Raw genomic sequence first — 144,179 nt, forward strand, 5'->3', positions numbered from 1 at the left:
CTGCATGATTTCAGTTCTCTAATCTTGTCTTAAATGACTGCCTGTTGTTTCACAGTCTCTTTTTATTCATATTCAACCATTTCCCTGAATGCCAGTCTCAGGCCACCATTCACCCATTGACTTTCTGTTCTCAATACATTTTCTGTGGCACCATGTCCTGGCAGCATTATCCGCTGCCCTCTTCTGCCAGCTACCGCTCACGCGCACTCATCTCCACTGACGAACTCTTTTCAACTCTCCCCATCCATCTCTCCATCCCCAAAGCCCAAAATAGGAGGTGCAGACAGGGTGACAGTCGCATCACTGCCATCAGTGCCGGGGGTCGGGGGTCGCAGACACCAATTTCAGCGCCGCTGGAAACGCCTGGGTGACCTGCAGGGCGCATATCCGCTAGCTACTTCATACAGTGGAACCCACCTTCTAAGACCCCCGTTTTAAGACCCCCCCACCCCCACCCACCCCCCCCCCCCCCACCTACCTTTTTTATGACCTTGCTTTAACAGATTTTCTGTTCCAGCGCAATGGAACCCCCATTCTATAAACCTGAATCTGACATGCATGGCAAAATTGCTCAGAAACATCCCGTGTGCGGTGTGGGTAATGGCACCTCTGATAAGGAGTTATGGAACAATGTCAAATTGTCGCACTTTCTGGCTGTTGTGTGATGTAGTGTAGTGTTGTTTAGTGTAGTGTAGTGTAGTGTAGTGTAGTGTAGTTTAGTGTAGTGTAGTGTTGTTTAGTGTAGTGTAGTGTAGTGTAGTGTAGTTTAGTGTAGTGTAGTTTAGTGTAGTGTAGTGTAGTGTAGTGTAGTGTAGTTTAGTTTAGTGTAGTGTAGTGTAGTGTAGTGTAGTGTAGTTTAGTGTAGTTTAGTGTAGTGTAGTTTAGTGTAGTGTAGTTTAGTGTAGTTTAGTGTAGTTTAGTGTAGTTTAGTGTAGTGTAGTGTTGTTTAGTGTAGTGTTGTTTAGTGTAGTGTAGTTTAGTGTAGTGTAGTTTAGTGTAGTGTAGTGTAGTGTAGTATAGTGTAGTGTAGTGTAGTTTAGTTTTTAGCGTGGTTTGATGTAATGTCGAAGAGGAGAACAAAAGAGAACAAAAATGTGGGTGATAAGATAAATTCCAAAGTGACATTGACAGAGTTTTTACGTGGGTGGGCACTGTAATCATTCTGTCAGGCTATTCTTCATTCCCAAATGACAGTTCTGACAGGAACCACAGAAACAAGATCCACCTGACTTGGCTTGGAAACCTCTTTCAATGAGAGTAAAACAAGAAGGGAAACGGTAAGGACTGACAAGTCGCGTAAGGCGAAAATACAATATTTAGTCAAGTAGCTGTCGAACTCACAGAATGAAACTGAACGCAATGCCATTTTTCAGCAAGACCGTATACTCGTAGCATCGTCAGTCCACCGCTCATGGCAAAGGCAGTGAAATCGGGGTAGTAGTTGCGCTAAGAAGGATATAGCACGCTTTTCTGTACCTCTCTTTGTTTTAACTTTCTGAGCGTGTTTTTAATCCAAACATATCATATCTATATGTTTTTGGAATCAGGAACCGACAAGGAATAAGATGAAAGTGTTTTTAAATTGATTTGGAAAATTTAATTTTGATAATAAATTTTATATATTTAATTTTCAGAGCTTGTTTTTAATCCGAATATAACATATTTATATGTTTTTGGAATCAGCAAATGATGGAGAATAAGATAAACGTAAATTTGGATCGTTTTATAAATTTTTATTTTTTTTTACAATTTTCAGATTTTTAATGACCAAAGTCATTAATTAATTTTTAAGCCACCAAGCTGAAATGCAATACCGAAGTCCGGGCTTCGTCGAAGATTACTTGACCAAAATTTCAACCAATTTGGTTGAAAAATGAGGGCGTGACAGTGCCGCCTCAACTTTCACGACAAGCCGGATATGACGTCATCAAAGACATTTATCCAAAAAATGAAAAAAAACGTTCGGGGATTTCATACCCAGGAACTCTCATGTCAAATTTCATAAAGATCGGTCCAGTAGTTTAGTCTGAATCGCTCTACACACACACACACACACACGCACACACGCACACATGCACACACGCACATACACCACGACCCTCGTTTCGATTCCCCCTCGATGTTAAAATATTTAGTCAAAACTTGACTAAATATAAAAAACATCATCAGGCATTGAAATCAGTGTAGCTATGACAAGGTTGAGCAATGCCGCACCCTCTCTCTCTCTCTCTCTGACACACGTGAGCACACACGCGATCTCACACACACTCGCTCTCTCTCGAACCAGCAGGCCCCGCAGCCTCCAAATAGCCCCCCCCCCCCCCCCCCACCCACCCCTCTCAGTCTCTCTTTCATCTTCCATCAAAACCACAGTCATCTCATCTTCAGAGCCGGCCCCAAATCGAAAGAACTATCATGTGAGACTGCACAGGCCGTATATATCTGAAGCCATCAGCAGGCCAGAACAGCACTGAGAGCGGTCACCGAACACCTAAATTGACGTATCTAATCAATCACTCCTTGTTCATAAAGCAGCAGGAACACTTTAATGATTACTACCCCACTTCCAGCCCTGGCCACAAATTCGATTAGAAGACTGCCCGCGTGACGAGGGGCCGTCCAAATTTCGGGAAGCCAATAACTCTGTCAGAGAAAGCGTTGAGCCATGGACAGTAAAATGTATCCCCCTACCCTACCCCCCTCCCCATGTACAACTCTTGTTTTCTTCTTCGTCACCTCTCGCTCTCTCCATCCATTTCCTTTTAAAGATTAATCGATACGATGATGAAGATCATCATCATCTCTCTCTTCTTGAGAAGTTCCATCGATCGTCTCCATCATAACCCCCTCTCTCTCTCATACCCCTTGTAAAACGAAGTTTGGTTATTAACATCACCATCATCCGCTCCCAGCACCCCCCTCTCCCCCCCCCCCCCTCGCTCCCTGCCCCCCCCCCCCCCTCTCTCTCTCTCTTACCCCTTGTAAAACGAAGTTTGGTTCTTAACATCACCATCATCCGCTCCCAGATCCCCCCCCCCCTCTCTCAAATATCTCTTGTTTTACGAAGTTTAGTTATTAACATCACCATCATCATCCACCCACCAGGGGGCTCTCTGTCAATGACTGCCCGGTGAACCGTGAGACCTGGCTTTTCATCAGACTGTGCCAGACCCCCTGTGATGTCCTGGAGGTAGGGGGCCCATCAAGGGGCTGATCGATATCATGCACAGGTCGCGAGATTGATCATAAAGCGCGGTGGGAGGTGGTAAGAAGTGTCCCCACTTCGCTCGTTTCACCGTCCCCTTGAGAGACAAGGCGCTGCTGAGGGTACTGTGAAAGTGTGACGGATGTCGTCGCGATGAAGTTACAGCTGAGAAAGCTTGGTGGATTTATTTTACTGTGGTGTGTATGCATGGTCTGTTAGAGTGACGCAGAAAGTGAGATAGACAATTGACTGGCACAGAGGGGGGCGACAGATGCACAGACTGATAGGGACAGAGTCAAAGACTGACCCAGACGCCAATTCATTTTACGAATCTTTTCTCTCTGATTCTGTCTCTCTCAATGTGTGACTCTGTCTCTGCCTGTCTTTCTATCACACACACACACACACACACACAGATTGAAAGACACATCATCACACCCAGACTTTTCCCCAACCTCTCTCTCTCTCTCTCTTTCTGAACCTCTCACCCACACACACACACCCCTACACACGTACCCCAATCACTTTAAGCAGCACTCTTTGATTCCCCCAGCTCGGCCACAATTCAGCAGCCCATCTCATTTGCAATGGCAAAAAAGCCATAATTTGCTAACAGGTTATGTCTGCCAATGCCGTGCCTTGCAACACCCTGCACCTCACGGATTGTCAATGGAATGACAAACCGACTTCCAGTCTGGAACCATTTCTCTCCCTGTCTGCAGTTGTGCAGAGCACACAGACACAGACACAGACACACACACATACACACAGACGACAGACAGACAGACAGACAGAGAGACACACATAGACACAGACAGACACAGACAGACACACACACTCAGATGAAATGTCAATGGTGCAGACATGACATCATGATCGAAGCTACGAAGTCTTAAAGGACTCTCGAGGGTGGTATTACCGTATACCTTCCATCACATAGCGACTTAATTAACAGGGATAACAGTTGAGAATGTCCCAAATCATGAAAACCCTGAATTGACCCTGCGTTTCCCCCGGGTTTTTTTAAAAGTGATTTCTATATGATTTTGACATCCTGTATTATTTAAAAATTAGGAAATCTATCAGGAAATTCTTTCTTTAAACAGGAATTCTCGATTTTCTGATTTCCTTTCCTCCACGTAACAAACCCATAAGAAGAAAGAATGGGGGGGGGGGGGGGGGGGGGGGAACTGCACGCACATTACAAAAAAGGTCCGAACAGTGACAATACAGTTCACGCTTTTGCAGAATAATACGGTACAAGCTGATGTTATCTCTTGTAGACACATCACTCTCACACCACAATTAGATCCGGCACGTGAGACGGATACAATGTAAATTGTACATCTCCCAACGACCTCTCCATCAACAAAAGCCCCTAAAGCGTAGACGGGAACATCAACAACAAAAAGAGACAGACAGAGTGAAACACCACCAAAATACAGCTCAGACATTTAAAGACCCCAATGACCCCAGTAATGCGCAATCAGCACAAGAGAATGCTGACTCAACAGTTTACGTTAAATTGGCTAAAAATAGCTGCGTGTGGAGCACTGCAATTCCAGCCTAACCCGACGCAAGAGAGAGAACTCTACGAAAATAGTCCGCATTTGCGGAGAATCCATACTGCACGTCAAACAAGCTTACTGGAACAACAATACTGCGCCAGATAATCGGAACAGGGGAGGCACTACACATCCAATGTTTTTCTCTGGCTTCACAAAACGGACAAAAGAAGCGGCAAAATGTACACATGAACCAAAGAGTATAACAACAAGTCGCGTAAGGCGAAAATACAATATTTAGTCAAGTAGCTGCCATTTTTCAGCAAGACCGTATACTCGTAGCATCGTCAGTCCACCGCTCATAGCAAAGGCAGTGAAATTGACAAGAAGAGCGGGGTAGTAGTTGCGCAAAGAAGGATAGCACGCTTTTCTGTACCTCTCTTTGTTTTAACTTTCTGAGCGTGTTTTTAATCCTAACATATCATATCTATATGTTTTTGGAATCAGGAACCGACAAGGAATAAGATGAAAGTGTTTTTAAATTGATTTGGACAATTTAATTTTGATAATAATTTTTATATATTTAATTTTCAGAGCTTGTTTTTAATCCGAATATAACATATTTATATGTTTTTGGAATCAGCAAATGATGGAGAATAAGATAAACGTAAATTTGGATCGTTTTATACATTTTTATTTTTTTTTACAATTTTCCGATTTTTAATGACCAAAGTCATTAATTAATTTTTAAGCCACCAAGCTGAAATGCAATACCGAACCCCGGGCTTCGTCGAAGATTACTTGACCAAAATTTCAACCAATTTGGTTGAAAAATGAGGGCGTGACAGTGCCGCCTCAACTTTCACGAAAAGCCGGATATGACGTCATCAAAGACATTTATCAAAAAAATGAAAAAAACGTTCGGGGATTTCATACCCAGGAACTCTCATGTCAAATTTCATAAAGATCGGTTCAGTAGTTTAGTCTGAATCGCTCTACACACACACACACACACACACACACACGCACACACGCACGCACATACACCACGACCCTCGTTTCGATTCCCCCTCGATGTTAAAATATTTAGTCAAAACTTGACTAAATATAAAAAACAAGAATAGTTGCAGGTTTAATTATTGACAAAACAAAACGGTACATTTACTAGAAAGTCGACCCAGTGGTCTTCTGAGTAGACAAACAGACAGACAAACACTTGTGATACAAATAATGAACTTATCTCAAAGTCGTGGATGAAACTCGTTTGAAAGATGCCAGCGAGGTAATTTTACCGTTATCAAAGAGGATGACCTCACATAATCAAAAGAGACATACATCGAAAAGAAAACAACTGAAGCTAACCTCGAACACAAGGTACAGCCGCTGTGGAGTATTCCCTGCAGCACACCCTGTGAGATATTGTGCAGAATGTTAACTCGACCGTTTAATATCTTTATTCCTGCCAGGCGTCGAAGAAGATATCTCGGTTACACATGAATTCCTCACATAAACAAAAGAGACATAAATCGAAAAGAAAAACAACTGAAGCTAACCTCGAACACAAAGTACAGCCGCTTGGGAGTATACCAAGCAGCACACACTGTGAGGTATTTGTGAAAAATGTGAGCTCGACCGTTTCAAATTTCTGTATTCCTGCCAGGCGTCGAAGAAGAGCTCTCGGTTACACATGAATTCCCCCATTCACCTCGTCGCCTAATCCTATTTTTTTGGAGGATTGAGTCCTGTCACCTTCAACAATATAAAGCTAAAAGCGGTGAAACAGCTGGAATACACCGCATACTGTGCCACAGGACAGAAAAGCGCAATGGTCGGGGAAATATGGAACGAAACGCAGCATGGGGTTGAAATGAAGCTGTAGCTCTCTCGTATATATTTCTTTATATCAGACCTCGGCCGGTGACACAGACTGGAGTGGGCTGTGGGCTGTGTGCTGTTGAACCGGCTTCCCCTTTAAACCCCCCCCCCCCCCATTCCTTCTTACCTGGCTTCTAAGATCTTTCTTTCTGAAATGTCCTCTTCATAGCCTCTGTAAATGTGCCCCCGTTTTAAGACCTGGTTTTGTCAGCATTCTGGGTCTTACAAGCCAGGTTACTTTCTTTATTTATTTGGTGTTTAACGTCGTTTTCAACCACGAAGGTTATATCGCGACGGGGAAAGGGGGGAGATGGGATAGAGCCACTTGTCAATTGTTTCTTGTTCACAAAAGCACTAATCAAACATTTGCTCCAGGGGCTTGCAACGTAGTCCAATACATGACCTTACTGGGAGAATGCAAGTTTCCAGTACAAAGGACTTAACATTTCTTACATAGCTTGACTAAAATCTTTACAAACATTGACTATATTCCATACAAGAAACACTTAACAAGGGTAAAAGGAGAAACAGAATCCGTTAGTCGCCTCTTACGACATGCAGGGGAGCATCGGGTAAATTCTTCCCCCTAGCCCACTGTCTTACAGTTTTGGGCAGGTGACACACGGTGGAGTGGGGTGTGTACGGGCTATGATTTGGGGTCGACGAAGGTCGTCAGGAGTGGGTGTGATATCAGTGATATATTCACATTCACAGGGCCGGGGGACTTATACATCGCATGGGTGGTAAAACCGGATAAGGCATCCGACGTTTGTGCAAGTCAGACAATTTATGATAGGCACAGCTCGAAACAACGACAGAGCATGCATGACCTGGAAAGATATTGAACAGGAAACCCCTCCCAACTAAGAGTGCGTACGGGCGCGCGCTCGATGAGTAATAGTAAAAGTAATCTGAGGTACAATGGGGTAAAACAAAACAACAACAAAACAACAACAACAAAAAGGGGGGGGGGGGGGGTCGTCGTTTGAAGTAGGAGGAAATCATGAGAGAAACAATGTAAGCTCAATAAGAATGCAGTGAACTGAAATTGATGCATGCCAAACTATTGAACTCAAAACCCCTTCCTGTAAAGTGTGTGTGTGTGTGTGTGTGTGTGTGTGTGTGTATGTGTGTGTGTGCGTGGGTTGTGAAAGAGTGTGTGCGTATGTGCGTGCATAACTGTTTGTGTCTGCGTGCGTGTGTGCGTGCTCGCGTGTGTATGTGTTACAACGATGACTAATCGTTTAACAACAACAATACTTCACACAGACGCACAGTTTGTCTCTCTCACTCAACGCGCGGTAAAACCAGCAAGAGAGTGCCAACATCACATAACCACTATATGTCCCAGTATGCGAGAAACAGCACAAGCAGTCACGCATGGCCTGCGAAGTCAACAACCGTACAGCGAGCGAATCTGAAACGTGTCCAAAACAACCATCAACCGCGCCGCCTCTCTAATAAAAGGAAACATTATTTTCCCCTTCCGTTATCTACTAATAACACGCCACAACACATGCAACGCATGCTACAAGTAATGAAGATCTGTCCAAAAAATCACCACTTCGCAGTACGAGAATCTGCGAAACATGTTGTTCTGCTAGACGCGGGAGGTGAACTTGGGTGGAAAGATCAGTTTTGCGGCGAGGAACTTCTCCAACCAAAATAGCTGACACCTGCACCCCGACCAAAACAAAAAAACAATTTGTTTCTTATTATAGTACCTCCGGGCCTCTGATTCTGGTACAACGTATGCGTGTTTACCGGTACTGGTTCGGTTGTAAGCAGGGGTCAAGTCGATGTTGTACAAGTACCCACACTTTTACTCTGTCCTGAGAAACTGCGCGCTCAACAATACGACATGCACCTAGAACTCGGCAAAGAATGCACACACATTACACGAGAAGACCTGGGAAAAATAACATGAAAACTGTAGGAAACCTCTTCCCGGTCCTGAGAACCTGCGCGATCAACATACCACCGACAACAGGGACGGACCAAATAAGTTGTAAGGCGGGGGTTCCTCCTTTTTTTTTGGGGGGGGGGGGGGCATGCTCCCCCGGAAATTTTTTGAAAAACGGTTAAAATCTGTGCAATCTGGTGCATTCTGGGCCTTGTTTTGAGGGTTAAGAGCAGCATTGTTTTGGTGCTAAAACTAGTAAAAAAAAACAACACTCAAAGCAAGGTACATGCTTTTTCCAGGGGTGGGGTTCCGGAACCCCTGGAACACCCCCCCCCCCCCCCCCCCCCTGGGTCCGGCCCTGGACAAGTCTGTAAATAATGCAGTATAAATACACATACATAGAATAGCGTAAATAACATGAGGTTGTCAAGGTGATGCTTGTTTTCGCTCCACTGACTGGTGATGAAAAAGTAGAGCCGGGCTCACACCTGCCGCCGCTACACAATAGAATCGTTCTGTTCTAGCTGTTTGTCGTCTCTCTACCTCTATACCCTCTTTCCTGCCAACTTTGCCGCTTTTGCTCAAGAACGCTATAAGCCTTGGCTGCAACGGGTTAGATTGTGCACCGAAGCGTGCAGACTCCACGGTATAATTATCATGTGCACAAGGTGTGCAGGTGTCCTGGCATATAAGGCCTAAAAAAAAAAATAGGTGTGGTTACGGTAACCCGACCTACCCTATTTTTAGGGGCCGACCCTATAACTTTTTATTACATTTCATGATTTGTCAAAAAAACCAAAAATAAACGAGTGCAGAAAACGCAAAGAAAGCGAAATCGCCCGAGTCGCACACTTATTTCCCTGTCAAGTAGGTTTAATTTGTACACATTAGAAAAAAAAAGAAAAGAAAAAAAAAGTAATTGCCTACCTTCCTACCCTATTTTTTGGGGGGGCTATGTTACCGTAACCACACCTATTTTTTTTTTTGTGCCTAACCACGTTATGTCCCAAATAGATACTCATTCTGGGGACAAAAATATAACAATAGCATAGCATAGCAGTGTGCAGATGACACACACTGGACGTGCATCTACATGTGAATAACCCTTCCTACCTTCCTCTCTCCACCACATAACAAACGTCACATGTTATACACACACAAGGTGCACAGACAAGCGAAGTCAGAAACACACACGTGCATTTAAACCTGAATAATAGACTTCAAATCAGTTTCAGAAAGTGCACCGACAAGTGGAGTTGAACACACAGACGACATGCGCGTGCATTCAAACTCGCAAAAATAAACGCGGAAATCTATTCACGTATTAGACCCAGAAACTGACACGCAGGTGCGCATGCACGCCTACTATTTATTTTACACTTACACACTCCTGTGCACTGTGGCCAATAAATTATGAATGACTTGGGAAGGGGTACGTTCACCTGCCGTACGAAAAAGGTCATTCCCCAGTATGTACACTAAAGATCTTACAACCTACCTTGCTCAATGCTGTTATTCAAGAGTGTCAATGCCGTGCCGGGAGGGGAGGGGGGGGGGGGGGAGAGTTGGGAGATTAGTAATGGTAGTGCGTCGTTACATGCACCAAAACAAAAGAGAAACTAATATGCCATGGAATCAAGTAAAACACAATCCGCACCAAAGACCGGGTTTAAAATAAAATTAAAATAAAAAAAAACGGATAAAAAACCGGATCTGTGTAACTTGTAAGCAAAACAAGCCTGCGGGAACACCTGCGACAGGTAATCTTCTTTTCATGACATTGATTTCTTCCGACCACCCCCCCTCCCCCAATGCCTATGCACGGATTTGATATTCGCCCTCTGACTCACTGTTTGTTACTGGGCAAATAATACACGTGTTGCATATTGATGTGCTTGTATTTTGATGCATATCAATTATTACAAACAAAAGATATTCATTGCAGTCATCAAGATTTGTTTGTATTGACTTAGAAGTGCAACAGCCGCATAATTAATTGCCACGCAGCATCAATGTTGATTGCGGCACGGACCAAGAAAGAGGGGTGGGGGGGGGGGGGGAGGAAAGAGAGAGAGAGAGAGAGAGGTGGAGAGAGGGGGAGAAACACACACACACACACACACACACACGTATCTAGGGATCCCTTTGTGAAAGTCGCTATTCTGTTGTTTCAAGCATTACGAAATTGTGTTAGAAATATCCTATATATAATATATCAAGACACAAACGCTAGAATCCCTTCAACTCTGCTCAATACACATGAAAATGAATCAAATGAACATTAATTGTGTGGCTTTTTGGGGGGTACAAAGCTCGATCCTGTCAGTCTCAATTCGTCACAGTTGATGTTTTGCATTTACGGGATATATGATACGTTCGTAATTCCTTCTTCTGCAAGAACAAGTTTTATCTGACTGTGTGCAGCTAAAACATAAATACGAAAATCGAATTTTGATAAGCCCTGTCATTTTTTTGCAGCCGTTGGAAGTGTCTGCTGACAAAGAACATCCTTTCAACTAGCAAAAGTGTTATCGCGTCGATTTCGAGCTCGAAAATAGACAGAAACTCGAATGCTGCCAATATAAGCATTAGACAAAAAAAGAACGCTGTCAATTTCTGAACCCCGCAGCTGCAGCAATATAGGCTATATTTAAACGCATGCTTCATTTCTTCAAGCACATAAACAGAAGTAAAATATCCCTGACAGAGCGTGTGAAGAGACCATAAGCACCCCGGGCTACGCCAAACCTGTGATTAAGTGCCCGGAAATGTGAAGCTAAGTGCTGATATTAGACGAAACCATCATCAGTTGCGAATGTCTAAACGTTGCGAATGTCTAAACGTTGCGCAACTTCGCCAGACCAAATTTTTTTTTTTAAATAGCCGGATCAACAATCTGAATAGTCATCCTTCTAGCCCTGCAAAACAATGCATTAACAGTTGACCTCCCATGTCGTCCTCCCTGAGCCTCAAATCTCTCTCTCTCTCCCTCCCTCCCCCTCCCTCTCTCTCCCCCTCCCTCCTTCCCTCTCTCTCTCTCTCTCTCTCTCTCTCTCTCTCTCTCTCTCTCTCTCTCCCTCCCTCTCTCTCTCCCCGAGTCCCTCCCCCTCTCTCTCTCTTACACACACACATTCAAAAGTTGTAAGCTCATAACAGGTGGCCAGTTGAACACCAATTCCCCGCTCACCCTCATCATCTCACCCCCTCCCACCTCCTGCCCTCTCTCACCACAGTCGCCCAGTCTCAGACAGACATCCAGCATGTCATCGACCGTCAGTGCCGCAGCAGAACCGATACCCTGTTTCGAGAACCCGACCTCAACCCTGTCAATAAAAACACCATCCCTGTCTGAACTTTCAGCTTTTTGTTTTCCCGTAAATCTGTTCCCCTCAGTTTGCGGCAGCCACTTGGCAATGCCTGTCACAGGTAAGGCGCATCGGCAAAAGACTTTCTAATGACCGCCCTGGGGTGTGTGTCTGCATGGCACGGGCACAGGCACCGGAGAAAGAGTTTTGTACACTATAGCAGTGTATGAGAGGGAGGAGCTTCCAAAATGAGGCAGGGGTTCAAGAGCTAAACCCCCCTCCCCTCCCCCCTTCCAGATACCGTTGATATTTAGCATTTGGGAGGGTCATTTGTGTCTCACCTTGAAAAAAGGTACATTTTCCGGGTAAGGGGGAGGGGGGGTTGTGTTTCAGGTTCACCCCTTGATCCAGCTCGGTACAGTGTTTGTTGTTGTTGTTTCGGGTGTGTTTTTGCCACAGTATGCACTTCTTCAATGAGCAGGTCAATACGGCATATTTTTTGCTGTCGACTCGCTACAGATAGGATGCTGTTTAGACATTTCATCATTTTCTGAGGCTTTAAAATGCACCAAAAAGACAACAAAACCTATACCTCTGTACCTTCCTTCCTATCTTCAAAGAACTGATGCAAGGTGCTTGTAAGCCTGGGATTTTGACGGCCGGGACAAAGCCACGCCATCTATAAAGACCAGTTCTCAATTGGAATAACATTACTCTTAAAACCACAGGAAAGAGAAGTTTAGAACCCTATTTTCTCCAAAAAGCCAGCGTCTAATGCCAGTGATCCCTGTAATTCCACGGGAGACCAGAAACGAAAACGCACAGGTTTCACGATTCTGGGAAAGTACTCCCAGAATAACAGTATGTACTGTATAAATAGACCTCGGAACTGACCAGACGCCTAAAACGCACATCTTCATTTTCTTCCAAGACGCAGTGTCTGATGCCTGCAAGCTTGCCATTTTCACGGGGGAACCGAGGAGAGGAAAATGCGCATGCATCTCATTCCATCGCAGACAGTCTTTGGAATAAAGAGCATACCTTTCATTTTCAAGCAAAGGTGAACAGGACCAAGGAACAAACATGTCCAGCGATCTTTACCTTAAACTCCGTAGGACCTCGAATTCTAAGAGGAAAGCATCTCAAGATAAACCAAGATCGAAAGAAAAATGGCCATGCTTCCAAGGTCACATAATAATAATGTTACAAGAAGCAGACGACAGGACATGTGGATGGACCGAAGAGGGAAATAACACAAATCAAAGAACAGTAGTCTCCTGTCAACAACACCTCAGGGTTTAAAACGCACACAACCTTGTCTTCTACTTCTTTCAGCTACAACTCCAATGGACACATGCATTTCTTTTGAGTGGATGTTCGCGTGTATGGCCATGTTCTATCCTCATAACCCGGCCTAGAAGGTAGCCATACTCCATTTTCGGGGGTACTTGTTTTCAAAACAGAAAGAGAAGCGTAGAACCTTGTTTTCTCCAAAACGCCAGCGTCCAATGTCAGTGATCCGTGACATTTCACGGGAGACCAGAAACAAAAACGCACAGACTTCTCATTCTTGAAAAGCATTTCCAGAATAAAAAGTACTGTGTAAATAGACCTCGGAACTGACTACCACCCCCCCCCCCCCCCCACCCACACACACACAAAAGGATGAGGATGAGGAAAAAATAAGAAAGAACTGGGAAGAAAATAACAAGAAAAGCAACTAGCATCTGATGCCTGTGAGCCTGTGGTTTTCACGGGAAAGCAAGCAAGAGAGACAGCGCAGGCATCTCATCAGGGGATGCCTGGCTGGTAATTGCGCGTGTGTGTAATCCAGTTCTGGCGCAGCAGATCAACAATTTGCACGCCGTAATAAACACACTCAATGCCTGCGTTTCGCTCTCATACCTTCTTTTCTCCTGACACTGACAGATCTACGGTTAAACAAGTATGACTAGTCACGTAGTGGAAAGCTAAAACAGCGGCAATGTGATAGTAAAGACTATTACAGACAAGAAAAGAAAATGAAGCTAGGTTTTTTTTAAACTCAAAATGCAGGGTTGCGAAGGAAATGGAAGTAATGCAAAATGCATGCAAGGCTAAAATTATGCCATCTTTGTACAATCACCGGTTCAGCGAAAATGGCTATTCTGCTACTGCTACGGCTGAAGGTGTGTGTGTGTGTATGTGTGTGTGTACATTTGTGTCTGCGCGTGCTATACAATGTTTCAAACTTCTAGAGGCATAGTTGGCTTATTGTCTTTGCCCCCCAGACCTCCCCCCCCCCCCCCACCCCGGCACCACAACGACCTGACAATGCACCCTACTTCTTTTTCACCCTGTTTCCGAGGTGCTGTGAGTTTCTGGCATTGCAGAACACTGTTTGTCTCACCTTCTTTAAAAGAAGGTAAGCGGAGGTTCTGTAACATATATCCAACACATTCCCCAAAGTTCTTTGAAGAAAAGAGCCTCCTCAGCGTCTGTCTAAACAAACTATGGTGGCTTGCGAAACCCGGACATTTTGTACGGTGCTGTCATGTTGCTTGTTTCTTTCACTGTATCTTGTCAGAACCTGTCCTCGTTATCTGTACAAGACCACGCAAGAATGTTGTCTGTTACGTGCGCACTTTATTATTAATGATACACTGTAGATATATGGCGTTTGCATTGTCACGAAGTGTGAAGAAAGGATATTTTTTAGTTGGTCTGAATTAAGCTTTGTAACGTGTCCAAGTTATCTTGCTTGCGTCCTCAACTGTCTATCAACCGAAGCTCTTCAGCAGTTTTACCTTGACAAAAAAAAAACTACCACCAAATATACCTTTTAAAGACACCCCCCTGTTCTGTAAATTTATTATTGAAAAACCTGCCGCCAAACATACTTCTCAAAGGCCTGTACCCAACCCAACACCAGCATCTCGCACCTCCGAGAAGAGCGAATAAAGTACAGTCTAACAAGGCTACCCAAACAAGGTCCTCAACCACATCACACCGCAGAGGAGAGACACTAAGATACCGCGCAGCTTCAAGGCGAGCAGGCGTCAACTGATCTGTCATTATCAGGTTGAGCATCTCAGGAAGGTCTGATACCACAGACCTACCGCTACCACTGCGCCTTCATCGGCCAGTGTACCTACATAGTATTTTACAGGTATGCAGTCTTTTTCGGGCCGGCACTGGCACTCTTCTTCTTATTCGTTCATCGACTGAAATCCCCACGTTCACTCATGTTTTTGCACCAGTGGGTTTGGACGTGTTTGGCCGTTTTTACCCCGCCATTCAGGCAGCCATACGGTATTCTTCAGATTGGACAGGTATATAAAGTCAGTCTTCTTCGGGCTGGCAATGTCAGTGGCATTCAACGTGCACCATCTGGCTCTGCAGTCTACGTCTCAGGGAACCCATTACAGCGTCCCAGCTGTCGGGATATCACTGGCACTCAAAGTCCATCCGTCCAGTCATCTCGCTCCAACCGAGCGGACCGATTAAAAGTATGGTCTAACAAGCCTACCTAAACAAGGCCAACAGGTATCCCGCTGCATGACGCCGAGCGGGTGTCAACTGATCTACCATTATCATAGGGGGAATCTCAAGAACTTCTGATACAGCAGACCTACCGCTACCATCGCACAGTCTACTCATGCACACTCCTCGGACTAAGGGCAGGAAAAAGAGGTGGCGGGGTGGGAGAGCAGGCGTTTGCTGTGCTGTAGCTGGTCTATGTGCAGGGCTGTGCAAAATGTCCACAAGAGTGTTTGGTGGTTCTATTCTACATAAAACATGGCACCAACACTCCAAACAGAAGTGCATGTGTTCCACCATGTGTGCTATTTTTACCAGTAGAACTTCTTCTTCTTTCTTCTTCTGCGTTCGTGGGCTGAAACTCCCACGTACACTCGTGTTTTTTGCACGAGTGGAATTTTACGTGTATGACCGTTTGTTACCCCGCCATTTAGGCAGCCATACGCCGTTTTCGGAGGAAGCATGCTGGGTATTTTCGTGTTTCTATAACCCACCGAACTCTGACATGGGTTACAGGATCTTTTTCGTGCACACTTGGTCTTGTGCTTGCGTGTGCACACGGGGGTGTTCGGACACCGAGGAGAGTCTGCACACAAAGTTGACTCTGAGAAATAAATCTCTCGCCGAACGTGGGGACGAACTCACGCTGACAGCGGCCAACAGGATTCAAATCCAGCGCGCTACCGACTGAGCTACATCCCCGCCCACCAGTAGAACTATGTGCTATCTCTCAACGTGTTCGAACCTTGTTCCAGAAATGTGTTCAACAGTGGAACACTTCTTCTGCGAACACTATGTGTACTACTTTCAGCAGTAGAACTATGTCCTGCATGCATCTCAACGCGTTCAAAACTTGTTACAGAAATGGGTTCAAAAGTGGAACACTTCTAAGACATGTCATTAACAACAAACACTCCAGATTCAGGGACCATTATTTTTAGACTGAACTTCTATAAAGTTTACTTCGGGCTGTCTGCCTCTCGTGGAACACAATAACAGCGTCCCGGGGTTTAAATGGCTGTAAACCCTGTTTTACATCCAGCCCCCACAGTATTCTTGGTTGGTGGGTGCCTGGTGCAGATACCACCAGAACACTGGATGTAAGAGAGAGAGAGAGAGAGAGAGAGAGAGAGAGAGAGAGAGAGAGAGAGAGAGAGAGAGAGAGAGAGAGAGAGAGAGAGAGAGTGTGTGTGTGTGTGTGATTGAAAACAGAGCGGCAGGGAGGGTGAGAGATTAGGGACATGGGGTGGGGGGGGGAGGGGGAAGTAACATTTGTTTACGTATTTCCGTCACCACTTATGATCGATCATTATCCATCACTTTTGATTAAATCTCCTGCAAGTAACTGCGTGCATGGCTTTTATTTCATTTCGCTTTCGATTAATCTCCTGCAAATCATTGCGTACATCAATTTCATTTCGCTCATGTGCAGTTCTAAGCACAGAGCTCTATAAATGTATGCCCACAGAGCTCAACGACCTCATGAAACTATATTCAGAGAACTGGCGTTTGTGTTGGCCACAAGGGTTTGGAGAGAGAAACAGACCGAGAGACAGAGACAGAAAGGGGGGAGGCTGACAAGAGATCTACAATAACGAGCTTTGCCTTTGAGCTCGGTAAGTTCTTTTGAAGCGAGGCATTTCTGGCAACAATGTGAAGCCTGTTCACGTACTCTTCGATTAATCTTCTTACGTGAGAAGAGTTCATGTCGGCCATGTGCAAATTACCCTCCTCAAACCGTGAGGTTATTCTTGGTCGTGGCAGCACCGGAGGTTGCAAACTTGTCCCTGGCACGCGATGCAAGGAGTAAGATCCGAAGTTGGGAAAAAAGAAAAAATTAGAAAAAAAATGGAACAGATGAAGAAACAAAAGAGAAAGCAAATAATGATAGCAAGTGTGTGTGTGTGTGTGTGTGTGTGTGTGTGTGTGTATGTGTGCGTGTGTGAGGAGTTCTTTAGACAGTGTAAAGAATTCTTGTGATCAATGCCCAAATAAAATTTGCATACAATACATTCCGATTAAATCCACATACACGCACAAGCCACTTGCTCCCCTATACATGTACATTTTAACCAATTCATTTCCACTCATTCGTGCTCTCACTCCTAGATTCCAGCTTTCTGTTTGGCTGCCCTATTAGCGCAACAGGTTTCTATCTTCCTGCATTCTCAATACATCAAATCAAATCAAACGCTGCATAATCTAATATTTCTGCCGTTTGAGGTCCAACAAGGCTTCGTCAGAATTCTTGCTGACTCTTAAACACGCGCGCGAAAGAGAGAGAGAGAGAGAGAGAGCGAGAGAGAACCTAGGTATCTGCCTTCTGTCCTAAGTTGTTAGAGATCTAATAGTGAATACTCATGTTTGGAACTACAATAACTTGATTACGAGTTCTTTCTGTACACATACCGTAAACTACCATGTATACGCCCATCCCCCTTATGCACCAATTTCGCTCAAAACGTACTGATGACCCAACATTAAAAACCAAACTGTTCCCAATAAAACGCAAACCAGCAAATCACGGACATTACCACAGGAACACGACACTGGGTGGGGAGAGGGAAGGGCAGAGGGGATGACATTCTGATACAAATACAATGAAGTAGAACAACAGAAGGCAAGAGGACAGCTCATAACCCCCCCTCCCATCACCATCCAGTGCCATGTTTGTTTGTTTATTTGTTGCTTAACGTCCAGCCGACTACGCAGAGCCATATCAGGACGAGGAAGGGGGGATGAAGGGGGCCACTTGTCAAGCGATTCCTGTTTACAAATGCACTAACCCATTACTTGTGTCCCAGCAGGCTTTAGTAAAACTAAATTAATACCTACTGGAAGATTACCAGTTTCCAGTATGTTAAAATAGGCTTAACCTATCTACTGCTGGACTTACATCAGAACACTAACAGATTAAACTATACATGAATCGCGAGACAAGCGGCAAGAGAAGAGATTTTTGGAAAAAATACAGGTGAATGAGCAAGAAGGCAGAAAAAAGAAAAGAATTCATGAAGAAAAAGAGAGCATGACAGGAAAGAGGAACCAAAAATCTACCTAACAGCAAACTAGAAAGCTCCTGCGGTTCCAAAAACAGGAGGGACCTTTAATTTCATAACCGCAGTGCCCCACTGCGGGAATCCAGTGCCATGTGCCCGCGCACAACATCTACAACTGATCGTCCACAAACGAGTGCGCTGTGAATGTGACAAGCTGAGTACTACCATTGAGAAAGATTTATGAAGCATAATCAAACACTGACACTGACGGTAACACTTACAGGTCCAAATGTCGGTTCAGAGCCTCTGACCTATTTAGATCCTATTCAGAGATAGACGAAGTGAATGCCAACGCCTCCTACAACAATGCTGCCTTCAAACCACGGTTTGTTAATTCCCGAATAAGCAATTGACGTTCCTGCCTGCGAGGCAAATCCCTTCAGTTGACTGGCCATGCCCAACGGGGTGAAAATCTGAGATCTTATTTTGTTTACACACTAATTGTTTACTTGGTAAAGTTTAGGGAAGACGGCAGTTCGGGTAAATAAATAAATAAATAAAGCAGTAACCCGATTGTGATCGAGCCGAGACTCGATGTGGTCTCAGACGCTCGATTTGGTTCGACTGTACTTTTATGTCAAGTCTTCAAAATCATTCAAAGCCACACGCGACCTAGGCAGACAGACGAGCACAGTAGAGTTAATTGGCAGCAGAATAGGCACCGCAGGATGATCTACCCCCCCCCCCCCCCCAATGTTAATAGCATTTACAGTTAGACGCTGCCTATTGATCGGACAGTCAGAAGTTCTGAGTTCTGCTAAGTCAGCAACAGCGGTTGAGTAATGTCGCCCGAGAACCCAGGCCGTATAACTGAACAGTATCGTCTGCCAATACCAATATGTCTGCAAATGGGCACTCAGACACGAAATGTCTGGGTTGAGAAACTCGGTTAAATATGTGTGCTAGAGTATGAACATGATATACTTCCCCTGTAAAACCCATGAAATACATCAAGTTGAATTAATTCAATGTCTTTGTACTAATTGCATGCACACGTTCTCCTCAAAACGGACTACCTCCAACAACAACAAAAATCGTTTGGTTCTCAGCTACTCATAACGGAACAAAAAGCTGAGAAAAAGAACCAAATAACTGTCTGAAGGAAGAGCTCTTCATAATCCGATAAACTCCATGGATCAAGAGTTCTCTCAGCATGCGGTTTGAAAACAGAAAATACTAATGCAGTTTATGATCTCCGCCTATTGAGAAATCGTAGGGATTTTTTAGAACATTGCGTGCTAGAGCGCTTAGCGTCACTAGATTTTTTTTTTAATGTAAATGCCCCGGTGCACAATTCTTCTGGCACAGAAAATGTGCATTCTCAGCGAAATTGTAATGCACATGACCTGACACGGTTTACAATTATGTAGCAATCTACTGACTTTGTAGTTTGTTACTGTTATCGCCCTACACAGCGTGCAGTACTTGAGCCGCAAAATAGGCAAACTACACTTTCTGACAAATTTCTCTTCGGGGAACCAACAACCAATCACTCTCACCCCCAACAACACCTGACCCTCCACCCCCAATCTTTATTCACTTCTCTCTACAAACTTGGGATCTGCTTGCACCCCGACCCCCACTTGCCGACAGACAGTAAGCCACAAGGCGGTAGGCTGGCCACCAGTTGTTAATAAACCGCAGGAATGCACTCCACACTTATCCTGCGATGCATCATCCCAGCCCCCGCCCGCCCACTTACCATAAATGACCTCAGCTTTCTCTCTCTACACACATTTTCCTTCGTCTAAGTTTTCTGTGCTCAGTGACTGACTGGCTTGGAAATGTTCCAGCTACCAGGTTTTGGGAGGTGATCCTAACAGAAAATTTGTTGTCAAACATGCAAGGATTTCTCAGTCTCTGCAATGGATTTTTTTTGGTTTTGTTTTGGTGCGTCTGAATTGGCGAGAAGTAAATGGAAGGATTATCTTCTGAGCATCACTAGATGGTTGCAGTGGAAAGATTGCTATCATGTTCCCTTGTCATGGCTACAGCACCAATCTGATCCCTGAACACACAAAACAGTAATAGCCGCCCCCCCCCCCCCCCCCCGGAGCTTGCGACTGAGAAACATCAGAAATAGAAAGAGCTTGTTGCTTTAAATGCAAAGCAAAAGCTGCTCAGTCACTCCCAGTCCCTATCGATTAGGGCTTGGCATTTCGGCAAATTCCATTTCGCTATTCACTTTCAGAAAGGTTCATTCAAATGCAAGTTCTCTTCTTCTCTAGAAAAGTATTTCCGTTCGATAGCCCAGTCGGCCAAGCCATTCATTCTTGCAACACTCACTCAATCTTCAGCCTTTTCTTATCGAGCACAAGATCTCAAGAGAACACGGAAAACAAAGCATTTTAGCAAAAGCGCACCTGAACCTCGGTCTTCTTTACTTATTATACTACAGTGTACTACCGTTCGGTACATGTACCAACAAAGACACGGTATTTACCTACTCTATGAACCGCGGCATCAACATTTACCTGCGGGCCCATTAGGAGAAATGACAGCGGCATGTTAGCATTGTTGTCATTTTTTATCGCACAGTCACTGACGCACCTATCTCGTACTCAGTTGCGGAAAAGGTTAGACTAGACTGACAGGGATTTACCCCTTGTTGGCGAACGCGGGGGCGGGTAAGAATACAGAATAAGTGTCCCTAGACGTTTCGCGGCGTAAACAACATCAATACACTTTGAGGAGAAAAAAACAACAAACTCTTGAATCTTGGGGATGGGTGGGGTGTTTGGAAGAAAGAACATTACAAAAACACAACTAGAAAACAAGATCATTGATGCATGCAGTACGAAATAGCACACCCAGTCTCAAAAGAAGACACACACAAGTATATAATTATATATCTGATCCCTCAACTCCCCGAAGATGTAATGTATCACTTGAAAAGGGGTGGGTGGGAGGTTGGGGATACTCTACCTGAAATATTCTTCGTATATTTTCATCTTAGTAGTTATATCACATCCTTTTCTGATTTATCAAAAACACAGTCTGCAAGTCATCTCTTGTAACGTGTCTTGCATATTTCCTTCCCATTTATTAATCACGTTTGTCATCTATAAATCCATCAAAAGGCAAATCTCAGCCTCTTCCGCAGCTCATAATTCCTATCGACCAACACTCACGGCGAGCCTATTCAGCCGTCCTAGTCTGGGGGAAATAGAAAAATATGATCAATCAAAAGAAAGGAGGAAAGGTTGGGGAAACCTTGGCTTGCTCATATCGACTTCCCGCGCAGACAAAATAGCCAGCTATTTGCGCTGCATGACAGCTTTATAATATTAGTAATAGGCAGCAGCTAAATCAGTACTGCATGACAGAAACAGCGAAGGTGCCATATGGCCTCTGTCTGGGTGTATGCCTGCAACCTCCAATACTACCCCCCCGCCCCCCCCCCCCACAACCCCTCCTCTCCCTCCCAAATCCTGCTAAAATAACAAATGATTCAGTGATGCATACCGAGAGAAACGGGATCTTTTCTGCACACAAGAGAGAGAGAGAGAGAGAGAGAGAGAGAGAGAGAGAGAGAGTTCATCCGTAAGATCACCCACCGCACCCTCGAATCCTAGCGAACAGACCAGTTTGACCCAATGAAACAGTCAGTGTTGTTTTACTTTACAATGGAGTGAATCAACAAATCATAAATCAACACGATCCATTTGAGTCTGAAGTAGCTGCACATTTCTGCACTTTATCTTTTTGGCACTGTAAAAACCACACCAGAAGGCCTATAAACCGCGAAGCGATAACGCAATAAACATGTTACAGCTTACACATGTACAGCGAAGAAATATCAGATCCCTTTGAAGCACCTGACAATGCATTTCTTCTTCCCTCCTGAAACTAACACCATCGGGCCTGTCGGGAGTTGGTAATGTTCAGGTAAGAAAAAACTTTAACCGGAGAGGTTCCCCCTCCGCCCCCCCCCCCCCCCCCCCCTTTTGTTATTATGGGGGCGAGGACGCCCCCATTCTATACGGATAGTTTCGAGGTTGACCATGGGCAGCGCCATTTTGTTGTGAAATACGTCATCAGTTTGTGTACACAGGAAGTTGTGACATCCGTCACCCTATGGGAGGGGTGGAGGCAACATTGTTCATCTGTAGAAAGTTGTGAAATCCGTCACCCTATGGGAGGAGTGAAGTGAAAATTGGTGAGTCATCACAGAGTTTGTGTAACACAGGAAGTTGTGAAATACGTCACCCTATGGGAGGGGTGACGGCAAAATCGCAAAAACATGATAGGTCGCATTGTGCAGGGTCAACTGCAACAAACTCAAACCGAGCCATTCATACCTACTTGTATTTGAGCGACTTATGTACCGACATTTTTATTTCTTATTTTCAGCACAGGTGTAGGAAAAATCATGAACCAAAATGTTATTTATTTTCTAATTTAACATTGTTTTTACAAATATGACCATGGTCTTTTAAACATACAGTGACATTAAACATTGTTATGTTAAAAAAAAAGAAAAAAGAAAAAAAGCTTTTGTGCACAAATCAGAAAATACATTGTACATTTTACCTACAGGCCAAACCGTGAGTGTCTGTGGCAAAGCCCGACCCAGGAAATTGCACTGATTTTATATTTAGATCAGAGGGAAATTGTCAAGAACAGGCGCTTGCATTTGGATGTGTCCAATGATAGTAGGTTTGGTTGTGATCAATCAGAATAATGTAGGAATAAAAATGTATGACAGTTTGGTATGATGACATGTAATGCACATATGCTGAAATATGATATTATACATCATGTAATATTATTATGGCTGTTGCCATGACCATGAAACCCAACAAAGGTTTAATGTAATGTAATTCAAAATACCAAAACCGAGCACCTATTAATCTCGTCTTTGCGCGTGAAGATTGAGGCCGTCTGCCAGTAGCGGTTAGGTCATACAGTGGAACCCCTCTCTAGCGACCTTTAAAATGTTGACAAAAATCGGTCCTTATGGAGGGGGGTCCTTACAGAGGGAGGGGGGCGGAGTCAGGGGGCCACAAAGAAAGTCAGATTTTCTTAAAAAAAGAAAACAGAGAAGTTTGAGTTGCTGACGACCGTTCCCTCTGAAAGCAAACTGCTTCGATTTCATGTTTGTCCTTGGTGTCCACCAGTTCTGGTGCATGTACTACCCTGGCCAAGTTTCCTCTCAAGACATCAAAGAGACCGCCCCAGTATACTCTACAGTCTCTGGGCGAACCACCTCTCATAGCTAAAACTGGGTCAATGACCCCTGGGAAGAAGGTCAGTGTCTATAAAATTTTACTCCTAGGCCTGCGGCCGGGGGGGGGGGGGGGGGAGTATACCGGTACCATTTGAGAATCAGACCAAATGAGAATTGTACCATTTGAGAACATCCTTTTTTTTCAATCACTACATCGAAGGCCTGCGGCCCGGGGTTCACATGGGTTGGTTTGTTTGTTTGTTTCAAACCCACACCCATATACACACATTTCCCATTTAAACCATTTGTCGGCCCCCTGTCGATATTTATCGACTAAGTTCCTTGTTTGCGTGTATGGATAAAGCCGTTTCTGGATACAGGTGTAAAACGGTCTAAGCGTTCGAGGGACTAGCGGAAAGGTAGTCTCGGCATCTGACAGCCAGACATACAAACAACCGGCATCTGTAGACCTTTAACCCTGGAGGCTCTCGTGTTCTCTCAGTGAAGGCACGTGCAAAGGCAACTTTCCCCCTAGCAAGCAATTGGGAAAGAAAGCTTTCTGGTGGCGTATCTTTTTATGCTGAATTGTAAGACAATAAATGATGTTCGGAAATAACTGTCGGGTTTGTATGGGTTGTGCAAGAGTGAATACCCTTGCTTTTATTGAGGCAAACCCGTTTCCCACGTGACATTTTATATATAGCCCAGTCACTAGCGTGGGCTGTGTAGGCTGAAACACAGTGACATGGAGCACGTGTGGAAAGTTTGCCTCAATCAAACGCCGAGTATTCACGTCCCATTCAAAACAGACAAGATTTATTTTCGGAGTTCGTCTTATTGGGAAAGAAAGCTTACTGGTAGCGTACTTTGTAATGCCGATGGTTAAACAATTCTAAAGACGTGTCTGCCAATCGGTGTCATTCTATCCTTTCAAAGCTGAGGTGAGTGCAGATCTGCAGGGTCAGGTTGTAACATCAAAACGGAACGTGTCTTTTAACATCGCCAGAGTGAATAATATTGCCCATTTGAGCGGGGAGATAATCCGTACAAATGACATAAGCAACGAGCGAGCAAACTCTTATCACTCCCACTTTCAAACGTCTCCGTGTCAGACAGCACACACTCACTACGAATAGGATGTTCACACAAGCTATTTCTCTCCCCTGCCAAAACCGTTTTTTCAGTCTCTCTCTCTTCTGTAAGCAGTTCTCTATCTATCTATCTATCTCTCTCTCTCTCTCTCTCTCTCTCTCTCTCTCTCTCTCTCTCTCTCTCTCTCTCTCAGAGTAGCTTTCTTCAGCAGCAGCCGAACCACTTGCTTGATTGTTCCACGGGTAATTTACAGAGGTACAAAGGTAAAAGTAGAGCTACAGGGAGGGAAAGTATGCATCATCGCCCACCGTGGTGAAATAAACTTCAAACCTCTTCTCCCTCCTATAACTTCAAAGCGCAGTATAACAAGATAAGTGCCTTGAGATTTATGTAGTGTATATGAAGTGCTCTCTTTCTTTTATAGGGTTTTTGGAAATTAGTGAATTAAATGTAAATATTCTTGACTTATTCTGTCCATAACTGGTGATCTGACTTGCACACCAGGACGACAACCGTTACTGTTTAGTGTTAACTTCTCTGTCGTCTAAATCAATCTAATGCTTAACATTTTGCCCCACAAACAAGTTTAGTAAAATAAAAATGCTGTTGGTACCCTTGAGAGAGTGTTTGCTTCAACTTCAAGAGAGCAAAAAAACGTTCATCTCAGGCACAGTTTGTCAACAAACAAACAAAAAGTATACAATTGTCAAAACCAACAGCACTATAAATGAAAAGGGCTGGAAGAAAGCTTTTGTGAAGATACAACAACTGCAAATGTTTCTGTCTTTTCCTTGCTGACTCCCTTGGAGTAATAACAATTTTCTTGTTCTGGAGGGCCAAGCCTACACAAAGCATAGCTTAGTCAGATGGCTGCAAGCTGTAAAAAAAAAAAAAAACCCAAAAAAAACATACACCTTTGACATTTCACACCTTCTGAAGATCAATTTTGACCACTCGGAAATACACCAGTCATACACTGATACAGACAATGCTGATACAACACACCTATAGTTGGTTCTACACATGACATGGCACTGCAATGGATTGTATAGGGATGGCTAAGTATGGGTTTTGTCTCTTGGATTTCAAAGGTAACATTAACAGTTTGTGGACCAGTTGGAACGTATAGTCAGCAAGGCTGAAATAGTTCTGAAGACATGATGCTCTGGTACAATTAACCACTCTTGGGGCATACACATACATGTACACGACCTTTTAAAGAGTGCAACCCAGGAAATGCAGGGAACCTAGTTTACACAAACAGAGCTACGCTTGTTCTGTTCAGGTTGAGAAAAGTTGGTCTGCATGCCGCTGCACCCTTATTTTGCCCAGGTCAGTGACATTTCTTTTTATTTGGTGTTTAACGTCGTTTTCAACCGTTCAAGGTTATATCGCGACGGGGAAAGGGGGGGATGGGATAGAGCCACTTGTTAATTGTTTCTTGTTCAAAAAAGCACAAATAAAAAAATTGCTCCAGGGGCTTGCAACCCAGTACAATATATGATCTTACTGGGAGAATGCAAGTTTCCAGTACAAAGGACTTAACAATTCTTACATACTGCTGTCAGTGAAATTGAAAACAAGCGAAAGTGGATAGCTCTAGCTCAGTAACAACCATGAGTTACAAACTTTCAAACTGAAAATAGATATAAAATTCATTACATGGAACAGAATATGAATTATGATGCTCCCTAACGCCTACACTGATGGGCATCTTGCAAAAATAGATATCGTTGACATCTGATTCTGAAGAGACAAAAATTGGCCAGGGAGAAGCTGAGAAGCAAGGTGCAGCTTCCTGATTACAACATTTAACAAAGCAGCATAATATAAATATCGCTCAGCTTCCACATACGCCCACAGCAAATTAATTTTATTAAACAGTCACAGCCTGTCTTTCTGACTCAGCGACTGCAATTTCCTCTCATCTTTTCTTTAAATGTTTTCTTCAAGTAGGGTAAAGGTTAATGCATTCACTTTCAACCACTTATCATTTATCATAAACAAACAGCTTTTGTATGAATCTAAAAAAAATCAGTTTCGAAAGATACATTGATTGCATCACTGCATACTTACAGAAACTTCCTTTCATTCCACAAAGTATGCCTTTATCCGTCTATGCGTGACAAAATGACTTTTGAGACTCTTGGCCAATTAAAACACAAAAATAATGAAGGGCCTCTATGAAATAAAGAAATGAATTGGTGCATAAAAATAAATAACATAGTTAGAACGACAAAGGAATTCAAAGTCCTGTATACATGCCCAGGGGTGTATTGTACAGTATTATGTTTTGCATAAATATCTTTCTCTCTCTCTCTCTCTCTCTCTCACAGACACACACACACAGAGGACGTTCCCAGTTGTTAAAAAGTACATTTCCAGCATTTCAAGACTCTGATACAGTGGTGGCTGCACTCGTTCAAAATGTTGCATTCACTTGCTTGCGGAGGATCGGTGAATCATCCGAATTCTAACATGTGTGATACAGAACAGAACGCTCTTTCTTACACTTACAGCAGTCACAGCCATCAGAACCTACAGGCGTGCACGCATACTAAAACAAATCGTCTGTAACCTTCTCCAGCGCACGTCTCTCTTTACTTGGATAATTCAGCTTGTAAAAAAAGAGCTTCGGAAGACAGTTTACAAAATCGATCACTGTCTAAATATGGCCATAACGTTTGGAACACGAAACACAACGATCAGTGTTCAAACTTCGCCGGTTTTTCTAACCCAACGCCCACACATTCGCATTTACTACAATGCCCCGAGCTCTCGCTTTAATAGTATCGTAAATCAGATCGTTCAACGGTACCGAAGCGTACACAGACCTGCCAGTGTTTCAAGTGTCGGGTAGTCACAGTCTAAACGAAGAGAGTTTTTGTGTTGTGTCCAGGCACAGTAGTGTAACTTCGAGCAGACGCTCTTTCGACTATCTCCAAACATGGACACTGTCAGCAAATTTAAATCAGCCGCTTCCGGGTATAATCCGAGCATGATCCATAAAAAGTAAACAATCCGGAAGATGCAAAAAGTATTGAAGAGTTCCAATCACACAAAATGGACACGCTTACCTGTCCAGAAGCCGGGAAAATGGAGAATGGGTAACGGGACGGGATGAGAAAACAACGCCGCTACAGAAGGGTTTGTGCGAGGATAGTCCACATGCGCAGACCGGGTTGCGCACAACACAGCGTGGAATTTGTGGGCCCCGAACAAATTATCGTGTCCAAAGGCAACCCCTGTTGCTTCGTTGTTATTGCTGAGGCAGTCACACACGTTAGAAGTCGCAAAGAAGGGTGACTGGGCAAGTAAACAACAACAACAACAAAACTCAGTCAAAAACTGCTCATTGCTGAGTAGGCCATTCTTGCGCAAAAACTAGAACACAATTGGAGTGCATCAATTATTTCAAATTTTGGCCGTACATACTGTATAATTATTTAAAAACTCTTCAAATTTAGATCTATTTATTTACAGGAAAGCTTTACCAGTGACATAAAACAGATTTTTCCGCATTTCACAATCACATACCACTTTAAAACTCTTCATCGCAATAAAACTGACACAGATGAAAGTGATGACAATGTCACCGTTCAAGCAAAAACAAAATTAATCCGGCAAAGTAAAGTTTTGCAGCCAAAGTGTTATCTGATCTATGGTGGGTTGGACTTCTGCTGCATAATAGCCTCAGTCTCTCTCGCTCTGGTCTTGTGACTGGAGTCAGCTGTCATGCCTCTTCTTTGTTTTTTGTTTTTTCCAACAGAGCAAGCATATTAATTTTTGTAACAGAACAGTCAATGACAAAACTGAATGTGTGTGTGTGTGTGTGTGTGTGTGTGTGTGTGTGTGTGTGTGTGTGTGTGTGTGTGTGTATGTGTGTGTGTGACGTGTGTGTGTGTGTGTGTGTGTGTGTGTGTGTGTGTATGTGTGTGCGCGCGCTACAGAGTAAAGGGGAAATTAAATGAAAGATTTGTTTAAACTGCTTGCAGATTTTACGAATGGACCTGACAGTCGGTCAGTTAATACGAAAAAAGAGATGGTGTCATTAGAAAAGGGGGGGGGGGCACGGCAGGGTAGACGATGATTTGATTCAAACCGCGAATGCGTAGCGTGCCAGATGAATGACAACAACATAGGAAGGGAAACAACTCTACTTGGCAGTCCAAATAGTGAAACTAACAACTTTCTTTGGCCGCAGGTGCGACCAGGCTACAACAGTCAGGTACTCTGAGACCGACGAGAACATGCATGAGAATAGGGGTCTTTGCCCGAGCTGGTTGTAAACATAGAAGACTCGCTTGAAATAGCACGCATGCGTGTTGTACGAGCCGGCGTCGTACACTTTCATCACTGACTGAGCGGCAACTGACACAGAGATAACACTCGGTCAGTCTCAGTCAGTCAATGGCTCGTTCATCATACTTCCGATGTTCGGCAGTACCACTCAGTAGTAGCGGAACGACAACGGACTGAGTTGCTGACTGCGGATGAGTGTGGAACTGGCGGCTTTATTTGATTCTTTAAAATGCATGATTAAAAGAATAACTTGACATAAAAGGATTTCGCAAACTAAACGAGGAAACGGAAGAAACAAACATGACAGCACATGTCAGTTTCCCTCTGTCTTTGTTTTTTTTTAATAATTTTTTTAGGGTGGGTGTTTGTTTCATGGTGTTACTGTTGTTTTTCGACCGCCGACGAACTGGTTTCGGCAACAACAACAACAACAACAACAACAACAAAACACGCGAGTCAGTCACGTTAAACATATAAAAACAGCTCAAATTGTCCAGCCGCGGAAAACTGACGCGGTAGATGACCACTGCAGGCCGTCATTTAGTATTACCATAGACCTATATTGAGATACTAGATGAATACCCGCTTTGCCGGGTACGGCTTCGCCGGGAAGAAGTCGAGCCAAATACCCGGCTGCGCCGGGGACCCGGCTTTGCCGGGTGTACGCCGGCTTTGCCGGCGCACCGCACGAAGGAAGGGAGATAAACGCGCAAAACACTGGAGAAGAGTAAAAATAGTATAACGGGAATATGGATTGAGCGTTGTCGACAGTGACCTTCTAAAAATAGAAACAGAAATATGGATTAACGCCACACGAAGGAAGGGAGATAAACGCTGAAAACACTGGAGAAGATAAGGAAGAGTTACTGGGAATGGATCCAGAGAAAAACCAAAATCGGTTCAGCGCTGCGCGCTGAGAGCACGTGTTGAAATATCCCATCGAGCAGGTTGTGTCCGGGGTGTAGCTGAATATGGCCACCAAATTTGAAACAGATCCATCGAGAACCTTGGGCGTGCATCGCGGACACACACACACACACAGACACAAGTCGTATATATATAGATAGATAGGTCCCTGGTATTACTGTAGTTTCACTGAGTTACAACTGAGCACGGTTATCAAGTGACACCCCACCACCTCCCCCTCCCCAGTTGGGCCTTCCTTCCGTCATCAGTCACTCACTGGCTCCCAACGCAAACAGTTCAAACGGTTCAGTCCGTGCAAGTCTCCAACTCAGTCCTTCTGTTCTGTTAGTTTGTTCTTTCATTGTAATTTCAGTTTATTTCATTTTGATTGCCAGGTTTCGTCTAACGGAGCCCAGGCTCATTTTGCAACAGAGTGAGTGAAGTAGACTTGAAAACGCCTGACTCTAGAGACTCGGTTATCAGTATGTTCATCTATGACACAGGAACGATTGGTCGGCATGGGTCGTAATCAATCTTATTGACGCCGGTCAGTAACGTCAGTCTATAAAACTTTGACTCATCACACAGAGAAATTCATTAGGTCTCTTTTCAGACCGTGACACAGTTAAAAACGGACTATATCCTGTCAGTTCTTGCAATGTCCTCAGAGCACTTGTTGGACGATCTTTTAATTAAAAGGTGATGGGGCTTTGGACCAATATTTTATTCCATGCATTCCAGATTATTCTCAGTAGCATGCACGGACGTAGTAATATTCAGCCTGTAATTAGTTTGAACTTGTGCATTGCAATGCTCTTTGTGAAATTTATCAATTGACCATGATCGCATTCAGTTGTAGGAAACGGCAATTATACGGACTAATTTAATTGCAAGAAGAGAGCAGAAAGAACATGAGAACACCTTGAGAAAGTTATTCGCTATAGCTCTTTCTCACTTCTAGTCAAGTACGAGTTATCTTTCCATGCTCTTCAACGAAGGAGAAACGCTGGGTTAGTTCCGGTATCTTCTACATCATGGCGTCTGCACTGAAAGAAAGCTCGCTCAGAGTGTGTGGTGGTGGAAAGCAGTACTGTGTCATTTGCCATAAATATCGTGGAAAAATTATTGAAGGAAGAGTTGTCAGGCTACATAAACTTCCAACAAACAAGCAACTGAAAAGAGCTTGGGAGCAGCGCCTACGTGTTACATGTACTCTTTCTTTTAGAAAATGACAATATTTTGTGCAACTTGACAGAGTGACTTTCTCGTCTAGTTAATCAGATGGGTATTATTTGTTCATGTACATAAAAGTGTAAAAGAATGTTGTTGTACAACATACTTCCTTCAATCATTAGTGCATTTTGCTCTTGCGAGTCTGTGTGAAACAGTAACAGGCACATGAGCTGTAAGAAGGACTGCCGTGTCTCAGTATGACTGTAGTCTCTAGTGTCACTATAAATCTCAGTCATTGACTCTGTGTATGTCACTCATTGATGCTTACATTCCCAATGCATGGAAGACAGAAATTATAAAACTAGTATGCATGAAAACTGATGCTGGTTTGTACTCCAAATTTTTGTATCCAGTTAAAATATCAGGCATGAAAACTGAAAAAAAAAAAAATACTGAAAACAAAATTCGAAGGCTCGTAGCGCCAAGTTTCGCAGGCGCGTAGCGCCAAGTTTCACAGGCGCAAAGCGCCAAGACTTCTAGGGAGGTCCGGGGGCATGCCCCCCCGGAAATTTTTTTTTTCAAGGGTGCAATTTGGTGCAATCTGGGGCTATCTGAGCCTTAAAATTGGATTCAAACATGGCCCCAAAACTATTTTACTATAACTATGACTAGGAAAAAAAATTAAAAAAAATTAAATTTTTTTTTTTAAATATAAAAAAAAGGAAAAATACGGAAAATAAAAAAAATACGGTTTATTTTTTTCAAAAATACGGAAAATACGGCGAATTTTCATGCCTGAATATGTCTGAGAAGTTGAACGCAAACCAACCAGGTGTGAGCGTGTGTTGTAAGGAGTGCACTATTTTGTAACGTGGGATTATGTACATGAAATTATAAATAGGGTTTGTGTGGTGTGTATCTATGCTTTTTATGTTTTTAATGGAAAAATATTTATTACCTGTGTGTGATTACATTTTGTTTTTTATTCACAGTTGGCTGAAATATTTGCCGAGGAACGACAATGCAGTGTATTATATAATTATATATGTATTCAAAGAATAAAGACATGATGAATCTGAAGCTTGATGAATGACTTGTTTTACAGATAATCACACACACTTCAACAGACGCAGTTGATACAGTTTGGGTTTTATTTATCTAAAACATATACAAACAATAGCAGTTTAACAAAGTTGGTAAACAATGTAAAGTAAAACAACTGAAGTAACATAAAAGAGCCATGAACTGGTAATGTGAAACTGCTCTTAGGCTAATGTCAGATGGAGCTCGCAAAACACGAAACAAAAAAGCCGAACAAAAGCAAAACATGGTGCTTTTGTGTGTTGTTTTGCTTTTGTTCGGCTTTTGTTTCGTGTTTTGCGAGCTCCGTCTGACATTAGCCTTACACAACACGCACATCCAGTTAACAACAATAAATGCATGACTACCAAGCATCAAAAGGACTCACTGATTCACGCACAAATTCCGCGTGTGCTCAATAATTATTGATAACATTTAACACATAGGCTACAAGTTCGTGACACTGATAGCGGCGAAGTGGTCTGTCAAATGCTAACTTGAATCATTTGTTTCCACAGCATTATCGATAGCATCCTTGCCATCTTTTCGCAGCTGAAACGTGCCTCTTGCTCTGCGCACTAATTCTTCTTTTTTTCCACTGACAAGTTGGCCATGTTTCCGAAGAAAATCTTTCAATTCTTTCACGTTCATGCGCTCGACTGCCGCCTCTATCTTAACCGGAACTTACCGAACCAAAGGGACGAAACTCGTGCACACCTCCGGCCTCGCTAGTGAGAAAGAGCTATAGTGGTGACAGGGGAGACTACCGCTCCTTTCACAGCAGACTCTGCACCCGAGTTGTTGGCCTTTAAGTCAACACCTCTGGATTGTGGAATTCTGTTTGTGATGGGGTCTGGTGGTTTCCGATTGTCTGTATGTTCATGGAAACCTTCGGGTTTGCATAACAGTTTTTATAGGGCTAAGAAATTAGCCCTAACATTTTCAATCCTGTTTGATTGCACTTCGCCTCCCGAGGTGATCGTAGTTTTACGGCACTCGGTTACAGTGTAAAAGAAAACACTGGTAATTGTCATTAATCGCTCAACTTTGTCAACAACGACTTTAAATTATGTGAAAGTGGACTACTTATCAGCCACCACTTAAAACAACAGACCTGAACAAAAACAGAAACCGATAGTAACCCGGACACACCGAATTGTCGTTGCTCTTCTTTTTGTGTACTGAGTTACGAACTTTTGAGACAGCCCTCGTAATTCATCAAAGCGCGTAACCAGGAGCTGCACATGGTGGTTTTGTACAAGTTCAACAGTCACACAGTGGGGCCGCTAGCTAACACCAGAAGCTGAAACTAACCGACATAATTCACGACAATAACACAACTGAGTGTCAGTGCAACCAGAAGTTGTGCATGGGTAAGACTTCAGCAGTGGAATTGTGAAAACAAGTAAATCATTTCCTAATTCAGGACAATAACACAAAGTGTTAGTGCAACCAGAAGTTGTGCATGGGATCAGTAGATTTTAACAGTGGAGCTGTGAAAACAAGTAAATCAGTATCGCCATGACTTCCTGGGTTGGCCAAGCACAAAGCTTCTCTTGATCCGTCATCCGAGCCCTTGCATGGTACGTTGTTCGAGTTGACGGTAGCGCTGTGACCTCAACTGAACTTTCTTGTCGGATGGAGGAAACTGAGCCTTCACAAGTTCACGCCTTACTGAAGGCTGAAAGGGTCGAACTGATTCGCTATGGAGGTGTCATTTTCTAATATGTGTGTGTGTGTGTGTGTGTGTGTGTGTGTGTGTGTGTGTGTGTGTGCGTGTGTGTGTGTGTGTGGATATGATTACCTGGTCTACAAGGCTTTCTGTTATCAAGCATGTTCAAACTTTGGGTCAAACCCGCGTATAAAAGGAGGCGAGGTACATTTACACGAGTCTTCCAGAGGCGCTATACCGCAATAGCCATAGATTGATGTCTGTTTTGGGGAATACAACCATCACAGGGGAGATTCCACATAAGCATTTTGAAATCATCAGTCACACAGGCTCGCTCTCCTTTTGGATTCCATGACCAGAGAACTTGAACTTGACCCCTTCTGTCTCCCTATATGTCACAGTGTCCCGAGAACATAAATCGAAAGCTAAAGCTCTCTCTCTCTCTCTCTCTCTCTCTCTCTCTCTCTCTCTCTCTCTCTCTCTCTCTCTCTCTCTCTCTCTCTCTCTCTCTCTCTCTCTCTCTCTCTCTCTCTCTCTCTCTCTCTCTCTCTAAGTATAACTTTCAGCAGTTTGGTCACCATAATAGGAAAAAGGTACGACACAACCGCACTACTTGCCGAATTTTGAATACGACTGAAGAGGCGTTGGATAACAGCATATCAAAAGCGACATAATATACACTCTTCAAAAAAAGTTAAGGATCTGTTGAAAAAACGGATCTAATTATAAAAAATTGCCAAAAATAAAACATCGACATAATAATTAAAAGATTAATGTGTTTGAATTAACAAATGAACAATGAGTCTTGACCTAGAATTTTGTTTGGCAGGCAGAGTTATTTCCCTTTGTGGGACTTCTCAAAAGCTTCTGCATTTTGGAAGATAAAGGTGGTTTTTTTTATAGCCCCATGAAATTTGCGGAACGCATGCCAGGGCAAAAGGTTGTGATGCACGTGCTACAACAGGGTCCTGGCTATGAACATCGCGCACCAGCTTGTGTTTAAAGGTTGACACGCTGACACAATTATGCACAGTAGCAACATGCCCCCACGAAGAAAACAGCGATTTGGATAGAGGAAGGGCAATAGGATGGCTACAAGATGGTGTTGCTGCCAGGCCAGTGGCCCAGAGGCTTGCAGTGGCTCCCTCTGTCATCATCAGAATAAAACAGAGATTCCACGCAATTGGAAGAGTGCAGGAGCGACAACGTTCTGGTCGGCCCAGAGTCACAACACAAAGAGAGGATCGCTTCATTCAACAAAGAATGGCTACGGCAAACAACATTAGGCAACGTCTACAAGCTACCACCAACACTGTTGTTAGTGGTCAGACTATCCGAAACCGCTTACACAACTTTGGCTTGCGTGCAAGGCGTCCAGTCCGAGGAACAACCCTGACTGCTAATCACCGAGCAGCTCGCCGAGCCTGGTGCACTCAACATGTGAGGTGGCAACGTCAGCAGTGGGCTCAGGTGTTGTTTACAGATGAGTCCCGCTTTTGCTTGGAACCTGCTGATGGTCGCATCCGAGTGTGGAGGCGTCGCGGAGAGCGCTTCGCAGAAGGCGCTGTTCTGGAACGACAGCATTTTGGCGGAGGCTCTGTGATGGTCTGGGGAGGGATCAGCACACGTCTAAGGACACCTCTGTACCATGTAGTGGGCAACTTGACCGGTGTCCGCTACCAGAATGAGATCCTGCAACCCCTGGTCGTTCCAGCCCTCCAAGCGATCGGCCCTCGTGCGATTCTTCAGGATGACAACGCACCTCCCCATCGCTCTGCAGCTGTAAACACCTTCATCCAGCAGGCCAGGGTCAACAGCCCGGACCTGAACCCCATAGAGCACACGTGGGACGAGCTTTGTCGTCGGGTACAGCAACATCACCCTCCTCCTGCCAATCTGGGTCAACTGAGGCAATGGCTCCAGCAGGAGTGGAATGGAGTTCCCAGAGCATTCATATGCAACCTGATCCACTCCATGCGCCAACGATGTGTTGAATGCCTGGCACACAACGGAGGGCACACGCGTTATTGACACTGATTCACATTGTTGTGAATTCCATTTTCGAGGGTTGTCACGTTTGACACACTCTAGCTAAATTGTCGCTGCCGCGTTCGATCTTTGCTTTGTTTGTCATTACTCCTTGGTTGTTCAATTATATAATTTTTAAAAAATGAAAGAATTCGGTCTTGTCTGTTTTGTGTGGCGTGCATGTAAAAAAGTGATCCTGAACTTTTTTTTGAAGAGTGTACTTTGTTTGTTTATTTGGTGTTTAACGTCGTTTTCAACCACGAAGGTTATATCGCGACGGTGCGATCGAGTAATGTTCATGTCAAAGTGTATGTCACTATCTGACACACATAACAAAAATCTAGCGAAAAAAACTCAGCTTTTAAAAATCAATCTTTCAATATTTTGTCATTGCCGCAAAAGTACTGACCTGAGAAGCACCCAATAGTTTTCATTATTCTATAGATGTTAAGGTCGATGAGGGGGGTACACCATTGATGCACCTATTCGGGCCAAATATTATGTAGTCACCTGCACTGCCAGCCAACCGCAGACTAACTCCGTGGGTTTTTGATGTGTGAGTTTTGGTTGTGTGTTTGTTTTCTCAGTTGTTCGTGATTGTATGCGTTTTCAGGCGGTACAAAATTGCATGGACTGGTAAAATTAATTTCAGCGAATGTCTTGGATGAAACTGTTTTGTACATGTACCACAATGAAAGTTTTTACTTTGTGCTGAGCCCAGTATGCATTGACGTGTGTGTATGTGAACCCCCCCCACCACCACCACCACCACCCGACATACACGCACGTTGTTTTAGGAATGCCAATAGAATAAAAGACAGCGGGCCAAGACTAAGCCCTTGCGTTATTGTTTTACAATTAAATTGCTCTCTCAGTCTTCGTTTTTTAGTCAAATGTTTCGTTTAGACGAATTGTTCAGCCGTTACCGCCTTACGTTGTACTGTCCATGCAGGAACACCACTACAAGCTTCTAGCTTGTTGCTGTTACCTGTGTATTTTGTATACATGTCATGATTGTAACTTTTGTTAAGATAAACTTATGTTTAAACCAAATGTTTCGTTTCGTCTACAATATTAAACGTTCCATAAACTAACCGTCCTTTCTTGTTTCTTGTATTAAAATGGGTTTTGTTTTACGCAGTAGTATACACAAATGTGCGTACACTACGTTCTATCCGGAAAACAGACCGGCATCCCCGACTGCTGAACTGCAGATTCATTACAAATTGGCAAGGGAATGGCACACATCAGCAAGACTGAGAACAAATGTCTAAAGCGAAACACCTTTTTTTTTTTATTCAGTGTTTCCCAGTACATTTGACACCCGCCAAAAATGAGTGCAATCGTGGCTTTATGGTTACATGGCTCTTGGAAAGCACAATTGAGAAACTGAGACACACAAACACACACACACGGCACACACACACACACACACACACTCACACACACACACACACACACACACACACACACACACACACTGACACACACACACACACACACACATCATGTATTAAAGGCCCAGTCAGCCTCAAATGGTTTACAGAACGATTTAAATCTTCTCACGAAAAAAGCAGTTCTATAACCTTATGGAACACACTTGCAATAGCATTTAACAGCATTACATGACACAGTTCGTTTTAATGGCTATTTAGCTTGCGTAAATCACCCACCAAATCGTGTGGTTTATTTTACCCCTGAGCCATCGTGGACCTGTGACACACACTTTCCTTTTTTTCTCACAATTTGGTCGTCAGTTGTTGATTTCAATGCGACTCGCTGTATCTGCAATAGCACGTAATTGTGTACCTCTGAATCTAAAAAGCAACAAACGACTGCGAGTCACACGAACTTATCGGCGGCGCCGGTTAGCTTAAAAAAAGCAAGCGATATGCAGAAAATTCGTCTGCTTTACGTTCAATAAATTTGCCGCCCAGGACAACAATCATTTTTAAACCCCCATCAGAAAACTCTTGACACATTACTTTTCTTTTAACTTTCTCAAATGCCTTAGTGTTTGAAAATCGTTTTTTCCAAACAAATCTGTAAAACAAAGTATTTATCTCAGTCACAAGGGCGGATCAGGGGGGGGGGGGGGTTACACGGGTTACGTAACCCCCCCCCACCCCCCCAAAAAAGAGGTAATTTATTGGCTCAGGATGCACCAGATAGCTCTATTTTGCTTCTTTGGATAAAAAAAATTTCCGGGGGGGCATGCCCCCGGACCCCCCTAGAGGCTTAGGCGCCTTCGGCGCCGTCAACTTGTATCTTTGCAGTCATTTTCTAACCCCCCCCTCCAAAGTGAATTGATCCGCCCTTGCAGTCAATACCTTTTCGGGTATTACCAGTGCTTGCAACGGATAATAGAAATAGACTGAATAGAAATTCCGGGTTTTAAGTATTAACCAGTATTGTAACAAAAGTCCTATAAAAGAGGCTTTGAGCGCTGTGACACAACGGCCCTATAACACAGAGACCCCGGCTGTGACACAACGGCCCTATGACACAGAGACCCTGTGACACACAGACCATACAGTGTGCCTGTGACACAACGGCCCTATGACACAACGGCCCTGTGACACATAGAACCGCTCCCCTGCTTTCCGCCATTGTGACATGCACTCACACTTACGTGAAATTCAAACTGTGGTGAACACTATGTCAGAAATACATTATTTTGCATTGCGAACCATCACTAATAATCGCAAAATAAAATGTGCATTCATTTCAAAGCTCACTTGATTGAATGTCAGTTACTATATTCACACCATGACATTTTGTCAACACTTTGTCCTTAAAAAAAATGATCACCGTCATCCAAGAGGTAATGTGTATTGCCTGAATTGCTTCAGGCCATAAGCGTAATTTTGAGAGTCAAATTTCAGGCATTACGTGTAATGCCTGGTATTTTTAGGCATTACGTGTAATGCCTAGTCGTAATGCCTAGTGGTCACAGGCATTACGCCGTAATGCCTGAACATTTCAGGCATTACGCGTAATGCCTGGTTTCACTTAATGCCTGTAACATAAATACCTCAGTGCTAGACACAAAACAATTGAACCAGTGTCATGTGTCTGCGTAGCTTCTGTATACAGTAGAAGACGGCTGTGCACCGTTCACTTGAACCAGTATATCATGTGCCTATGTACGGTGCGTCTGTGGACTGACAACTGTGAGTCTGTGTGTGTGTGTGTGTGTGGGGGGGGGGGGGGGGAAATGGGGCAGTGTCTGTGTGGTGGGCCGTGTGTGTGTGTGTGTGGTGGGATGTAGCCTTGGGCCGTTTGAGTGTGTGTGTGTGTCAGTGGCTGTGTGTGTGTATGGGCCGAGGGTGTGTGTGTGTGTTTTCGAAGGTGTGTGTGTGTGTGTGTGTGTAAGTGCACGCGCGCGCGTGTGTCAGTGCGTGTGTGTGTGTGTGTGTGTGTGTGTTTGTATGTTTGTTCTTCTTTTTAGCATTTCCCTGCTGTCTCGTCAGTGGTTTTTTTTTTTTTTTACATCAGTTTAGTCAAGTTTTGACTAAATGTTTTAACATTGTTTTCTTTGTAGTCTCTCCCACTCTCGCTCTGGCCCTTCCTTCCCAGCTTCCTTTCTGAGTTTTTTTTCACCCTGTTTTTGTTTGATCAACGAGATGCTTGTGAAACATTGCCGTCATTCTAACACTGTGTGTGTGTGTGTGTGTTTGTGTGCGTGCATGTGTGTGTGTGTGTGTGTGTGTTTGTGTGTGTGTGTTTTTCTGCATATAGCCACTGACAAAAACACGCAAACCAGCACTGCTGAGAGAGAGAGAGAGAGAGAGAGAGAGAGAGAGAGAGAGAGAGAGAGAGAGAGAGAGAGAGAGAGAGAGAGAGAGAGAGAGAGAGAGAGAGAGAGAGAGAGAGAGAGAGAGAGAGAGAGAGAGAGAGAGATGTTGATCACACGAACTGAGCAAAAGATCACTCACACACACACTACAAAAGACATGGTTAAAAGGAGATAGGAGAATGTAACAGACCACAAGGTAGATAATTAATTATAAGTAACCCACTTTATTTCATTTGCTGTTCCCACAAGTGGCCTTACAGGAGATCCCACACTCACTCCTCCACATTCTAACAATACATACATGTATTAGTATTAGTAAAATGTTCATCTTGCAAAACTTCATGAATATACCAATGTAATAAACACAACCGAGGGAAATAAAAATGAACAGCTCTGGGGAATTAAAACACACACACACACACACACACACACACACACACTCACACACACATTCATTACACCCAAACTCACTCTCAAACAAGCACACTATTTTTCATTCAAAGATGTGCAGACACACACACACACACACACACACACACACACACACACACACACACACACACACAGAGGTTACTTAACACACACACACAGGTTGCATAAAATCTCCATTGTGACAAATAAATCATCCTGAACAGTCTTCAAAACATTGTACTAAGTCAGGAATTAGAGGGGAAAAAGGATAAAACTTCGTATAATTTAAAAAAAACAAAAACTTTCATATACTGTACAAAGATACATACATAACTGTTGCCTTTTTAAATACATGTAGTACTAAACATAGTTTTATTCAGATAAACTAACTCTCAGTCATGAACATAAGGCTTAGTTACTATTAGCGCACCTCCAAAATTTCAAAGTCAAACTGGCTTGTACAAGAGTCATTCTCCAAAGCTGGTGAATTCTTAGGTCGGTCACTTAAAATGAAATTTTCACAGAAGCAAATGTGGTTAGACCTTTCCCCCTGTTTATCTGGATAAAGATATGTTTGACGAAGCACCAACAGCAAAATGAATGAACATATTTGTATTTTGATATTTAAAATAGTGTAAAAATGTCAGTAAATCAACAAAAATGGCGTCAGAAAAATGGGAACAGGCTCGGTACATATATTGGAAGATACAGTTCATTTAAACGATAAGTTGATTTTAGATGATTTGTTGAAAAGTCACTTTGTAAAACGATAAAGGTTCATTCCTGTGCAATTGTTGTTATTTCCTTTGTGTTTGTGACCCCAAAAAATGAAGTTGAAAACAGCGTTACGTAAGCATCGAATGTTGTCACGTTTACTTAGATTTTTCCGACCTCTATAACCAAATAAATTTCTTTACAATCACTAATTTTTTTGCGATCAAGTCAACAAGTGCAGCTTGAAGATGCAGAAAATGCATTCATTCAACCGAGGACACACTTTGAACGAATTTAATGTCTCAGAGAGTGTTTTGTGTCACACGTGATGCGTTCGTAACGGCCATTTTCATTTTAAGCTACATGTAGCATCAATTCAACTGAATAAAAGCATACTTCTTCTTCTTCTTCTGCGTTCGTGGGCTGAAACTCCCATGTACACTATGTGTTTTTTGCACGAGTGGAATTTTACGTGTATGACCGTTTTTACCCCGCCATTTAGGCAGCCATACGCCGCTTTCGGGGGGAGCATGCTGGGTATTTTCGTGTTTCTATAACCCACCGAACTCTAACATGGATTACAGGATCTTTTTCGTGCACACTTGGTCTTGCGCTTGCGTGTACACACGGGGGGTGTTCGGACACCGAGGAGAGTCTGCACACAAAGTTGACTCTGAGAAATAAATCTCTCGCCGAACGTGGGGACGAACTCACGCTGACAGCGGCCAACTGGATACAAATGCCGACTGAGCTACATCCCCGCCCATAATAAAAGCATACATTTACCCCTTTGTTATTCACCCAGCCATACAGATGCGTGACGTTTTTTTCACAATTTGTCATGAATAATGACGTCATTCACGAAAAAAGAAGGTGCAGTTGGCATTTTGGAAGTTTACATTCGTAACGCCTTTTGCTACAGGCGAAGATGCAGACCGCGATTGCTTGGACATAGAAAATTTCTCATCATTATGATTATGTACGTGCCAATGTTGATTTGTAAGCATGTAAAAAAAAAATAAATAAAGATAAAAATAGACTTTTTTTTTTTAATTATTGAAATAAAATATTGAAGAAAAAAAAAAGACATTTAAAAACCCTCCTTATAGATGCTTATCAAGCACTAATGAGCACAACATTCAATTACTTAATATGACTGCATAATGAACAAAATTGTGTTACAATGATGAAACTTTTGTTAACCAGTTTTGGAGAATGACTCACCTACAACTAGGCAACTATCATAAAGTCTCATTAAACAGATCAAATCATGTACATGTATATTTCAATGGCGTTCTCTTAGATTTTAACATCACAGATGTATCTATATGGCTATCATTCTTGAAACAACCACAGGAGGATGAATTCCTCAATGGCATTTAACTCAGATGATGTCTAAATTTGCATTGAAAATCAAAATGTAATAATAATAAGATTTAATAATAATACTGTAACTCAGCATGAAAAGAATGAATCTGAAAGCAAGATTAGGTGGGAGAGAGGTTTGTCTAGACAAATAATCAATGCACAAATGACAGTTCATCCAGGAGTATCACAGCAAACAACCCCCCCCCCCCCCCACACACACACAAACACAGAGATTTGAATGTTAGTCAATTAAATACAAAAATTAAACACTCAAACTGCTCTCCCCTCTCTTGCCCCATCCCAATCGAAGCCCAAAAACACACTATCAACCCCTTTAATATTGATTTAAAAATCCACTACAACACACACACACACACACACACACACACACACACACACACACACACACACACACAGTGCAAACACACTATCAAATTAAAAAAATTATAAACAAATGTTCAACCAAGATTGTTTCAGTACTGTCCATTATCTACAAATGATAAACGCCCTCAGATTATACCCACAAAAATTAAAACCCAAATCCTTATGCACGCTTCGGCTTCGAACCGTTTACATGACAAAAATGTCTGTGTATTGTGAGTCACTGACAGCCAAGTTGTCAAAACAACGTCCTCTTAGCACTCTTGTCTTACTTCTTGTATATTTAAAGTATCAACAATGTCCCATGACAAACACTGAAATCATTTTCCCATGTACACCTTGGAACTCATATGTTCACTCATAGAGGTACACCATTAATCGATGGATTTTGAGATTATTGCAGTGATTTTTTAAAAGTTTACACTATGTACAGTTCCGTGTTTAGGCACTAGGGCAAAGCATGCCTTACCTCCTTTCTGTGCGTGGAATGAGTTTACAAAACGCTGCCTACAATGTTCAAGTTATACATTTTTATTTCAAAGTAGACCTGACCAGTTTTCAAATCATTATACACTGTCTGCATTTCAATGTTTGAAACAGTAATTGTGAGATTCACGAAGAATGAGTTTTAACTCTTCATAATTGAATACGAGACAACAGACAATTTACTAGAAAAACTTGCAAACAAGACTTAAAATAAAAGTCCTCTGAAGCTTACTTGCCGGCAAAAGTAAAATAAAATAAACACTGATTCAATATTTTGTTAAAGAACTGGACATTAGGATGTGAACAGGAAAGCATAAAAATGGCATTAGGGCAAAGAGAAGTGCATATATGTCTAAATTTGCATAAGGATTTCATAAAGTCTAATAGACTTATAACACAATCTTGTCACTTTCACTGAAGAGCTAAACCTTCATTAGCAACAAATTCACACAAGCACTGACACAAACAGCAGCAGTGGAAATGCTAATACATACTCGTAATGGAATAAATGCTTCATCAATAATTCCCACCTGCACACCTGAACACATCATAAGGCAAAGGGAATAAAGTGGCAACAATGTTGCAGTGGATCCCCCCTTTTAAGACCCTATGTTGGTTTAAACAAAACTTTATTCAATTTTAGTATCGTGACATACCATTACCACACCAGGTGGAACAAAAATCTTTTCACATTTAAAAGCCTGGACAAATCAGCACACAATCATCTACAAAAGACAGACAGCAACTTTAAACAAGGTCACTGGTCTGGTCTCAGGACTTCTATATTCCTGCATGCACACTGAATTTCTTTATCTTGAGATAACATCGGGAATCATTTACAGCGTCAGCATTTTGTTTAAAAATGTTAAGTCTTTGGAAATCCACAACACTTCCTCAAACGGTTGCAACAAAACTGTTGTTGCCAACAAAATATAAGCTGCAAACGTATGTATTTCATATATGTAAAAGCAGCAGCAAGATTCAAAGTTATGTGTATCAGAAATGAAGAAGTGAGTACGAATGTTAAAAAAGCTGTTCTTGAGCCTACCAAGATGAGACTTAATTAGTTCCTGACGCCTTCTTGAGCAATGATAAATATGTGGAAAATGTCACCTTCATGGAATTATGCATTCAAACCACAAACACAATAGTCTAAAGTAGTAAAAAAATAACATGTTTCTGAAAGGTTTAATTGTATGAATCTGTTCTTACCAGCTCCAGAAAAGTCTCCACACAATTACTCGCAAAACATGCAAAACCTTTTTTTCCAAGATAAGCTCAATGGTAAATCTAAAAGGTGTAAGTGCCCACATTCATTCAGAATGGAAGTTTCTTTCTTTTGTTAAACCAGACTTGAAGAACAAGCACATGCCCAGTCATCAGTCAACAAAAAACTGTAAGAAAATGAGGCTAATGCACATGAAAACAAAGACATGAGGGTTGGTATGCACAGCAAAGTCCGAACTTAGTGGGACCCATGCATTGATTCGGATTGGTTGAAATCTCAAACAAATCTCAATGTCAACCAATTCGAACCAGCTCTTGGTCCCCTTCTAGTTAGGCACTGTCTCATGCACACCACCACAGAAGGATACGTTGACAGTTGCAGACGAATGAAATCACTTCTTTCAACAATAAATCTGAAATTTGTAATGATTTTCACACAGGTTTCTTTCAGCAAGTATGATATGTATTATACAACCACTTTATATCACAGATTTCACAGCAAAACCTACACTATGAGAGACTATCTATTCTTAGACCACTTAGCCTCCAACAAAAAGTCTACCGCAGTGAACAGCAAAGTCAATATGCCAATGAAATGCTGTTTAATGAAGTGTAAAGCACTGACATCAAATATTGAAGATTGATAAAAAATCCATGAAAAAATCTTTTGCAGTGCTTCTATTTGCTGCTAAACAGCTAACTACCAATCTCAGGGAGATTCTTCTATATTATGTAATTTCATACTTTCTAAAGTAAACCTATGCCTACTCTAAACATGATATCAATTCATTTTCCTACGCTAGTAAAACAAAATGTACATCTACTCAACTTTAACCTTTATGCTCAAAATGCAAAGAAAAAAACAACTACTGCTTCCAACTACATCACATTTACTTTCTAACCCCAGTAGCACCTCAGTCATGGTCCTAAAAACAGTGAGTCTCTCAATGCACGTGGCTCCACCCAACAACAAAACCCCGCGCATTTCACAGAGGTCACAAATAACCTTGACCCTTGACATATCGTACTCCCTGCTCCAGCTGGTCCTCCTCGGTCATAAAGTAGGTCATGGAGGGAACGCGGGACAAGTCCGACCGTTTGGGACACAGCCGCAGGCGCTTCATGTAAAGGAAAATGGCCGCCAGCACCACAATGAAGCAAAGGACGATGGGATACTCGTTGGAGAAGACTCGGAACTTGCTCCAAGGCGAGACTGAGTGAACCATTTGGCTCAGTTCCAGGTCCCTGAAAGAATGAACATCATAGGCCAGCGTCAATAAAAACTGCAGTAAACAGAATGTGAAGTGAGACAGGGCTTATTGATATGTACAGTGGAACCCCCGTTTTAAGACATTTTTTAAATTTTTTTTACATTTAGTCAAGTTTTGACTAAATGCTTTATTCTTTTTCTGTTCATAACACATTTCAACTCCCTCCTTCTTGAGACCTGATTTTCTCAGTATGCTACAGGCAAATTTGACATGCCAAGGCTGGTACAGGGTGACCCAAAAATGTCAAACCTCATACTGTTAAGTCCGATCCCCGAATCTGGCAACTTTGTTTGAAATTGTACAAAAGTCAGACCATTTGATCTATACAATTGTCACTTTGTGGAAGGGTCATGCATAGGCTGAAGTGGATGTCCCCCAAATATGAAGGTATTCGGTCAACATGCATAGAAATTATTAACATTTTTGTGGGTTGCATTTTTTGGGGGTCACACTGTACAAAGAACAGTGCTCGCAACATCTCGTCAAGCTGACAGCATGCTAAATGTACAGGCAGATTTGACATGACATGGCTGGTGAAAAGAATGGTGCTCCAATTTTTCAAGTCAAGATGAAATAACATTATTGAAGAATTGAACTTTGCCTTGGTTGAACATCCCTATTATAGCGCAAAGGATTCTACATTCCTGACATATTGGTTTTTACAATTCACTTGTTGGTCTTTTCAATAGAATGATTGCTAAAACTATGTGCAATAGGGCCTGATCTGAACTGTGCAACTCCGAATAAAAATGAAGGAACAGTGGAACCCCCTTTCAAGACGCCCAATTTAAGACTCCCTCCTCTTTAAGACCTTGCTTGTTCAGACTTTCTGTTCATAACCTGTGTAAATTTTCCCTCATTTTAAGACCCCTCCTTTTTAAGACCTGATTTTATCAGATTTTTGAATACAAGGGGGGGTTCCACTGAATACACTGAAGTAAATTGCAGACAGACAAAATAATTCTAAACTAAACTCTGTCAACTTTTTTTTACCTCGTGACATCAAGAGTGTGTACAAGAAATAAAATCTAACCACTGATGACAAGTGATCAAAGCATTCCAGGTTTAATCTCTTTCCACAAGGCTTCAGGCTTACCTTAGCGGAAGGAAGCGAGTGCGATAAATAAGCGCTCCAAGCGTCCACTGTATATCCTTGCCATGGATGAGCTGAGCAGACTGGAAGTGGGAATAAGTCTGCGGGAATTGAAAACCTTTGTGAAGAACCACTGACAACCAGGCCGACTTGATGCATTCGTACCTGGAATGAAGACACATATGGTTTGTTAACAACAACAAATGTAAAGCCAAACCGTAAAGCAAGAAATCAAGTGTGCTTCATGTAAAGCCTGTCCTTACTTGGTGAAGCTGGCCGCATGAAGCTTTAGCTCTGAGTTTTTGGTAAAAAGACCTTGGCAAAGTCGACTTGGGGCTCCATTCAGGTCACCTCTTATGCCTCCCTTCATAAGTCATGCCTTTGTAAACAAAAACAAAACAAAAACAAGCTTCACCACCACCAACCCCTGCAAGAAAAAAACAAGAATACTATGAAAACCCCTTCCAAGACCCCAGTTTCTCAAATTTTGTGTTCATGATGTCAGCAAATTTAATTCTATTTCAAAGCTCCCTCTGGTCTAAGACCTCATTGTCTCAGATATTTGAGGGTCTTAATACATGTACAGTGGAACCCCCCTCTAAAGACCCCCTAATTTAAGACTCGCTACCTTTCAAAATGGTTGACTCAGACCTCTGTCAATGTAGCCCCATTTTACAACTCCCTCCTATTTAAGGCCTGATTTTTTAAGACTTGTTGGAGGTCCTAAAAGGGGGGTTCCACTGTAGCAGAGTTTTCACTGTACATGAATACAACTCACTTGAAACGATGATCATCAGCTTTGGGGTATAAATGTTTCTGGTACCAGGCCTCAAGCTGAGACCATGTTGTGCTGCAGAATTCCTAAAATAGCAGAACCTTATGGTTTAACATTTTCATTTATTCGATGTAAAAACACACAACAGAGCATGCATTTGCAATCAAAAAGCATCTTTCAGATATGCCACTGTATCTTTAGAAATGCCATTCTGATGCATTGATAACACAAACATGCAGTAATTAAATTTGATAATAATATTTCTAAAGCTTGTGCAAGGTAACAACTGCTTTATCCAGTGCTTGCATTATATATACAAATGAAGCGTTCTTTTAATTTTACAGGTCTTAACCGTCAGAGAACAGACGCAGACACCTCATTTTATTTGAACTGATGAAACCCACCACACAAAGACAAAAAGTTTAATGCTGTTCACTACCAACACAACAAAACAACAAGTTAGACACTTAACTCTATCAAACAACACACAGCCATAAAGGTACAATGGAGAAATAAAGATGGCAGAGAGTGAAGAAAAACAGAGAAAAAGTGACAGTAGGGGAGGAAAATATCAGAAGGGTAGACTGAGAGTTAGAGAAAAATAGTACAAGAACAGGAGAGATGAGACAGAGAAGTGGAAGAGAAACAACTCACTTTGGCCTGCTTCTCAAAACTCTTGAACTTGTAGCTGCCGCCCATGCGGTACACATCCTCCATGGTGTACCAAAACTCAGAGAAACCGTAGAAATCTGAATGCAGAAAGTCAATGGCGGGCTGATGGATTCCGTTGAAAGAACACGGATCCTGATTGCACGCCACGCTGAGATTCAATAGTGGCGCCAGACGAGCTTTGCACTCGCCAAAATCACCGGAGCCCACAAACTTTCTCGTGATGCCAGCATCGTCTTGCACCTCCAGCGGCATACCTGGCGGCAAGCAGGGATCCGTCACAGTTTTACGCTTCTTGCTAGACCTGGAGAAAAGTGCAAGCATGCATGAAAGACGTATCTACATCAGACGGTATATAATAGAGTACAGACCGACCAGAGGTGGTTTGAGATGGTTTTTATTTTTTATTTTTTGTTCAATCAAATTGGTTGTCATTCTTGAAAGCAGGAAACACTTTCCACCAACCATGATGTAAAAAAAAGGTGTTTCCCATGACATTGTTTTATAGACAAAAAGAGATTGATTGTGCTTCCAAATAACCATACTAAGAATGAACCAAACATGTGTTTAAAAAAAAAACCAAAAAACCTCTAATGATGCATAAACGGATCTTCCATCATCCCATCAGATTGATTATGTGATGAGATATCAGAAGCAAAAACACTCTGCTCCAAAGACCAAAGAAAACATATCAAAACTTTTCATTTTAAGATTAAACAGTCCAAAGACAACAAGATGGCTGTTGGCCTAAAACTGCTCATCACTAAAACTCTTCTAGTTACTCAGATGAGTCAAACATACTTACTTTGGTTTAGCCAAGGTGTTGTTTTTAAGCAAAACCTCTTGGTATCTTTCTATGGCAGAGTTGGCCCCATAGCCAAGAAAGGTGGTGACGTAAACTCTGTAGGTGTGTTCTATGTCTGTCTCCTGGCAACCCAGATTAAACTCCGCTATCATCTCCCTGGGGATCCTTTTCAGCTGATTCTGCAACCAGGTAAGATTGTCATAACCATAAACGGGAAGCCACAAACAACAACAGAATGGATTTACAATTTTTTTTTTAACCTTAGAAAAATACAAGACTAACACCATTGATGACAACACCAGATAATAAATATATAACAGTTACTACTGAATTAAGAATGGTTTAATTATCTTTATCATATCCTGTAAACTATTTAAACTGCATTTTGATATTTGTACTCCCAAAGGCACTTCCTCAGTTCTTGCACACAACTGTTAACATAAACCAAAATTTAAAATCTATATATTGAGTGTGATAAAAGCAAATTTTTTTGTTTATTTACTTCAATTATTACAAAAAATAACATCTCTAAAATCAAAATCCCCACTTACTTCATCCGTAATTTCAAAAGCGATCTGCACAGAGCCTCCACCCATGTCAATCATTCCCACCGTTCGACTACGCTGGTGCACGTTTCCGTCAGGTAACTTTACCTCAATCATTGCACCTGAAGAATGCACAAACACAGGTTAAGAACAATATGTGTGACAGAAACAATTCCACATTGGAAATACTGCCCTTTCGTTTGCAAAAATGATTGCAAAGCAGAGAAGTGTTCCTTGGAAACTATTGTCTTCAAGGTTAAAGCTTTACAGACTGTGGACAAATATATATTTCATATAATCATCCCTTTAATTCCCCACACTTTGAACACACACAAAAAAGAAGAAGAAAGGTTTTGAGGGTGTTAAACTTAATTGTCAAAAATGATCACTTACCTGTATCAGATGAGTGTGAAAAACGATCCAGGGCATAGTTGACAGCGATCCAGGCATAAACACCTTCTGTCTTCCCCGGGATGACCTCAAAATGGTTCTCTGCCACAACAAAGTCAAACTGCTTGGGGAGGTCTTTGTGCAGATCCTGCATAATCTGGTCCTGGGCTCTGCAAAATACAAAGTCAAACAGCACATTGTCATTGACAGTTCTGGCAATCCTTGATGCATCTTCACTCTTTGCAGCAATGCTGACCAGTCTTTTCCTCTTCTTATTCCTTCCTGCAATCTGTTTCTTCGTTCGCGTTCATGTGCTGCGACTCCCACAAACACTCGTAGGCACGAGTGGGCTTTCACATGTATGGCCGTTTTTCCCCCCCCCCACCGTTCAGGGGGATTTCCTGAGACAATCATGAAACCGAATATCTTTTGTGCGTGATAGCAAGCTCTTTACTGCAGAACAACTGTTCCAGCTCATTAAAATATTAGACTCATTCCAATTTTAATGTACGGTCACAATATCAGTAACTCAACAGGATGGATGTTAAAATCTAAAGCAGTATTCCGCACAAAAAGCAAGAGGGAATGGTCCTTTTGAAAAGTTGTATGGCGACATAACTGCGCAATGCAGTGTCTCCTCATGGATGAATGGGTCAGCTACTTTAACCTTCACTGTGCTTTCTGGGTCATGAACTATCGAGAGCCTCTGTATCTCAGACTATTAGGAGTTATTGCTTGAGATTTCTTGTAATCGTCAAAAACCCTAGTAACTTCCTACAGACTACTTGTCAATCGATTATGTTAAAAAATAAACAAATTTACATTATAATCACAATGATGTAATTTGAACTACACAGTCTGCATGATGTAGGTCCTGTGTAACCCTAACAGAATTTTAGAAGGATTGTTGCAATGTTTATCCCTAACTAGATGGTGTGGGTTGTGTATGAACCATACTCTGCAAAAAGGCACTAGGATTAAGTATGAACCATACTTTACAAAAAGGCACTAAAGTGTTTATATCTAATCAGATGGTGCGGGTTGTGTAAGAACTATACTTTACAAAAAGGCAGTAAAGTGTTTATATCTAATCAGATGGTGCGGGTTGTGTTTGAACAATAATTTACAAAGAGGCACTAAAGTGTTCATATCTAATCAGATGGTGCGGGTTGTGTAAGAACTATACTTTTTACATTCAATCCTTTTTTGACAAGTATGGATCATACAAAACCCACATCATCCGGACTGTGTAGTCCAAAGTACATCAGTGTGAATTTGTTCATTTATTAAATAATCAGTTGACAAGTAGTCGGCAGGAAGTCACTATGGTGCTTAGCCCAAAGCGTGATCCGCTAAAGCTTTAAGAAATGTTCCGCATTTCAAACACTTTCTATAGGTAAAAAGTCAACTCACACTTTGGGGATCATACGCATGCCAGCTGTAGCCAGGACATAGAGCGGAGTCTCCTTGTGTTTCTCTTTGGGGATGTAGACCTGAGCAAACTCCAGCAGCTTGGCGATATGGTCGCTGGCACCATCCGGATTGTTCTCAAACTCGGACAGACCTGAATGCACATTAGCCGTCGGTCTTAAAAACAAGTCTTCCACGTTTACTTTTTTTTCTGATTAAGATTTCCACAATGAGAGCCTCTCTCAAAAGTAGAGAAGAAAGGTGTAAATAGATTATAAATACTGGATTTTAAAAGGAATAAATTTGAACTTGTATCTTCTTGAGCTCTTTTCGTGCAGCAATTGAAACTCCCAGTCAACAGATACAATGTCAGATGACATACACAATACAGTCACCAGCTGGTTGGTACATGATAAAATCCATAAGCCTCATACACTGGTATACCTGAACTGTGAGGCTCCTCTAATGAGAGGGCACACGTCAATAATTTTTTTAATAATATTAGGTTGACCAAATTACACCTGTCATGAAAGGAAACCTGCAATGTAGGGACACCCCAAAGAGTGTCTTTTTATCACAGGCACCACTGTACTAAATCGACTAGACAGTGGAACCCCCCTTATTTCCTCCAAAAATCTGAGAAAGTCGGGTCTTAAAAAAGGGAGTCTTAAAACAGAGGTAAATTTACAGATGTTTTGAGTAGAAAATATGAAAGAGCAAGGTCTTAACAGAGAGTAAGTCTTAAACTTGAGGGCTCCAAAGGAGGTAATGTAATGCCACCACCAGTGCAATAACTTACCAGGAGACACTTTCTTCACGACAGGTTTTTCCTTTGAGTCCATGAGCTGCTGAATATTCAGCAAGTCATGGGGGTTGCCTGAGTGGGGCGGCCAGAAGTACACATACACTCGACTGCCGCTGCTTCCGCAATCAATGACAATGCCGTAGTGTACAAAACTCTCCACCGCATCGCTTTCAGCCCTGAAGACGGTGATGCTGAGAAGGCCCGAGATGATCAGGGTCAGGAAAGACATGATAATGACGGCCATAAGAACCACGAACGTTAATCGTTTGGTCTTGTCCCCTTTCATCTGAATACACGGACAGCAGTAGACCCTTGAAAGAAACAAATTAAATGTGAATCAAGATGCATCATATATTTAAAATGAATGCAAGATATGTTAACTGATGCTAATACATTTTTGAACAAAACTGTTAACAACTGTACATTATAATGTCTATGCAAAATGCGAATGCTGTAGACCCACTTATTGTACGTTCTGTTACAGTGACATTTTGCTTATTGCAGGCAAACCCATAATTCCCAAGAATCATGAATTTGTTATTGCAATTTACAATTATAATATTTGTTATTGCAGCGACACTGCGCTTAAAATGAACTTTGAATTCTTACCCCAGACGTTCACAATAAATGGATGCTATTCCATCACACACTTTTGTACCTGACGAAGTCCCTAGCAACAACTTAGATTGTACATTTTCAAAGCTATAGACTCAGTAAACCAAAAGGAAAATTCACACAATCAACCCTTTCAAAAGTTCCACCAAATAAAAGGGAAACCAGCCACAATTTCAGCTTATCTATTTTACCATAACCCTTTTGCTGCGAAGCAGATGTGCATTTTATCCTACATAAATGAGAGAGACCACTCTTGTCATAACTAAACCATTCTCGGTTCTGGTTCTGGTTCTGGTTCTGGTATAGTACGTCGCAGGAGCCAAGTTGGCTATATATGCGACGGGACTGGTGGGCGCAGCGGCCTAAAAAGAGGAGGAGGGAGGAGGGAGGTTTCCTACGGCAGTAGAAAAGGCTTTTGCTGATGTGCAGCCTATCACCTCCTCGCTTAGATGGTTCCACTCCTGAGCTGTCTTTACAAAAAATGAGTGTCTGAACAGTTCAGTTCGGCAGTGTGGTATGATTAGGCCTTTAGAGTTGTTGATGGCCTGCCTCTCGATCTCGCATACAGTATATATGTGTATATCATGTAAATAAGGTTGTGTCACTGTCCAACTACAATCTGACAGGGACATAATTTTCCACTGCTGATAATGACAAAGTCACCGAGGCAAACATAAGTCTCGAAAAACTTCTGCGTTTGCTGTTTCCTCTGGAGTAATTTTGAGAAACCTGCAGGTGACGCCATAACTTCAAGAGTGACATATTTTTGCTTTGACGTCAACAATTTCATGAGGCTTTGGAAAAGATCTGGGCTCCAAAAGACGTGTCTACAATTATATTAGACGCTTAAACTCCAGGAGTCTTGGAGCAGAAGGCATGCAAGTACAGAATACTAGATGGCTTGCTGTCTCATACCAGGTTTACACTCATTGCTTTTTCAAATATTGTAAAAAAAAATAAATCCCTTTCAATGGAATTTCATTATTTAAAAAACAACTCTCGTAAATCTGGTATCACACAGTATGCCATGTAATATTCTCAATGTAAGTTACTCTTTAGCAATGACATGCAATTTACCATGTACAGGTACAGTATTTGTGTTTGTATGCTTGCCAGAATACTGACAAACAAGTTATAGACAATGGATTTTAAGAACAGTGAAGTTCAAACCTTTCCGTACAATGGAGGGAAGACTTTCATGAAGCAGTGAAGGAGCTTAACTGTTTTTCCAACTGTAGAAACTTCAATTCATTTCAGCCAATCTATTTCATGAGACAAACGGCTGCCTTACCTACCAATAAAGTATAGATGATTGAAAGGCCCTTCATAGCTACAACACAATGTAGAAACAATGCCATTTACACATGGATACATATATGTATTCAGAGTAATCATTTTCAATGATCACATAATCAACAGAAAGAATGTGAAAGAATGCCATTGTTTACAATACAAGTTTGCGATAACATTAGCCAAAAAGCATCACGAAGCGCAGTGAAAGACTCAAAAACAGAAAAGAGATGCATACATCTCATCTGATGCAATAGTAAACCGCAACCTTGAAAGTTGAAGCAACATTATGTTAGATGAATTGTAAAATTCACACACCTGTGAGAAATAATAGGAAACAAGAGCCCTAAAGAAAAAGCCATGAGATTGAGAGGTAGTCTTCCTACAATCTTTTTTTCAACATGAAGAGAATGTGCTGTACGAAATCGTGCTTGCAAAATGATTATAAAATTTTAACTTTACACCACAGATGCTGCCTCTCTCTCAGATTTTTAATAATACGGTCCAGTAAAAACTTCATTTAAGCAACAACAGGTGTTCTCTAAATCAAGAGTTAACTTGCAAGACATTCAATTTTGACCCCAAACCACTTGTGATCAATACTTGTTTGGTAAGAAATAACCACAGCCAGTTAGTACATGTTTTGAGCTTGTAAATCCATTGTAAATCTAATAACTCACAAACAGACTGGTGAAAGTGTTCCAATGGTCAAGTACTGTTTGCAACAACAACAAAAATAGGTATAAAATCATTAATCTTCAGAGATTTTAAATCACAGTTTGAAAGACAACAAAAATTCAAATGATTATACAGTATAACATAGTGATTCAAATCCTGTTTCACACAGGGCAACCTGCTAGTAAAGTGACGGTACGAAATAGCTGTTCGCTACCACTTTAATTCCTTTGAACAAATCACCTATTAATTACAGTGGAACCCCTCGCTAGTGACCTTGAAAATGTTGACAAAAATCGGTCCTTATGGAGGGGGGTCCTTACAGAGGGAGAGGGCGGGGTCAGGGGGCCACAAAGAAAGTCACCTCAGATTTTCTTAAAAAAAGAAAACAGAGAAGTTTGAGTTGCTGATGACCGTTTCCTCAAGCAAACTGTTCTGGTGCATGTACTACCCTGGCCAAGTTTCCTCTTAACACATCAAAGAGACCGCCCCATAGGTTAAACTCCCCATAGGTTAAACTCGGTCACACTCCTCCGAAAACGGCGTATGGCTGCCTAAATGGCGGGGTAAAAAACTGTCATACACGTAAAATTCCACTTGTGCAAAAAACCCACGAGTGTACGTGGGAGTTTTAGCCCACGAACGCAGAAGAAGAAGAAGAAAACTCGGGCACTCGTGACTGACCCGGGTGCAGGAAGTGTTTCCTCTCTCAGATATGAAAGGGGAACCACCTCTCATAGCTAAAACTTGGTCAATGACCCCTGGGAAGAAGGTCAGTGTCTATAAACAAGGCCACCCAGCTATCACAATGGACCTGCCTTTGATCTCGCCGCACACGCAGATCGGAAAATTCTTTTTTCTGGCAGCCAGGAACCAATCCCAAACCTTTTCATTTACGTCAGAGTATGTTGTCTTCTGCCGCTTTGATCGCATTTGATCGGCATTGTCACCACTTTCCCACCTTTTCAGAATGTTTTCTTTGTCTTGGATAATTCTTTGAATTTGCGATTTTCCAACATCAAGACTTATTGCAATCGCGATGGCAGTTTCTCCCTTTTTGTGTCTGTTCACAACATTCACTCCATTTTCGAGAGTTAAATATTTTATTTTATTTGTAGACGCCATGTCGATCTCCACTGCTCTTCTGTCCAAAGACTGTCTATTCTGACTGAGTTGAACGGTGTATGTTGGTCACGTGAGTTTGTTTTCTCGATGATTGGTTTGTGATGTTTACTCAGCCCACCCAACCATCACACCTCTCAGCGGTTTAGTGCCTTTGCTTACGCAAGACGGTTATAACTGGTTATAACCGGTTTGTCAGTAATGCGTTACGCTGACTGAGAGTCTTGGTTTTGTCTGACAAAGTCGTTACACAAGCTGTTAGGTCGATCCTTAGACGTTAGAGCGGGGTGGTCGCTACACTGGTGACAACTATATAAGGAAACACATCGGTAAAAAAAAAAGGGTCGTTGTGGCGGGGTATAGTCGTTAGAGAGGGGGGTCCTTGTGAGGGGTTCCACTGTAATAATAACAAATAAGTGATGAGAACTACAGAGGTAAATTTGGCAAGAATTAAACTCAAATTTATAGAGATTGCAAATAAAGTTATGTTTTATTGGCTCACGTAAGTGTAGCCTATGCGATCGTAACTTTGTCTGTCTGTGCGTGTGTGTGTGTGTGTGCGTGTGTTTGTGCGTGTGTATGTCTGTGGTAGAAACTCTAACATTTGAAGACGTCACATTACATTGACGTCACATTATGACGTAAGAGGGTTAGACGTCACGCGAAGGAAGTACTGAAAGTCTCGGTCATTATTATTTTGAGCGGGCCGAGACTCTGTTGGCAGTCGTGTCCCTGTAAGTAGGCTACATGCAGACAGACAGATCTAGATCTAGTGTCTCGCTTTCTTGCACAGTTTCACCTATAGATATGCTCTTTCTGTGTGTGCGTGTGTGTGTGTGTGTGTGTGTGTGTGTGTGTGTGTGTGTGTGTGTGTGTGTGTGTGTGTGTGTGTGTATGTGTGACGGAGTGATTGAGTTTGTGTTACTGTTTGTCGATTTCTTACGTGAGCCTTGATGGCTTCGCCTCTTGTTTTATTTATTTCAGCTAGATCGAATCATTCCCGGTGCATGTAAGTTGTAACTTGTGACCATTTACTTATATATTTTTGCTTTTTAAGTAGACATAGGCATGTGAATAATTTTGGTTAACATTAACAGCATTGTACTAACGATTGACTTTTACAGTTTTAGTTTAAGAACCTACAACAAGCAATAATGAAATTGTGGTATTTAAGAGAGAGAGAGAGAGTGTGTGTGTGAGTTTATACATGTATAGTGTACTGTGTTTGTGTGCATGTGTGTGTGTGTGCATGCATACTTGGACGTTAGATGCAAACTGAGTGAAAAGTCTGACTGACTGAACTTTATTTAATTTTTACAAGGATGGGCCTTCTCTTACAATCTGTCCATGGGACGACAAACACACAAAACAGTACCAATTTACACAAAAACAGAAACACTATAGAAGTTAAAATTCAAGCATCAGAGAGAGAGAGAGAGAGAGAGAGAGAGAGAGAGAGAGAGAGAGAGAGAGAGAGAGAGAGAGAGAGAGAGAGAGAGAGAGAGAGAGAGAGAGAGAGTGTGTGTTTGTGTGTGTGTTTGTGTGTGTGTGCGCGCGGCAGTTTGACGCAAACTGAAAAGCCACCATAAAAAAAGGTCAAAAAGCCTGAGCGAGAGAGACAATGACAATTCTTTATTTTACGAGGGTAACAGAATAAGCATAGGAATACTTTTTTTGCATCTGGCCCTCGCCCTAAAGAGGGACTAAATCTACTATAATAACTACTAGATCTACTACATGAGAGTGTGTGTGTGTTTGTTTGTGTGAATGTGCGTGCTCGGACGTTAGACTCAAACTGAAAAGCTGGAATAAAAAAAGTCAATAAGCCTGAATGAAAACTGTCCGACGCGAGAGACAATAGGGTTACCGGTAACTAAGACTACTAAGAGTAAGAGTGAAAGTTTAGTTACAGAACTCAAACCTTCCAACTCAAATTACAAACCTCCCCATCTTCGCCGAAAGGAGCTCACTATAGTCGTCCAATATAAACCTAGTAAATGTGACTAGTGTACATTGTCTAACTGGTGTAATTCTCCCAAGAAAGCCGATTGTATTACGTCAAATCGGCAACTACGTGGCTTGCGCCGCCATGACAGGTAGCGACAGCTGTAAATGGTACTTTTCATTTTACGCCATTCATAAAAGTTGTAACCATTAACAAAATAGTGCATTGATGATATTGTAAACACTTATGATGATTAACATGAAAAGAGTTTGATTTAAATATAATGTTGTGTCGATACAGAAGTTAAAGCAACAAATTTAATGTCGTAATTTTACTTCAAGCCCGCTCGACGGCAGAATGGCAGCAGAAGACATCCACGTCAGGTTGTGTCTGCAAGACATCATCAAGCTTGATCTTGAGGCTAAAGCTCTTATTCAGGTACTCGAAAAACAGCTTGCTTTGATCTTCTACAGATCTGTGCTGAGAATTAGGGTTTTGTTCAGACTGGATGCACTTGGCGGTACCAATATAGTATGCATCAGTTGTTCCTACCACTACAGTACCACACCAACCAAAATAAACTTAATTACAGCTGTCCCTCTCATGAACGGACACCCTTGGGCCATAGCAAAACTGTCCGTACATTGCAGGTGTCCGGTCACGGGAGGGGTGAACACACCACCCCCTCCCCCATACACTCGCACAGAGACACACAAACAACAGGATTGAGTCTATGCTAATCACTTCTTGTGGCTACTAAACAATAACAATAAACTCCTAATACTTCTTTAAACGTTCTGTAAAAAGGATTTGTATGAAAAGTGTTGAAAAGAAGAGATAAAATAAATCCTCAAGGCAGTGAACACACTCACCATGCACTGACATGTATACGAAAGCAGCCACACAAACACAGCACAGAGGAGCGTGTGCAGATGCTTTGCAAGAATAAGCTTGAAAACCAGTTTGAATAAATAGCAGCAGATAGAGCTGCATGTCATAATCATGTAATTTATTTGTTTCTTGTCTGGCTTTATTGACTGCATGCCAATCATGTGGCATGGCAGTGACTTTTCACTCTTCAGTCGGAAATACACTGTACATAACACAGCTCCCACTCTATAATAACACTCTCCCTCACTAATGCCTACCCCAAGCGGTGACAACTGATGCTTGGAAATTGTGTGGAAGAGTACACCTCTCTATTTCTCTCCAATGCTCTTCCTGCTGACATACGTGACACCGGACACCCCACAGAGTTTAGCCAGCTACCCTGCCACCCCCCCCCCCCCCCCCCCCTGCCTCTCTCTCACTCCCTCCAGCCATGTACTGTTGGGGGCTGTGGCCAGAGAGGCCAGCTGCACTGTTCACTCAGAGCAAAACCAGTTGACTGTGTCCTAACTTTTGACAAAGCAAGACAACTGAAGGGTTCATAGATTAGGCAACCGACTCACTGGTCAAGGCTGAGGGAAAACAAGAGTATCTTGTCAAGGAAAGAGGTTACACACAGACACAGGATGCTGAGAACTGTGGCCGGTTTTTCACTCTCTTTCGCTCAGGACCTTCATCGACTGTGGTTTCTGTTGTTTACGTCCAACAGACAAGAATAAAGAGCTCAGTGCAGTTTCATGTTGGCATCTTCGCATGTACTCCACTCCTGACCAAAACTACCCCCTCTCCTGATGGGTACACGTGCACTCAAGTTATCAGTGACTGTCAACATGAAACTGCACTGAGCTCTTTATTCTTGTCTGTTGGACGTAAACAACAGAAGACTTTCTTGTGCTGTGCTCTGTGAGAGGTGTTTTCTTTGTGCTTAATATTATTTTGTTTGGACCTAGCTATTAATGTGTACATTGTTGTTAAACAGTTGTTTGTTGTATGTTTACCAGGGTTTGCTAGTGTGTGATAGGGTTCGTGTCCGTCTGAAGATGTTAGTTTCTTTGTTAGTCCTGTGTTGACAACTCTTTGACAAGCGCTTAGAACTGTACCCACGGAATACGCGCTACATAAGCTTCATATTGATTGATTGATTGTCATCACGCCATTGCGGCTGTGATCTTTGTACCAAGAGCCGGACTGCTCTGTTATCGATTTTGTTGTGGTGAAAATTTGACGATGGTCTGTCCGTACATTGGAGGTATGACCTGCTGTTGGGACCGAAAATGAGTGTCCGCGTCCACGTTTTGCAGGTGTCCGTTTAAGGGGGGGCAAATATAGAAGGAAAACACTCCGTGCTGAGCAAATGTGTCTGTACATGTCAGGTGTCCGCTCACGCCGGGGGCCGTACATTGCAGGGACTGCTGTACTGATCTTGCATTTGAAGCTGGCACTTTATGAAAAATAGATGAGATGTATTACAAAATGCAGCAGAAAACCCTGATTTCACTACAGAGTGATCAGGCAATTTTATATTGTGGTATGTAGCAGGCTGGGGATTGGTAGTAGTGCATGGTCAGCTGGGAGAAACCCTGTCAGCTGTTACATTAAATTGATTAACAATAAAATATAAACATTGAGGTCTATGGTCGGCATAGTTGAGCGGCTATTTCACATGGAGGTCTGGTTGGTGAAAGGCGCATGCAATTCACACTATTTAAGAGACAGCCGGTGCCAGGTGAGCTAACAGTAACAGTAACAGAAAAAGCCTAAACAATGTTTTAAGACAGCTATATATATCTGTCACACGCCACTAATTTTGCCCTCCACAGGCGGCTACGCATAAACGCTGACGTCGAACATGTATACTGAAGAGAGACATGTTAAGTTTATTTTGCACACTGTAAATTGCATGTGACAATGACATCAGTGGAGCTATGACTGATGACATCTTAATTGTAGTGTCCATGGCAGCTCTCCCACTATTCCCACCATGCATTGAAGACAATCCAAATGTCTTGAGAACTTACTAAAAGCACTCAATAACCCTCCCTGTTCAAATAGGGCCTTCAGATCAGTGCACCTCTTCCCCCATAACACAACAGAAACACACACATAGGTTTCCCTTCGCCAGCTGTTCAGAATTTTGCACATACAGACAGCAGGTTTTCTAGATTATGTTTGCCATGTTTTTGTTTTACCAATGAATTTTGGCCGCCGTTTTAAAATTGAGTCGATCTTGTGTTTATACATAGGACATCCGAGATCATGCAGACACAGCAGAAGTCCTGGAGGATCTCAGTGGTCAGGCCAGAGAAAAGTTTAACAAACTTCGAGCAAAAATTGATGTAAGTTTATTTCCATTGGCATTGTTGTTATGGGTACTACTTACTGTTGCATAAATTCATTCTTTTTTGAAAACTAACTATTATTAATATTATCAAGAAAATGCATACCCCCCGCGGGTTAGGGGGAGTCCCATATTGGTTGGGACGAGAAAGAATTTACCCGATGCTCCCCAGCATGTCGTAAGAGGCGACTAACGGTTCTGTTTCTCCTTTTACCCTTGTTAAGTGTTTCTTGTATAGAATATAGTCAATGTTTGTAAAGATTTTAGTCAAGCAGTATGTAAGAAATGTTAAGTCCTTTGTATTGGAAACTTGCATTCTCCCAGTAAGGTCATATATTGTACTACGTTGCAAGCCCCTGGAGCAATTTTTTGATTAGTGCTTTTGTGAACAAGAAACAATTAACAAGTGGCTCTATCCCATCTCCCCCCTTTCCCCTATCCCATCTCCCCCCTTTCCCCATCGCGATATAACCTTGAATGGTTGAAAACGACGTTAAACACCAAATAAAGAAAGAAAGAAAGAAAATGCATGTATACATGTGTATGAATGCCTACCCACACCAGAGCAAGTACCAATGCTAAATGATGCATTGAATTCTTGTTACATGTAGAACTATTTTTTTTACAAAAATGCTTGTAATTTTTGGCCATACATCTACGTGTTATAAATAATTTCCTGAAATTAAGCAAAGGATGGAAAAGAGATGTTACCAATTGTTTTAAACAGGTCTAAGGTTTTAAATACTTTGACCTGTTTTTTCTAAACATGACAAGAATGTAAGATATTTTACTGTGTCATAGCCAATTTGAAAATGAGAAATTTTTTAATCAGGTCATTTTTGTAAAAGCTCCAATTTGTACAAATCTTTTAAGGTTAACAGAGTAGGAAGTAGACATTTGAAGTGGGTTTCCTTACTTTGGAGTTCTTATTTTATGATTGCTCGAAAAAAATTTTAAGAGTTCTTATTGTTTAATGATTGTTAAATTTGCAGGATCTGGCAAGACTGGGTCATGAGCAAGACACAACTGCAGACAAAGAAGCTATACTCACCAATGTCAAGACTCTTAAGCAGACGTTATCTGGGTATGCATATATATATATATATATATATATATAAGGACAAATCCCGCGTTAGGGCGACATTGTGTCACCCAAAGGGATATTACGTTCTTTCCGTCCTCTATAGGCGACGAAATAGGTCAAACTTTTCTGCATTTTTTAGTGGAAAATGCTTCGACGCCGGAGCGGGTACTGGACCCAGTGCCTTTGTAGTGCACTTGCACTACAACCGCACTTTGTAGTGCACTTGCACTACAACCGCACTGGGTCCAGTACCCGCTCCGGCGTCGAAGCATTTTCCACTAAAAAATGCACAAAATTTACAGGACGGAAAGAATGTCAATACCATAACCCGGCAATGTTGGCGCAGTGGTATTGCAATAAGTCAAAGACAGTGAAACCATTAGGGCGACCCAGAAACCGTCGCCCTAAACACCAAGTACAGTAAAAATATCCCTTTGGGCGACACAATGTCGCCCTAACAGCGGAATTATACTTATATATATATATATATATATATATATATATATATATATATATATATATGTTTTGTTTAATCGGTGTCTTCGTATTTGTCCTAAACCCATGCTAGTTAGCACCATATTCAGACCTCGATATGACTGAGCAGTATATTTGAAGACACTGAATCCTAAATAGGACTGTTTCATTATGATTTTAGTTGCGATTTGGGTCTTTCTTTGATATAGTTGTCTTGGTGAGTGACACTGATTTAATGTATCTTTGCCTTATTTTATGTAGTTAACATTTGTATTAAAATACTACATGTATTGATATTCTCTGTTGTTGTTTTGTGTGTGTGTTGGTTTTGTATACAATACAGGTAATCCATTCTATAACTTCCAGTTTCCCATAGTGTGTTGTGTAAATCATGTATAGTATATTCAATCAATTAATATCAATCAGTATGTTCACATGTACCTTCATACTTGAGGCTTTTAAGAATGTTTTTAGGAGGTACATAGCTTTGACTTCAACTGTGGACGTCACTTTACTTTCACGATGAACAAAAACACCTGCAAAACAAGCTTTGTCTTTTGAAAAAAGCTCTGTATGTAGATGGTCTTAACTGTTTTGGAATATGGCAATTACTAAGCTGTTTGTGTTTGTTGTATCATTACCCTGATCTGTGTAACAGAACCTTGACGAGTCTACGACAGGCCAACCTGGCAACTCAGCTGACCATCGAGAGAAAGACAAAGGAACAGCTACTGGATGGAGGGACTCAGGTCAGACACAGGTAATTGCACAGGATGTATCTACATACATGCCTCCTCTCTGCACACTCGTGTGTGTGTGTGTGTGTGTGCGTGTGCATGCATGTGTGTGTGTGTGTGTGTGTGTGTGTGTGTAAAATAGAATGAGAGTTTAGAGGGACAGTACAGATTAACCAACTGTTACTTAGCAAGTAAGGTCAGTTGTCAGACATTGCATTATGCCAGTATGTGCATTTCATCCTGTTCTCATGTTACTTAAAGACATTTCCTTTTGTTCTTGTTACAGGGGTCAAGGTAACAAGGAAACGTTGGCTAAAATGGCCGGGGACATCACAGAAAGCCTGCTGAGTCTGAATCGCACCATGGCCAGTCAAGTCCAGCACAGTGAAACTACCATGACCTCATTAGGTAAAATTCTGATAAATGTTTGGCCTGATCAGAGATTAGTTACATTACTACATGTACATGTGATGAAAGGGAATGCTAAGGACCAGCCAAAAGTGTCCCTCCATAGCAGGTGGCCTGTCATGACAGGTATTATTTTTATAAAGATAATAGTGACAGCAAAAGTTGTCCTTTCATTGGAGGTGTCCTCTCATTGGAGTGGCAAGCAAAAGAGTACCAAAAAAACCCCATATTAATTCCAGAATCTTTAGACTGGCATTGTGTCATACACGTATAAATCAAAGTCTGAGAACATAACGTACTGAATGTCTCAGGACAGTGGTTTTGCATCATCTTACTTTTTCAAAGCAGCTGAGCGACAGTGAGTTATGTCAAGGCTCATGAGAAAGAATGACTTTTATTTTAGATTTTACCTTTGAGAGAAGACATGCAAGATGTTTGGACGGTGAACTCTGGAGATTTGATGAAGCCTGGACTTTAATGTGTAAAATATTTTACTGTTTGCAGTCAACTCCTCATCATCCGTAGGAGAGATTCAGGACGAGTTTCAACACATGGGGGGACACATCCAGCACTCGCATCGTTTGCTGACCAAATATGGGCGGCGAGAGTTCACAGACAAACTCCTCATCTTCCTGGCTCTCGTTCTCTTTTTTGGAACCGTCTTGTACATTGTGAAAAAGCGCATTTGGCCCTCATGATGAATGGCTCTTTATTGTTAACAAATTATTTTGTGTTCAAGGCTTAGGTGTTACCAACTGTGATCCTGAAAGTTACAATGTGAGCTGCGTTTCAGCAAAGCTTGAAGCGAATACCGTGTTCATTGTTACTTTTCTGGTGCCGCATGCGCTGCTTATCTTCAAACTAACCTTAAATATTTACCTTGAAGAAAATAACATGCACGTTTTGTGCATTCGCCTTTTGATCAGACAAACGTTTTTCTTTTTTTTTGACATACACCGCAAAGATTAAAAAAAAACCACCACCAGTGCAATAGATGCATGTAGCTCATCAATAGGTTGATGAAAACTTAAATGGTGTACCAGGGTCAGCTAATGCAATGAAGACAGTGGAGTATTTTCTTTATGGCGTTAGAAGTGAAACAGAAAATGAGATATTAAAAGGAAGGGTAGTAAAGTGGCATGTTTACCCAAGGGTAGTAAAGTGGCATGTTTACCCATTTCACTCATTTTGCTGCAAGTTGTTGATGAGGATCACATGGCCTTTACATTTAATACCATTTTGAGGGTTCTTTTTTCTCCATTAAAAGAATGTCAGCTGCTATTTTGTTAGTCGCTCAAACAAGTACATGTATCTCCTACTCTGATTCACTGACCTTGAAAGATCTTATTTTGCTTTTGCCAGCTCCTGCCCTTTCAGTTTGATCTTTCTTTTTCTTTTTAGCTCTGTATCATTCACAGGATAATGGGGATCTTCAGGTCAAATCTGGCCTGTTTATGGTATCAGATTGATGCCGAGTACATCATGATTTGCTCTTAGTTATGTCTGATTTCATATTCTGGTATAATTGGAAGTGTATGTAAAGTGTAAATGTACATGCGAGATAGTAAATGGACATGCGTGAATGTATGACAACCATTAAATTATGTTTAAAAAAAGGTGTTGATGCCTCCAGTGTATGACGAAGGTGTGCATGAGCATAAAGAAATAAATCAAAGAGGTAGGTGTTAGATATTTTATTGATAATTAAAAGCAATCTTTGATCTACAAAGCCCACACAGTTCTATGTACATTGTGATGGTGATTATGGCAAACGAATGTAAGTTTACATATGTATGAAACCACACATTTTTTTGTTGTGCTGCTTGAGTTCATTAAGCAAGTCACATGTGTTCATTAAGCAAGTCACATGTGTTCATTAAGCAAGTCACATGTGTTCATTAGGCAAGTCAGTGAAAACTGTGCGTAAGGTGCTTCAGTACAAATATGAACATTGAACCAACAAATCCTCCTGCTGAAACTGAAAGTTTATTATAATGCTTGTTTTGTGGCAAACGCACAGCAATATTGTAGAATAACTTCGTCAGCCAGATATATCTTATTACATGATAAATAATGGTGGCTATGCACAAACACGATCACCAAGGTAATGATAATTCAGACCAGCAAACAAAAAGAGGGCAAAAAATGGATTACAGGTATCCTTGAGTACATGTTATAAAGGGGGGAGAGATCTAACAAGGTAAAGTAGTGCACAGGCAAAATCTGACGTGCTGTATTTTGCCAGATTTGTTGCTCTACCCTCTGACTTGGCCCTGAGAATTGATCACGACGACACAATGCATTGCTAATATCAGTGATCGTGATCATGGGAAGGGATATTGTGAATAGGCAAAATGACCTGGCTACAAAGTGACTTTACTCTTTTGGGATACTGATACAATAAGAATCCTTCACTCTTGCAAATGTATGCAGTTAAGTGACTGCAGAAAGCAAGTTTTAACCTTCAAATGTAACACATTACAACGCAAGAACTGCTGTACAATAAATCAGGTAAAGGGTGATATTAATTAACTTGAACTTTTATTAGCTAAAATCCATTATACAGGTGACTACTTACAATTAATTTGAAGCTCTAAGAGCTGAAGTCCATGCTATGTTGATCCTGCAGTGTCATCCTTAAATTTATAAACGTCAAAGTTTTACTTTCAGATCACAAGGTCTTCAGAAAAATCTTTTAAGAGATTAAAAATATGTGTACATGTGAAATCTAGCTGCTAGCTCATGCAGATACAACCAGGTATCAACCCTGGAGAGAAAAAAAAACCAGAAACAAATCTAGAGTCTTTCATAACAGGTTAAGTGGCGTATTCACTTTGTCCCTATGAATTTACCACCCCCATTCAGGGGAGCAGATTCTCACAATAACTTGGCAAAAGACTAGACATTGTTGAGCACCCAATTCAGCACAATGCATCCTACATCAAGTATACTTAACTCGTCTCATTACATGTTCACTGGATCCAAGCCTTCAACAGACACATCTAATGCTACATACTGCAGAACACAAGTGTGCACAGGACCCACCCTGGCTACTTCAAGGTTCGTGCAAGGAAGTTGAAGAAATCTCCTTTCAAGAGGTGGACATGACAACAATTTAGTTGGGGTGGGGGTCCTCATTTTACACTTGTGGTGTGCAAGGTATTCAAGTGCAAAGATACCTGATGCACATGATTTCAAATACCTGGATGGACCTGGGTTGGTTTGTACGATGGTTTGCATGCAGGTACCTCAACAATCTGGACTGCAAAATAATGCTGCTCACAGATCTCTAAAGAACACTATTGTTCAACTAAAATCACTAATTGTTATGTTAAGTTATATGAAGTCTTATATCGCGCACGTATCTCCAGACTCAGACTCAAGGCGCAGGATTCCTTTGTATTCCTCTTTCATACTATGCCAAGACCTAAACTGCTGTTGAATGTCATCGCACTCTGATTAGTACTCGCTTGACTCAAACATCAATGCATACCAACTAAACCTGAAACATATCTTTTCACTACAAACTCATGTTCCAAGGCAGTTCCAAAATAAGAAAATAAGCAAAGTAGTTGTTACAAGGCCCCTTTCTTTCTTTCTTTCTTTCTTTGGTGTTTAACGTCGTTTTCAACCGTTCAAGGTTATATTGCGACCGTGGAAGGGGGGAGATGGGATAGAGCCACTTGTCAATTGTTTCTTGTTCACAAAAGCACTAATCAAAAAATTGCTCCAGGGGCTTGCAACGTAGTACAATATATTACCTTACTGGGAGAATGCAAGTTTCCAGTACAAAGGACTTGATATTTCTTACATACTGCTTGACTAAAATCTTTCTTTCTTTATTTGGTGTTTAACGTCGTTTTCAACCGTTCAAGGTCATATTGCGACGGGGAAAGGGGGGAGATGGGATAGCTTGACTAAAATCTTTACAAACATTGACTATATTCTATACAAGAAACACTTAACAAGGGTAAAAGGAGAAACAGAATCCGTTAGTCGCCTCTTACGACATGCTGGGGAGCATCGGGTAAATTCTTCCCCCTAACCCGCGGGGGGGTTACAAGGCCCCTCTGCATAACTTTAAATCTGTTCATGCATTAAAACAAGTATCACAGTTTCCCGTTTAAAAAAGTGACACGTCTTTGTGAATGTAAACAAGATGCAAAGCTTGCCTTCTGGGTAATTGACAACTTGCGTAACCTTGTATGGACCTTCCCGGTAAGTGCAAAAACAACACACACAAAAACAACATTATTCGCATTCTCCTGAATCGACCCCCCGCCCCAAAGTTCTAACACTAAAGCAGTTCAATACCATGTCCTATCAAACAAGTTTGTCTCAGCTAAGTGATCAACTATATGACCCCCAAGCTCAGCCCTCACCTTCAACTGTATTTTGCACTGACGGAAAAAAAGACTGATGGCTTTTTTGGGGGGTATTGTCCAGTTTGACAAATCAATGTTGATAACGTTCATGGAATGAAAGTTGAACTGTTTGAGGATGGTGAGCTATTCCGGAGAATACCCGTATAGCCATAACAATTATTTTAATGTATGGGTGGAATCTTATAAAAATCTGAGACATAAAAAGAATTTTCATGACTATATAAATTTCTATGGCATGAAAATTCTAAATTCAATTTTGTTTGACATCGCCAGATAAAAACACATTTCAATTTCATTTTTTACAGACAACCCAGCATTTTATACACCAGCAAATAATACAATGCTAGAATCTGACCAGATGTCTTGCTTGCCATTTAGCTGAAATTGTGTTAACACAGCTTCCTAACATCAAACAAATGCACACACAAAAAGCAAAAAAACTAACATCTTGCAGTTGCACCCCCAAGAATGTCAAAACAAAAAACTTGACAAGACCTTTTTCTCCTTTAAAGGGGGAGAATTTTTCATACCAACCCAATTTTTTCTTATAAGCCTATGAACAGTTTGTAAAAATGTTTGCTGACAACTCTTAAACAGCTTGGAAATTCAAAGTCACTGCCATAAACAGGGAGCAGGAATAACGGTACATACATCATTCTTGACTAACAATAAAAGCGAAACTGTCCAAAAATTCCTGAGCCTCAACAAAAACAGCTAGCATCGTATTATCTTGAAAATGCCCCAAATTCTTTCATGCTTAAAAGTGGACACAAAATCTGATAACCGTTTGCCAGTCCAGCATTGAAAGAAGCATTTAGTTTATTTTTTCACTAATGATAAGGCCACCTAGTGTAAGGTTTCAAACATTTGTTCTGCCCATCTGAAATACCACAAATTATCTTTCTCACATCCAGAATTAATAAAACTTGTAGTTCAAGAATAAATTGGGAGTATTCATTTCCCAGATATATTATTTAAAAAAACAATCAATCTCAGGAGACATATATATGGATCATAAATTAAAAAAGACAACCTGAATAAGTTCTGTAACTGCAGGGTAAATAATATTCAAACCTGTGCATACCAAACATACATTTCTAAAAAGTGTGAGGAAAAAGCATACAGATTAATGACTAAAACATTTCTTGACAGCTGAAGTAAACTATTACTTTCAGCCAGTCAGACAAAGTGCTCCTTGATGAGCCCCTGTATACTGTCTCAGGTGACTCAAATAAACACTTACCATGTCCTGAACGGAATTACGTTGAAGGAATATATCTAGTGGCTTTCAACGGTGTGAGCTGAAATAAAATGAACTATATCATGAAGTCTTATGATTCAGGCACACAGTCAAGCTTATATCTTTCAATTCTTATTTCGGTGTGTGCAGTCATCTGCAGTCTACCATCCAATGTCGTCCGAGACTGGAAGAGGGAATTTCATTTGAGAGAGTATGAAGTAAACCGATACAAACAATGAAAGTTAATGACCAAGAGTATGCTGCTCAGAGGGTTTTAACCAATACACACCCAGCCTACACCTGCACCAAGCTAATTGGCTGGCATATCTATAACCAGTCCATTTGAATCGTTATCACTGTCTGTGTTGACGCCCTGAAGACTAGGGGAAGCACCGCCGGGCAAGGGAGAGGAAGACGCACTCCCTGCTTTGAGCTGGGCCTTGTAGCGTGCCTTGGTCCGACACACGCCCTTCTTGCTGCCCTGACCCCGAGAGCGCCGCTTTCTGGCCGCAGCATCTTTCCCTGCTGCCCTCAAGCCGCCCAGTGACGGCGGACTGTCGGCAGAAGGGATGCTAACATCCACACTGACAGCGTCCCCCTCTACCTTTGCAACACTGCTTTCGTCAACCACAGGCTCGGATTTGACCTCCACCTTGGCACTGGGCAGAGCATCGCTGCTATCACCTGCAGCTGACTTTGTATCTTTTTGGGTTTCTGCCTCCAGCGCCTGAGCATTTTCCTGCTGTTCCTTGACAGCCATCTCCAGTTCCTTCTTGACGGCCATCCCGACCTTGTCCTCCTCCTCCGCCCCCTCCTCCGGCTTTCTCTTCTTGACAGTGGGGGGACCGGGCTCCGACGTCTCGTCCTCACTGTCCACGGTGGAGGAGGAGGAAGACTGCACCGACGTGCTTTCTGAGGCCGAGGCTGCCAGACCCTCGATCAGCTCGGTATGCTCGGCACAGATGAGTTTGTCTTTGATGACGGTGATGACGCCCTCGAAGTGCTGCTGGCAGAAGGAGTTGGGGCACTCGGTGCACAGCTTGACGGCCCGCTCGCCGCACACGTCGCAGTGGTGCCAGGGGCACAGCCACTTGCCTGAAACACCCACTACATGCATAAGCCATTGAGTCCAAAGGTTGGCGCAGAGACAGACAATTTCTCCATGTGAGATAATAAAGTTAATTTGATTTAATATGAGTAGCTAGAATGAATTCTGTTTCTCAAGACCTTGTCAGTTCATTCACACCAACATGTATACATACCTTACTTCCTGGAGACAGGAATCACGATGACATACATTTCAGGCATATTTGACATTAAAAAATGTGCTGTTTTTTTTCATTACTATATGTCCTGCATACACAAAAAGAATGGGCCCCCTTTCCTATTGCTAATCCTGCCTGGAACAATGCACACCCTTGACTTTCAGACAAATCAACTACACATATCTGGTTGTTCTGTGATAACGCCTCTCTGGCAACAAAAACAATCGATTCAAGAAAGGTTGTTCCAAAATACTGAAGTCAGCACACACAAATTTTGCAACATGATGTTCATTTTTCCTGTTGTTGCATATGGCTTACCCGTTAGTTCCTTTTTTTACATTTAGTCAAGTTTTGACTAAATGTTTTAACATAGAGGGGGAATCGAGACGAGGTTCGTGGTGTATGTGTGTGTGTTTGTCTGTCTGTGCGTGTGTAGAGCGATTCAGACTAAACTACTGGGCCGATCTTTATGAAATTTTACATGAGAGTTCCTGGGAATGATATCCCCGGACGTTGTTGTTGTTTTTTTTTTTATAAATGTCTTTGATGACGTCATATCCGTCTTTTTGTAAAAGTTGAGGCGGCACTGTCACACCCTCATTTTTCAATAAAATTGATTGAAATTTTGGCCAAGCAATCTTCGACGAAGGCCGGACTTCGGTATTGCATTTCAGCTTGGTGGCTTAAAAATTAATTAATGACTTTGGTCATTAAAAATCTGAAAATTGTAAAAAAATTTGTTTCATATAAAACGATCCAAATTTACGTTTATCCTATTCTTCATCATTTTCTGATTCCAAAAACATATAAATATGTTATATTTGGATTTAAAAACAAGATCTGAAAATTAAAAATATAAATATGATCAAAATTAAATTTTCGATATCAATTTAAAAACACTTTCATCTTATTCCTTGTCGGTTCCTGATTCCAAAAACATATAGATATATGTTTGGATTAAAAACACGCTCAGAAAGTTAAAACGAAAAGAGGTACAGAAAAGCGTGCTATCCTTCTCAGCGCAACTACTACCCCGCTCTTCTTGTCAATTTTATTGCCTTTGCCATGAGCGGCGGACTGACAATGCTACGAGTATACGGTCTTGCTGAAAAATTGCATTGCGTTCAGTTTCATTCTGTGAGTTCGACAGCTTGACTAAATGTTGTATTTTCGCCTTACGCGACTTGTTTTTAATTACAACACTTGTTGAGTATAATTTTTTTGGGACTGTATGAAATTGACAATTCAATAGACAATATTTTATCTGCAGTGTCTTCTTTCTAAACACTGTCAACAGAATCAGACTTGATACTACGGCTAACTCCTTGGCCAGAAAGTGATCAGTTGTGCTATACAGGGGGCCAGCATTTGGAGACTGTTCAAGCTGGAACTTACCATGCGGAGGTTTGGCTAGGTTGAGGCACTGCAAATGGTAGACCTTAGGACAGTTTGGTTTGTCACACATCACCAGCTCTCCCCCTTCCGTGCAGCGGAAACACTCATCCTCATGCCCCTTCTTCAGCTCCGGATGCTTACGCCTCTTCCTCTTCTTCCCCTCCTTTTCCTTCTTCTTCCTCTCCACTGCCACTGCAGCCTGAGTCTGTGCAACATTCAGTAGATGAAAGGTTCAGCTTCACGTAACACAATAATGTTCTCAGTACAGCGTTACTATGCCAAGTACATCACTTGCCCGTGGTTTTCACATTGTGAAGCAGTGCCAAGCATAATCTTTTTTTGCAGATGTTTCTTTCTGTAGTGCCAAGCGTAATCTTGTTTGCAGACGTTTTTAACGATTTTGTTTATAATGCTACAATTTCAAATAATGTTTCAAATTTAAGCTTCATCCTCATAGTCCTTTAATTGGTTTAAAGGTGAATTTAATCCCACTTGAATTTAAGCCCACTTTTGAAACAGCTTTAAAACTTAAAAGCCTCATTTTGTGTTAATTAATCAGCTTGCACTCAAACCATGCAATGAAACAGCCAAAAATACTAAGGTCCCCACAATAACTCCATCTGCATTTGCTTGGGTTTGTCCCTGTCAAAACCCCTTCCTTTCTTTTCTAAGTAAAATCCATGCCATAAACTTTATTAGCTGGCACTATTTTCAAACCATTATCAGCAGTATCAAAGAAATTCACCTTTGGTCGTACTCCAAGAAAGCCACTGCAGTTTTCTGCGCCACAGGCACACTTGGTTTTCTCATTGCCAAGGCATTCCAGGTTATAGTTGAATGTCAGCTCAGAGCCTGTCGACAAGACACGAACGATACTGTTTAATACACATGAATATTGCATGGTGCGCAAGACCATTATTTCAGTCGACGACAATACCAACAAATGTGGCCATTATACAGTCATAATCTCTGCACGAAATCACATTGGACTATATAAGCAGCGGTAAACAACATGCATCTATCCGCAATATAACTACGAAAAAGTATGCATTCCATGTCAGATGTAAACATCATGCCTGAAAATCTTGGGGATATAATCAGTAACCATGAGTCTATCATGACTCGTTGCTTCAGACCTTTATTTTCTGATTAATCAGGCGAGTCAAAAAGATAAGACATAAGACATAAGACTTTATTTCAACCATGTGCAGTACACGCGGGACATGTTTTGGCCAGAGTACAATCAATCAATCCATACACGCCCTTCCAAACATCGCTTGCAATCTCAGTCACACACACGCTCACGCCCGCCCGCATACATTCCCCACACAAAACCCACAACGGCACACACGCGCAAGCATGCTCCTCCTTAACAAAACGTGTTTAACCATCAATTGTACATATGCGTAAGATAAATCAATCAATCAATCAATCAATGACGCTTATATCGCGCATATTCCGTGGGTACAGTTCTAGGCGCTCTGCAGTGATGCCGTGTGAGATGAAATTTTATACGGCCAGTAGATTGCAGCCATGTCGGCGCATATTTACCTTTCACGGCCTTATTCCAAGTCACACGGGTATGGTAGACAATTATTAACTGTGCCTAAGCAATTTTGCCAGGAAAGACCCTTTTGTCAATCGTGGGATCTTTAACGTGCACACCCAATGTAGTATACACGGGGGGTGGTTCGGACACCGAAGAGAGTCTGCACACAAAGTTGACTCTGTGAAATAAATTTCAGCCGAACCTGGGATCGAACTCGCGCTGACAGCGGCCAACTGAATACAAATCCAGCGCGCAACCAACTGAGCTATATCCCCGCGCAACCAACTGAGCTATAAACAGTATAGAAGTATCAGTAAGAATTATATATGTATCAGACATCAGTTATGACGACAATAACTAAAATCCTTAATAATTTAGATTGACTAAATGCCAGAATATACCGCCACAAGGCACACATCACATATAGCACTGTGAAAGTGACAAAACAGTGAACATTTTGAGATTCATTCAGTGAGAAGATGAATCTCACACAGGGCTTTGCCAATCACCATACCTGCAGCGATATCATGAACAGCGAAGAGTCCCACTCTGACGTCCCCATTCACCATCCATTTCTGAGTCTCCAGGTTGGGCTCGCAGCTGTGGTTCATGAAGCGAGAGTTGTTGCCTTTGGGCCCTGCGTCAATGATGCGATTTTTGTCCACCGTCAGCATGTAGAAGTTTGTGATGTTGTCGTCATGGGCCTGCTTGATACGGCGCTTACACTCTTCTTCGTCGATCAGATCACCCACATATTCATTTACAAACTGGCCCTGAAACATTCATTGAAAAAATACATTAAACAGTGTCAATCCAATATACACCCCCAATTTGACAGGACAAAAAATCCAACCTAATTTCAGCTAAGCAACAGTTCACATGCATCAAACTTCAAGTAGAATTTAACCTATATGCTTAACCAGACACCTTAAAAACATATTCCCTGAATTGCTATCAACCATATCTTCAAAAAAACCATTACCTGCCTCTTAGGAAATACACAAATATTGAAAGTTTTGTTGAAATATTCAACATCCTTCCACCTGCCTATCACTTTTTTTCTTTTCTTCTTTTATGGGCGAGATGGGGGGGTTACATGGCCCCTTACAACATATTTATCTGACCTGATGTAATGTCTTTGTTTTATTATTTCTGATTTTTTTGTAACCAGACAATATATTTGTTTGTTCTTGTTCTTCCCTACCTTTTTGACATCGACAATGGTCTTCAGCCCCCATCCTCGGGCCTCGGTGCGATGCGGAGCGTTCTCTGGATATTGGCGTTTCTGGAAGCGTTGGTTGTTGCAGGCCTCCTTGGCTGGACAAACGTTGGGGTTGCACTCGTACATCAGCATGCGATTCAGACACTCTGTGTCAGAACCACACGGGTTTTCCTGATCCGGCTTGCACTCACAGCGTGGGATTTCTGACGGGTCTGCTTTGTTCAGCTGAACGTTTCCAAATGGCACATTGGCCTAAACATGAGAGAACAAGAGGCGAAGCCATCAAGGCTCACGTAAGAAATCGACAATCAGTAACACAAACTCAATCACTCCGTCACACACACACACACACACACACACACACACACACACACACACACACACACACACACACACACACAGAGAAAGAGCATAGGTGAAACTGTGCAAGAAAGCGAGACACTAGATCTAGATCTGTCTGTCTGCATGTAGCCTACTTACAAGGACACGACTGCCAACTAGTCTCGGCGCGCTCAAAATAATAATGACCGAGACTGTCAGTACTTCCTTCGCGTGACGTCTAACCCTCTTACGTCATAATGTGACGTCAATGTAATGTGACGTCTTCAAATGTTAGAGTTTCTACCACAGACATACACACGCACAGACGCACGCACGCACGCACGCACAGACAGACAAAGTTACGATCGCATAGGCTACACTTACGTGAGCCAAAAATGGACCTGACTTTAGTAATGTAGACAATTATACATCAAATTCAACATCCAACCTACAGTACTTGCTTTTTCATTGAAGTTTTGGAAAGTTAGCAGTTTATCTGTTTTTTTGATTTCAAGATACATCCAGAATGACTTTGAGAACGTTATTCCAAGACCTATTAAGGTTTGTGTTTTAAATGATACACAAAACAATCAAGATCAAATACTGCCACTTTGTCTATTTCTTGTGGTGTGAACCCTTCACAGGGTATTTTGATGACATGCCAGTCTTTGATATAAATTTTTTTTTTGTCTCTTAGATTTTGTATTTTTTCTCTTAAAGTTTGGTTTAAACAGTGTTTATTCAACAATTCATATGTATTTGAACATGATACATGTTACGGATCATCAACAAGCTCAAGCTTATGGTTTTGGCACAACAGAAGTAAAAGTCAAAGACTTGTTCATACCTTGACAAATTTGAAAGGGGCAGGTTTGCGGTCGTTCTTCTCCTGTTCAAGCTGCTCCTTATTTTCCTTTGCTGCCTTCCACAGTTTGAATGCCTCAGTGGCCTCCTTTACCCCTGTAACAAACACCACTGATGTTATACCATCATTACACTGGGTGATGACACAAATAATAAACCAAGAATCACTACCTCCACAAAATATCTCCAGGTCCTGACAACAATAACATTACAGGTCTTCAATACAGGAAATACAACATACAAAATAATGTGCGGTTAACACAAGAATGTTGTTCGGTGATAGTAGATATCAATTCTTTTTCTTCTGTGTGCGCGGGCTGCAACTCCGATATATACCCCCCAAAAAGTTGTGTGCACAAGTGAGCTTTTAGGCAGTTACACTATGGTTTTGGGGGAAGTAAGATTCATTGAAGACTGCTCTTACCTTTGTAGTACATTTTAAAAAGGCCTCTGGAGGCTGAGGTGTCCTTGCTGCCTCTGTCACCCTCTTGGAACTGGAATACCCTAAAAGTTTCAAAACAGTAAAAAAAAAAACATTAAAAAAGAAGAAGCTCGATTGGGACAACTGCAGAAACACACCATAAATTAAGTTTCATCATTCACAAACATTGATGATTTAGACAATCAGCGCTGGCAGAACACTTTAACTGTGACCATCTTGCTCTAAAGTCTCAAAGGCTGTCAAAGTGGATGGCCACACGCTGATGAAAAAGTGTGACGCTGTCACACAGACGATTTGTTCTCCCACAATACAACTACCTTCCCCTCACTTAAAAAAACCAACCCAAACTGACACAGGCGTACCATTGTCAATACAGTGGAACCCCCCCCCCCCCCCCCCCCCTTTTCAAGACCTTATTTTTTCAGACTTTTCTAGTTCTTAAAAGAGAGAGGAGGGGTCCATCTTAACGTGGGCTTTGACTGACCTGCCCTGGTGGGTCCAGTAGTAGTCATGAGAGCCGAAGAAGCGGGCAGGGAACTCTCCCACATGGTGCGCCATTTCCTGGATGTTGGTCGGCACACTGCGAGGATGACAGATTTCTGCTGGCCACCATCTGTATCAAACAACAAATTATTTTAGCATCTGGACCATGAACTCAATTATGAAACAAAAACAACAACTAGTCTCTGACCTTTCTGTCCCCAAATCATTGCGTCCCCAAATCATTGTGCATCTGTAAACCTTGACCTAACTTGTCATAGCAAAGTAATAATCATATATTTTTAAAATTCTCTTTCTGAACTTTAAAAAACCAAAACAATGTCTGCATCAGAGCTTTCAGTCCAAAATCGTCATAAACGATAATTATGCAGAGATACGCAAAACATAAATATGGATAATGGGATAAAGACGGAATAAGAACATAAACTGTCAAAGAAATAATAATAATTAAGTAGAAGTGCAATGCCAAGGCACTGCATACCCCCAGCAAAGGACAAATCCGCTTTCTATCTTTTTTCTCTCTCTCTCTCACACCTTGTACACATCCCAAGTCACACACACACACACACACACACACACACATTGACTCGCACAAATCTCATACAGGCAAAACTCACTCATATGCACATACAGACGGACACACACCCTTGCAAACATACACACACTCACTCACTCAAGCTAACTCACACGCACTTACTCACAAACTTCATACATACACTCATACGCACATAATGACATATAGACAGACGGACACACACACCTTTACAAACAAACACACAAATATACACACAAATATACACACAAACACATTAACACATACACATACCCACTCTCTCTCTCTCTCTCTCTTACATACACACACACACTAACACTAACACATGTGCACAAAATGCACACACACACCGCGTGAGAGAGAAAGACCGCAGAGAGGGGATTATGTCATGATGCATTGACGTCAAAGACTTTCGGCGTCATCTTCTTATGCGAGCTTTATCCATAGACTTGGAAACTATGGAATTTTTACCCGGCCAAAGCGGCCTTGGGTGGCGTTTGCTAAAAAAAAACCCAAATAGTCCCATGTTACCCACCGTATTTTAGTTAGTATGTTCCCAATTTTTTTGTGAACTTCCATCCCCAACTGTAGCCCATGTTCGTGCACAACGAATCCTTCTTATCATGTATTATCGGCATGAATATTTCTCAAATCGATTACAGTATAGGGTTCGTAGGATACCTCCAGCTTGGCTGGGATAACTTAATTTCAAAGTGCCGACAAGAAGACCGAGTCCAGTCTGTACACAACTTACCTATAGTTGCCAATCTTGATCCAGATGATGTCCCCATACAAGGGTTTCTTGCCACTCAGACAGTCGCTGCAGTACCAGGCATCTTCAGGCATACTACTGAGGTTGGCACACTCTGTATGGAAAGCTGCGGGGCAAGTTTCACAGCACACTAAACTGCCACCTGAAAGGATAAGAAAATCATGTCATTCAGCCATTAGCACAGGCACATTACTGTCAGTCTATCCCCTCTATTACCAAATCAAATGACAGCTAGAGCTGTTTGAAAATGAAAGTTTCTGAGAGTAAACACAGAAACTGACGAAGAAATAATTGACTGCGTGATAAATCTGTGATCCTGAAGCAATGAGGCAATTTTAAACCAATAATTTAAATAAGCAAGAAAGACGCTTGGCTGAAATTTTCTTACAAGAAACTGGTGATTTAATCAGACCTTGCAAGACTGATGCGCCAACTCTGAATCAGTTGGTGTTGTTCTTCTTTTAATTCTTCTAAAACATGTGTTCTGATTTGAAATTATTTCAAAAAAATAAAGTATCACTGATCCCAAAATAGCAACACTATGCCACAACAACGAAACCCACCAAAGAGACTCATCGCTCACCTTTGCTGCAACTGAAGCACCAAGAGACATTTATACGCAGGTGGTGTTTATGGCCCTTGACCGGCTGGAAGTGATTGCTGCACAAAATGTGGTAACCTCCCAGGTGGATGCTGCCAGCCGCCACGCAGAAATCTCCTACATGGTATGCCGTAGGACAGCGCACACATCGGTACAGACGCCCTACACAGTACACACATCATTGTCAGTATATACATGTGTGATAAGACCAACAGCAAATCCAACATTATCATACATTCCCTGCAACAGCTTTTCAAACGCCTTCAACAACCTGAACATCACTAAATTCAAACACAAAACAAGAAGGGCAAAGCCCATACGACTCACATGCTTTACACATTTTTCCTACCAAAATACATGTGACCTTGACCCAAGGTCAAGGTCATCCAAGGTCATGCAACACAAAGCTGTTAATTCAAGACATAGGAAGTACAATGGTGCTTATTGGCTCTTTCTACCATGAGATATGGTCACTTTTAGTGGTTCACTACCTTATTTTGGTCACATTTCATAAGGGTCAAAGTGACCTTGACCTTGATCATATGTGACCAAATGTGTCTCATGATGAAAGCATAACATGTGCCCCACATAATTTTTAAGTTTGAAACAGTTATCTTCCATAGTTCAGGGTCAAGGTCACTTCAAAATATGTATACAATCCAACTTTGAAGAGCTCCTGTGACCTTGACCTTGAAGCAAGGTAAACCAAACTGGTATCAAAAGATGGGGCTTACTTTGCCCTATATATCATATATAGGTGAGGTATTGAATCTCAAAAACTTCAGAGAAAATGGGAAAAATGTGAAAAATAGCTGTTTTTTAGGCAACATTTATGGCCCCTGCGACCTTGACCTTGAAGCAAGGTCAAGATGCTATGTATGTTTTTTGGGGCCTTGTCATCATACACCATCTTGCCAAATTTGGTACTGATAGACTGAATAGTATCCAAGAAATATCCAACGTTAAAGTTTTCCGGCCGGCCGGACGGCCGGACGACTCGGGTGAGTACATAGACTCACTTTTGCTTCGCATGTGAGTCAAAAAGCTTCTTCTTCTGCGTTCGTGGAATGCATTTTAGGCAGTGATACTCTGTTTTCATGGGGATTTTTGTGTTTCTATTACTCAACTAAATAAAACAGCTAGCCCTGAAGCAGATACGTACATTGAAAGCTACAGCATAAAAATCAGGTAAATTTAAATATTCAACAAACTTTTTACATTCATAACAACATTATCATACCTTTGATTGACTTGGGGTTGCGAGGAACATCAGCAGCACACGTTGCACAGATGTGATGTGGGCATGTGAAACCCTTTCCTTCAAAGCGACCGTTGATCATCTTCTTCACGCACTCTTCGTGGTAGAACTTGCCACACTGAGATACAGCACACTTTTTAGTGTTCTTGTCACCTTTCTTGCAGAAGAAGCACTTGTGTTCACCTGGAAAGAAAAAGAAGGGTTACAGTCACAAAATCTCAAACATTAGTCAAGACATTTATCAGAACACAGTCCTGCAAGCGGAGAGCTTTGCTGGTGAATCCGATGCGAGCATGTACGTTGTTATTATTTTTCTTTCACTTCCTTTTAATTGCACTTCTAAAGGTGGTTTTTTTTGTGTTGTTTTTTAAATGAGTTGGTAGGTTAACAAGTAAGTTCCACACTGAATGTACCAGTAATTTTACATCTACATTTTTGTTTGCTAAATTGGCTTGTCACTGGGGTGAGGAATCAAGAGGTAGCCTGCAACATATGCAACAGTACATTACAAACTAAATCAACATCTCCACAAATGGACACCGCAAAAACTGCAGCCACTTGCTTACCTGACAGGCATTCCTGGCATTTGAATTCCTCGGCAGAGGTTGTCAAGTCAACACAGGCAGCGTGGAAGTAGTTCTGACAAACGCCGTGACATTCTAACAGCTCTCCATTCTGATCACACACAGCACACAGGTTCTCCTTCTTGGTTGGCCCTGTGTTGTTCAGCTTGAAGATCTCCAGCACATAGTCCTCATCAATTTTGGGTGGGCGACTTCTTTGCCGAGCTTCATCCTGGTGAAAAGTTACCAGCAGTAAAGAAAATTGAGAATGAAGTCATGAACACACTAGATATCAACACTATGCCATGTTATGAATGCAAGAGGCAGGCATACACAAAGGCAAGAAGATGCCTTTAATAATGACAATGGATGCCCAAAAAACCCAGCATTTCTCGCAACGACTATGGATTGATTCAAACAGAGACGAAAATTTCACAGCCTCAATCTTTGGACGCCAACACATGCCTCTCTACATCTGAATCCTGATGCATTTTTCTGACCCTTCAAAACTTATTAACACCCATGAACACAAATGTTCTGCCACAACTGTACCAATCTACCAAAACAACTTCATGACAGTAGCCATTTTCCCCTCCTCTCAACCACACTCTAAGTAACACATGCTTGTGTTCCTAACTCATACTTGAAAATCAGAGTTGGAGTCTGAGTCATTGCTGGACTTGGATTTCACGCTGACGCTTGCTTCTGACGGTGTCTGCTCTTCTTCTGCAGGGACTGCAGACTTTCGATTGCGCTTTCGCCCTGGAACCTATAGACCCAAGTAACAGAAGAAAGAAAAATTAAAAAGAAGCACCGTTCTTACTACACATTGAATTAATAACTATTTCCTACACAACTATATATATTTATTACTTTTTAATTAATAAAAACAATCCGCATAATGTTTAAAAATGGCACTGCCAAAAAATTATTGACTTTAACTGTGCCATTTAATCTGGATCTGCTGGTACACACAAAGAGAAGTCGGGTAAAAAGGGAGAAATAAAAGAATACAAAGACTGAAAACAAAAAATCAACCTCTTCAGCCCCATTATTTCTGAATTGGATTGCTAAACATTTCTATTTGTGTTGTCAGTATCTGAGACTGATAACAGTAATACACTGAATGCTAAGCTGCTCCACGCCAGAAACACGGTGAATTTTATAAATCAGCTAATCATCTTGAAAATATAACCATAAAATCATGCACAATACACTTTGTCTACAGACTGGAAACACCCACCCCACCACAGGCGCAGTGAACATTACTTTCTCCACTCACCATGTCAGGTGTACTTTCAGCTCCATCTGGTTCTGGTCTGGATTGCTTTGGCCCTGGCACCTTGTCTTCTTCAGCTTCCAATTTCTTCAGCGATGGTCGACTCTTCCTCGGTGAACGCTTGCTAGACCCTGGAAACCATCAATGCCAAATCATAACTTTTGTTGACAGTACAAAACCTGCATTTCAGTCACTTTTTTCAATCCATCAAAGAAAAAATGTTGATTAGGTATGAGAGGACACAGCTGATCTTCATATTTTGATAATTAAATAAGCTACCAAAAAAGAAACAAACACAAGTATCTTTGCGAGAAACAAACAGTAATTCACCCCATACTTAGACAATTGTTACCTTCAAAGTCAATAAAAAGCTCGAACAATGCTCCTGGTACAAACCTGTTGACGTATCCTCATCCATGGCTTCGTGGGCAGTACTGGAGAACTTAGACTTGTATCGCAGGCGATGCTGAGGTGTCATGAGGGTCCACTGCTGCTTGAGAGCCTCAATCACCATGCCGCCACTGTATTCAGGGTGCTCCTCTCGAACAAACTCGCGATGCTTGATGCAGAAGGTTTCAAATGAGCCCTCCTCTCGTCTCCGTGACTTCTGACTAGCTGGTGTATTGATGTCACGTCGCTGCCGTTTGGGTGCCGATGACTCCTGTTCCTCATCGTCAGTTGCTTTGTCTGAATCTGAGGACGGTTCTTTGCGCTTCAGTCCTAGTTTTTCTGTGGTGCTGCTTGCTGGAGATGTGCTGCGCTTACCTGCTGGCTCAGCTTTTGGGGTTTTCTTATTTGGCAGAAACTCATAGACAAAGGTGTATTTTTCAATGCGCTCCTCCACGTCTAATGTCAGTGCATCTTCTCCTTCATCTACAGCCAGTTCCCACGGTGCTTTGCGACGCTGGTTAGGGCAGAAAGCTTGCTGGAGTTTCTTCTTTTTGCTTTGGTCTTTGGTTACCTTGATTTGCTGAGCACCTATATCCAACAGCTTTTGTTTCCCTTCGAATTTCATGGCCGACGCCTCACCAACCCAGCCCCTTTCCGCTTCATCTCCAAAGTATTGCACATGGTAAAGTCTGCTGATTCTGCATCCTCCCTTGATGGTGGTGAAGAGACCTGAGAAGGGATCACTTGACACCATACCAGGCCACCATGGATGTCCACTCACATGGCCCCACAGCAGGTCTCCAATGCGCCATTTTATTGGGTGCGAGACATCAAACTCATTTGTCTTGCCTTCCATGATCCGAGCCAGTTGACTGTCTGATGGCTTTTCACTTTCTCGCAGAAGAACTGTTCTGGGTAAGATACGCCCAGCTGAGGAGAAGTACATCTTGGGTTCTTCTGCTGGCTTAGCCTTTTCCTTGGGTTCACTGGGAACATCCTGCTTCACAGGTGCCTCTGGCTTGGAACTTTCAGTTTCATCGACACCTGCCCCATTGCTAACATCAGTAGCGGGAACCTCTTCTGCCTTGGCTGATGCCATCTTTTGTTCATCTCCAGTGTCAGTATTACCTTGCAGAGGGGCAGATTCCAGGATACTTCTTATTACTGAAACGGGTGCCTCAGCACCTGGCTGCGGAGGACTTGCTCCCTCTACTGCCAATGCGTTGGTGTCTGCAGGCGTGGTGGAGTCTTGCTCTGCAGTTTGTGACTGCTCATCAGAATCATTCTGAGCAGATTTCGTAGGTTGCCCTGTCTTTACAGTGCTTCTCCGTTCTTTCCGCTCTGCGTTAGCTTTTGGGGCGGTTCTAGCCCCTCTCTTCGCTGACCTTGACCTTGGCGTCTCAGAATCTTCTTCAGCAGCATCTTCTGCGCTAGGAGTAGAAGTGTTCTTGCCTGGTTTGTTAGTGTTACTATCAGACTGGGCAGCATTCTTTTCCCTCTTCTTGCTACTGCTAGAGTCTGTTTGTGTCTTTGGTGTGCCCCTCTGCCTTCCCTTAGGGGTCTCAAACAGTTCAGGTTCTAGCTTGGAAGACCTCTGTCGCTTCCTGGTCTTCTTCTCTGACTTGGCGTCCTGTCCATTTTCCCCTTCCAGTCTGGCGCCCTCAGTAGGCTCAGCTGGTGGCGAACTAATGGTTTCTGCCAAGCCTTCGCTGTTGATCTTCACCACTTTATCGGTACCTTCAATGTGGATCACAGCGCCTTCATCCACACTTTCCACCGCCACTGTCTCAACCTTTGCACTGGTCTTTATCTTGGAACTCCGACTCATCATGGGAATCTGTGGGAGTCGGTGAAACCCAGTTCCCTGTGGTTGAGTCAGTCCATTCGTCTTTTCAGACATTTTTTTCCAGCCTCTTCTGGCGCAGCCCTGTCAGTACCTCACATACTCTTGGCAAATGAAAGCCTGCAACAAAACACAAGATTTTTTTTAAAATTGAAAACAAATGAACAGGGAAACTTGAAACGAAAATTGTGGTCTCCTTTTCAATTTCAGAAGCAGTAACAGGGTCACCTGCTGTAAAACCATGTTATTGTAATGCGCATGCATTGTAATTTCATGTGTTTCCGCAACCAAAAGTTAGATTTGTCTGGCAACTTCTTCGGCGGAGGAAAATAACTTCAATGATAATTGACATCAACTGATCAAGCCTAACTTGACACAAACAATGTGAAACATGTGCGACTCCTAAGTAATGGGTACTAAGTACTACTAGTACTACAGACCTGTTTACCCCCATAAGTGTTTTGGAGTAATGCTCAGCCCCAAAAATAGTAATCCTGGCACAAAAATAGTAATCATCCAGCATTCGTCGCCAATTACAACGCACATGACAACTGTGTCTGCGAAACGCAATCATGCACATATATCCATCATTCACAAACAAAACACATCAGTCAGTTTTTGTAGTCATCATAATTTCAAAGATCACATCAAAAGCACATGCATCACTGATTCTTTTTCTTTTGCTCGTAGTAAGCTTTTTACATTTAGTCAAGTTTTGACTAAATGTTTTAACATAGAGGGGGAATCGAAACGAGGGTCGTGGTGTATGTGTGTGTGTGCGTGTGTGTAGAGCGATTCAGACCAAACTACTGGACCGATCTTTATGAAATTTTCCATGAGAGTTCCTGGGATTGATATCCCCGAACGTTTTTTTCGTTTTTTTGATAAATGTCTTTGATGACGTTATATCCGGTTTTTCGTGAAAGTTGAGGCGGCACTGTCACGCTCTCATTTTTCAACCAAATTGGTTGAAATTTTCGTCAAGTAGTCTTCGACGAAGCCCGGACTTCGGTATTGCATTTCAGCTTGGTGGCTTAAAAATGAATTCATGACTTTGGTCATTAAAAATCGGAAAATTGTAAAAAAAATATTTTTTTTATAAAACGATTCAAATTTACAATCATCTTATTCTCCATCATTTTCTGATTCCAAAAACATATAAATATGTTATATTTAGATTAAAAACAAGCTCTGAAAATTAAAAATATAAAAATTATTATCAAAATTAAATTGTCGAAATCAATTTAAAAACACTTTCATCTTATTCCTTGTCGGTTCCTGATTCCAAAAACATATAGATATGATATGTTTGGATTAAAAACACGCTCAGAAAGTTAAAACGAAGAGAGGTACAGAAAAGCGTGCTAACCTTCTCAGCGCAACTACTAAACCGCTCTTCTTGTCAATTTCACTGCCTTTGCCATGAGCGGTGGACTGACGATGCTACGAGTATACGGTCTTGCTGAAAAATTGCATTGCGTTCCGTTTCATTCTGTGAGTTCGACAGCTACTTGACTAAATGTTGTATTTTCGCCTTACGCGACTTGTTTCAGTGTGTCAAGCGCTTCTCTACTGTACTTGCGCTTGCTGAATGAGTGAGGGCGAGACTTCACCACTAGAAGGCTCTCCAGCGTCTCATCAGACAGACATGATCTCTGGTCAGTCCTGTGCTTTTTCACCCCATTTTGCCATTGAAAAAAAAACCAATGCCAAATTAATAAAAATAAAAAATAAAAAATTTTTAACATTTTTTTCATTTATGAAAATTGTAGTCTTGACACGGATGGCGGAATGGCGTATTTTTTGCAGAAAATCGTAATAAATTACACCAAAATCGTAAGGGTAAACAGGTCTGGTACTAATGCATGTGTTACTATTAGGATTCAATTCTATGTGCACGTCCGTGATACTTGGTAACAGTTACAAAACCAGTGAGTGACTAACTTTGCTGGTCTATAAACTTGCTCTCACAAAGCCTTGGAGTTGGACTCAGTTGATGGTTTCATGTGATGTGTGACAACTTTGTCTGATGAAATAAAACGTGTTTGCAAAAGAATTATGTTTGGGAATTTTTTAAATATTTTGTTTATCGAAGCATGGCCTCAAAATGGCGCTTGAAAGTGGGACATGAAGAAATCTTCTCACTTCTAGTTCTATGCTTTTGTTAGAAACACCAAAGATCATTTGTTGGGGCACATGATTTTAGGTTATGACACATTTTTCCAATAAAAACCCAGACAATAATGTAACACTTAGCTATTTTAGATTTAGATGGAATTGATAAAAGCCTTGTCGTAAGTTACTATCGTTTCCAAAAACACTTCAAGGAGAATTAATTGTCTAAAGTACTAACGCGCACACTTTACAGCAACATTTATTTTGTATGAAGGATTATAACTTACTTAATTAATTGAGCAATAGATTTGTCAAAATTATCAATGATCGGCGATAAACACAGACGATTTTCCAATCTCACTTGGTTTCGTTTCCTTCTATAATGTACGCAAACACACTAACTGACTTCACGCAGTCGACCCTACCAAATTGTCAATGTGGTGTGATAAAATAGATGCTCAAGAACCTTCTATTTTTTGTGTTTGGAATATATATCTGATTGAAAACAGGTCTTTTGTATGTGGACAATCCTGTTTAACTTTAAGTTTGATTATTGACACTTTTTGTCAAAGTGCTCATGTCCTTTAACTGTTACCCAGTATCATGGACGTGCACCTATAATAAGTCATTACATAGATTTTTCTTCCTTCAAGAAAACATTCAAATTAAATATGTGCAACTGCAAGGGTTCACTATTTTCCATCTTAAACGAAGTTAAACTTTAAGTCAAACTAAGTTAAAGAAACCTTTGTTCTCATGCAAACCATAAGGTGATTAACAAATACTGATATGAAATCGGCATAGAGCCATCCGCCATCGCCTACATGGGATGAGATAATTCTTTCATTCAAATCATGTATCATACAAGTTACTACTACTAGTACTGCTGATGGGGTCTAGTCGACCAAAAGAGTGGGATTCCCTGTAGGTGGAGTTCCTGTATACAGGGAATACCACAGGGTGTAGTTCCTGTACAGTTTCGCTAATATCGCTGAAAGTCACGTGATGCTTAGCAACATCGGTAGAATTTGATGTTTTTCGATCTTTTTTGATATTTCTTAGAAATTCGAGTATGGTTTGCAAGTTTTATTGAAGAACTCCACCCTGTGGGATTCCCTGTATACAGGGAATCCCCCTACAGGGATTCCACCTACAGGGAATCCCACTCTTTTGGTCGACATAGACCCCATCAGCATTAGTACTACATTACCAGGGTTTAGCCTGGAAGAAAAAGACAATGGGACATTTGTCCCTCTCAACCAAATTCTGATGGGACATTACATAGTCGAAGGCAAAAAGCGCAAAGCAGGCTAGGCGGTACGAAAATGCTTTTGTCGAAAGATGCAAAATCACTGTAGTTTTTTTTGGTGCCATATGATATATATATGCGAATCAGGTTAGTGTGTGTGTGTGTGTGTGTGTGTGTGTGTGTGTGTGTGTATGTGAGTGTGTTTGACTTTGAGAGAGAGAGAGAGAGAAACAAGACTAAATAGAAGCAAGTTGTTCGACACTTTGTGTCTTTCGCCGATTTTGACATCTTCTGTTGTTTCAAAGCGAACATCATAGCCTAATTACGTTACTGATTTATAACTTTATATCACTTTAAATGCATGTCTTCTTAGGATTTGCATCAGTGCATTCATTGTATTCTGTGATGTTATGGTGCTCATCTTTGTTCACAGTATACAGCTAGTATAAGCACAAGATTACACAAAAAGTAATAACTTTTCAATGCAAGTGCCACATCTCATTGACTTGTTACTGTTAGTGCTTACAAACCTTATGTGCTGATCATGCTTGATTACTAATTGTTCCTTTTGAAGACTTAACAACCTGTAGGACACTCAACTACCCGCGCGTGTAATACCAGTAGGTCAGTTGATCAATAATTCAATCAAAATCCTTATTTTCTAGGTTTTGTCTTTCTCAATCTCATGAACCATTGTTTATTGCTGATATCCACGTAAAGAAGCACAACCTACGTCAATTATTTAGAGTTTTACGAAAGCACTGGGGAGCGATCGAACTGTAAAGCATGAAGCATCTTTCGCCTGGACGGCCGATTGTGTCAAAAAGGTCCCCACGCGTGCTCAAGTGGTCTCAGCGCACAACACACATCGAAGCCATCTTGAATTGTGACAATCCCAAACAAAATTTACACTATTTCCTCATGCGTAGTTTAACTTTGCAGATCAATCGTTTCTGCAATATGTGGTGATAGGATGTCTAGAATGCTATGTGCAATATTCATCAAAAATATAACATACAGGCATTTTACGCTGGAATCAAACGTTGTAGTCGCCGATAGTTCACGCACTTCTTCCGCCGAGACTTCGGAACCAATCGGCGGGAAACGCTAAGAAGATGATTGGCTATTGCGTGCACGGAAATTACCGACTTGACTTTGAACCATGGATTTGACACTGACTGCCAAAGCGTACAAAAAACACAAGAAACTATGAAGTTAAACTTGGCAAACACAGTTTCTAACTTAGCCGACACTTCAAACAAGAGGACCTGTACCATATATTGATCTACGCTTTTAGATTTCCTGTTTTGAAGCCAAATCAGAGATTTATATTTGTCTGTGGCCAAACAAAGCTTATCAAAACAATAACAAAGATGTAAACATTACAGCAACAAACTGCAGGCACTGTCTCTGTCTCCTTCTGTCTTATTCTGAATTATATAATGAACGTTAAGTATATAGAGATGGAGAAACAATGATATTTAAATGTTATGAATGAAGAAAAGCGAAAATATGTAGCTAAAAATAATAGTGAAATGCGGACCCAAAATAACAATTTAAAACGTAGAGTATGGGACGCTTTACGTGGGCCTCACAGGCCTGCTGATGCAGCATGCGTGTTCCAACAAACTTTAATATTTTAAATGACAGTTGTGCTCTAATTAATTTAAGAATTAATAGTCATTATCCCGCTATATGTTTACTCACCTGTTGTTTTTACTTGTAAGTCTCATGTCCAGTTGATGCGAAATAATTAATTTATTTAATGTCTTTGTTTTTGTTTTTATTTATTTTTGGGCTTTTTAAAGGTAGTTTTTTACAATTTCTAAAAATGATGGATTTTTCAACATATACTTGAATTTATATCGTGTTCTTGCTGGCTTTTCCAATAATACCTACACTCATATATTTCATTTTCATTACTTTATTGTCCAATCACTGGGAAATTCGGCTCGCTTCCTCCCAGTGGAAAGCTAGCAGCAACAAAGTCGCGCTACCCAGGTGTATGTGTGTTTAGGTGTAATCAGCCAACTGCAGTTATGGCAGAATGATTGACAGGGGTCTTTCACGTGCCACAGACACAGACACGTTCAGACACAGAGAGACACACACAATTCATCAAACAAACTAATAAATGATGCAGCACACACACACACATGTAAACACATGCAGTGACGCACACACACACACACAATGTACGTACCATGCCTCTTTTAGAAAGTGTGCTTTTTTTCCCCCCAATATCTTTTTGTCAGCCTCCTAATTAAACTTCTTACTACCTTAGTGTTAATGTGTCTGCATATATACATATAATTGCATTTATGTGTGAGTGCATGTGTGTAATTGCTGCATTTGTGAAAAAAATACACCCATGTAGAAGTCAGCAGAAGCTAACTGTAAAGCCTACAGCTTTATGAGTACAAAAAGCTGCTTGGTTCATTCAGCTAAATCTTTGAGTATTATATATAGAAGAAAAGCTCGCTGACAATCATTTCAGGTAGTCATTTTGGGGAAGTGGTCATTACTGCGAAGTGGTTGCTAGTGCAGGTTCGACTGTTCTTTGTAAATTATGAACAAGTTGTCAAGTTCCACCAATCCATGTTGAGGTGATGCAAGTAAAAGAAAATAAAGCAGTGAAAGATCCCACTACTATACCTGCAGCAACTTAGATTTTCTGAGCACATAAATAATGACTATCCAAGTCAAGGAGTTACAACCAACAGGTTGAGGAACTTCTGTCATGAAAAAACTCTGAAATAGGCCAGGATCCAGGGACTGTGAATTAAGGCCCGGGTTGGGTGCATAGGCAAAGCCCCCCGCACAAAAATCCTTTAGGGCATTTCTGGAGTGTTTCAGGAGGCCCCTCCTGGCAGAAAATGTTATCATTTCTGAACAGTGTACTATAGCACATTGATCAGGACTTGAGAACTTAGTCTATAGATATAAAGTGATCTTTTCATCCAGGGTAAAAACTCAACTTTTTTGTTTTCATCATATTTTTTTTCTTTCTGGAAGACTTGCTTTCTTCCTCCGAAAACCAATCAGGTTTCTTCTGGAATGTGCGGATCTGAGGAGAATTCACAAGCCTTAAATAATTTGAGATCTTCTGTACTCATCTTTAAACAAAAATAAAAACAAAATGTATTTGCGAGCAATGAAAGTGGCACCATGCATTGGCTGTAAAACTTAACAAGTACCCTCCTGCGCAGAATCCTATGTCCTTTACATACTCATTGATCTCTCGTCCAAATGATGCACTTAGAGTTGCACGAAACTAATCATCATGTTGCAGTGTGGAACGGATGCAAGTGAAAGTGTATACAGGAGACAAAACAAACAGACAACAACAACAACCCAGCAAAAATAAAACTGAAGCTGAAAGACTCCTTTATTTGCACCATGTATATTTTATAACATACTACAAAGTAATGTAGAAGTGCAATTACTCTTGCATGCTATAGAGGAAGCTAGCTGTGTTCAACTATGTTCATAAATAACCACACTTTTAGAAGCATCACAGGTACATCAAAATCACGCCAAACATTTTCACCTAATCAGCCAATCAGTGAAAAAGACCTTAGATCCATTATTCTGAAGTCCAAACCAACAACTTGTCCAGTTGATGCCATACCCACACCACTGCATTTTGAGAATCTTGATGTGTTGTTGCCAACTCTTACTCAAATTGTCAATGATAGCCTGTTATCTGGTGTTTTTCCATCATTGTTCAAAACTGCACTTGTCAAACCACTGCTCAAAAAACCTAGTCTTGATGTCAATATTTTGAAGAATTATCGTCCTGTATCTAATTTATCATTCTTGTCCAAAGTTTTTGAAAAGGTAGTTTTGAAGCAGCTGTTGTCATAATTGAACACCCATGATTTGATCTCGCACTCTCAGTCCGCTTATCGCCCTTCTCACTGTACTGAAACAGCCCTACTTAAAGTAATCAGTGACATTCTGTCTGCTCTGGATGGTGGTGATGTGTCAGTGCTTACCCTACTTGACCTTTCTGCAGCGTTCGACACGATTGACCATGTCACGCTTCTCCATAGACTTCAGACTCTGTACGGCATCTCTGGTCCACCGCTAGCATGGCTAATGAGTCCTATCTCATTGGCAGGACTCAGGCTGTGCTTGTCGATGGCCAGATGTCTGCTCCAGCCCCACTTTCTTTCGGCGTTCCTCAAGGTTCAGTACTCGGTCCCATCCTTTTCATCATGTACACTGATGCCCCTCTCCACACTGATTCAAAACCATTCTGTTTTAAATCAGTCTTTTGCTGATGACACCCAGCTGTATAAACCCAGTCCCCATGCAGAGACACATTCCGCCATCCAGACCATTCAGACATGCATCACTGATGTTAAATCTTGGATGGTCGATAGCAAACTTAAGCTGAATGATGATAAGACTGAAGTCTTACTGTGCAAAAAGAAGAACACTACATTTCCCTCTCCCCAACCTGTTTCTGTTAAAATAGGCAACACCGACATTCTTTTCTCATTATCAGCTAGAAACCTTGGATTCACCCTTTCATCTGACATGACCCTTAACAAACATATATCTTTAGTCTGTAGAGCAGCTTATTTTGAGCTTCGTAAGATCAGCACCATTCGCCACACACTCTCCTCTCAAACAACTAACACTCTTGTCTGTGCCTTTGTTCTTTCTAAACTTGACTACTGCAACTCTCTTCTCTCTGGCTGTCCTCTGTACCTCCTGCATAAACTACAAAAAGTCCAAAACTCGGCAGCACGCCTCATTCTGAAAGCACGAAAACGAGATCACGCAACACCACTTCTTCACACACTGCATTGGTTATACCTATTCAAGCCCGCATTGACTACAGACTGTCCACCCTCTGCTTTAACTTCTTTTCTGGCTCGTCTCCTGCTTACTTCTCTGAACTCCACTGTCTATTCTCCAGCACGACAACTCCGTGCCTCTTCTGACTGTCGCATCCTTACCATTCCACACACCAAAACCAAAGGACAACGCACTTTTACTTCCTACGCACCCACACAATGGAATTCTCTCCCCTTTCACATCCGCCACTCTCAGTCACCCCAAGCATTCAAACGAGCACTTAAAACGCACCTCTTAAAAAAATACAACAAAAAATACAACCCCTGATTTTGTTTTCTCAGTCCATCAGTAGGCTACATGTAGTGTATTTGTTGTTTTAGTGATAATGTATATAAATATCAAGGACTGTTTTCAGTATTGTTGATAACATGTTCTATTTGATTAAGGGTATTCAGCTGCTATTTCCTTGTTTTTCACTACCTATTTTATTCATGTTTTTATTACTTAGTGGAAGAATCTTTTGTAATGTATGTTTGATGGTGTATGCTTTTAATTAAGCGTTGTTGACTATGAATGTAGATGTAAATGCTTGTATAACTGTGTTTTAATTTTAAATGTGTCAAGCGCAAAGAGCATAATTGTAAAGTTATGATGTTGCGCTATATAAATGCTCATTTATCATTATTATTATATAAAATTCATAGTACAGGCATAGGTAGACTTATCAACCTTACAAATACGGCCGCACTAACAAATACAAATCATTCAGAATCTTACACAGGACAGTTATTTGCTGAAAATATCAATATTCAAGAATACATAGATGTCGCACCATTCCACCACATTCAATGTTAAAGCCTGATGAGAACATTCTAGCACACATGTTCACAAACAAGACTGCTGTACCCTACACAAACATGATGATAAATAAAAATGTCCACAATATTTAAAACAAAGTGAATGTCATCCCTTACCATCATGGGTTTTCCTCTTTGAACCCAACACCATCTCATCTCTTTCACACAAATTGTCAAGTGTATACGATTATCTCCCCTGAACTCTAGCTTATTTCTTCTGACTCGACAGTGAAAGTCTTCTTCAGATGACCTCGGAAGGCCACAATGTTGAGAGTCTGTGATGACTCTACAAGCTTGTACACGTCAGAGGCAGACTGGATGGCTTTGCCGTTGATCTCCACTATGATGTCACCAGCTCGCAGACCACCTCTGCAACAACAACAGTTATACATATCTGACCGATTGTTTTCACACACACACACAAAGCACAGTAAGTTTGGTTAGAGAGAAAAATGGTCTATCAACCAACATAATGTAAGATAATTTTGACTTGTTTTGCATTCCTTGCATAAGGTGTGTATCATCTTTTGGTGGAGAATAATAGTGTACTCCATGTACTGAAACCATTAACCCCTTCACTGCCCACCCCCTACTTGATACTTGGTCATTTTCGGTTTGTCGTACGCCCATAACCGCATCTCGTACGGGGGATTTGTGTCGGCGGAATTTTGAAATTTTAAACGGGAGGTAAGCGTGGAAAATTGGTCCAAGCTCTAGTATAGGGTTGCTAAAAAGTAGTGATTTCCCTTGGACCGTCCGCAGAAGTTCGTATCACGTGACGAAAACTCGGAGAAAGTTCCAGACCTATAATCGTATTCAAGATGGCGGACAAAAGTCGAAGTTCAACCCGCAGGCCTGTCTTCAAGCGCTACAGTGCGCTAGAAGCTCTGCAAGAAGTGTTGAACAACAATGATAGTGGCGATGAAGACTTAGGAGGACTAGATGACAGTGATTCCGACGACAATGAGACAGACAGCAACCAGCACCACCCTCTTTTGTCGGAGGCTGTGGGTGATGAAGACAAAAATGACTCGAACTTCGAAATGGAAACTGAAAGTGACTCCGAGACTGAGTCTGATGCTGCCGAAGTTTCTGACCATGCTATTCCTAGCACAAGTACCGCACCCCCTCCTGTCGTGAGAGGTCGTGGTAGGGGGAGGGGCTCGAGTTCGCGGGGGCGGCGCGGCCGAGGAATGGGGCGTGGCCGAGGAATGGGGCGTGGTACCCTTATTCATTTATGGATTTACCACACAGAACACTTTTGATGGCTGTAATGTGAGTACCAGATGTTTGACTTCATTTTCATTATACACTTTCACCTGTTTTTGCAGTGTTTTGTGTTGTTTTATCTGCTGCAATGTATGTGTGTGTGTCCGAAAACTGTTTGTTTTGTGAACAAAATGTTCATTATATCAATATTTATAAAAACATTTTTAACAAAATCCTATTATTTTGATATCACATAATAGCCAAGGGTATTATAAAAAAAACATGCCAAATATCTAAGAGATATCTCAATAAATGAATGGGCAGTGAACAGATTAGTGAACCTACCCCAAAAAAATGAAATTTGGCCTGGCACACAGCAATACCAAAAGGCTATTATACTGTGGAAGTGAAGGGGTTAAAAGGAATGAAAAGACTTACATGAACACTGTAACCATTTGTTTATTTCTGCTTTCCATGAACTACCACTTCACAAGTAAAATCGGCAAACGACATGGGAAACTCCTGCTGCATAAGTACAGCTTCTCCTTGAGAATAGAAGTCGATTGCCAGTATGACAAAAAAGTTATTCAGATCAACAACAAAATTACTCTTTTCTGTATCACCTTCAAAGAAAGAATGAAGCCCATACTATAGAAAGTAATCAGTTAAAGAGCTGCAATTACTTGAACGCTGGCGATCCAACAATGATCTTGTGGATGATAACGCCACCACCGATGTCTGGGAAGTCTGGCACCCTGTTCTTCAGCTCCATGATCAGCTCTGGGTTCAGTGTCAGCATTGTAATGCCAATGAAACGTCGCCGTGTGGAGTCCGGGCCCATTCCAAACCAGTGACGCTGCTGAGGTTCACCTGCAAAGCATAAAGATTGGAGAAAAAGAAAATATATCAAGTACCTAAGAAAGAAAGAACAAGTCGCTTAAGGCGAAAATACAACATTTAGTCAAGCTCAGTCGAACTCACAGAATAAAACTGAACGCACTGCATTTTTTCTCCAAGACCGCATACTCGTAGTTTCGTCAGTCCACCGCTTGTGGCAAAGGCAGTGAAATCGACAAGCCAGAATAGTGCGGTAATGGTCGCGCTGAGCGGGATAGCACGCTTTTCTGTACCTATCTTTGCTTTAAATTCTGAGCGTGTTTTTAATCCAAACATATCATATCTATATGTTTTTTGAATGAGAAACCGACAAGGAATACGATGAACTTGTTTTTAAATCGATTTCGGACATTTTATTTTAATCATAATTTTTATATTTTTAATTTTCAGAGCTTCTTTTAAATCCAAATATAACATATTTATATGTTTTTGGAATCAGAAAATGATGAAGAATAAGATGAACGTAATTTTGGATCGTTTTATAAAAATATAATTTTAATTACAATTTTGAGATTTTTAATGACCAAAGTCATTAATTAATTTGTAAGCCTCCAAGCTGAAATGCAATACCAAAGTCCGGCCTTCATCAAAGATTGCTTGGCCAAAATTTCAATCAATTTGATTGAAAAATGAGGGTGTGACAGTGCCGCCTCAACTTTTACAAAAAGCCGGATATGATGTCATCAGACATTTATATAAAAAAAGAAAAAAACGTCTGGGGATATCATATCCAGGAACTCTCATGTAAAATTTCATAAAGATCGGTCAAGTAGTTTACTCTGAATCGTTCTACACACACACACACAGACACACACACACCACGACCCTCGTCTCGATTCCCCCCTCTACGTTAAAACATTTAGTCAAAACTTGACTGAATGTAAAAAAGTAAGAAAAGAAAAGAGAATAAAAGCATAATGAATAAAAGCAACTCTTCTCTCTTAAAAAATAAAACAGGAGCTAGGAGAAAGGAAATTGAAAGTAAGAAAGGAAGCAAACAAGGAAAGAAGAAAAAAATAAGGAAAAGAAAAAAAAAGGAAAGAAAAGAAAAGAAAAGAAAAACACAATGGCACCAACCTCTCTTCAAGACTTCATACACTTTATTGAGAAAATTAGATGCATAATCTGAAGGGATGGCAAAGGAGATGCCTGGAGTGACTTTCATGGTGTTTATACCAATTACTTCTCCATTCTGAAACAAACAAAATATGTCTGTTAACTCATGCTCATTTTATACCACCTTTTCTTTGGGTGGCTCCCAGGCAATCTCTCAGACTGATATTTGTCCTCAATTCTAAGTTTAATAAGTGTGAACTAGACAAACTTTGATAGTTGAAATTTCTCCTACATTCATTATAAACTTGGCAACAAAATGATTGCAACCATTTTTGAACCCAAACTAAAACATTCATTCCGTGTCTTTTCATTCAAACTTTCCCTGCCATCAAAGGCACTCAACTTAGCTGTCTGGCCAACTTTTGGGATTAAAGTTTTTTTTTTTACAGGGACCGCCTTCCAAATAAAGGTACCCTCAAAATCGACCTGACAAATATAGCCATATTTTGGCAACTTTGACATATGAGCATAAAGTCAAACCACTTTTTTTTTAAATCCAGAACAGGTTGCTTTGTTTCACTATCTTGCATATTTTTTGTGTTATGCAGGTGTCGGTCGAATGGGCGGTCAAAGACGGGAGGGTTTAGCGTCAAATTTTGAGGGGTATTTGAACAAAAAGCACAGTATGTCAGCAATGACCTGGTGGATTGCTTTGAAACTTTTAGGATCTTATGCCCACATACAAGACATACATCCGGTAGAATTTTGTCTTGTTACAGATATTTTTCAGATGAGAGGTGAAGGGGAACTTAAGGAAAAGAAAATTGGTTGGCATTAGTCTAGCTGTAGCCATAACTTGCTTCTTCAGGTAAATTTAGGAATTGGATTATATCACTTCGCTGCTGTTGAAGTAGCTTTCTTCCATTAACACTGATGATTCTTTAGATCTTAAAAGTCACAAAAGAAAGTACTGCTGAATAAAATGTAGATTACATACTCACCAGATTTACCAGAGGACCACCAGAGTTTCCAAACTGAAAAGAAGTAAGAAGCTCATAAAAAACAAACGTGTGTTGTGGATAGGCTAATGGAGACTACCAATGATAATCAACTTTAAATGGTATATATACAATTCCAAAGTTAAATGAGGAAATGTCCAGTCGTCATTATGATATACCCAAAGCTAATCTTTCCGTTTTGCGACTTCAAAGGGAAGGCATCTACCTGCCCATATAACACGTTGCAGACATCAACCCTCCAAGCATGAGTACATTCCACTGCATGCACAAAGAATAGCTGCAATGTTACTGCACTTTTTCAGCACCAACCAACTCTGAAATTATCTGCAATTTGTCTTTGGTTATGTTCTAAAACAGGGAACACCTTTTAAAAGCAATTCAGCTGTCTTGTATGTCAAGTATGATGTCATAATCAGACCTTTACCATCCGGACTGACTAGTTCAAAGCATGGTTCCGGTGAAGGCTCAAAACAATTAATCTTTGATGATCAAGCTTGAGACAAGACAACCAACACAGCAACTCACATAACGCATAACTGTTATAGTAAACTCACATTGATGAGCGCATCTGTCTGAATATACTCCATGTCCTTGTTCCTGATGCCCAAGTCCTTGCTACGACGCAGTGTACTGCTCACAATGCCACATGTAACTGTGTTGCTGAGCGCCAGAGGGCTTCCCATGGCAACCACCCACTCTCCTGCTCGCAGAGTTGATGACGGTCCCATTCGGAGCACTGGCAGACCTTTCTGGAAGTCAGAATTGCAAGTACACAGTTTTGAAAATAACGACTACTTTCGAAACCACTCGTAAGTTGACATCCGGTTTGTGTTATCTGCCTTTATTTCCTTCGCGCTATTTTAATCTACACTAACAAATTCACACATAATTCTATTACATAGAAGGTATTCCCCTTGAACCTTTGACAAGGCTTTGGTAGTCTTACAACATCACAAACAGTAAAATATATACACAGTATTATGTATCTCTGCTTTATATAATAATAATAATAATAATAATAATAATAATAATAAATGAGCATTTATATAGCGCAACATCATAACTTTACAATTATGCTCTTTGCGCTTGACACATTTAAAATTTAAAACACAGTTATACAAGCATTTACATCTACATTCGTAGTCAGCAACGCTTAAAAGCATACACCATCAAACATACATTACAAAAGATTCTTCCACTAACTAAGTTATAAAAACATGAATAAAATAGGTAGTGAAAACAAGGAAATACCAGCTGAATACCCTTAATCAAACAAAACATGTTATCAACAATACTGAAAACAGCCTTAGATGTTTATATACATTATCACATTATCACTAAAACAACAAATACACTACATGTACTGATGTAGCCTACTGATGGACTGAGAAAACAAAATCAGGGGTTGTATTTCTTGAAGAGGTGCGTTTTAAGTGCTCGTTTGAATGCTTGGGGCGACTGAGAGTGGCGGATGTGAAAGAGGAGAGAATTCCATTGTGTGGGTGCGCAGAAAGTAAAAGTGCGTTGTCCGTATGTTTTGGTTTTGGTGTGTGGAATGGTGAGGATGCGACAGTCAGAAGAGGCACGGAGTTGTCTTGCTGGAGAATAGACGGTGAGGAGTTCAGAGAAGTAAGCAGGAGACGAGCCAGAAAAGAAGTTAAAGCAGAGGGTGGACAGTTTGTAGTCAATGCGGGCTTGAATAGGTAACCAGTGCAGTGTGTGAAGAAGTGGTGTTGCGTGATCTCGTTTTCGTGCTTTCAGAATGAGGCGTGCTGCCGAGTTTTGGACTTTTTGTAGTTTATGTAGGAGGTACAGAGGACAGCCAGAGAGAAGAGAGTTGCAGTAGTCAAGTTTAGAAAGAACAAAGGCACAGACAAGAGTGTTAGTTGTTTGGGAGGAGAGTGTGTGGCGAATGGTGCTGATCTTACGAAGCTCAAAATAAGCTGCTCTACAGACTAAAGATATATATATGTTTGTTAAGGGTCATGTCAGATGAAAGGGTGAATCCAAGGTTTCTAGCTGATGGTGAGAAAAGAATGTCGGTGTTGCCTATTTGAACAGAAACAGGTTGGGGAGAGGGAAATGTAGTGTTCTTCTTTTTGCACAGTAAGACTTCAGTCTTATCATCATTCAGCTTAAGTTTGTTATCGACCATCCAAGATTTAACATCAGTGATGCATGTCTGAATGGTCTGGATGGCGGAATGTGTCTCTGCAGGGTGACTGGGTTTATACAGCTGGGTGTCATCAGCAAAAGACTGATTTAGAACAGAATGGTTTTGAATCAGTGTGGAGAGGGGCTTAGTGTACATGATGAAAAGGATGGGACCGTGGTTCTATGTGGTTCTTGCAAACAACTTTCATGAAATAACTGAAACTCTCCTAAAGCTGTTTAATACCAGACCTGACAAGCAGCCACAAAAATACTTTCTTGAAATTATTGGTCTGAAAGCGACAGAGAAGTGGGCAATAATACTGCATGCATGAATAAGAATAGCTGCAATGGGACTGTCCTTTTTTAGCACAAACCTACTCTGAAATTATCTGCAATGTGTCTTTGGTTATGTTTTAAAATGAAGGGGGGGGGGGGGGTGTGTGTGTAAAAGAAACCCTCTTACGGCATTGACTTTGACCGCCGCGAGGTCTGAGACGGGATCCACAGCCACAACAGTTCCCTCCATCTCCTTGCCGTCAAAGAAACGTATGCTGACTGACGCCTTGTTGGCGACAACATGGGCGTTGGTTATGATTAGGCCATCACTGTTCACTACAAACCCTGACCCATTGGAGGTAGTTATCATCCTGCTGCCAAATGGGTGTCTACAGAAGGTAAAAGGGAACACCTCATGAAAAGCAAACAGACAATTTAAATATCAGGTACAAACAAACAATCTTAACCTGTAATAGTGTAAAACTGCCATACATTTTTTTTTTTAAACCAATACAACCTCGCTTAGTCCAGAGTGTGGATATTTACTTCTGAAAAGAGCATTAAAAGTACATTTATAAGGCCCCCCCCAAAAATAGGTGTGGTTACGGTAACATAGCCAAAAAAAATAGGGTAGGTAGGTAGGCAATCACTTTTTTTTTTAAAACTTTTTTTTCTAATGTGTACAAATTAAACCTACTTGACAGGGAAATAAGTGTGCGACTCGGGCGCTTTCGCTTTCATTGCGTTTTTTGCACTCGTTTTTATATTTAGTCAAGTTTTGACTAAATATTTTAACATCGAGGGGGAATCGAAACGAGGGTCGTGGTGTATGTGCGTCTGTCTGTCTGTGTGTGTGTGTAGAGCGATTCAGACTAAACTACTGGACCGATCTTTATGAAATTTGACATGAGAGTTCCTGGGTATGAAATCCCCGAACGTTTTTTTCATTTTTTTGATACATGTCTTTGATGACGTCATATCCGGCTTTTCGTGAAAGTTGAGGCGGCACTGTCACGCCCTCATTTTTCAACCAAATTGGTTGAAATTTTGGTCAAGTAATCTTCGACGAAGCCCGGACTTCGGTATTGCATTTCAGCTTGGTGGCTTAAAAATTAATTAATGACTTTGGTCATTAAAAATCTGAAAATTGTAAAAAAAAATTAAAATTTATAAAACGATCCAAATTTACGTTTATCTTATTCTCCATCATTTGCTGATTCCAAAAACATATAAATAAGTTATATTCGGATTAAAAACAAGCTCTGAAAATTAAATATATAAAAATTATTATCAAAATTAAATTGTCCAAATCAATTTAAAAACACTTTCATCTTATTCCTTGTCGGTTCCTGATTCCAAAAACATATAAATATGATATGTTTGGATTAAAAACACGCTCAGAAAGTTAAAACAAAGAGAGGTACAGAAAAGCGTGCTATCCTTCTTAGCGCAACTACTACCCCGCTCTTCTTGTCAATTTCACTGCCTTTGCCATGAGCGGTGGACTGACGATGCTACGAGTATACGGTCTTGCTGAAAAATGGCATTGCGTTCAGTTTCATTCTGTGAGTTCGACAGCTACTTGACAAAATATTGTATTTTCGCCTTACGCGACTTGTTTTGTTTTGTTTTTGTTTTGACAAATGTAATAAAAGTTATAGGATCGGCCCCTAAAAATAGGGTAGGTCGGGTTACCGTAACCACACCTATTTTTTTTTTAGGCCTAATAAAAATAAAGGGGATATTTATATCGCGCAAATATTCTAAAACAGTTCTAAGCGCCTCACAAAAACCTAATACATGTATGTCATTCTTTACATTCTTTGTTGTCAGATGCTGTTAAAACGAAAGTGCTGCATATGTTTCTTTGGCACTCAGCAAAGAGAATTAATGTTGCTGTATAAGTTTCAAGTTATTTTAATTTGTGTATTATGTGATCTGCACATTTAAAAAAATAAAATTTTGCAGTGTTTTGCTGTGGGGCTTGCACAAATAAATCTTAGTTGTTGTTGAATTGTATGGTGGACATAAAAAAAAAACCTTTTAAAAAGCTGAATGGGCGGAGGGAGATGGGAACATGAGAAACAAAGGCAATGGGCCCGTCCGAGTGTGAACAGGGAACATTTACATGAAACAAATTATCCAATACATGTCATGAAGGTAAACACCTTGTTCTCAGAATCTCACCATGCACAACCACACACAATCTTTTTTTTAGTTGCATTTCTTTGATAGTTGCTGTGGTGTTTTTCTTGTTTGTTAATCACATGTACCTTTCTTTAAGTTCAATGTACACAACTGCTGGGGCAGCTATTTCAACAACATCTGCTATGAAGTTGAAGCGTCTGGTTGGAGGGATCCCTGAGCTATCTATTGATGCGGCCGAAACGGTGTTTTTAGGGCTGGGATTTGATGTAAAAGTTTGACCAGGCAAGACTGTGTTGCCAGTGGAACTAGGAGTTTCTATGTTGCCTGAGAAACTAGGAGTTTCTATGTTGCCCATGGAAAAAGGCGTTTGAACAACTGTTGCTGTCGACGATTTTCTTCTGCGGTGCAAAATCAGTCCAATCAGAAAAGCAGCTGAGCCAACGGCAACGGCGACACCGAGGCGAGCGTAGCTTCGTTTTGTTTCGTCATTCGCTGTCCCGTGTGCCCCACGCACACTTGCAGCTGAGAGACCGAAGACACTTCGCCCAATGTTCAAATCGAAAGCTGGTTTTGAAACATTAGTTTTTCTCGAATCAATGCAGCTGGTGTTAATTCCTGCCAACCGGTTAACTGGATGGCGGGTGATACATTTTATCACGACACATCTGGCACTAAACATTGCCATAATGCCTATAACTTTGATAAAGATGTACACACAATCTTCAAGACCCCTCAGTAAACGTTTGCAAGGTCAGCCATTTTAGCTAACTGAAAGTAGAGTTGATATACGTTATTTTCGCATAATGCTGTTGCCCTTCATAGAAAGACAATTTCTGATCCCGAATGGATAACATGTTTTTGATGTAAAAAGAGAACAAATAGAATTATCAAAATTTAAACAGCACAGTTTTTAAAGCAGAACACTGTATCATCAACTGACATGAATCGAAGCTAAAGGTATCCACTCTACTCTTCCTGTTCTGTAACATCAGAGTTGTCGACCGTCGTGGTTTCGATTTCCTCTGCACTCCTGCCGCGTGACAACAGGAGCTTGCATGCTCGTGTGCGCGTAACCACAAGGCTTTAGAAACAAGTAGATCTCGGTGGGAGGTAGGTTCTTCTGCTTAATTTATGACGAGACACTGTACCAACAAAACAACACTGAAGGCTGACACCATAAAAACAACAACTTGACAAGCAAACAAACGAACACAAAAACATTGCACCACACAATATAGATTATAATAAAGAACCGATGCTTAGTACTGATATCAAAGTCAACGAAGAAGCAAAACTCACACGTAGTCTGGGGACTCGTGGCAGGATACTGCATATCATTGAACAAAGCACCAAAATTGGCATACATATACCTTTTTCAATTCTCTATCGAATAAGAGGATGACACAACTGATCGGACAAGGTCATGACCTTCAAACCTATACTCTTCATAAAAAGAAACGCATCAATTCTTAAAGTCTCTATACTGCCAGTTTTTGTCAGAATCAAGTTTGCAAAATGAGAAAAAGAAAGCCCTTTAGTATTCCTAATGGCATGAGAGGATGACAATTTGATTAAATCATCACGATTATACTCGTCTTAAAAAATAAAGCATCATTCCCAAAATTCGCGCACAAAATTAGCAAGTTAGTATAAGTGCAAAACAGAGCAAGAACACATCCTTTTTAATAATAATAATAAAGATAGCTTATATAGCGCCGCTTCACAAATTTAACTATGCTCTTAGCGCTGTACATCGAGATATAATAACAATTTCAATAATATAAATACAAAGATGATATTATAATAATACACATTTACAAATATCACTCACGTGCATACATCCTCGTGCACACCACGCGCATACACACTCCCACTCATTAACAAGTGCTTCCATCCCCCTGCCACTGAGATGTTCATATAACCCCCTGGACAAGCTCACACCATGTCCGTCTCCTCTCTGGACTGTACATGTATACACTCAGCAAGAAAAAAAAAAAAGACTAAATGCAAATTTCATACAGAACCCTATAGCTCAATCAAAGCTGAAGCAACTATACAAAAAAGACACATTCAAACAACAAATCTAACTTCACCTCTAACAGTCTATAAAGATGGCAAGGACAATTTACAAGGATTCGCGAAAAAGGTGCGTTTTAAGGGAACTGCGGAAAGAGTCCTTAGAAGCAGAATGGCGAACGGAGGAAGGGAGAGAATTCCAGACAATGGCAGCCGCAGAAGCAAACGAGCGATTTCCAAAAGAAGGCAAGCTTCGCTCGAGAGTTTCCAGTTTGCGACTGTCAGCGCATGAGCGGAGGTTGTAGTCAGAGGGATTGTCATATGTGACGAGCAGTTCCTTGAGGTATTTAGGGCCATCTTCAAATTTGGCAGAGAAACAGATACAAGCAAGCTTGTATCTGATACGAGCGGACACGGGAAGCCAATGAAGGGAACGAAGAAGTGGTGTGACATGATCAAACTTCTTAGAACGATATATCAATTTGGCGGCAGAGTTTTGTACCTTTTGGAGTGACTCGACAAGTTTTTGATCACAGCCATAGAACAGGCTGTTGCAATAGTCTATTCTGGATAGAACTAGAGAACAGGCTAGAGTTTGAGCGGCTTGGGGGGTAAGATAGTGGCGGATAGAACTGATTTTCCTTACGTTACTGTACGCAATTGTGCGGATGTTTTGGACGTGCTGGGAAAGGTTGAGGAAGTGGTCGAAGGTAACGCCAAGATTAGTCACAGAAGAGACAAAGTTGACGTCGCTATCACCAACATGAATGCTAGAAGGCAAAGAATTTTCAGGGAAAGATCTGTACTGGGACCTGACAAGCATGGATTCAGTTTTCGAGTCGTTTAGCTGTAGTTTGTTAGCCGTCATCCACGCCTTTACAGCAACAACACAGTCTTCCATTTCACTCACAGTGGTATCAATTTGATCAATCTCACTGTCTTTGTACAACTGGTTGTCGTCTGCAAAGGCGTGGTGATCGATAGGATACTGTTTGACGAGGTTAAAGAGGGGGTTCATGTACAAAACAAAAAGAACTGGACCCAACACGGATCCCTGAGGAACACCGAACTGAAGGACTGTGGATTCTGAACTGATGCCGTTTACCACGACTGTTTGAATCCTATCCGACAGATAGGACTCAAACCAGGACAGTGCAGAACCTGTGATGCCAAAAGTTGCCTCAAGGCGGGCTGTCATAATTGAGTATCCCCTGCGACAATTAAACACACAAAAGCACGCAGTCTCAAGTTCACAGTAACAGAAATACACCTTTCACCAAATTGTAAACTCGGTTTCGGGGCGCGTGTTGTTCGTTTTACTCGCAAAAAGGCAAACAATGCCTACGCGACATCTTCTCAAACTTTCGCAAAACAGCAATGTTTGATGGATCCATATCTGCTTATCGAGTAAACAATGTATCCATTGGAAAGGTAACAAGGTCACTAAATCGCTTGACATACATTTTGAGTGATCATGAGCTTGATATCACTTACCATACTTTCCCGCAAACAACAATACAGAACTTCACGCTTGATTACGTAAACTCACCTGTAACTGCCGTCTATCTTGATGTTTATGAGGCCTGGATGTCACTCCTGTAGCATGATCCGCCACAGGAGCACATGACTTCCTTCTGCCTTGTTCTGAGGTATATAAGAAGGCCAGAATACACTCTTCAAAAAAAGTTAAGGATCACTTTTTTACAAGCACGCCACACAAAACAGACAAGACCGAATTCTTTCTTTTTTTTTAAAAATTATATAATTGAACAACCAAGGAGTAATGACAAACAAAGCAAAGATCGAACGCGGCAGCGACAATTTAGCTAGAGTGTGTCAAACGTGACAACCCTCGAAAATGGAATTCACAACAATGTGAATCAGTGTCAATAACGCGTGTGCCCTCCGTAGTGTGCCAGGCATTCAACACATCGTTGGCGCATGGAGTGGATCAGGTTGCATATATGAATGCTCTGGGAACTCCATTTCACTCCTGCTGGAGCCATTGCAGCAGTTGACCCAGATTGGCAGGAGGAGGGTGTGCCAGGCATTCAACACATCGTTGGCGCATGGAGTGGATCAGGTTGCATATATGAATGCTCTGGGAACTCCATTTCACTCCTGCTGGAGCCATTGCAGCAGTTGACCCAGATTGGCAGGAGGAGGGTGCACATGTGCTCTATGGGGTTCAGGTCCGGGCTGTTGGCTGGCCACAGCATCCTGTTGACCCTGGCCTGCTGGATGAAGGTGTTTACAACTGCAGAGCGATGGGGAGGTGCGTTGTCATCCTGAAGAATCGCACGAGGGCCGATCGCTTGGAGGGCTGGAACGACCAGGGGTTGCAGGATCTCATTCTGGTAGCGGACACCGGTCAAGTTGCCCACTGCATGGTACAGAGGTGTCCTTAGACGTGTGCTGATCCCTCCCCAGATCATCACAGAGCCTCCGCCAAAACGCTGTCGTTCCAGAACAGCACCAAGATGAAATGCGTCATCGTCTAATGTTCTTGCAAAATTCAGCAAACTGCTGACGTCTGTATCGAAAATAAGGACTGTTTCTTTCCCTTGCCTTTGACCTTGCAGCTTTGGCACCATACGAAGAGGTCTCTCTTTGAGTCTTGTTGTATGAACCTTTTTGTTATATGGACAGTCCAGCTCACGAAACTGGCTGTCATGTACTTTGCACAGTTCAGACATTTTGAACAGTGACATGGACTTGCTTTCTCTCTCTTCTTCAATAAAAACAAGTCGCGTAAGGCGAAAATACAATATTTAGTCAAGTAGCTGTCGAACTCACAAAATGAAACTGAACGCAACGCAACGCAGCAAGACCGTATACTCGTAGCATCGTCACTCCACCGCCCGTGGCAAAGGCAGTGCACGTGGAATTGACAAGAAGAGCGGGGTATTCGTTGCGCTGAGAAGGATAGCACGCTTTTCTGTACCTCTCTTCGTTTTAACTTTCTGAGCGTGTTTTTAATCCAAACATATCATATCTATATATTTTTGGAATCAGGAACCGACAAGGAATAAGATGAAAGTGTTTTGAAATTGATTTGGACACTTTAATTTTGATAATAATTTTTATATATTTAATTTTCAGAGCTTGTTTTTAATCCGAATATAACATATTTATATGTTTTTGGAATCAGCAAATGATGGAGAATAAGATAAACGTAAATTTGGATCGTTTTATAAATTTTTATTTTTTTTTACAATTTTCAGATTTTTAATGACCAAAGTCATTAATTAATTTTTAAGCCACCAAGCTGAAATGCAATACCGAAGTCCGGGCTTCGTCGAAGATGACTTGACCAAAATTTCAACCAATTTGGTTGAAAAATGAGGGCGTGACAGTGCCGCCTCAACTTTCACGAAAAGCCGGATATGACGTCATCAAAGACATTTATCAAAAAAATGAAAAAAACGTTCGGGGATTTCATACCCAGGAACTCTCATGTCAAATTTCATAAAGATCGGTCCAGTAGTTTAGTCTGAATCGCTCTACACACACACACACACACACACACACACACGCACAGACAGACACACATACACCACGACCCTCGTTTCGATTCCCCCTCGATGTTAAAATATTTAGTCAAAACTTGACTAAATATAATTTAAAGGAGTTTACTTAACACTGTTAACACTGTTAACTTAACACCGTGTACACTACATTGGGTGTGCACGTTAAAGATCCCACGATTGACAAAAGGGTCTTTCCTGGCAAAATTGCTTAGGCACAGTTAATAATTGTCTACCTATACCCGTGTGACTTGGAATAATAGGCCGTGAAAGGTAAATATGCGCCGAAATGGCTGCAATCTACTGGCCGTATAAAATTTCATCTCACACGGCATCACTGCAGAGCGCCTAGAACTGTACCCACGGAATATGCGCGATATAAGACTCATTGATTGATTGATTGATTTCATTTGTTCGTGTGCGTCATTAATTCCCCGTTCTGCTAAGATTGTACAAAGTCAACTTGCAAGTTGAATGATATTTGGCGTCCAAGGCATGCATATCCCCCTCTGATAATTTTCCCAAGAGTGATCGGTCCTGCACAATCTCTGCATATTCACGAATTGTTTGGTCGATGGTAAATGTACATGCGTTCACAAGTTTTTCAGAAGTACCATCTTTTCCGCAAAAAAACCCAAGTCTCATCGGGGTCACACACAGTCACAGGTCCTATCGTCTTCCTTGTTTTGACGGGGCTATGCAGTTCTTTCTGGTCATTATCTTCTTCTTTCAAGTATCTCTTCTCAGCACGAGCAATTTTCTGGTTATCAAATTTGTTCCTGCAGGTTCTGTGCCATACAGCTTTTTTTCTCTTCAAAGGTTGTCTTCATATAGTTACCTTGTTCAAGGAGATCCTTGTTCAAATATCAAACACAGACGAATCCCCAAGGGCTTCAAGTTTCAAAATATTGTCGACGTACCCAGTCTGCACGCCAGCTTTGGTAAATTTTGATTGTGTCGGATTTACTCATTTTTCTTCTGTTTCTGTTTGGCATATCGCACATAAAGACCAGTCGATCAGGGCACGGGTCTCTAACATTACCTTCATGAACCGATTCTTCTGAAGACTCCTCTTGTGATGGCAGTGGTCTGGGATCCAAGCTTTTTTTCCTGGGCAGATTCCGGGAGATTGTGAAGGTCCAGGGAAGTCTGCATCTAGGATGAGATAACCTAATCAAAACAAACAAGGGCAATAAATCAACTGCAAAACAATTTTGTCTGTGACTTAATCACACACACACACACACACACACACAAACACACACACACACACACACACACACACACACACACTCCTAATACACAAGCGAGCACGCATATCCACCCCCCCCCCCCCTTCACCCTTTCGCCACATACCTTCGCGAACCGCGTCTTCAGAAGACGTTCCTTGTTTTGGCAGTGGTCTTGAATCCATGCTTTCTCTTGACTGATGCAAGGGTCAGGGAACGTCTCTGTACCAGAGTGATAAAACCGAATCAAATACAGACAAACAAGGAAATAAATCACATGAAAGACAATGTTGTATGCGACTTAACTACCCACACACACACACACACACACACACACACACACACACACACACACACACATACATTCTCTCTCTCTCTCTCTCTCTCTCTCTCTCTCTCTCCACACACACACAGGCACACACATGTACACGGTACACACACACAAACACACACACACCCACACGTACGCACATACACGCACATACATACACACACACACACACACACACACACACACACACACACACACACACACGTACCAACACGCATGGTTAGGATATTAGGTTACATTAGATTTGTGACCTGATCGTCTGCGGCTCTGTGCAGCGAATGAGAGAACCCAGTAGTGACCGCACGCAAAAGGCACGTGGATTGAATGAAGCATGCACTTCAAATGTCTGTGTTTTCTTATGATACCTATAATGTTAATGCTGCTGCTGCTGCTGCGTTCGTGGGCTGAAACTCCCACGTACACTCGTGTTTTTTGCACGAGTGGAATTGTACGTGTATGACCGTTTTTACCCCGCCATTTAGGCAGCCATACGCCGTTTTCGGAGGAAGCATGCTGGGTATTTTCGTGTTTCTATAACCCACCGAACTCTGACATGGATTACAGGATCTTTTTCGTGCGCACTTGGTCTTGTGCTCGCGTGTACACACGGGGGTGTTCGGACACCGAGGAGAGTCTGCACACAAAGTTGACTCTGAGAAATAAATCTCTCGCCGAACGTGGGGACGAACTCACGCTGACAGCGGCCAACTGGATACAAATCCAGCGCGCTACCGACTGAGCTACATCCCCGCCCCTATAATGTTAATAGACTGCCGTACCGATTTCTGTACATGCGTTAACATCATCAAGATTCAAGAGTTAATTACCAATTACATATCGAAGATGTACAAAATTCAATTTGATCAGTTTCTGACTGTCAGTGCCGCATAAAAACGAAAGCAAGGTAAACACGAACAGATCTAAACAGCAAGGCGTTTCCAAGATTTTGTGTCAACAAATATTGTTGAAACAGTGTTACGAACAATAGACGCTGCTTTCAAACTATTCCTGGAAAAACAGTCATTCAGAGGAACTCTTACGATCGTAGACTGGAACCATCTACAGAACGATCAAGTTCTGGCAGGATCTGTGGAGATCTTAAAATCTCATCTCCACCCAGTTTAGGACTTATTTTATATGCGCACCTCTCTTCCGTTGATCAAATTACGAGAAATGTTTTTTTCAACGTATTGACACAGAATGATACAGATCTGGCATTCATTGCAATCACTTTCGCGCCCACTCACCCCCCCCCCCCTCGTCTACCCCCCCCCCCCTTAAAAACATGTTTAAATGTTAAGCGTCTTACCGTTTACTCCAAGGTCGTGGGTGCAAAGTATATATAGCAGGTGCCTTCATTCTGCAAACTCAAACGCCATCCTGTTGCTCTTCAAGCAGACGACAGGTATTCCGCGCAAAGCGATACGTCTAAAATCTGATTGGCTAATATTCCGAAGGTCGCGGATAACTCGTGTTGGAGTTATCTCCCGCGCTGCGTTGTTTACCTTCGAAACTATTTTTATTTAATTAATTTTTTCACCCTTTCATACTTGCTGGATGACTTGTGTCATCCTCTTAATCGATTCTTTGTACTTTTATGTGCAATTGCTGAGAAAACTACAATTTTTTCAATGATTTGCAGTATTGTGGTGTATTCTTGCCACGAGTCCCCAGACTAGACGTTCCTTGGAATACATGCATCTTGACGGTACTTTAGAATGATCTACGGACGGTAACGGCTTGTGACAGTTTTGAGAAGCACGAGAGTTTCATGTAAATTAAATGTGAACAGGCAAAGTTGAACTTAGTTATTGTTCACAACTTGCTATTGCGTCGTCTGCTACCTTTCTTTGTTTACCTTTTCGGCTAGTAGGTTAGCTCCCCTGATTCACCAAGACTGACCTCTTTAGAGGCTGACCTAATTACCCAGTCTCATTGGTCCAGCGAGCGATGCATAGCTGACTTTTGAATCGGTGTAGGGATTTTAAGATGACCATTTGCAACATAATCTTGTAGACTCTTTGTGTAGGCAAATTGCATTTTGAATTAGGGAATTGTTTAAAAGGTATTTTGTAGACAAGTTTTTCTAAGCAACTTATTGTGTAAGTTGAGTTTTCAGGTGTGGTCAGCGCACTACTTTTATCGCCCTATCATCTTAGCTGCAGTCAGTCCGGTACTGCTCTAGAACTGTCCATTTACGCACTGCGCCATCTTGAACCAGTGACCACATTTTTTATCTTCTGGCTACCCCCCGCGGGTTAGGGGGAGTCCCATATTGGTTGGGACTAGAAAGAATTTACCCGATGCTACCCAGCATGTGGTAAGAGGCGACTAACGGTTCTGTTTCTTCTCTTCTTTTGTCTTATTTCTGCCTTACCAGTCCTTTCACCTATATTTCCTTCCAAGAAAACTCTCCCTACTATTCCCTGCAGTTTTCCAATTCTTTTCTTGTTGTCTTATTTCTACCTGACTGGATCCATCACCTTTATTTCACTTACCAAAAGACTTCTTTTCCACATCCTTATTTCTCTGCACCCCGCATGTCGTATGAGGCGACTAACGGATTCTGTTTCTCCTTTTACCCTTGTTGAGTGGTTCTTGTATAGAATATAGTCAATGTTTGTACAGATTTTAGTCAAGCAGTATGTAAGAAATGTTTAGTCCTTTGTACTGGAAACTTGCATTCTCCCAGTAAGGTCATTTACTGTACTACGTTGCAAGCCCCTGGAGCAATTTTTTGATTAGTGCTTTTGTGAACAAGAAACACTTAACAAGTGGCTCTATCCCATCTCCCCCCCTTTCCCCTATCCCATCTCCCCCCTTTCCCTCGTCGCGATATAACCTTCGTGGTTGAAAACGCCGTTAAACACCAAATAAAGAAAGAAAGAAAGAATCTTCTGGCTGCGTTTCATCAGTTTGATCTGATTCCCGGTGTCACGATTTCATCTTTCGCCTGTGTACATATTTCCCCCTCGACATATACTCAAGACTGAAATGTTGTTTCCTGGTAAAATTAAGAATTGAAATTATTTATGGACGAAAAGCATATCAGTTTCTTGCATGTGAAGAAAATTGGTGGTAAAATGTAATAGATTTCACCCCCAAAATCGAATTCTTCGAAAACGTGTACTGAGTGGTTTCGTCCCTTGAGTGAGAAGGAAAACATTTTAGGATGAATCAAATTTCTAAGTTAAATAAAACAAATTGGTTGGACAAATTTGGCCCCATGAATGTAAGGTACACAAGGTCGCTCATCAGTACTATCGAAGGGGGTGTTTTTGTATTCAGTGTAGAGTCTATACTAGATCAACGAGGCCGAGAAGCGAAATATCAACACGGCGAAAGCTGAAAACGTCACACCGGACCGTATATAAGCTGATGCCTACCCGTACCAGCTGATGATGTGAGGCGACCCACGACCGCCTGTTTATTGGTTTATTTTCTGCTCTGAGGTGTGAGGTGATGAATAAACCCATGCACACTCTATGCTGATGTTCGAGTTTTCCTTCCCCTTGTTAGAACTGGCGTCGTCGACACAGGATGCGAAGGACTCCACCTCAGGGCTCGGGAGAGCCACGACTACGATGACAGATCGCTAACTGATATTTTTTGACATTGTGCTTGCATTTTCTGTATTTTGTGCCTGTTGATTGTATATATATATATACACAAGATGGGTGAACCAACGCTGCAGGGTTTGGCTGTGGAGCTTCAGGCACTTAGGACCCGAGGACAGCAGATTGTCATCATCCACAAGGAGAGGACTGTGAAAAAGTTCTGGGGGGCAACGGAATCTCTTCGACAGTTCGAGGAAGAGGTGAAGGAGCTGTGGGCCTCTGGGCCTGACAAGACGAATGCGGAGAAGGTCAGCGCAATCTTGAACAATATTAGCGATAGCTTGAGAGACGAGTTGGAATGTCACCCAAAGGCATCGAGGGAAAACCCAGACAGTCTTTTGAAGATTGTCAAGGACACTTACGGAGAGAAGAGAACCCTGAGCGCTCTGCTTGGCGAGTTCTACAACACCTCCCAACGCCCCCGCGAGAGCGTGAGGGAATACTCACACTCCCTCAACAAGATGTTTAGGGATGTGCAGCGGCGACAGGTGGCAGACGAAGATCAGGCCTTAGAGGACAAGGTTCTTTGGGACCACTTTGTGGCCAAACTTCATAGTGCGGACCTGCGGCGCCGTCTCCGGGAGAAAGTCCATGAAAAGCCAGCGTCAACCTTCCTGGAAATCCGCGACAAAGCCGTTCGATGGACCGCCGACGATGAAGGGAGTGAAGAAGTTAGGGCAGCTCCAGCATAAACAGATCTGCTAGCATCTACCATGGAGAGAATGCTGGACGAAATGCAAAGGATGGAGGAGCAACTCCAAGCACTTCAAAATGCACCCCGTCAGCAGCAACGCTTCACTTCGCGTGGGCCTCGTTTCACTTCGGATGGGCAGATAATTTGCTATGGCTGCAATAAACCTGGCCACATCCGCATGAACTGTCCGGGAAACGCCAGACCTCAGTGAGCGAGGGTCAGGCTGCTGAGGAAAGGAAGACTGGCTCGCAGCTAGAGAAGCTGATAGGGAGTACATAGCCCCAGGACGACGGTGAAGGTGGGAAGACAGGAGGCAGAGGCACTAGTGGACACTGGCTCGCAGGTGACGATGATGGGAGAGAGTATGTTCCAGGAGATGTTTGGAAGGAACGGTAATCTTCAACCTGTGGACCAGTGTCTTCGTATCACTGCAGCGAACGGCCTCAGCATTCCCTACGTTGGCTACTTTGAGACAGACGTTGAGGTCTACGGTTGCTTGGTCAAGAATAGGGGTATCCTGGTGCGCAAGGACAGAGCCTCTGACAACGTCGACCCTATTATCTTTGGAATGAACGTGCTGCGAGACATAGACCCCAGCCATCTCCAGTTTGCCAAACCGCGCCACATCCAAGGCTTTGCCAGGGTGGCACGTATACATGTCCTCCTTTTACATTCCCCCCAAGTCCGTCAGCAGTATCAGGGCGACTGGTGCAGGATCCGCTTCTGGAGCAACAATCTTAGTGGAGCCCCTTGCTAGCTGCCCAGTGAAGGGTCTGCTAGTGCCAAGCACCCTTACCACCGTCCAAGGAAACAGCTTCTGGGTTGAAGTCATGAATCTTAGTGATGAAGGCGTGACTCTGCGCCAAGGCCTGCGGTTAGGTAGTGTGCAGACAGTAGATGGCACCCTTTCCCCTGATATATCGGTAGAGCTTGAGGCTCAGTCCCACCATATCCATGTTTCCCTCAACTCGACGACGACCCTTTCTCCAACGTCCCCGTCCCCATCCCAGTCCAAATTCCCTGATTCCCCTCCCCTGCCAGTAGATTTAGATGGTTGTGAGTGTAGCCCAGCAGAGAGAAAGAGGCTTGAAGCACTGTTGCAACAGAATAGAGATATGTTCTGTTGGATGGTGGAGCGCTGGGTTACACAGAGAGGACAACGCACACCATGCGCATGGAGGACGACCAACCAGTTGCGTCAACTTTCCGCAGAATCCCCCCCTCCCAGTATCAAGAAGTCAAAGAGCACATCCAAATGCTTTTGGACCAGAACATTATTCAAAAGAGCTCTAGTCCCTTTGCGTCCCCGGTGGTAGTCGTTCGGAAGAAGGACGGTTCGATACGCCTTTGCGTAGACTACAGACGCCTGAATGCAAAGACCAAGAAAGATGCCTACCCTCTCCCACGCATTGATGACTCCTTGGATGCCCTTGGGGGTGCTAAGATGTTATCTACATTGGACCTAGCCTCTGGCTACCATCAGGTCGCCATGCGAGAACAGGACAGGGAGAAAACTGCCTTCATAACTCCCTTCGGCCTGTATGAGTACCTGCGAATGCCGATGGGCCTTGCCACTGCTCCAGCAACATTTCAGCGCTTGATGCAGAGCACCATGAACGACTTGGTGTTCCAGATTTTGCTCATATACCTGGATGACCTGCTGGTTTACAGTAGAGACTTTGATGAGCACTTGCAGCGACTCCAGGCAGTTTTCGACAGACTGAAAGAGGTGGGCCTGAAACTAAACCCCAGGAAATGTTTTCTGGCAAGAAAGAGCGTAGAGTATTTGGGATACACGGTTTCTGGTGAAGGCATTGCAAACTCCAAGTCCAAGATCTTAGCAGTCAACGACTGGCAGACACCCCAAACGCTGCGCGACCATCGAGGATTTTTAGGCTTTGCTTCCTATTATCGCCGCTTTGTCAAGGACTTTGCCAAACTTGCCCTTCCACTTCACCATCTTGTCTCTCCGATTTACCAGCAAGACAAGGAGAGGAAGAGGAAGAGTAAGCACCAGCACGTCGGATCAGCATGGACTTCCGATTGCCAGCTTGCCTTCAATGCTTTGAAGTCAGCCCTCACGACGGCCCCTGTCCTTGGCTATGCCGATTACACCCTGCCATTCATCCTGGAAACAGATGCCAGCATGGAGGGTCTTGGAGCTGTGCTGTCCCAGGAGCATGACGGTGGTCGCCGTGTAATTGCCTACGCTTCAAGGAGTTTGCGCCCAAATGAGAAACAGATGCAAAACTATAGTAGCATGAAACTGAAGTTGCTCGCCATGAAATGGGCGATGTGTGAGAAGTTCCGATGTTACTTGATGGGCGCCTCTACAACTGTCTTCACCGACAACAATCCGCTCGGCCATGCAAAACTAGGGGCGGTGGAGCAGAGATGGGCAGCAGAACTGGCCTGCTTCGACTTCTCCGTCAAGTATCGCTCTGGTAAAGAAAACGCAAACGCTGATGCTCTGTCAAGATTCCCTGTAGAGAAGCCGGAAGGACCAGGAGACGAGCTGACAGCTGTATCCTGCTCAGCCCAGGCAACTCACCCTCGCCCCAACACCCCCATTGTTGTTGCTGTCCATCACGTGACAGTGAGAGAGCTTTCGGACATAGGAAGAGCAGAGAAGGCCTCAGAATACTCCGAATTTGAGAGACTACAAGCCAGCACCTTCCCTTCCCTTACCCCACAACAAATTTCCCTGTCCCAGGAAACTGATCCCTCCATTTCCCCCCTTCTCCCTGCAGTTAGATGCAAAACCAAGCCCCCCAGATGCAAGCGAACCAAGCTAGACTCTGAATACATAGCACTGGTCAAGCAATCAATCAATCAATCAATGAAGCTTATATCGCGCATATTCCGTGGGTACAGTTCTAGGCGCTCTGCGGTGATGCCGTGTGAGATGAAATTTTATACGGCCAGTAGATTGCAGCCATGTCGGCGCATATTTACCTTTCACGGCCTTATTCCAAGTCACACGGGTATGGTAGACAATTATTAACTGTGCCTAAGCAATTTTGCCAGGAAAGACCCTTTTGTCAATCGTGGGATCTTTAACGTGCACACCCAATGTAGTATACACGGGGGGTGGTTCGGACACCGAAGACACATGAAGCAGTTCAACAAGCTTGCTGTCCATGATGGTATGCTGTACAGGGAGGTACAAGACCCAGTCCACGGCCCTGTCAGACAACTTGTCGTGCCTCAGTCACTCCGTGCTGCCATGCTGGACAGTGCCCACGACAGGAACGGGCACCAGGGAGCTGACCGTACCCTTCAGACTCTGCGGCAACAGGCGTACTGGCCTAACATCCACTTGGACGTGGAAGAGTATTGTCGACGGTGCCAACGATGTCAACTCGCCAAAGAGTCCAGCGCCAAAACTCACACACCCATGGGGTATCTCCTAGCGTCAAAACCCCTGGAGGTCATTGCAGTTGATTTTACGCTGTTGGAGCCAGCCAGTGATGGCACGGAGAATGTTCTTGTGATCACAGACGTTTTTACCAAATACATTGTAGCCATCGCCACCAAAGACCAGACAGCAGCGACGGTGGCAAAGACGTTGATCAAGCAGCACGAGCACCTGTTGGAACTCACGCACATCTACAACCGCACCCCCCATCAGTCCACTGGCTTCTCCCCCTTCTACCTCATGTTTGGACGTGAGCCCCGCTTACCTTTGGATCTTCTCCTAGGTGAGCCACAGCAGGAGTGGGCCAGGATCATACCTACTCAATGGTTGGCTGGCCACCTGGAGAGACTGAGGGTGGCACATGAAAAAGCGGGGGAGCGCCTTGAACAGCAAGCTGCCAAAAGAAAGGCTACCCATGACAAAGGGAACCTCACGCCTGACCTGAGGGTCGGCGACAGTGTGATTACCAGACGCCACCTGCATGGAAGGAACAAAATCCAAGACATTTGGGGCGAGCGGGTCTATCACGTCACAGAAGTCCCTGGTGAAGGCGGAGGCCCATTTGTGATCTTCCCACGTGACGGCACAGGTGAGGCCAAGAGGGTGACAAGAACAGAAATACGCAAGTAACATCCCCTTCTTGAGCTCCAAGCCATGGGCCTGCCTGAGCCACGGGGCAAAGACACTGAGTTTGAGGGACCTGAGGAGGTTAGCACCTACCTAGAGTGGCACATGATTATTCCGGCAGCACCCCGATCCCGTATCCCCATACCCCAACCCCAAGCTCCACGAGCTGATGTTCCCCACGTCCCGGCCCAAGCTCTCCTCCCCCCCTGTCTCACCGCCCTCGCCCACTGTGCAGGCCCCTCAGAAAGCCACTCCTGCCCAGTCAAACACGCCCATCGTGCTACGACGCTCCACACGACTGACAAAAGGGGTGAAACCAATCTGGAGATCTTAAACCTTAGTTTAACTGCTTAGCACAGGAAAGCGTTCTTTCTTATGTGCGACAGAAGGCATTTAGGGATGATCATGTCGAAATTATTTTTTTTGGTTGGACATGTTTTTTACATTTAGTCAAGTTTTGACTAAATGTTTTAACGTAGAGGGGGGAATCGAGACGAGGGTCGTGGTGTATGTGCGTGTGTGTCTGTGTGTGTAGAGTGATTCAGACTAAACTACTGGACCGATCTTTATGAAATTTGACATGAGAGTTCCTGGGTATGAAATCCCCGAACGTTTTTTTCATTTTTTTGATAAATGTCTTTGATGACGTCATATCCGGCTTTTCGTGAAAGTTGAGGCGGCACTGTCACGCCCTCATTTTTCAACCAAATTGGTTGAAATTTTGGTCAAGTAATCTTCGACGAAGCCCGGACAATATGTTGCTGTTCTACTTCTGACAGAGGTTTAAAAGGTGTGTATTGTACCTCTACACTTACCCCCTCCTGCATTGGTTACTGGTATCAATTGGTTGTACACAATTTTCTTTCTGTATGTTTGATTCTCAGTGTTTTTCAAGATGCGCACTAAGAAATCTGCAGCGACAAGAAGTCACAGAATGTATCATTGTAGTAGTGATAAAAGACAGCGGCTGTCTTTGGATTTTTTTTTTTTATGGTGTTTGCTATTGGTGGTGTTGCCACTTGATGGACAATTTTGGATGTAAAAGTTGTGGTTTACACCCAAAAAGTCCTCTGTTTTGATTTTTGCAGTTGTAGTTTACACCCAACTGGTTCTGTGTACCTGTATTATTTTATATGCGTCATGTTTTAGTACCTGACTTCCTTGCTTGTACGGGTGTTGCATCAGTCCAACATCGCCTTTTTCACTTAAATTTTGGCGCATGCGCTGTGAAGTTTATTGTCAGATCTACCGGAACTAGGGGGCAAAAGGAAAATTCGACAACGAGGCTTGGTGCTAAGTTAAGGGCGGAGACGACGAGGCAAACTGTTGTGTTTGCAATTGCAAATGCAACAGTGGAATGAAGAAAGAGAAATACGGTGGACAGAATTTGTCATTGTATGGCTTTCCGATGGGTGCAAGTGCGAAGGCGCAACAGCGAAGGACGCGATGGGTGCAAGCAATCCAACGACAGGGGTTTGTCGTGCCATTGAAAAGTCTGCTCGAGTCACTTCGTGTCTGGCAATGGCACGGCTATCAGCGATGCCAACTACGTTAACTTCGTACCCACCCTTAATCTTGGATTTCCCCCTCCCCACTCTCTCTCTCTCTCTCTCTCTCTCTCTCTCTCTCTCTCTCTCTCTCTCTCTCTCTCTCTCTCTCTCTCTCTCTCGCATGATACCGTATATACATACACGGATGTTTTTCTGTGTGTGAGTTTGTGTGTATGATACCGTGTGTACGTATGCGTGTGTGTGTGTGTGTGTGTGTGTGTGTGTGTGTGTGTGGTGTGTGTGTGTGTGTGTGTGTGTGTGTGTAATGAAGAGAGAGAGAGAGAGAGAGAGAGAGAGAGAGAGAGAGAGAGAGAGAGAGAGAGAGAGAGAGAGAGAGAGAGAGAGAGAGAGAGAGAGAGAGAGCGAGCGGTAATTGAATCTGGCTTTTACCGAATGAAAACTATTGTCAAAAACAGTGCATTAATTCTACAAGTCGCGTAAGGCGAAAATACAATATTTAGTCAAGTAGCTGCCATTTTTCAGCAAGACCGTATACTCGTAGCATCGTCAGTCCACCGCTCACGGCAAAGGCAGTGAAATTGACAAGAAGAGCGGGGTAGTAGTTGCGCTAAGAAGGATAGCACGCTTTTCTGTACCTCTCTTTGTTTTAACTTTCTGAGCGTGTTTTTAATCCAAACATATCATATCTATATGTTTTTGGAATCAGGAACCGACAAGGAATAAGATGAAAGTGTTTTTAAATTGATTTGGACAATTTAATTTTGATAATAATTTTTATATATTTAATTTTCAGAGCTTTTTTTTAATCCGAATATAACATATTTATATGTTTTTGGAATCAGCAAATGATGGAGAATAAGATAAACGTAAATTTGGATCGTTTTATAAATTGTTTTTTTTTTTACAATATTCAGATTTTTAATGACCAAAGTCATTAATTAATTTTTAAGCCACCAAGCTGAAATGCAATACCGAACCCCGGGCTTCGTCGAAGATTACTTGACCAAAATTTGAACCAATTTGGTTGAAAAATGAGGGCGTGACAGAGCCGCCTCAACTTTCACGAAAAGCCGGATATGACGTCATCAAAGACATTTATCAAAAAAATGAAAAAAACCTTCGGGGATTTCATACCCAGGAACTCTCATGTCAAATTTCATAAAGATCGGTCCAGTAGTTTAGTCTGAATCGCTCTACACACACACACACACACACAGACACACACACGCACACACACACGCACACACACGCACATACACCACGACCCTCGTTTCGATTCCCCCTCGATGTTAAAATATTTAGTCAAAACTTGACTAAATATAAAAAATGAGAAAGAGAGTCGTCAGTAAGTAGTGGTATTGACACGTAGCGATAATGACACGTCGCGCTAAAAGATGTAGTGCTGTCGACACGTAGTGATAATGAACCAATGATAGTGACTCATCGACAAATTATTTGTAGCACTAATCAACGTAGCGATAGCGGCACGTAGCACAAATGACACGTGGGACAAATGACACTCAGCACAAATGACACGTAGCGCTAGCGATACGCACCCTCGCTTATGCAGGGGAAGTTCGCCAAGTCTTTCGTCCATATACCACCAATAGCCGTTTCAAACCATACCTTCGTGCATGTCCTTGACTTTTTGTTCATGATTTTGAACAAGATAATCCGTTTTCTTGCAGAATTTCTCAAAGTAATCCTCTGGCAAAGTAATCTTCGAGCATCAAAAGTGAAAGAGGTATTTCAGGCCAGGCACCTATTGCCCCCTAGTTCCGGTTATCAGAGAGAGGCTGCCGTGCCCTAAAATCTGATTGGTCGAAACGCTGGGGGCAAAGGTTATACGAAAAAGGTCTAACGTTTTTGATGCTACACGCATCACTTTTTGTGTACAACTTTTATGGAGACCATAACTTTAAGCGGGAGAGAATGTGAACAGGCAAAGTTGAACTTAGTTGTTGAAAACTTGACTAAAAACTTGACTAAATGTAAAAATGCATCGCTATGCATCGCTCGCTGGACCAATGAGACTGGGTAATTAGGTCAGCCTCTAAAGAGGTCAGTCTTGGTGAATCAGGGGAGCTAACCTACTAGCCGAAACGGTAAACAAAGAAAGGTAGCAGACGACGCAATAGCAATTTGTGAACAATAACTAAGTTCAATTTTGCCTGTTCACATTCCTGATGTTCGTTCGGTCATCGAGTTAAGACCAGCGAGTCAACGCATTCTCGATCGAAGGGCTTCGACCAGCCCAAGACTTTAATAACTACTTACTGTCCGATGGTATATGATTCAACGTGTTCAGTTTCAATCTATTAGGACGACACACTGAAGCAATGTTTTAATGTTGCTGTACGCGACTTGTTGCTATAATATGTCCAAGGGGAGGAATGTTCTTATCCCATGTAAAAGTCTGGCCAGATCTGCGTAGGTGAATCAAATCAATTACACGAGACCGTGTAACTTTAAATACTGACGAGAATTTGTTTCTCAGAAGAAGCTAATCTTTAATCCATCATTAGTGACAGCGCATGAACAAAAAGCCTGACAAAACGTTTTTTTAATGCCATGAACTACAGCAAAGGATGCTAAGGCCAAAAAAATAATAGGTGTGGTTACGGTAACATAGCCCCAAAAAATAGGGTAGGAAGGTAGGCAATCACTTTTTTTTTAAAGCTTTTTTTTTTCTAATGTGTACAAATTAAACTTACTTGACAGGGAAATAAGTGTGCGACTCGGGCGCTTTCGCTTTCATTGCGTTTTCTGCACTCGTTTTCTTGTGTGTGTGTGTGGTTTTTTTGGGGGGGACAAATGTAATAAAAAGTTATAGGGTCGGCCCCTAAAAATAGGGTAGGTCGGGTTACCGTAACCACACCTATTTTTTTTAGGCCTAAATACATGCAGAAACCTGAACCACTCAGCCTCCCGTAAGCCACCCGTTTCTGATCACTGAGCTCCCCGAGCCTCTACATACAGTACAAACATACTTCCATTTGATTGCTCACCGAACGGGAACATCCTTGCTGCTTTCCGCTGAGAGGGAGACATTTTCAAAGAATTTATTTTGTGCAGTCAGAACGGATTTACCATTAGACAAATCGGAAGCCTCGTTTTGGCGCTAGACCTAACTTTTAAAATCTAAATAATAAATTGACAGCTTGTTACACAAACATTTTTGAATCTTAAAATAACACTTTTCATCAAGACAAGATCAAAACAATTCGAATTTTTGAAAGTTTGAAAAAAAGGGAGCCCGGAAGCAGGTCACGCAAGGTTGTGTTTGCCCTAGCAGACGACTTTTCTGCATAACGCTTGCTTCTTTGAAGCCAACCTCCGCCAATAAGTTCGTATGCCTCGCAGTCGTTTGTCGCATTTTAGATTCAGAGGTACACAATAACGTGCTATTGCAGATACATAATTGACATCATAAACTGACGACTAAATTGTAAAAAAAAAGGAAAGTGGATCACACGGGTCCACGATGGCTCAGGGGTTAGATAAACCACGAAAACTGGTGTGTGGTTTACGCAAGCTAAATAGACAGGTTAGAACGGCTTTTTTCGTGAGAAGATTTAAATCGTTCTGTAAACCATTTGAGGCAGACTGGAGCTTTAATGTTCCTTGCTTTTGAAATTTCAAGCTTGAGAACTGTCAAAAAACGGCCATCGCTGATTTTGTGATTAGGTAATACTGTACAGTCACATCAAAGTATGTTAAATCCCTAGGGACGTTTAATAAAGACAAGTCACGCATTCTCAGAATGGCGGAAGGTGGCATTAGTAGATTGCGAGGGCGACGATCTTTCCACAAGCTTCCAGCCCATCTTGACTGCCAACATGGCGAAAATTCGGCCAGTTGTGGCATGGGACAGAAGCAGCATGACACCTTGGCCACCATTGGCCAGAATGGAAATCAACCGCAGCCAATCAACGTTGAGGCCCTCTGCTACAAGGGCGACAATCCAGGTGATGCCGGTAAGGAGAGAAAGTCGTGCGCATGCGTACAGGTGACGTTGTGATTCTTGTTCGTCCTGTGATCGAGGAAGAAGTTGAGCGACCTGCCAAAAGGAAGAAAAGAAAGAATGAGAAATAAGAGACACCTTGCACATAGGTTCGTACGTATAGGTACCCACCCATTTACATTTCTATCCTGCCACTAAAACGTGTGACATAAACCCTCTCTGTCTTTCACTCTTCTATCGTCCAACGCCTCAGTCCCATCCCAAACTTATGATACACTTTTCGGGTTAAACTGTATGTTCAAAACCACAAAGCCTTAGACACGGCTGCATGTGCCTTCCATCGCCCCCGTTCCCCTAAAAGTGACAGGTAAAAATCTGAACCATTCGAGATATTTTGCTTTTGAAATGTCAAGCTTAAGAGCTGTCAAATAACGATCATCACTGATTTCGTGACAGTGCAGTCACATCAAAATATGTTAAATCACTAGGGACAGAAGCCCCCCTTCCCCTAAAAGTGACAGGTGGAGCGATGTCAGTAATCCTCACCTCGTGGATCCGACGTACAGTAAGGGCGAAGAGCGTCAAGTTGAGCAACAACAGCAGTGACGCGGGCAACACCATCGCTACTCCCACAAGAAGAACGTTTTCCAGGTAACAGCTCACCGCACTGTACCCAACGCTTCTCCCGTTCGTCGTCAACAGCTTTGCCACCACCACCAACCCACAAACGGCTGCAGGTACCAGAACGGAGATGCTGATGTTGCAGACTGTTTCCCTGTACTGTCGGCACGACGTCGACGACAACAACCCGTGGTGGTAGGTCTGGGCGGAGAACGCCCTGAACATGTGCAAAGAGCAGATGGAGGTCCAGCAGAAGAAGTGGAGCCAGGAAGCGTGGAGCACAGCACCCAGCACCTGACACCAGGGTCTGGCTGTCCGCGTGCCGTCGGTGTGGGCGGCCAGCAGCAGACTGAGCTGGGCGAGAAGCAGAGCAATGCACGTGCACATGGTGTTCAGCCCTGGCTGTGTGCGCAGCGCGGGCAACAGACAGTGCACAGCCAGCGTCAGCAGCAGGCACAACATGGACAGTGGCATAATCACCATCGTCAGCACGTACTGCCACGACACCTCAGCCACCCCAGAGCTCGCAGGGTGCAGCTGGAGATTGCGCAGCGCGTCCAGGCACACGTAGAGACTGCCCTCATCCAACAAGCTCCGTCGTACGTCCACCAGCTCCGCCTCCCTGTCTCCAAACATCAGTGTCAGCTTCACCACCGTGTTGTTGTCTGCCGCTGTCTCAAGCCGGTACTCGGAACCATTGAACGCAAGGTGCGGACAGGCCAGCAGAGGCGATAGTTTGATAAGTTTGTCCAGTGTGAAATCATAATGAAGGTATCCATGGTTCACATTATACCTCGCGGTTTGTTGATACGACGCATTAACACGAGTCCAGTCAATGGTAGTGGAGAGCCGTCGTGTGTGTCTGACCGAGTACTGGCTGCCCGAGTCTATATCCTGGCTGCCCGAGTACTGGCTGACCGAGTACTGATGGGCGGAATACTGGCTGACGGATTCCTGGCTGACCGAGGTCTGGCTGACCGAGTCCTGGCTGACGGAGGCCAGGTTGACCGAGACTTGGCTGACCGAGTCCTGGCTGACGGAGGCCTGGCTGACCGAGACACTCCAGGCGTGAAAGAAAAGACTGTCCGTGATGGCACGCTCCGCATCGTCCCGACTGATGTTTCTGAGAGCCATCACTCGACCCGTGATCCTGATCTGTAGGTCTACATTCTGTTCACCAGGCAGCGTGACTTCTCCCTGTTCTCCAGACAACCTGGAGCCATCTCTCAGAACAACGTGCATGACAATGTCCAGATCAAACGTCTCTGTCCACGCTCTCAGCTTGGCCGCAGTCAGCTCCTTCAGCTGGACAACAAGCTGAGAGCGGTGGTCAAGGCTGACGGCGAGAGGGTCCGGCACAGTCAGAGACATGTCCAGGTGGTAGGCCAGGCCGCGGATCTGACTGAGGGGCGAGCTGCAGGTGTCGTTCTGCAGCGTCTTCCCTGCCGTGCACCTCAGCTGTCGGCACTCGTTCTGCACACACATAAACACACACATACACAAGCAAGCAAGCGCACACACACACCATCACACACACACACACACACACACCCCACACCCCCCCCACACACACACACACGCACACACACGCACGCACACACACATAATCTGAAAAAATCAGGTCCTAAAAAGGAGGGAGTTTTAAATTAGGGGTAATTTTACAGAGCTAAGGGACAAAACGTCAGAGAAAACAAGGTCTTAAAACAGAGGGAGTCTTACATTTTTTTTAAAGGGATTGAACTGTAGCTCGTGTTAGGTCATGTGTCTATCGTTGATCGTCCTAGAAGAGAGACGACCTTTTGTAGATGAAAGAACGCTCTAGAACGTTCTGGAAGGACGATAAGTAATGTGTCTATTCTCGATCAAGAGTGTGAACTTTTCAGAAAGAACGCTCTAGAACGTTTTGGAGGGACGTTAGGTCATGTGTCCATTCTAGATCGTTCAATCAATCAATCAATCAATAGGAAGCTTATATAGCGCGTATTCCGTGGGTACAGTTCTATGCGCTTGTCGAAGAGTTGTCAACACAGGACTAACAAAGAAACTAACATCTACAGACGGACACGAACCCTATCACACACTAGCAAACCCTGATAAACATACAACAAACAACAATGTACACATCAATAGCTAGGTCCAAACAAAATAATATTAAGCACAAAGAAAACACCTCTCACAGAGCACAGCACAAGAATGTCTTTTGGGGCACAACACATCACGTCGAACATGAAAGTCGCAGCCAGCTACGGGAAGAACTGAGTCTTCAACCTACTCTTGAACGCGTCAAGAGAGGGGCTCTGGCGAAGCTCAAGCGGCAGGGAGTTCCAGACGGAGGGGCCCGCGGAGGGAAATGCACGCTGACCAGCAGATGCGAGTTTCGAGCGAGGGATGTGAAGGCGGAGTGGGTCAGCAGCAGAACGAAGGGGATGGTCGGAGGGACGGGTGTACAGGTCCAGGGAGGATTGAAGGTACTCGGGAGCAGAGTCGTTGAGACACTTGTAGACCAGAGTGGACAGTTTGTAGGAGATTCGGGTGTTGACAGGGAGCCAGTGCAAGGAGCGAAGTAGGGGGGTGTTGTGGTTTCACTTCGTCTTCCTCAACGTCAGCCTGGCAGCAGCGTTCTGGACTCGTTGTAGGTCATGAATGGATGAGGCGGGGAGGCCAGCCAGAAGGGAGTTGCAGTAGTCCAGACGACTGAAGATGAGGGAGACAACCAGCTTGACACAGGCGTCGTGGGTGAGGTAGCGACGGATGGAGGCGATGCGTCGTAGGTGGAAAAAGCAGGTCTTGATGATGAAGGAAATGTGTGTCTGCATGGAGAGAGTGCAGTCGAGAAAGACGCCAAGGCTCTTGACAGCAGGGGAGAATGGAACAGTCGCGTCATCCAGCTGGAGGTCGGTCACAGTGAGGGGAGCAATCTTCTGTCGTGTTCCAACGAGAAGGGCCTCCGTCTTCTCACTGTTCAACTTCAAGTTGTTCTCAGTCATCCAGTTCTTGATGTCAGTGAAACAACTGGAGATGGCTCCCAGGAGATGGTCAACGTCCTCCAGCTTGGCGATGTTCTGGAGCTGCGTGTCATCGGCAAAGGAGTTGTAGTTCAAGCCGTGGCGTTCGATGACCAGGGAGAGGGGTTGGGTGTACAGGGTGAAAAGGACAGGGCCGAGGACAGACCCTTGTGGGACGCGGAAGCGGACAGGGACAGGCTGAGAAGAGAACGAATCAGTGGTGACAGTCTGAGAGCGGTTCTGGAGGTAGTTCCGGAACCAAGAGAGGGCGGTGTCGTGAATGCCGAACGTGGAACTGAGGCGATCGACGAGTAGCTGGTGGTCGATCGTGTCGAAGGCCGCGGAAAGGTCCAGCAGCACAAGGACAGAGACGAGACCGCTATCTGTTGCGTTCAGGAGGTCCGTGGTGATTCGCAGGAGCGCCGTCTCGGTGCTGTGGTGAGGGCGGTACGCTGACTGGTACACTGGCATCAGCGAGTTCCGAGACAGGTGGGCGCTCAACTGCTCCAGGATGATACGCTCCAGAAGCTTGGAGAGGAAGGGCAGGTTGGACCACAGGCGGAAGGTATCGTTCACTGGACCACTACTTTCATAGAAAGACTACAAGGTATGACACTCAGCTTCGAGTCGTCTGTGTTCTTGGAGTCGCTTCCTGCGGACAATTTTTTTTGTTCAAGACGGTTTGCCTCTTCCTACAGTCTGTGTGAGGTCAAATAAATACAGTTGAATGATTGTTTTAACTGTATGTACCTTTAATTTTCAGCTGCCGTCCGCTGCAGGTTGTTTTTAACCATCATTTGGACGAATGTTCGTTTGCGAACCGCTACCTGCAGTTGGTAAGAAATCATGCATCCCGCACCGAATATGCATACCAGTGCTCATTGGTCTAAAACATATAAATATTGCAGCAAAGGGAAGCTACCCACGGGAGTTTCAGTTTAGGTTTTTGGCATAACAACGGAATAACAGTAACCGTGAACGGAAGCGATGCAGACGATTTCAGTCGACCAATGAAAATAATCATCGAATATCCGACCAATGATGGCATCGGACTACTATCTCCTCGGACATACGACGATCATCATTCGCACAGGATCTAAGTGGTATGCCGTTGACAGACACGTTTGGTCGCACAAAATAACATGCAGCGGACAGGCAGCTAAATATAAAAGGTACAGATAGTTAGAACATTCATTTATCACGGCATTTGTAAAGTTACAAAGATTCTTGACATTGGCAATTATTTTTTGCAAATTTTTTCTGAAGTTAGTGGAGCACGACTCGAAGCTGAGTGACATACATCGTAGTCTTTCTATGAAAGTAGTGGTCCAGTGAACGATACCTTCCGCCTGTGGTTGGACACAGGACGGTAGTTCTTCAACTCGTTGACGTCAAGGCCGGGCTTCTTGATGAGTGGGCGGACAACGGCAGACTTGAAGCAGTCGGGAACGACGCCTGTGGCCAGGGAGATGTTGATGATATCTGTGATAGACGGCAGGAGCTTGTCCAGACACTTGGTGAAGAGGAAGCCTGGCAGGGGGTCTAGCTCGCAGGTCTTGATGGCCGTCTTGGTGATGAGTCGCTTGACGTGCTTTTGGGTGACAGGCTGAAAGCACGTGAGGGGGGAGCCGGAGAAGGAGGGGGAGGGTGGGGACGGGACGAGTGTTCTGCGCAGCTTGTCAATCCTGTCCTTAAAGAACTCCGAGAATAACTCCGGGATATCTTGTGGTGGGTGAGCAGTGGGTAAGGGGGCAGCGGGGGATGAGCCCAGGAGAGAGGACATGATGGAGAACAGCTCCCTGGATGATGAGGCGTTGGCGATAAGTGACGAACTTTCGAGAAAGAACGCTGTAGAACGTTCTGGAATAGTGACGAACTTTCAAGAAAGAACGTTCTAAAACGTTCTGAAAGAAAACTTAGGTCACGTGTCCATTCTCGATCGTTCCAGAAGAGTGAGGAATTTTCCAGAAAGAACGCCATGGAACGTTCTGGAAGGAAGTTATAGGTCATGATTGTGTCTATTCTCGATCGTTCGAGAATAGTAACGAACTTTTCAGAAAGGTCTGATTTTCTGATAACATACAAACACACACACACACACACACACACACACACACACACACACACACACACACACACACACACACACACACACACACACTCACACTCACTCACTCACTCACGGCCAGTCGATTGCTAAAACATTGACCCACGGTTTTTTCAAACATGAGTAAAAAAAATTCAACATCTTGCCAAGCACTGACAAACCTTGAGATCCAGCCACTGGCCGGGCGGACAGTCAGCGATGTCCAGTGTCGTTCCCATCTCGCCACGTCCCAGTAAACCCAGCAGCAGGGACAGAGGGGGTTCCTCGTAGACGGGGCTGATGCCACCTTTGCGGAAGCCAGTCTTCACACGTTCTCCGTTGCAGAGAGCGCAGAAAATATTCTGGTAAATAGTATGTTCAGTCCACACTCGCAGTGCGAGGTGTTTGTAGCGCACACAGCCTTCGGCGACCTCCTGACTGTATTCTTGCTCACTGGCCGAGTTGCACGTGGCTACAAAGCGCCTGCGGTCCAGTTTGCCAAAGTGCGGACAGGCAGGGGCTTCGCTGCCCTCGGGGGGAGGACTGTCCACGTAGCAGAGGTCTCCGCTGTCCATGACGCGCGCCATGAAGCTGTCCTGGGTGACAGCGGTGTACAGCCACTGGAAGTGTTTGCACTTGACTCTCAGCGGTAGGCGTGTGGCGGACGTGACACCGTGACAGCGCGCGCACCACTCGTTCCTGTACGTCACGTTGGTAGCAGGGTCACTGACAGGTTCGTCCTGCGTGTACTTGCCCCTCCCTTTCTCACACCTGTCCCTGACGCTGTCCTGGCCCCACTCAGCTGGACACCTGACCAGCGCCCTCCGCGTGTTATGCATACAGCCCGAGGCTGGTGACGCAACAGTGAGGTCCGCGGCACGATCATGACAGCACGTGCCGTACACTCCGCACAGTGAATCACAGTGGCACGAAAACGTTTCAAGACACGTTGAACCTACCACGATATCAGACGTACTCGCGTTGGCGTCGCACACTTTGAGACCAAAGCCCGTGAGGTAGTCTTCAGCAGTCGTGGTAGCCGTGTTCCACAAGTAATCCTGGGTAGAACCACAAGGCACCTCCTGTTCAATATTCAACGTGTTGGTTGATTCGAAGACTGGTAAAGGAGTCGCTTCAAGATAAATCGTTTTGGTATCGTTGTTGGCTGACATAGTAGCAGCTTCAATATACAAGGTTGTCGTCACCAAGACTGAGACTGGTCTCAAAAACCGGGAAATCTTTAGATGATGCAGTTGTTTTTTATTTCAAACCCTCGAAGTATTCTCCCTTAGCGGCTACACACAGTTTAAGTCGTTGGACCCAGTCAAGAAATGACCGTTTGAAGTCGTTTTTTGGCACCTGGTTCAGACACTGGAAAACAGCCGATCCGAGGGCTGATCGACTGTCAAATCGACGCCCAGCCAATTGTCTTTTCAGATGAGGAAACAAAAAAAAGTCACAGGGTGCAAGATCAGGAGAGTAGGGAGGATGTGGCAAAGTTTCAAAGTTTTCTTCCTCCAGGTACTCTTTCACCACCTTGGATTTGTGAGCAGGTGCGTTATCATGAAGTAATTTGATCCCTTTCAATCCTGTAGTTGGTCTGGCTCTCTTGTAGTAAAGAACGATGCCAGCAAGAACTTTTTCCTTGTAGTACACCCCAGTGATGCTTCTGCCTTTTTCGCGTGGTTTTTGAAAAATGACGCCCTTTGTGTTATAAAATATTGTGTATAAAACCTTCCTGCCGGAGCGACTTTTTCGCACGATCCGAGGGGCATTGGCACCTTTTTTTTATCCATGCTTTGTTTTGAGCTTTTCTTTTTGGCTCAAAGAAGTACACCCAAGTTTCGTCTCCAGTCACGATCTCATCCAAGCGTTTTTGATCACATCCGTCGTATATCTTGAGTAGCCGTTGGGCAAACGTAACCCTACACCTCTTGTTCTCTTCAGTGAGGAAATGTGGTACCCATCGCGCGCACACCTTTGTGTATCCAAGTTTGTGTTTTAAAACTCTCAAGACAGACGACGACGAAATGTCCAGTGTTTCGGCGATAAAATGACTGCTCACTCGGGGATCTTCATCAACTAACCGTTGCACATGGGACACCATTTTATTGTCGGTTACAGGTGGTTTTTTCACTTTTCCCCTTGCATCTTCCACAGACGTTTTCCCTGTTGAGAAATGCTTTGCCCACCGAAAAACTGTCGCGCGAGATGGTGCTGTGCCTGGGCTTACAGTTCTCAGCTCTTCAAGTATGTCACCGGCCGTTTTACCAAGTGCCGTTCTTATTTTGATGTAGGATCGAAAATCCTTCTCTGAAAATGTGCTTTTTGCCGCCATTTTTTAGGCCAGTGTCTCTCGCTTACATGACTAAATACACTGTATCTTTACGAAAACACAACGGATCACAAAGAAATTATGCACAATAATACGTTGTGTACCAATCTTGATAATGACGTCATTTGTTATAAATGTCGTCATTTGATTCTGTGCAAAAAAGACCAGTCTCAGTCTTGCTGACGACAGCCTTGTACAACGTTTTGGTATCATTGTTGGCTGACAAAGTAGCAGCTTCAAGATTAACCGGTTTGGTATTATTGTTGGCTGACATAGTAGCAGCGTTAATATCCAACGGTTTGGTATTATTGTTGGCTTGCAAAATAGCAGCTTCAGGATACAACGGTTTTGTATAATTGTTGGCCTGCAAAATAGCAGCTTCAAGATACAACGGTTTGGTATAGTTTTTTGCCTGCAAAGTAGCAGCTTCAAGATAAACCGGTTTGGTATTTTCATTATAAACCGGGTTGGTATTATTGTTGGCTGGCAAAGAAGCAGCTTCAGGATACAAATGTTTGGTATTATTGTTGGCTTGCAAAGTAGCAGGTTCAGGATACAACGGTTTGGTATTATTGTTGGCTGGCAAAGAAGCAACTCCAAAATACAACGGTTTGGTATTATTGTTGGCTGGCAAAGAAGCAGCTTCATTATAAACCGGTTTGGTATTATTGTTGGCTGACATAGTAGCGGTTGTGCTGTAATGTGCTTCTTCTTCGCTTGGACCTCTTGCACTACTCATCATGTTTGAAAACCCACCCTGATGTGAAACTCCATCGCTAGTTTCTGTTTTGGCACGGCAGTGGACTCTGCACACAAGTCCAGTCAAACCGACAGCCACCCACAGCCACGCCTGGTAAACCCACGCCATTGTCTCAACACCAGAAGGGTTACTGCTACAAAAATCAAGAACGTTGAAGCGTGTTTGACCATTCAGTCAAGACTGAACAGAACCCAGACACACCAAAGTCGTTTATATAGAGGATTCTAATGAAGTCAAGATACTCTAACACAAAACAAGGACACTTTCAACGTGTTTGGTGCTGCAACTTATAAACTCACACACACGCACAGACACACACACACACACACACACACGCGCGCGCGCGCGCATGTACGCACGTACGTACGCACGCACGCACGCACACAAGCATGCACGAACGCACATATATACAAACATATATAGACACACACACAGACGCACGCACGCACACACACACGCGAACTCTAACGTGTGTTTTCTGTATGCCAGTTATGATGTAATGTGATATTTGCGACCGTAAAGGTTTCGTGATTTTCTTTTGTCAGATACCTACGCAGATTTCGCATGTACGCACGTACGTACGCATGCACGCACGCACATATATACACACATATATAGACACACACACAAACGCACGCACGCACACACACACGCGAACTCTAACGTGTGTTTTCTGTATGCCAGTTATGATGTAATGTGATATTTGCGACCGTAAAGGTTTTGTGATTTTCTTTTGTCAGATACCTACGCAGATTTCCCGGAGAGCACGTCCCCCGAGAGAAAGTAAACAAAACCTTATATCAGTGCTGCTTGTGAAATTGAAACTGAAAATGTATTGCTTGGTCCCAGGACACATACTTGTGCGCGCACGTAGGGGAAGGGCTCCTAATATGGACCGGCTCCTGATATGGACCACCCCCTTTCCATGGAAATAACAAGGCGAGAGCACTCATATATGATTGCAAGCGATAGAGTTACTCTCCCTTGCTGACTTGCAGAGGTTAAATATGTCCGGGAAGGCACGGAAGTCCAAACGGTGAGTCCTTTTCTCTTTTGATAGCTTACACTCTAAATCTGACCCTCGAAACTCATCAGTGTTTCTGCACATAAATAGCTTACAAGATAAACGACACCTTCTCAACCCCCAAGTTCGGCGCGGGATGTGTGTCCCAGAGTCAACTTTGTGCAGACTCTCCTCGGTGTCCGAACACACCCGTGTGCACGCATGCGCACGATAAAGATCCCAGGGTCACAGCGAAAGCCTCAGGTCTTGGAAACACGAATACATGCATGCAAAAATATGAAGCCCGGGTGTCCGTTCGGGCAACAGCCAATAAAGTAACCATTTCAGCACATACCCAAGACGACCCAACCGGGTCCCTAGCCCATTTCAGGTCTCCTCTAACAGCCGGCAGCCAGCTGTCTACATCCCCCCTCCCCCCCCCCCCCCCCCCCGCATTTTTATTTTTTATTTTCATTCAAAGCCGGTTTTTCCCGTGTAACATGCCCCTAATGGCTTTGCCGTGAGGGCGTAAAACTTACATTTTATGATTTTTCTCTTCACGACACCTTCTATCGGACACCTCAGGGTGTCTGTAATGTATGTTGCGAGTGTTGGCTTTCTGTAATCCTGGAGAACGAAGAGTAAAACCAAATACTGAAAGATGCATGGGCGCCTAATATTAGGCGCCGTAAACTTTACAAAGTGATTGCAGAACACAGACAGTCTCAGCAGGCAGCCACACTTCCAAAACTTCCTCCCTTTCACTAGGAGTTCCTCAAGGATCTGTCCTCGGGCCAGTCCTTTTCATTCTCTACACCAAACCTCTATCAACTCTCATCAGCCACCACTCGGTTTCCAGTCAAACCTTTGCAGATGACACACAACTCCGGGGCTCTTGCCCCCCGGATCAGCTCGATTCCACCATCCGCCGCGTGCAGGACTGTGTCGACGACGTCAAGCGCTGGATGACCTGCAACAAACTAAAACTAAATGATGACAAAACTGAAGTCCTCCTCATCCACCCTAAAAACAAGCCTCTCCCTCCTTCTGTTCCTTCTTCTATCTCTGTAGGCAACTCTGACATCAAACTCTCATCCTCTGCTAGAAACCTTGGAGTGACCTTCACAGACACCCTCTCCATGGACAAGCACATCACGAACATCTGTAGATCTGCATACACTGAGATAAGAAAAATCAGCAGCATTAGACATCTTCTTTCCTTTGACGCCACCAACACTCTTGTCTGCTCTCTCATTCTCTCCAAATTTGACTACTGCAACGCTCTACTCACAGGCATTCCCCAGCACCTCACAGACAAACTTCAGAAAGTCCAAAACACAGCAGCTAGACTCATCTTCAGGGCAAAGAAACACGACCACATACAACCACTTATGCAACAACTCCACTGGCTTCCTATATCTTCCCGCATCATACACAAAACCGCCAACATCTGCTTCAACTCTTTCACTGATCCTCACTTTCCTGTCTATCTTTCTGAACTCTTGCATCCTTACACTCCATCCAGACAGCTTCGCTCATCCACTGACAGCAGAATACTTTCCACCCCACGCACCAAAACCAAAACCACTGGCGACCGTTCTTTCTCCTTTTCCGCTCCCACTCTCTGGAATCAACTTCCCCACCCCATCCGTCACTGTAAATCCTCTTCCACTTTCAAAAAGTCCCTTAAAACCCACCTTTTCAAGTCTGCTTACAATACCTGAAGCACACGCCTGCCTCGTGATATGTTTTTATCTGCCAGCATTCCAATAAACTCACTAGTTAAATATTTTTATTGGGTAGTCTCACATTAGTAACACTATAATATGTACTACTGTTGTTTGTAAAATATGTTTTAAACGCTTATTTAATTTTTTTAATGTATTTAAATATTTGTTGAATTTATTGTGTGTGTGTGTGTGTGTGTGTGTGTGTGTGTGTTTGTGTGTGTGTGTGTGTGTGTGTGTGTGTGTGTGTGTGTGTGTGTGTGTGTGTGCGTGTGTATGTCTGCTTGTGTGAGGTGCAATATGGCATGAAAATCTTTTTAGATTTGTTGTTAAAAAATTACAGCTTTGTATACCATGTTTATTATTTTTACGAAGTAATGATAGTTAAATAGTCTTTTATGTTTTTTATTTGATCGACCTTTTTAGGATTATGGAGTTTTATGCACTGCCTTTTATAGTTAACTAAATTTTTGTATTCGAAATAGTCCACTGTAGTCGGTGTAGGCCTTAAGCTTCTTTTTTTTTTTAATTGTTTGTCCAGTATTTAATTTAATTCTCTATTTTTGTATGAACTCAAATGTTTAGTGTTTTTAGTATTGTCTTGTTAGCCTAAGTTCTATTTAATCAGAGTATGTTTGCGTGTGCTTATACCTAGTGATATTGTAAAGCGCATAGTGCTTTTAGTTATGCGCTATAGAAATCTCCTTAATAAATAAATAAATAAATTGCAGATGAATCAAGACATCACAAAAGAATAGAACAATTCCAAACAGCTTGGCATGATGACGTCACTAAGTTCCTGACGACATGAAGTCATGCTGCTTGGAAATCTCGGACACCTAAACTTTATTTTTTAGTCATGGCGAACATTGAAGTTTAAAATCTTACCCAGAAAAAACTTACCATTAACTAATGGGTTGTGTGTGTGTGTGTGTGTGTGTGTGTGTGTGTGTGTGTGTGTGTGTGTTTGTGTGTGTGTGTGTGTATGTGTATGTGTATGTGTGTGTGTGTGTTTGTGTGTGTGTGTTTGTGTGTGTGTGTGGGTGTATGTGTGCTATACCTATCCCATGTCTCTATTTTTCAGTGGCCAATGGACTAACGATGACCTAAGCACGGCATTGGATGCCTACCACTATGACCTAGGGTTGAACGTATAACATTCCAAAAGCAACCTTGAAACGTCATATAACGAACACGAACAAGTACGCAAACGGAAAGACAAAACTTCTCGGCAGACACCAGCTGTTGCCTAAAGAAATTGAGGCTCAGCAGGTCAGTGAAGCACATTCTCTCTCTGTGTAATTCTTTTTTCGCAAGGGCATTTGCTCATTCATCAGCGTACACAATTTCGACATTAGAGATGAGGTTTAAAGTTGTTGTTTCTACTTCACACATACGAACTATGGATTATTTTGTCGTAAAAAAAAGTTGAATTTCACTGCACTATGAGGCGATCTCTCCCTGTCAATTTTCGTTTCTGTTCTTCGTTACTGTTATGTTGTATTTTGATTCTTCTTCTTGTTGAACTGAATGAAATTGTTCAGGTTGACGTTTGAATAAACTTTAAAGTGACATACTTGGTTGTAGCGTGTTATTTTGAATGTTTGTGGAATATTTGAATGTGGTCCATATTAGGAGCCTCAAAGGTCCATATTAGGAGCATGGGCTCCTAATATGGACCACTAGCAACTTTTTCTTTATTTAATTTTTGCTGAGTTTCTAGCACAGCTTGCTAGCTGCCATTCAACTTGAGGGTACCCTAGACAAAGAACAACCACCATGCAAAATATTATACTTGTTGGTGATAAAACAAGCTAGTTATTAGCTATAATAAAAAGGTGGTCCATATTAGGAGCCCTTCCCCTAATACCACACACACACACGCACACACACGCACACACACACACACGCACACACACACACATACACACACACAAACACACACACACACACGCACGCACGCACACACGCTAGTACAGGCAGGCACGCACGCTCACACGTACACACCCATACACCCACACGCACGTTAACAAAGACACACACACACACACACTCACAAACACACACACACACACACACACACACACACACACTCACAAACACACACACAAACACACACACACACACACACACACACACATAATATGTATGTTTATGTATCAAACATTCTCTTTCACACTTTTAAGCACACACACACACACACACCCAGACAATATGTATGTTTATGTATCGAAAACTCTTCAACACAAGCACACACACACACACACACACACACATACACACATACAAACACACACACACCACACAAACACACACACATACACACACACACAGACACACACACACATACACACACACACAGACACACACACACACACACACACACACACTCTCTCTCTCTCACTCTCTGTCTTTCTGTGCGATCGTCATGATTGAATGTGGTATTGCGACCGTGTGTGTTTGTGTCTGTCCCTCGGGTTTTCCTTGGTTCGATACGTACCAGCAGATTTCACGGAGAGGTCTCCCAGGAGATGTTATGGGAGACTAAAGAGAATGTCATCTGAGAGCTGCTTGTGAATTTGTAACCTGAAAGTTATTGCTTGTCCTAAGACACCAATACCGCATCTTTAAAAAAACACAATATTTTAAAAAGAAGGAAGAAACTTTTGAATACGCCGCATGACAGAGTTTCAACCTGAAATGCAACAGGAGCGTTGTTTCTGTTCTGTTTTTGTATAGTGCCAAAGATGCTTTTCCCAATGTAACGATGGTACAACCACAACACAGATCTTTTCAGGCCTGTACTTGGTATAAAAGCATTATCCCTTTTGGACACATACAAACAATCTCCAGTCTAGTTCCTCTCTGTTCTGAATTGTTTGCTTGTTGTTTGTTCAAGAATTGATCTGATAAACAAAGGGAAGCGAGCCGGCGCTTACTTCCCTTTGTGTATCAGATCATTTTGCCTCATTTGTGTAGGATTGTGTTTGAGAATTGATACGCGCATCACGGATGTCATCAATGTTAAACTTCGAAAAGGATTCGGGGCTAAAATCCGTCTCTGCGCGAAAAGCAGTCAGAATGTTTGGTATGTGTCCAAGTGGCAGGATGCTCTCATCCCGCGTAGAAAAACCTGGACAGAGCTATGGTGGTGCACGTGGTTGTAACACAGGACACTTCTTCTTCTTCTTCTGCATTCATGGGCTGAAACTCCCACGTTCACTCGTGTTTTTGCACGAGAGGAATTTTACGTGTATGGCCGTTTTTTACCCCGCCATTTAGGCAGCCATACGCCGCTTTCGGAGTAGGCATGCTGGGTATTTTCGTGTTTCTATAACCCACCGAACTCTGACATGTATTACAGGATCCTTTCCGTGCGCACTTGGTCCTGTGCTTGCGTGTACACACGAAGGGGGATAAGGCACTGGCAGGTCTGCACATAAGTTGACCTGGGAGATCGGAAAAATCTCCACCCTGAACCCACCAGGCGGCAGCGGTCGGGATTCGAACCCACGACATTCCGCTTGGGAGGCCGGCGTCTTACCACTAGGCCACTGCGCCCGTCACAGGATACAAGGATTATGGTCTTTTACAGGGTTTTTTTGACACCCCCGTATATTCGCAGGTTTCACTCTGTCACTACATGTCTTTCTGTCCGGAGTCAGATCTGTTATTGATGGGTCGATCGAGCTTACATTTGGTGTGTAGCTTGGAATTTAGGTACAAACGGTCGTAGCCAAACATTAGGTTCAGATCTGTAGCAAAAGAGGAGATATGAGGGTTTTTTCCTTGCCATATGATAACGGTTTGTTCAAAAGCGTATAACTGGACATGGCCTACGTGACTGCAGCAAAAAAACAAAAAAACAAAAAAAAATGAGCCGGCGGTAGGAAGACCGTGCAGATATCATCCAACTTTTCGTGCAAAGCGGCGGGGTAAGCGACGGTCGAACTGACCTAATTCACACGACACAGTCTGCCAACGGGCCTTTCACTGAGTCGGGTTGCACAGTGAGCTTTGCCGTGTGTTTTACATCTCACAAGGCATTCCTAAATGTTCCATATTCGACAGATATCCGGAAAGGTCAGTGGTATAGCGCTGCGCTGCAGTTCTTGAAGTCGCTGGTTCGAGCCCCGCCAATGCTATCATTTTTGCATGAATCATGCGCGCTTTTCCTGTTCAGTTTGTAAAATATGCTTTCTTTTTTGTTTGGGGGGTGGGGGGGGGGGGGGGCAAGTTTTGTGTGTGCTCATTAATATAACACTTTTTTGAGAAATCCCTCACTGAAACGGACGCAGCACGCGCGCGTGCTTACACACACACACACACACACACACACACACAAACACACACACACACACACACACATAAAACACACACACGCACACATCCACCCACACACACACACACACGCACACACACACACACACACACACACACACACACACAAAATACGTAAGAGAAAAGATCGAGCGATGTAGATAAGTTAAGAGCTATATTTTGTCATGCAGATTGCGGACACCTCGCTTGGAAAAAACACCGTTTATTGTCACTTTTATTATTATTTCTTCTAAAACGTGCCTGTCAAGATACCCCGCGTACAATGTTCCATCACTCATGGCTGGTCCAAATGGTATTCGCATTTCAACACAGGCACCACTGTATATATAGAGAATACTACATGGCTTGCTGTGTCGTACCAGATTTACACGAGTTGTTTTTTAAAATATTGAACTGCGAGCGAAAGCGAGCTGTTCACTATTTGAAAAAGCAACGAGTGTAAATCTGGCACGACACAGCAAGCCATGTAGTATTCTGTTTATCCTACATACTGTACTTTCGTGTATTTTACTGAAAATGTCCTGCAGTCGAGGCAGCTAAATGGAAGTCGCTTGTTTTGGAACCTCGATCTCTTCTAAAGCCTCCTGCAATCTATTACGACAAAGCAAAGAAACGTCACTCTGAAAGAGTGGCGTGACGTGTTAGTTCTAAAGATTCATCGAGGGTAATTTGCGAGCGCAACTTTTGTTTCTATAATGACGTTTGTCTCGGTGACTTTGGCATCATAAGCAGTGGAAAAACAGGTCCCTGCCAGATTTGCTTGACATGACCTCATTTACATGATATCCACACGTGTGATTTAAACGATTATTATCTCACGGGTGTCTCTCTCACGTATGTAGGATAAACAGTAATACCGTCGTTTCAAATACTTTGCAACTCGTGTAACCCATGTGTAAAACGTGTGTCCGTACCCGTTTAATTGCACATAACACATCCACAAGGAAACAAACAGCTACCAACAAAAATAAATGTTTTAATTGCGGCAATACAAAAGTCTGCAGGGTTAGCATCGAATTATTCGACAGAATCTCGTTACACAGGTCTAAGAACGGCATCTCTCGCTACGAGTCACTGAGTCGCTCATCAGTCATGTTGCCTAAATACAAGTCTTTCTGCGTCTAAGCCTGATCTAGATTGACATTTTTGTTTTATCATATCTGATTAGACTGATTAAAATGCAAAAAGAATGGACATAATACCAAGGTATGTTTTATACCTCAAAACATTTACACTTAGGGGGTTGCTTCAGTGGTTGGCCGCAACGAATTCCGCAGTGATCAATACCAAATCAGTACCTGGTGAGCGTTGGTCAGTATTGCAATTGATCACCAATAATGCTTTGGAATAAAAATGAATAGAGTAAAATAAAACAAAACAAAGGAGAGTAAAGAAACAATCAAATAAAATTAAAAGAATAGCGCGCTGACAGGGTTCGAACCCACGACCTGCCGACTCAAAACGCAGTACGCTAACCGTTGCGCTACAGAGACATTCTTACATTTGGGGGAAAAAATAAACTAGTAATCCAAAAGAGGTCAGAGCTGGCACCCGATATTGAACTCGGTACATTACAGAAGAGGAACTTTTTTTCGTATTCCTTTCTAGAGTTTTTTTTCTTTTTCAGCAAGATATAACATAACAAAGCAGACACATGTTTGGTTGTCTTTATAGAACCTTTTCTTGAACATATATGGGGGGTAAAGACACTGGTGATTTGTAAGTCTTCAAACCGGTGTCTTGTGCCTTTGCTTGTCCCCCAAGCTGTTTGGGAATGACTGGTTTTTTTTCTGTTTCTTTTTTAAAAAACTTTTTCGTCCGTTAGACACTCGTTTTCATATGCTGGTATTACTTAAGGGGCCAATTATAAGCGCAAAAGATCCTCGTAGAAAGCAACTGCACTACAAACAGACCAAAGTTATCTGTTTTTGTTTCTCTGGTATTCCAACGGGGATGTAACATAACCGCTAATGATCCTTGTAGGAAGTGTGTGGGTTTTTTAATTAAAAACAGACTTTCTGTTTTTCCCCCCCTGGTAATCCATCGAGGATGTAATATAACCACGAATGATTCTAACTTAAGGAAGCAACCGTACTAAGTACAGACTGACTGAAGTCTACGATTTTTCTGGAATTCCACGGAAGACGTAATATAGGCCTAACTACTGGTGATTCTTGTTGGAAGCAGCCGCACTATAACAAGACTTTGGACATTCTTGAGAAAAAAAAATAATGATAAAAACAGGTATAGAGCCGCATACATACGAGGGTTAATCCCGAGAAGGATCTAACCCGTTAATCGAAAATAATTATGGAAGGTTCAACAACCTCAGCACACGAGATCACGTGTCGTCTAGAGCGAAAAGTATTTAAAACGACTCTCTGAACAGGCAAGCCGTTTGAAGGCTTCTCGCTCTTGATCATGCTTGCACATTCATCATTGGAGTAATCATTCGGCAACTGTCTGTCAGAGTGTTGTGTGGGGGAGAAGGTTTTTCTCAGCAGTACCGTTTGCTTTAGAAAAACATAAACACTGCGTTTGTTATACTGAGATCACATGATCAGGTATCGTGAAGGCTGGCTTCAGGCACAGGATGGAGGTCTCATTGACAATTAAAAGTAGGTGCTTAATTTACAGCACACATACAGTAGTTATCAGTGATGACTAAGAAGTGCCTGTTCACAGATCAACTGCCAGTTTTGTTAAGGGTCGATCGAGAAGCCAGTTCTTTTGACCGCCATTGCTCGCGTCATTCTGTCCTCTTATCTTCAAACTTCTTTCTCGTGCGTCGAGGAAAAGCTGGACAAACGGATCGAATGACCGAAGGATGTGCGAAGAACTTGTCGAGGGTCTAAAAAAACTACTCTGAAAGTTTAAAGACTGTGTCCTTCTGTTTGTTTTCTTACTCTCGGTGTGTGTGTGTGTGTGTGTGTGTGTGTGTGTGTGTGTGTGTGTGTGCGTGTGTGTGTGTGTGTGTGTGTGTGTGTGTAAACACCATCGTCAATGCCTTCTTTAGTGTTTGATGTCAAGATCATTCTTTCCATGAAAAACTGTGTGAATTATTTATACATGCATTGTAAATTGATGAAAAGTGAAGACAATACATATTTCAGTGTGTGTCAATCGAATGATTATGAAATCTAAACAAAACTTCATTAACTTATGTGTGTTCAGAGTGAATGCCATACATTGTGTCGGTATTTGCATGTAAGACACTACCAAAACAAAACAAAACAAAACACAAAACAAAACAAAACAAAACAAAACAAAACTTGCTGTTAATTGTTCAGTGTTGTTTATTGTCAACACATAAACGTTCATAAAAGACACCGATGTCACGCTTGATCATTCTTCGTTGTCCAAACGCAAATTGCCATAAATGAACCCCTCAGTACTTGAACAACCGACGATTCTCATGCAGTTGACACAACCATCTGAGCCGTGGATGACTACCGATGTAATCAAGGGCGTCTCTCCCTGCCAAAGCGCAACACGTAGTCTTTCCCTCCGATGGGATTGGAGGCATTTCTCAGTCCGAAGAAATCCCAGTCTGCGTACCCGAAGGAATCAGTGCCGATGCCAGCGAATCCGTTGTGCGGCACGTCGTAAGGTATGGTCGTGTTGAACAGCGGTGTTCTGTTCACCTTGCCCGATACACGGCCTTTCTGAAAACCAGAGAATTGCTTTTAATCTGGGGTTTCATAGGTATTTTTTTTACAAGATTAATGATCAACTTAACTGTTTTGATTTCAAAAAAGTGGTTCTCTGTTCATTCATTGCCTATGTGCATTGTTGTGATTTCACAGATAAATTTAGCGTTCGAGGGGGTACCCTTAAACAAAGGGGCATAAGTAGTAGTGGGAATGAGTTTACTCGTGGCGAACTTGTTAAAACGTGTTCAGTAAACCCCAATGAATATCTCTAGCCTACTGAAGCTGGATCCTGAGGGGGGTGCACAGTAGGCCTAGCTGGCTTGGAGCCTATATGGCACAGTGTATTTAAAGTGCCTGATCGGCTGTTGTGCTCCAAACGGGGCACTCTAATGGTGAATACAGTCAGAGACTATAGAGTATATGTATACTCTATAGTCTCTGGTACAGTCCAGTCTCTTTTGATTCTTTATTCCATGTTCCTTAGTTCGATCAAGTCTTCCTGGGCAACATCGCGGCTGTATGAAATCCAAACGTCATCAGATTTTTAAGAGAATAAGTCAGTGCTCCTTAGTTTTCAAGTCTTGTCTTTTCATTCTACAAAAAACGTTTTAAATCAGGCAATTTTCTTGTTGTTCGAGACGTAACAGTTACGAGGTACGTACGTAAACCAGCAGCTCCATTGTGTTGTCCACTTTGTCGATCAGTTCATTCCGTCCTCCGACGATCACTTCGTTTCCAGCTTGAAAAAAGGATATAATGCAAATGGAAGTAAATGTCTCGACTCAAAACAAATTCACTACCCACGAGACTTTAATGTGCATCTACAGTACAGGGCCGACGAAAGGAAAACTGAAATCTTACGAGCAGTAAATGTTGATCGCTTTGGGAAAGGAAAGAAGCATAAGAAGGATCTAGAAAAACGTTAGTCATGAGAATAAAAAAAAGGTCAACAATCACCAGAGCAGATATGGGATCTGAAAATAATAATGTTTGTTTTAACTTAAATTACTCTGATCAAAGCTATTGTTCACACCTACCTTTCAGTGCTGATTTTCACCACCCTCTCCCATCCCCCATCCAAAAAAAACCACACAAAAAACACAAACAAAACAACACAAAGAAACACTTCAGTTTGGGCTTTGGAATTTACAGAAAGTCATAACCTACAAATAGAGAATACTACATGGCTTGCTGTGTCGTACCAGATTTACACGAGTTTTGTTTTTTTAAATATTGAACTGCGAGCGAAAGCGAGCTGTTCACTATTTGAAAAAGCAACAAATGTAAATCTGGTACGACACAGCAAGCCATGTAGTATTCTGTTTATCCTACATCCTGTACTTGCGTGTATTTTACTGAAAATGTCCTGCAGTCGAGACAGCTAAATCGAAGACGCTTGTCTTGGAACTTCGATCACTTCTAAAGCCTCCTGCAATCTATTACACGTCAAAGCAAAGAAACGTCACTCTGAAAGAGTGGCGTGACGTGTTAGTTCTAAAGATTCATCGAGGGTAATTAGCGAGCGCAAGTTTTGTTTCTATAATGACGTTTGTCTCGGTAACTTCGGCATCATAAACAGTGGAAAAACAGGTCCCTGCCAGATTTGCTTGACATGACCTCATTTACATGATATACACACGTGTGATTTGAACGATTATTATCTCACTAGTGTCTCTCTCACGTATGTAGGATAAATTTACGTAAAAATCTCGTATGCCTGCGTAAACCATGCAATTCCTAGAATAAGAAGAAATGACCAAAATCATTGTTTTGAAAAAAGAGCTGGTCGTTGGGGAAGAAGAAGAAGTTAGAGCCGTCAGAATAATCGAAAAAGTCAAAGTTCAAAAAAGAAAAACTAGCAGATCCGAAATCCATACAACATAAAGAAGAACTGACCGAAGTCCTTGGTGAGCAGAAAGAGCTGGTCGTTGGGGAAGAGGAAGAAGTAGAGTCCTCTGGCCAG

General features: G+C 42.5%; 6 protein-coding genes across 10 annotated transcripts in view; 1 reads left to right on the forward strand and 5 right to left on the reverse strand.

Moving 5' to 3' along the window:
* Positions 1 to 27,818, reverse strand: part of LOC138981560 (uncharacterized) — a 52,189-nt gene extending 24,371 nt beyond the window's left edge. Inside the window, exon 1 of one of the 3 annotated variants that reach the window (XM_070354516.1) lies at positions 27,711 to 27,818. The gene's annotated coding sequence lies outside the window, so the exon portion shown is untranslated. Of the gene's footprint in view, positions 1 to 6,072; positions 6,232 to 6,263; positions 6,284 to 27,710 lie in introns of those variants that run through there. The other 2 variants (XM_070354518.1, XM_070354517.1) reach the window with 2 other exon arrangements.
* An 11,983-nt stretch (positions 27,819 to 39,801) lies between these two features.
* LOC138981564 (ectonucleoside triphosphate diphosphohydrolase 7-like) lies at positions 39,802 to 57,769 on the reverse strand. Of its 2 annotated transcripts, none has more exons than XM_070354522.1 (10): positions 57,588 to 57,769; positions 51,938 to 52,254; positions 51,142 to 51,292; positions 49,732 to 49,898; positions 49,345 to 49,460; positions 48,794 to 48,972; positions 47,974 to 48,292; positions 47,323 to 47,405; positions 46,548 to 46,709; positions 39,802 to 45,425 (listed from the first exon to the last, which is right to left on the reverse strand). In XM_070354522.1, the coding sequence occupies exons 1-10, from the start codon at positions 57,593 to 57,595 to the stop codon at positions 45,176 to 45,178; spliced, it is 1,752 nt and encodes a 583-aa protein (XP_070210623.1). In that variant the 5' UTR covers positions 57,596 to 57,769; the 3' UTR covers positions 39,802 to 45,175. The 2 variants fall into 2 exon arrangements, with proteins under 2 accessions (XP_070210623.1, XP_070210624.1); XM_070354523.1 differs by lacking the exon at positions 57,588 to 57,769 and adding an exon at positions 53,729 to 53,930.
* Positions 57,770 to 57,888: 119 nt separating this feature from the next.
* Positions 57,889 to 65,137, forward strand: LOC138981566 (vesicle transport protein SEC20-like). Its single transcript, XM_070354524.1, has 6 exons — positions 57,889 to 58,028; positions 60,722 to 60,814; positions 61,809 to 61,900; positions 63,033 to 63,134; positions 63,398 to 63,519; positions 64,024 to 65,137. The coding sequence occupies exons 1-6, from the start codon at positions 57,948 to 57,950 to the stop codon at positions 64,215 to 64,217; spliced, it is 684 nt and encodes a 227-aa protein (XP_070210625.1). The 5' UTR covers positions 57,889 to 57,947; the 3' UTR covers positions 64,218 to 65,137.
* Positions 65,138 to 65,198: 61 nt separating this feature from the next.
* LOC138981563 (histone-lysine N-methyltransferase NSD2-like) lies at positions 65,199 to 88,414 on the reverse strand. The gene is made up of 16 exons (XM_070354521.1): positions 88,345 to 88,414; positions 82,126 to 84,082; positions 81,733 to 81,860; positions 81,094 to 81,219; positions 80,454 to 80,682; positions 79,870 to 80,070; positions 78,612 to 78,791; positions 78,011 to 78,170; positions 76,687 to 76,815; positions 76,185 to 76,264; positions 75,744 to 75,856; positions 74,558 to 74,827; positions 73,868 to 74,126; positions 72,550 to 72,656; positions 71,805 to 72,009; positions 65,199 to 70,239 (listed from the first exon to the last, which is right to left on the reverse strand). The coding sequence occupies exons 2-16, from the start codon at positions 84,017 to 84,019 to the stop codon at positions 69,455 to 69,457; spliced, it is 4,866 nt and encodes a 1,621-aa protein (XP_070210622.1). The 5' UTR covers positions 84,020 to 84,082; positions 88,345 to 88,414; the 3' UTR covers positions 65,199 to 69,454.
* Positions 88,415 to 90,696: 2,282 nt separating this feature from the next.
* Positions 90,697 to 105,412, reverse strand: LOC138981567 (serine protease HTRA2, mitochondrial-like). Of its 2 annotated transcripts, none has more exons than XM_070354526.1 (7): positions 105,317 to 105,412; positions 99,791 to 99,992; positions 97,728 to 97,922; positions 97,156 to 97,188; positions 96,176 to 96,290; positions 94,885 to 95,071; positions 90,697 to 93,361 (listed from the first exon to the last, which is right to left on the reverse strand). In XM_070354526.1, the coding sequence occupies exons 2-7, from the start codon at positions 99,971 to 99,973 to the stop codon at positions 93,196 to 93,198; spliced, it is 879 nt and encodes a 292-aa protein (XP_070210627.1). In that variant the 5' UTR covers positions 99,974 to 99,992; positions 105,317 to 105,412; the 3' UTR covers positions 90,697 to 93,195. The 2 variants fall into 2 exon arrangements, with proteins under 2 accessions (XP_070210627.1, XP_070210626.1); XM_070354525.1 differs by lacking the exon at positions 105,317 to 105,412 and adding an exon at positions 101,877 to 102,533.
* Positions 105,413 to 141,841: 36,429 nt separating this feature from the next.
* Positions 141,842 to 144,179, reverse strand: part of LOC138981568 (galactocerebrosidase-like) — a gene marked incomplete at its 5' end in the record, with an annotated part of 9,799 nt that continues 7,461 nt past the window's right edge. The window contains 3 exon segments of the mRNA XM_070354528.1: positions 141,842 to 142,228; positions 142,879 to 142,955; positions 144,113 to 144,179. The exon segment at positions 144,113 to 144,179 is cut by the window's right edge and continues 103 nt beyond it. Of these exon segments, the coding sequence (XP_070210629.1) occupies positions 142,025 to 142,228; positions 142,879 to 142,955; positions 144,113 to 144,179 (348 nt within the window).

The sequence above is a fragment of the Littorina saxatilis genome, linkage group LG12, assembly GCF_037325665.1.
Source record: "Littorina saxatilis isolate snail1 linkage group LG12, US_GU_Lsax_2.0, whole genome shotgun sequence".
NCBI lineage: Eukaryota > Metazoa > Mollusca > Gastropoda > Littorinimorpha > Littorinidae > Littorina > Littorina saxatilis.

Excerpts from the sequence above, each read along its gene's own strand:
- LOC138981567 (XM_070354525.1), bottom strand. The coding sequence starts at position 102,436 with ATGGCAATGTTTAGTGCCAGATGTGTCGTGATAAAATGTATCACCCGC. Across the intron at positions 97,923-99,790 it reads CGGCGGTCAAAGTCAATGCC|AAAGGTCTGCCAGTGCTCCG; the intron begins GTAAGAGGGTTT and ends TCTGACTTCCAG. Across the intron at positions 93,362-94,884 it reads GTTGGATCGCCAGCGTTCAA|AGGTGGTCTGCGAGCTGGTG; the intron begins GTAATTGCAGCT and ends TTGTTGTTGCAG.
- LOC138981563 (XM_070354521.1), bottom strand. The coding sequence starts at position 84,019 with ATGTCTGAAAAGACGAATGGACTGACTCAACCACAGGGAACTGGGTTT. Across the intron at positions 81,861-82,125 it reads GGATGAGGATACGTCAACAG|GGTCTAGCAAGCGTTCACCG; the intron begins GTTTGTACCAGG and ends GATGGTTTCCAG. Across the intron at positions 76,816-78,010 it reads ATCAAGATTGGCAACTATAG|ATGGTGGCCAGCAGAAATCT; the intron begins GTAAGTTGTGTA and ends TGTTTGATACAG.
- LOC138981566 (XM_070354524.1), top strand. The coding sequence starts at position 57,948 with ATGGCAGCAGAAGACATCCACGTCAGGTTGTGTCTGCAAGACATCATC. Across the intron at positions 58,029-60,721 it reads AGGCTAAAGCTCTTATTCAG|GACATCCGAGATCATGCAGA; the intron begins GTACTCGAAAAA and ends GTTTATACATAG. Across the intron at positions 63,135-63,397 it reads GGGACTCAGGTCAGACACAG|GGGTCAAGGTAACAAGGAAA; the intron begins GTAATTGCACAG and ends TTCTTGTTACAG.
- LOC138981564 (XM_070354522.1), bottom strand. Across the intron at positions 51,293-51,937 it reads CGTGAAGAAAGTGTCTCCTG|GTCTGTCCGAGTTTGAGAAC; the intron begins GTAAGTTATTGC and ends ATGTGCATTCAG. Across the intron at positions 49,461-49,731 it reads TTCACACTCATCTGATACAG|GTGCAATGATTGAGGTAAAG; the intron begins GTAAGTGATCAT and ends TGCATTCTTCAG.